Raw genomic sequence first — 144,179 nt, 5'->3', positions numbered from 1 at the left:
GAGTTGCGGAGTCAACTGGCCGATTGGACAATAGGCCGCAAGAGAGGATGATGCGCCAAAGAATCGGACGAAGCGTCGAGGGACCAATGACATGCCGGACAACCTGATTAATTGCTTAGGAGTAATTGTCTAGATCGAAGTTTTACTTTACTTGTGTAGGATTAACTACAATAGCTTGAAGACATAAAGCAAGTTTACCGGAGTCAAGTTCGAAGGGTGTTCAAGAGTCCGCCGAGAGTCCGAATATTCGTCGGAAGTACTACCGGAACCAACCGAGAAGAAATCGGGGACTTGCCGAAGTTTTCGAAAGTTCGCCGAAGAGATCATCGGAGGTTCGCGGAGATCACCGAGAAGGTTCGGCTACTTGCCAAAGACTCGCAGAACTCACCACAAGACTGGGAGCCTGCTGGGAGTCCGCTGGAAGAAATCTAAGGGTGTATCGGAAGTCCGCCGGAAGTTCGTCGAAAAGCTCATCGGAAGGAAACTCGACGTTGTCGGTTAAAAACTTGCTTAAGACTATGTCTTAATTTCATAATTTTTATGTAATTAGGGTTACGATTAAGAGTTAATCCTATAACCTGGTTATGGGCCAATTGAGCCCAAGTTCAGACTAGTTTGGGTCAAGTTTGGAGTCTAACCAATGAGCTGAAATATTCTAGGTGGTGGCACCGCCCAAAACCCGAGAGTTCCGGCGGTAGCACTGCCAACAAACTACTGGACTGGGCGGTGGCATCGCCCAGAACCCGAGAGGTCTGGCGGTGGCATCGCCCAGAACCTGAGAGGTATGGCGGTGGCACCGCCAGTACACTGTCAGTGTTAGACACTAACAGGCGGTGGCACCGCCAGCACTGGGAACCCAAAAGTAATTCAAATTTAGAGCCCAAATTTGAATCCTCTTAGGGTCTATAAATACCCCTCAATTCTCAATAGAGAATATAACCTTTGAGAAGTTAGAGATTGAGATAAAGCCTTAGCAAAGTCTTTAGCAAATCTTGTTTTCAATAGCTTAAGCATTCACCTCCCTCTTTCTCTTTAAAAATCTGTAAGAGTGTGAACCACTTGTAAAAGGTTATAAGAGGGGTATTTGTCCTTCCCCTTTAAAGTGATTTGCTAGTGGAAGTTGGGAGCCTCATTGAAGAAGGCTTCGCAAGTGGATGTAGGTCATTTGACCGAACCACTTTAAATTGGTGTGTTCCTTGAATGTGTGAGTGTTTACCTTTCTGAAACCGTTATTTACATAGCAACAAACTTTTGGTTTTCATCTCCTTACTTTACTCGAGCTACTTTTACCAAGTCATTCTTTGTCGAATCGAAATCTCTACTCATTTACAAAATCATTTTCAAACTTACAAGTTTTAATCTGCTGCACTAATTCACCCTCCCCCCCTCTTAGTGTCGCTCCGATCCTAACAATTGGTATTAGAGCCTCGTTATTTCTCAGTTGGTTTAACACCTAAGAGAAATGACTCTTTACGGCCTTCAAGAGGGGCACTCTCTCATTCGTCCTCCCTTTTTCAATGGGACGGACTACACTTATTGGAAAATACGAATGATAGTTTTTTTATTTTCTTTGGATTTGAATTTATAGGATATAGTCGAAAATGGATTTAAAATGTCTTCTCTTCCAATGAACCATTGGAATGATTTGGAGAAGAAGATGTTTTCTCTAAATGCAAAGGCTATGAATGCCTTATATTGTGCACTTGACAAAAATAAATTTAATCACGTTTCGATTTGTGATTCAGCTTTTGATATTTGGATAACTCTTGAGGTCACTCATGAAGGCACTAGCTGAGTGAAAGAGTCCAAAATCAACATTCTTGTGTATTCTTATGAACTTTTCCGGATGAAACCAAGTGAATCCATCGGAGACTTGTACACCCGTTTCATGGATGTCATCAATGGACTTGAAGCTCTTGGTAAAGATTTTTCTAACTTTGAACTAGTAACTAAAATTTTAAGATCCCTTCCAAAGAGTTGGGATCCAAAAGTTACGGTCATTCAAGAGGTCAAGAATCTTAAAACATTTCCACTCGAAGAATTAATTGGGTCTTTAATGACCTACGAAATGAACAATGTGACCAAAAGGGAACTCGAGAATAACCTTCCAAAGGACAGGAAGGATTTGGGACATAGAACACATGAAGACCACTCGAGTATAAGCTCAAGTGATAGTGAACTTAAACTACAGATGAAACAAAAATTAAAAAGCAAAAAGAATAGAACTACTTACTTTGAACGCAAGAAGAAAAACAAAATTTGGGATGAATTGAGCTCCTCCAAAGATAAGGGAATGTGGCAAACTACGTCTTAACCGCTTTCAATGATAAGGTAATCGAAATCCCCCTAATTTACTTCAAAATTACATAATGCTTTTCATAATGCATTTTTTTTTATAATTTAGTTTTGAATCAATTTTCTTGAAAAGTAAATGTTTAAAAATGAAAATACAAAAATATGATCATGCTTGTAATTTTAAAAATGATAATAAAAATTAAATGTTTTATGTTAATGCAATAAAATATTAGATATAAATCTAATGCTTGTACACCTAGTCAGATTAATCTTATGCATGTGCTTGAGAAGCAAGAATATGTATTTTGATGATTTCCATATTGATTTTCACTGACGATGCATGGGTTTTGTATAGAAGGCTTGATGATTTTTTTATGAACCTTGTCTTTAGTTTTCAAACATAATGCATGGTTTTGACATAAGAATAAAATTTTAGCATGCTAATATAAAGTCAATCACATAAATTAAAACTAAAGAAGTTTTAGTTATCTATAAGAATCATTCAAAATTATATTCAATGAAACCAATGCATAATGATGTAATAAAAATATTAAATGTTTTGATACCATGATTGATGATTTTATACATGAGATTTTAAAAGTTATGTTGAATCTCGTATTTTGATGATGAAACCAATTGATAATTGTGTTTATATTTTAATCTACGATTTGAGTGACGTAGGATGCTTCGATCAGGACGAGACAATTAAAACAGGAAAAATCATGTTGGGCTGGAGGAACATGTCAAAAGATTAGACGTCGAACTGGTGGATCAGTCAACGTATCAACAAAAGGCTTCAGGCCGTAGATTCGGGCATCAGGCCAAGAAGAGCGGAGATTGTGCCACGGATATCGGAGTTGCAGAGTCAACTGGCCGATTAGGCAATAGGCCGTAAGAAAGGACGATGCGCCGAAGAATCGGATGAAGCGTCGAGGGACCAATGACATGTCGGACAACTTGATTAAATGCTTAGTATTAATTGTCTAGATCGAAGTTTGTTTTACATGTGCAAGATTAACTACAATGGAAGTAAGACATGCAACAGGAGTTGCGTTGGAGTCAAGACCATGATCATGTTGGGGGTTCGAGAGTTCGACGGAAGTCTGGATGGTCGTCGGAGGTTCTGCGGGAACAAATCCAAGAAGTCCATAAGCTTGCCAAAGAAGCTCGTCGGAACTCACCAAGTGGATCGTTGCAAGTCTAGGAGTTTGTCGGAAGTCTGCAGGAGCATCACCGAAGGTTTGTCGGATGTTCGTCGGAAGTTTACCGGAAGCTCGCTGGAAGAAGTGATTGACACACCAGAGCAAGTTGTAGTAAATGTCTTAAGAAATATCAGAGTTAGCATGTAGATTAAGTTAGAAATGGGAGGTGATCCTATTAACTTAATCTAGGGGCAATTGGGCCCTTGACAGACCCAAGAGCCGAATGGATCAGCCCATTCAGACCTAGATTTCCTGGCCGGCGGTGGCACCGCCTGGGTCGGTGATGGCACCACCCAGGAGCTCAGTCTCCTAGGAAAGCTATGTTAAAATTTTCTAATGTTTCTTGTAGTAAGATATTTTCTTTCTTAAGTGAATCTATCTCATCACACTTAGTGTAAGAAGCTAACATACTATCATCATGCTCATTTTTTAATTTAGCAAATTCACTAACAAGAGAAGCATGCTCCCTTTTTTAACAACTTGTATTTTTTACCAACTAGCTTACATTCATCATATAGATCATTGAATGCTAAGTAAATCATCATAAGCTAAATGAGATTCGATTTAGTCACTTATCTCGTCGTTGAGCATCATTAGAGCATAATTTGCAACTTCATCTTTGTTGATAGGCTCCTCATCTTCGGATGTACTCGGATCGTCCCAAGTTGCTTTGAGCTCCTTCTTTTTCTTTGGTAGCTTCTTTTTCACTTGGGAACATTCATTTTTGAAGTGCCCTGGCTTCTTGCATTTATAGAAACTATTTGATCATTTTTTAGTTCAATTTTGTTCTTAGTGTCCTATTTTGTTTTATTCCTTTTTAAGAATTTTTTAAACATTCTTATAAGAAGTGCCAAGTTATTATCATCATCATTGTCCTTTAGTTTTCACCCAAGTGTTCTTCTTTAGTTCTAAGAGTCATGTTCTTCTTATTCTTTGGAAGGTTATTTTCAAGTTCATCATGTGCTATGCATGTCATTTCATAGGTCATCAAAGATCCGATAAATTCTTCAAGAGGAAAGTTAGTGAGGTTTTTTACTTCTTGTATTGCTATTACTTTAAGATCCCAACTTTTTGGAATGGATCTTAATATCTTGTTAATAAGTTTAAAATCAGAAAAACTTTTACCAAGTGCTTTTAGACCATTGACGATATCCGTAAAATGGGTGTATATGTCTCTAATAGTTTTGCTTGGTTTCATATGAAACAACCCATAGCTATGAACCAAAAAATTAATTTTTGACTCTTTAACCCTACTTGTACCTTTATGTGTGACTTTGAGTATGTGCCAAATATCATGTGTTGTTTCGCATATAGACGCCCGATTAAATTTATTTTTATTTAGAGCATAAAATAAAATATTCATCACTTTAGCATTCAAAGAGAAAGTCTTTTTTTCCAAATCATTCTATTCATTCATTGGTTTAGAAGACTTCTGAAAACCATTTTCAACAATGTTCCACAATTCGAAATCCATCAAAAGCAAGAAAATTCTCATTCTAGTTTTCCAATACCAATACGTGTAGTCTATCCCATTAAATATAGCAGGACGAGTGATAGAAAGACCCTCTTGATTGTTAGCAAAAGCCATCTCTCTTAGGTTTTAAATCAAATAGAGAGTAACCTTGCTCTGATACTAATTGTTAGGATCATGAATGACACTAAGAGGGGGGGTGAATTAGTGCTATCGTAAAAATTAAGTCGATTCAAAATTTTTGACTAAATAAAAATATATCGGAAAAGATATTGAAAATGTGCTTAACTTAGAATAAGAGTGATAAGCAATTAAGGCAAAAAAACAATAATAATGAAGAGCAACAAGAAAGTGCACACTAATTTTATAGTGGTTTAGTTGTCGTGACCTACGTCCACTCTTGATTCCTCCTCCGTTGAGGCTACTAGTGTCTACTATTAGTCTTTCTCCAATGAGCGAAGACCAACTACCCTCTTACAGCTCTTTCTCCTTTTCACAGGTTTAGGAGACAATCTTTTATAAGCCTTATACTTCTCTTAGATTGATCACAAGCTAAAGAAGGAGGAGGACACTTAGCACTTTTTCAACACTTTTACAACTAAAATCTCAATACTTTTGTTCATGCTTTTCATAATGTTTCATGCAGGAAAGAGTGGGATATTTATAGGCCATAATGGCTTCAAAAATAGAGCTAAAAAATGTTTCATCTTGGGTTTCCGGGGTATTAACACTACCACCGCCGGTATTGGGTGGTACCACCGTCTGCAGACTAACATTGGGTGATACCACCGCCTGATAGAGCCTTAGAGACTGGGCTCTAGTAGTACCATCGCCTGGCAGTATTAACTGCCGACGGTATCACCTCCTGGTAGCATTAACTGTTGGGCGGTACCACCACCCAGACCACCTAGGAGGCTGAGCCTCAAGCGGTTCCACCTCCCCCTTTGGGCAATGCCACCGCTTGACGTGGCTCTAAGTGGCTAAATGGGCCATCGAACCAGCCTAATTCAGCTCTGTTTATGGCCCAATTAGCCGATAATTGAGTTAGTAGGATTTTTCCCAAAACTAACTCAAATTAAATTCCTAACTATGATAGTTAAGGCTAAAATAATTTATAATACAAGGAATCTAAGTTGTCTGATAAGTCAATTGTTCAACCGAACTCTCAGTGAACTTTCGACGAACTCCCGGCGAACTTCTTGCGAGCTTTCGGTGAAATCCCGATGAACTTCTGGTGAGTTTTCATTAAATCGTCCGATCCTTAGGTGTATCATCGGATTCATCTGGCCCGATACCCGATCATTGACTTTGGCCCAACATTGGATTCTTCTTTAATCGTTTTGCCTATTTCACGATTGTAGTTAATCCTGCATCACTTATCTCAACACATGGATTAGATCATTAATTCATCAATTAATTTTATCATCAAAATCCGAGATTCAATAAAGTTGACAGTGTCACGGACAAACTTCTAAATAGGATGTTTGATGTAATGCTTATTATGTATGTCTGTTTCTTTTGGTATGTTCATGCTTTACACAGCATATAGAGGGACGACCAAAGGCTTAATAGTCCTATTTTAGTTGGGTTTGGTAGCCACTTTAGGCTTGTAAATAAAGGTTGTGTCATGTGGACACTTGTGAGAGATTTTCGGTCTATAGTGGACCATTTTGACCCTTTGTTGTACAACTGTTCAGAGCTTGTAAAGTATATTTGTAATTTGCATTATCTGTGAAGTGTTTCCTAGAATGTTTGCTTGTGGATCCCAAGTGAGATGCTTTCTCTAACTTATTTTCTCTTTTGTAAGTCCTAAGGGACCATGGGAGGCTTCGAGGAGGCTGATCTTTGTGGACGGACACGCAAGGGTATCACACGACTTAGGCAAAACCAGCTAAGTCCATGACAGATGGTATCAGAGTGGGACAAGCACTCATAGAAACACTTGGCATATAAATGTGGGGGACCTAGCGGGGCTGTGTTAAGGGCAGTCAACACATGCGTGACCGTTTGGGGGAAAACAGGCATGAAGATATAGAGAAAAAGAGTCGCTCAGAGGAACATGCATCTGAGATTGGCATTCAGAGAAATGGCCAACCCTTCGCGCAAAAGGCACCACGAGAACAAGCAAGCTTGGAAGAATGCGGAGCACACAAAGGTTGGGATGGCTGAGTTTGAGCTACGGCTCAACGTTGACAATTATACTTGATGGTGCTCAAGGCAAGCGAGGCGCTTGGTAAAGGATGAGACCATGCAAGGTGGAATGAGTTGCTTATCGGCCAAAAGAGTTGTGCAAAGCTCATAGAGGTGAGGGGAATTGCTAACTCGAAGAATTTGGTACTCATGCGTAGGCTTGTATACGGACGATGGAATGTTCGCGGCCATCCCAAGGTGATCGAAACTCGATGCCATGGAGCATTGAAACTTTCTCTTGGACATATGAAGGATACATCCGTAGAAGACTGAAGTGTGCAGCGAGTTCAGTAGGTTGCTAGGCGTTGGGTGGTGTAGTGGGGGCTATATTGATGTAGAGTCACAATCTAGCAAGTGTGTTTGCAGGAGGTAGAATAATGCGTAATTTGTTCAGCAAATCAGAGTAGTCCAAGATGGTGGTCTCTGAAACGAAGAGAGATATTGCTCCAACAGGATAGATATCCAGGGGGGATAAGTCTCAGCTCTCCAAAGGGAGAATCATGTGTAACAGACCGCACATGTTGAGTAGGAGTAGCTCAACAAACAACAAATCCATGAAGCTCAACGGACCAACGCAAGCGGTGAGGAGTCATTTTGCATGATCTCACTTTAGAGAATGCATTGGTGGATGCATTATGAGATCAAGTAGGGGAGCAACCTAAAGCAACACAAATAAAGGCACACTTGGAGTCGATATGGAGATTGGACTCAAGGGAGGGCTGACCCATGGAATGGTGGGCACGAGGGACACCATCAACTTAATGCAAAAATGAGAAGCGGAGCAAATTGGGTGTAATTTGGTGAAGTACCCAAGCCGCATGAAGAGAGCCAGCATAGAAGATGGAACATGGAACGAAGGCATAGTGCTTTCCTTGGATAGAGGTCAAGGACATGAACTCTTGCAGAGGCAAGAGTATGATCATGTTGTTCCATGGGTCCTTCATTCTGACGGAGCGGACTCATCTTGCATGGTGCCAAAGGCAACGGGAGCTTCAAGGCACATGTACCTTATTTCGAAGAAGTATTTGATGGAGGAACTAAGGCAACTCAACTTGCAGAGGTGAAATTGGGTTCAGAAGGCCTTGGCATAGGGCAAGAGGACACGGAGGCAGATACTCTTGAAGAATATGTCATAGTGTTGCCAGTCAAGTTGTCAAGCAGGAAGCAGTGCACTTGGGAGATTATGCTGGTAGGGGCAGAGGCCCAAGATCCAGACAATGGTGCACTAATTGTAGCAAAGTCAGTGGACTTCGGGAGCTACTAGGCAATGGACTGTCCTGGAGCGGTGCTTCATCTAGGTATGACCTAAGAGTGGGTGGATGAAGGTCGATTTCCAATGAAGCAAACAAAATCAAGGAAGAGACTCTGCGATGTATTGGCAAAGGCCACACTGTTGAATCTCGTATTTTGATGATGAAACTACTTGATATATGTTTATGATTTAATCTGCGTTTTGAGTGACGTAGGATGCTTCGATCAGGATGAGACAATTAAAGCAGGATAATCATGTTGTGCCGAAGGAACATGTCAGAAGATTGGACGTCGGGCCGGTGGATCGGTCGACGTATCGACAGAAGGCTTCGGGCCGTGAACTCGGGCATCGGGCCAAGAAGAGCGGGTATTGTGCCAAGGATATCGGAGTTGCGGAGTCAACTGGCCGATTGGGCAATAGGCTGCACGAGAGGACGATGCGCCGAAGAATCGGACGAAGCGTCGAGGGACCAATGACATGTCGGACAACTTGGTTAATTGCTTAGGATTAATTGTCTCGATCGAAGTTTTGATTTGTTGTGCAGGATTAACTACGATGAGAGTAAGACAAGCAGCAGGTGTTGCGCCAGAGTCAAGATCATGATCACGTTGGGAGTTCGAGAGTTCGACGGAAGTTCGGACGGTCGTCGGAGGTTCAGCGAGAACAGATCCGAGAAGTCCAGAAGCTTGCCAAGCGAAGCTCGTCGGAACTCGCCAAGTGGATCGTCGCAAAGTCCAGGAGTATGCCGGATGTCCGCAGAAGGATCACCGAGGGTTTATCGGATGATCGACGGAAGTTCGCCGGAAACTCGCCGGAAGAAGCGATTGACGCAACGGAGCATAGCTGCAGAAGTTGTCTTAGAGTTAATCGTAGTTAGCACGATGATTAAGCTTGAAAATGGGAGGTGATCCCATTAGCTTAATCTTGGGGCAATTGGGCCCCTGAAAAGATTCAAATTGGGCCGAATGGAGCGAACCATTCGGACCCTGATTGCACCAGGCGGTGCAACCGCCTAGGACAGGAGGTGCAACCGCCTGGGCTGCGGGACTGGGCGGTGCAACCGCCCCAGCCAGGCGGTGCAACCGCCCAGGCCATATCTTCCAGCGGGACTGGGCGGTGCAACCGCCCCAGCCAAGAGGTGCAACCGCCCAGGGCTCAGTCTCCAGGCGAGACTGGGCGGTGCAACCTCCTCTGTCAAGAGGTAGCACCGCCAGAGCTCAAGTTTCGAGCTCTGCCAAGAGGTGCAACCACCGAGCTCGGTCTTCGAGCTCTAGGCAGAGAGGTGCAACCTCTTTGGACAGGTGATGCATCGCCTGAGCTCGGTCTTCGAGCTCTGGCAGAGAGGTGCAACCACCTCTGGCAGAGAGGTGCATCAGCCTGAGCTCAGTTTCGAGCTCTGCCAGGTGATGCAACCACCGAGCTCAGACTTCGAGCTCTGCCAGGCGATGCAACCACTGAGCTCAGTCTTCGAGCTCTGGCAGAGAGGTGCAATCGCCTGAGCTCAGTCTTCGAGCTTTGCCAGGCGGTGCCACCTCTCCAGTCAGGCGGTGCAACCGCCTGATCCCGGAATTCCGGGATTTGATCGTTTTGAGCTCCAAATTTGAATTGGGTTGGGGCCTATAAATACCCCACCCATTCAACACTGAATTGACAATAGATTCACACCGAATTCTTGATCTTTTCAGTGATTCTAAGAGCTCAAATTTGTGTAAAGTCCTAAAGTTCTCCTCCTTCTGTTCTTCAAGTCTTGAGTTGTAAAGAGAGGAGAGATAGGATCTGTAAAGGTTGTCTCCTGAGCCTGTCAAAAGGAGAGAAACTGTAAAAGGGCAGTTAGCCTTCGCCCATTGAAGGAAGGCAGCTAGTTGACGTCGGTGACCTCGTCGAAGGAGGAAGCCAAAAGTGGAGTAGGTCAAGACTGACCGAACCACTCTAAATCTCTGGTTTACTTTTACCTTGAGCACTTTATCATTACTGCAAACCTCCTACATTGCTACTGCCCTCTGCGCCTTTACGAACGAGTTTCTAAGCTCTGATCTTTCAGAATTTGCATTCAAACGTAAATCGTGTTTTCGTACGATCTTCACACTGCAGTTTACGCTTACATTCGGATTCCATTTATAACTGCAAACTGCTTTCTACGTAAAACGCTTTTCAAGGTTCAAAACTGCTTTTAGACGCAAAACTACATTTAGACGTAAAATTACGTTTAGACGTAAAACTGCGTTTAGACGTAAAACTGCGTTTAGACGTAAAACTGCGTTTGGACGTAAAACTGAGTTTGGACGCAAACTGCGCTTAGACGCAAACTGTGCTTAGACGCAAACTGTGTTTAGACGCAAACTGCGCTTAGACGCAAACTGCACAGTGATTCTGCTTTTATATCGAAATAGTTTTTTATCGGACGAACGCAGCTTTCGTTTTTAAATTGCTGTAAGATTACCGCTGCACTAATTCACCCCCCCCCCTCTTAGTGCTCTCGATCCTAACAATTGGTATCAGAGCGGGGTATTTCTCATTTCGGATTTACACCCGAGAGAAATGACTTTTCAAGAGGGCTGTTCGGTCTTTCGTCCACCGTTCTTTAACGGATTGGACTACACTTATTGGAAAACTCGAATGAGAGTTTTCTTAATTTCTATAAATCTGGATTTATGGAATATCATTGAAAACGGTTTTCAACTTCCCTCCAAACCGATGAACGAATGGTCGGATTTGGAGAAGAAGAATTTTTCTTTAAACGCAAAGGCTATGAATGCCTTATTTTGCGCATTGGACAAAAATGAGTTCAATCGGATTTCTACGTGTGAAACGGCTTTCGATATTTGGCGCACTCTTGAAATCACGCACGAGGGAACTAGTAGAGTCAAAGACTCGAAAGTTAATATTTTACTGCTTGATTTCGAGCTTTTTCATATGAAACCAAGCGAAACCGTTGTTGACGTGTACACCCGTTTTACGGATGTCGTCAATGGTTTAAAATCACTTGGTAAAAGCTTTTCGGATTTTGAACTCGTTAACAAAGTTTTGCGCTCACTTTCTAAAACTTGGGATTCAAAAGTAACTGCTATTCAAGAATCGAAAAACTTGAACCATTTTCCACTTGAAGAACTAATTGGTTCATTGATCACATATGAAATGACGTGCAATGCACGTGAAGAACTTGAGAACCACCTTCCAAAGAACAGGAAGGATTTGGAACTCTGGACAAATGAATGCCACTTGAGCGATGACTCAAGTGATGAGGACAATGATGAACAAACCAACCTTCCAAAGAACAGGAAGGATTTGGGACATAGAACATTTCAAGACCACTCGAGCATAAGCTCAAGTGATGGTGAACTTAAACTACAAATGAAACGAAAATTAAAAAGCAAAAAGAATGGAACTACTTGCTTTAAACGCAAGAAGAAGAACAAAAATTGGGATGAATCGAGCTCATCTGAAGACGAGAAAGTCAACAAAAGCGAGGCGGCAAACTACGCCTTACTAGCTTACGACATTGAGGTAATTAAAATGCCTTTAGTTTATTTTGAAATTACTTGATGCTTTCATGATATATTTTCTTTTAGAATTAATTTTCTTGAAAATTACATGTTTAAAAATAAAAATACAAAAATTATGATCATGCTGATAATTTCGAAAATAATTGCATATTTTATGATAAACAAACAAAATGATTTTGATCATGGTTAAGAAGTAATAATGTGTATCATGTTTAATTAACATTGTTGAATGAAATCACGTTTGATTTAAAGTAATGCATAAAGATGTAATATGAAATGGTTATTAACAATTTTATGCATGTGATTTTAAGTTATCCATGATCATGAGCTTGTTTGATCTTCTTGATTTAATTTCAAGATCTATAGCAAAAATCATGTCTAAATATATGAAAATGTTAATTTCATTTTCGGATTCACTTAACAATTTATATCCTAACAATCAGATTTTCTCATACACTTATGAAAAATATTTTTCTAAAATGGATTTGATGAAATGATTCATGCTTATAAACTCCATCTTGAAATATGAATGATAGTGTTTTTGCTTGCAAAGATTTGTTTCACATTCATATCTCCTATGATTCATGTGCAGAAAAAGAATTTATAAATCATAATACAATGAGATTTCTTATGCAAAAATAAAGTGCTTTTGTGATTCTTTGCTAAAGAGAATAATCATAATCATGATCTTGATAATTATAACATGAAGTTCTTTATAAATCAAGATCGTTCATTATGCTCCCTACATTTATCAAAAAGGAGTTTTTCAAATGAAATGCAATTCAATGAAGTGTCATTTTGATATCTTGAAACTTGGAATATTTTAAAATGTGATCTTTGATAAGAATGTTTCAAGTTGCTCCTTGTACTATATCTTCTCAAATAAATCATAAGCCTTGATATCATATATTTCATAATACAAGATTTCTTTGCCTTATGTCTTGAACTTTCATGCTTATCTTAATTTGGCATATAAACACTAAGGCATACTTAGATGAAAAAGAATCTCTTAAAAAATGCTTTTCCCATTTGATCGAGATTAATGATTTCATGATATTTTATGAATCTCGAAATTAATTTTAATGACTTGATTATGAACTTCAAGTTAATGATTTAATTTGAATAAGTTTTATCTAAATCATAATCTTGATCTTGCAAAATTGAAGTCACAAATAATATCTTGTGGTAGTCATGAATTGATACTCACAATATGAAAACATTGATATTCATGACTTAAATTGGATTGAAACATTGTATGCTTAAATTAATCATTCTCCTATGTTTCAAAAATTCCTTGAATGCCTTATGTGATGATTGAAAACTAACTTGCTTTACGATGAATCACGAATCATGACTTGATCTATGATGTAAATGCCTTGAAATGATTGAAATATTTAACACTTTCCCCTACTTTCTTCTTGTTTTCAATGATAAAATGGGGAGAAGTTTTGATCATGCATGGTAGGATATAATTTGACAAAATTGATACCATCATGATATGAAACATTTATGATGTGCAATTATGCATGCAATACTTGTGCTTTCTAATTATGATGTGATGTATTACATATGATGTAAATCATGATTTAAAATGCTATGAGTGCAAAGTTACACATTTTGAGAAGAAATTGTTATATTGAAATATTAATGTAATTATGAATGGTGATATGATATCATACATGTAATACTTCAATTTATGATAATAATGCATGCAATGATAAAATATTCATGATGAAAAACTATCTTGACATCCATAACTTGATTATTCATCATTTGTCATGATTTTGAAATCGTTAGGAAAAGAGAACTACAAAACTGTATTCTCTCTTTCTTTTTTTTTACAATGACAAAGGGGGAGATAGCTAGCTTGTACAAGTCAAGAAGATGCAAAAACTTGATTGCTAGCTTGCCTATCTTAAGTAGCAAAGATTGCTAACTTGCTTATTTCAAAAAGAAAAATTGTCTTCTTGAACATCACTATCTTGAATATCTCAAGAAGCAAAACTTGCAATTTGCACATTGCAATAGGAAGCAAGAATCATGAGCTTACACAAGAAAGCTATCTTGCATTTGCTTTCGAAATTTTTTGCTAGCTTATATATTGTGAAACTTGTATATCGTAAAAATCGCTAGCTTGTTGGTCTAAAGAGAAGCAAAAAGTTGCTATCTCAAAAGAAGCAAATGTGCTATCTTGCCTATCTCAAGAGGCAAAAATGCTAACTTACGCATCTAGCAAAGTGAGCAAAATTTTCAAGAAGCAAGAGTTGCCTTCTTGAACATCTCTAATTTGCTAGCTTGCATGATGTAGAACTTGCTATCTTGAACATTACCAAAAGTGCTATGCTATAAAACTTGCATATCTAAAACTTGATAGCATGAATGTTCTAAGCATAATGTAATACTTGCTAAATCTTCTAACTCCAAGATTGCATGATGATAAAACTTGATACTATCTTTTTCATGCAATGAGTTGAATCTATATCACAAACACTTGATTGTGATACTTCTCCTTTTTGTTGATGACAAAGGGGGAGAAGTATGTTGATGACATGACATGTGATGCATAAGTTTATGCATATGTTCATGTTGACATATTGCAAGTATTCATGATGAATATTGCAATGACTTGAATTCAGTTTGAATTCAAGGTTCTATCAATATGGCATATTGATAGGGGGAGTTTGTTTAAACTCCGGGAGTTAAGTTTAACTCCGTCATCAAGTGGTTGTCATCATCAAAAAGGGGGAGATTGTTGAATCTCGTATTTTGATGATGAAACTACTTGATATATGTTTATGATTTAATCTGCGTTTTGAGTGACGCAGGATGCTTCGATCAGGATGAGACAATTAAAGCAGGATAATCATGTTGTGCCGAAGGAACATGTCAGAAGATTGGACGTCGGGCCGGTGGATCGGTCGACGTATCGACAGAAGGCTTCGGGCCGTGAACTCGGGCATCGGGCCAAGAAGAGCGGGTATTGTGCCAAGGATATCGGAGTTGCGGAGTCAACTGGCCGATTGGGCAATAGGCTGCACGAGAGGACGATGCGCCGAAGAATCGGACGAAGCGTCGAGGGACCAATGACATGTCGGACAACTTGGTTAATTGCTTAGGATTAATTGTCTCGATCGAAGTTTTGATTTGTTGTGCAGGATTAACTACGATGAGAGTAAGACAAGCAGCAGGTGTTGCGCCAGAGTCAAGATCATGATCACGTTGGGAGTTCGAGAGTTCGACGGAAGTTCGGACGGTCGTCGGAGGTTCAGCGAGAACAGATCCGAGAAGTCCAGAAGCTTGCCAAGCGAAGCTCGTCGGAACTCGCCAAGTGGATCGTCGCAAAGTCCAGGAGTATGCCGGATGTCCGCAGAAGGATCACCGAGGGTTTATCGGATGATCGACGGAAGTTCGCCGGAAACTCGCCGGAAGAAGCGATTGACGCAACGGAGCATAGCTGCAGAAGTTGTCTTAGAGTTAATCGTAGTTAGCACGATGATTAAGCTTGAAAATGGGAGGTGATCCCATTAGCTTAATCTTGGGGCAATTGGGCCCCTGAAAAGATTCAAATTGGGCCGAATGGAGCGAACCATTCGGACCCTGATTGCACCAGGCGGTGCAACCGCCTAGGACAGGAGGTGCAACCGCCTGGGCTGCGGGACTGGGCGGTGCAACCGCCCAGGCCATATCTTCCAGCGGGACTGGGCGGTGCAACCGCCCCAGCCAAGAGGTGCAACCGCCCAGGGCTCAGTCTCCAGGCGAGACTGGGCGGTGCAACCTCCTCTGTCAAGAGGTAGCACCGCCAGAGCTCAAGTTTCGAGCTCTGCCAAGAGGTGCAACCACCGAGCTCGGTCTTCGAGCTCTAGGCAGAGAGGTGCAACCTCTTTGGACAGGTGATGCATCGCCTGAGCTCGGTCTTCGAGCTCTGGCAGAGAGGTGCAACCACCTCTGGCAGAGAGGTGCATCAGCCTGAGCTCAGTTTCGAGCTCTGCCAGGTGATGCAACCACCGAGCTCAGACTTCGAGCTCTGCCAGGCGATGCAACCACTGAGCTCAGTCTTCGAGCTCTGGCAGAGAGGTGCAATCGCCTGAGCTCAGTCTTCGAGCTTTGCCAGGTAGTGCCACCTCTCCAGTCAGGCGGTGCAACCGCCTGATCCCGGAATTCCGGGATTTGATCGTTTTGAGCTCCAAATTTGAATTGGGTTGGGGCCTATAAATACCCCACCCATTCAACACTGAATTGACAATAGATTCACACCGAATTCTTGATCTTTTCAGTGATTCTAAGAGCTCAAATTTGTGTAAAGTCCTAAAGTTCTCCTCCTTCTGTTCTTCAAGTCTTGAGTTGTAAAGAGAGGAGAGATAGGATCTGTAAAGGTTGTCTCCTGAGCCTGTCAAAAGGAGAGAAACTGTAAAAGGGCAGTTAGCCTTCGCCCATTGAAGGAAGGTAGCTAGTTGACGTCGGTGACCTCGTCGAAGGAGGAAGCCAAAAGTGGAGTAGGTCAAGACTGACCGAACCACTCTAAATCTCTGGTTTGCTTTTACCTTGAGCACTTTATCATTACTGCAAACCTCCTACATTGCTACTGCCCTCTGCGCCTTTACGAACGAGTTTCTAAGCTCTGATCTTTCAGAATCTGCATTCAAACGTAAATCGTGTTTTCGTACGATCTTCACACTGCAGTTTACGCTTACATTCGGATTCCATTTATAACTGCAAACTGCTTTCTACGTAAAACGCTTTTCAAGGTTCAAAACTGCTTTTAGACGCAAAACTACATTTAGACGTAAAATTACGTTTAGACGTAAAACTGCGTTTAGACGTAAAACTGCGTTTAGACGTAAAACTGCGTTTGGACGTAAAACTGAGTTTGGACGCAAACTGCGCTTAGACGCAAACTGTGCTTAGACGCAAACTGTGTTTAGACGCAAACTGCGCTTAGACGCAAACTGCACAGTGATTCTGCTTTTATATCGAAATAGTTTTTTATCGGACGAACGCAGCTTTCGTTTTTAAATTGCTGTAAGATTACCGCTGCACTAATTCACCCCCCCCTCTTAGTGCTCTCGATCCTAACACACACATGGTGAGATCACAATTTGAGTTCATCCCACAAGGATCAGAATGCAATAGAGATGTCATCAGGAGGTGACATGGTGTAGCGGATTGTGGTGGAATAGTTCGTGGCAATGCGATACACACAACATAGTCCCGTGAGGGACTAGATCATACGGAGGTATGATCGAGAGCTTCTGGAAGCTCCACTTCGGTGAACAACATGACGGCAAGAAAGGTTATGGATTCAAGGAGTGAAGGCCATGGTACCACAAAGGCGGGTCTTCTGTGCGTGCATCAAATTTTGCATCGAATGAAAGCTTTGGTCATCAGCTTATGGGGGCTGTGTTCCACTAAGGGAAAAGTTTGAATGCAAGTACCAATGAGTCACATGGGAGGGACTTGATCATGCAAAGGTATGATTAGACTGCTCCAAAGCCCATATTCGCTTAAGGGAGCCCGGCAAATTAGAGGACAAGGTCGAGTAAGCGAACGTTGCTACCAAGGAAGCTAAGGAGAATAGAATCGGTGCAAACCCTACAACTTTATGGCAGAGGCCATGCATGGGAGTTACAATCTGTCTTTCCTTCGACCAAAGGGAGTTGCTTGGAGAACACAGAGGTGTTGAAGCAGGGGGTTGAAAGGGGCGAGGAAGCGACGATGAGTCCAGAGGAACTTAGCTACCCAAAAGCAAGCATTAGATAGAATGGAGGTAGACTTAGAGGAGTGCCACAAAGACAAATCTACTGATCGTGAAGAAAAGGGTGCAGATGCTGTTGAATCTCGTATTTTGATGTTGAAACTACTTGATATATGTTTATGATTTAATTTGTGTTTTGAGTGACGCAGGATGCTTCGATTAGGATGAGACAATTAAAGCAGGAAAATCATGTTGTACCGGAGGAACATGTTAGAAGATTGGACGCCGGGCCATTGGATCGGTCGACGTATCGATAGAAGGCTTCGGGCCGTGAACTCGGGCATCAGGCCAAGAAGAGCAGGTATTGTGCCAAGGATATCGGAGTTGCAGAGTCAACTAGCCAATTGGGCAATAGGCTGCAGGAGAGGACGATGCGTCGAAGAATCGGACAAAGCGTTGAGGGACCAATGACATGACGGACAACTTGGTTAATTTCTTAGGATTAATTGTCTCGATTGAAGTTTTGTTTTAAGTGTGCAGGATTAACTAAGATGGAAAATAAGATATGCAGCAAGAGTTGTGCCGGAGTCAAGACAATGATCACGTTGGGAGTTCGAGAGTTCGACGGAAGTTCGGACAATCGTCGGAGGTTCTGTGGGAACAAATCCGAGAAGTCCATGAGCTTACCAAAGAAGCTCGTCAGAACTCGCCAAGTGGATCGTCGCAAGTCCAGGAGTTTGCCGGAAGTCCGCAAGAGCATCACCGAGGGTTCATCGGATAATCGACGGAAGTTCGCCGGAAGAAGCGATTGACGCACCGGAGCAAGTTGCAGTAAATGTCTTAGGAAATATCATAGTTAGCACAATGATTAAGTTGGAAATGGGAGGTGATCCCATTAACTTAATCTTGGGGCAATTGGGCCCCTGAAAAACCCAAATTGGGCCGAATGGATCAACCCATTCGGACCCTGATTTCTGCCAGGCGGTTGAACCGCCCAAGCTAGGCGGTGGCACCGCTTGGGCTCAGTCTTCGAGCGAGACTGGGCGGTGCAACCACCCCAGCCAAGAGGTGGCACCACCTGGGCTCGATCTCCGAACTCTGGCTGAGCGGTGCAACCGCCTTAGTCAGGCGGTGGCACCGCCTGAGCTCGATCTTCGAGATCTGGCAGGAGGTGCAACCGCCCCAGACAGAGGTGGCATCGCCCAGAGGCTCAGTCTTCGAGCTCTACCAAGCGGTGCAACAGCCTCAGTCAAGCGGTGCAACAACCTCAGTCAGGCGGTGCAACAACCTCAGTCAGGCGGTGCAACCGCCAAATCCCGGAATTCGGGAATTGATAGTTTTGAGCTCCAAATTCAAACTGGGTTGGGGCCTATAAATACCCCACCCATTCAGCACTGAAAGGGCACTAAAAACACACCGAAATCCTGATCTTATTCTATGATTTTTAGAGCTCAAAATTGTTGTAAAGGCCAAAAGTTCTTCTCCCTCTTTTCTTCCAAGTTCTGATCTTTAAAGAGAGGAGAAAAAATTCTGTAAGGGTTATCTCCTAAGCCCGTCAAAAGGAGTGAAACTATAAAAGGGTGGTTGGCCTTCGCCTATTGAAGGAAGGCCTCTAGTTGACGTCGGTGACCTCGTCGGTGGAGGAAGTCAAAAGTGGAGTAGGTCAAGATTGATCGAACCACTCTAAATCTCAGTTTGCATTTACTTTGAGGATATTAACTTTACTGCAAACCTCCTCAAAAGCTTACTGCTTTCTGCACATATACGATTGGGTTTCAAGCTTTACACTTTCCGAATCGGCGTTTAGACGTAAATCAGTTTTATCGTACAATCATTATATTTCAGTTTGCGCTTACGTTTTGATTTCTATCATAATTACAAATTGCCTTTATATCCTTGCTTTAGCTACATCTCGCTTAATCAAGTGATTTACGAATCAACATTTAGACGTAAATCAGTTTTTTCGTACGAATATCATATTTTTGTTTGCGCCTACTATCTGATTTGAACCATAACTGCAAACTGCATTTATATCTTTGCTGCATCTCGCTTAATCAAAAGTTAAAGTGATTTACGAATCGGCTTTCTTACTGAAATCACTTTTATCGTACGAACACTTTTTTAATCGTCGAAAGTTTTCCGCTGCACTAATTCACCACCCCCCCTCTTAGTGCTCTTGATCCTAACAATTGGTATCAAAGCGGGATTAACTCTCAAATGGATTAAAACCCAAGAGAGATGGCATACGCCGGAAACCAAGAGGGTCATTCTATTACACGTCCACCCATGTTCAATGGGACGGACTACACTTATTGGAAAACTCGAATGAGAGTTTTCTTGATTTCTATGAATTTGGATTTATGGAATATCATTGAAAACGGTTTTCAACTTCCCTCTAAACTGATGAACGAATGGTCAGATTTGGAAAAGAAGTATTTTTCTTTAAACGCAAAGGCTATGAATGCCTTATTTTGCGCTTTGGACAAAAATGAGTTCAATCAGATTTCTACGTGCGAAACGACTTTTGACATTTGGTGAACACTTGAAATCACGCACGAAGGAACTAGTAGAGTCAAAAAATCGAAAGTTAACATTTTATTGCATAATTTTGAGTTTTTTCGAATGCAACCAAGCGAGACTATAAGCGACATGTATACCCGTTTCACGGATGTCGTCAATAGTTTAAGAGCTCTTGGAAAATGTTTTTCGGATTTTGAACTTGTAAACAAGAAGTGGGATTCAAAAGTAACTGCAATACAAGAAGCTAAAAACCTAAACAACTTACCACTTGAAGAACTAATTGGTTCTTTGATGACATATGAAATGGTGCACAATGCACATGATGAACATGATGAACAAAATCACCTTCCAAAGAACAGGAAGGATTTGGAACTCCTGACAAATGAATACCACTTTAGCGATGACTCAAGTGATGAGGACAATGATGAACTTGAACTTCGAACACTAAATCTTAATAAGTTTATTAAACAAAAATCTAAAATAAATAGTAAACTTAAACAAAGTAAGAGGCCAAAGAAGAAGAACACAAAGTAGGATGAATCGAGCTCCTCCGAAGACGAGGAGAAAATCAAGAAAGGCGAGGTGGCAAACTACGCCTTAATCGCTTTCAATGATGAGGTAATCGAAATCCCCCTAATTTATTTTGAAATTACTTGATGCTTTCATGATGTATTTTCTTTTTTAGTTTAGAATTAATTTTCTTAAAAATTACATGTTTTAAAAAATTATGATCATGCTAAGTAATTTCGAAAATGATAATATTGCATATTTTATGATAAACAAATAAAATGATCTTGATTGAAAATATGAAATCATGGTTAATAAGTAATAATGTGTATTACGTTGATTTCCATTGTTATTTCTTGATTTTGATTTAAAAAAATCATGTTTGATTTGAAGAAATACATAATGATATTTTGATTAACAATTTTATGCATGAGATTTTAAGCTATACATGATGATAAGCATGTGTTATTTTCATGAGTGTATTTGAAAAAACTATGGCAAAAATGTGCTCGAATACATGAACTTGTTAAGATTATTTTTCGGACTTTCTTTTTTCAATGTTCAAATCACTTAATTGTCATGATGATTTCACACTATTACATGCCTTAATAATATGTTAGAAATTATGTGTTTTGGATACAAAATTTTTATGATCATGAGCATGTTTTATCTTCATGATTGAACTTGAAAATCTAAAGCAAAATCTTGTCCGAATGCATAAAAGTGTTAATTTCATTTTCAGATTCGCTTAACAATCGGTATCCTAACAATCGGATTTTCTCATACACTTATTATATGAAAAATATTTTTCTGAAATGGATTTGATGAAATGATTCCTGCTTATAAATTCCATCTTGAAATATGAATGATAGTGTCTTTACTTGCAAATATTTGTTTCACATACATATCTCCTATGATTCATGTGTATAGAAAGAATTTATAAATCATAATACAATAAGATTTCTTATGCAAAAATAAAGTGCTTTTGTGATTCTTTGCTGAAGAAAATAATTATTAAAATCATGATCTTGATAATTATAACATGAAGTTCTTTATAAATCAAGATCGTTCATTATGCTCCCTACATTTATCAAAAAAGAATTCTTCAAATGAAGTGTAACTTGTCTTTTGATTTCTCAGAATCCAATGAAGTGTCATATTGATATCTTGATACTTGGAATATTTTAAAATGTGATCTTGATAAGAATGTTTCAAGTTGCTCTTTGTGCTATATCTTTTCAAATGAATCATTAGCCTTGATATCATATATTTCATAATATAGAAATAACAAGATTTCTTTGCCTTGTATGTCTTGTGTGATGATTGTACATCAATTTGCTTTATTATGAATTATATGAATCTTGATCGTGAACTTGTTAAGAAGAATTTTAATGAACCATGAATCATATCATTGGTATTCACGAATTGATCCTAACAATTGATCCTCATTGATATCGTTCATTGATATGATAAATTATCATCTCATGATATATCGCATAATTATATCATACTTTGCGATTGTATCATGTGATCTTTGCTGAATTTTCACATTGATATTCTTCATGACATGATTTATTTGCATTGTTGTCTTGTATGCTTCATGTGATAATATGAATACATGAAACACTTATGATATGATTTTTATGTAATTCCTTGTATTCATGAAATGTTTATCTCATCACCTAATAATTCTTCTTGATATTCCTTATGTGATGATAAGAATACATGAAATATTCATTAATTTGTTTTGATGTATACAAATAAGAAGTTTCGATCATGTATGGTAGGATGTAATTTGACAAATTTGGTACCATCATGTTGCAAAATAAATGATGATTAAGAATCATGCATTAATGATGATTGTATATTTTATGATTTGGCATGATGCATGCAATGATGAAATATTCATGAATTTGAAATGATGCATGCAATACTTATGACAATGATGTACATGATGTATTGCATATGATATGTAACATGAATGCTTTAAATGATGAATGTTTGGTATCATGATTAACATGTTGATAAATGCTTAAAAATTTTAATGTTTGAGTATCATGTATGATATACCCATTAATGATTATTGATTTATTTTTCGGTATCGTGCATGAAAAATAAGGTTTTTGAAATTGTGTATGTTTTAATTTGAATATATAATGATGCACAAATAAAATTGATACTTACCTTTTTCATAATCTGAAAATTGAAAAAAAAAAGATATAATAATAATAATAAGGGAGTCTTCCCTTCTTTTTGACAATGACAAAGGGGGACCAAGAATTTCTAGCGTGGACATCATGAAAAGAAGCAAACTAGCTAGCTTACACAATTCAAGATGAAAGCAAAAATTACACTCCTCTAAAAAGAAGATGCAAATGTAACACTTGCCAAATTGTTTGCTTGCTCATGTAAAACATTATCTCTTGCTAGTTTGCCATTTTGCTAGCTTGCACTTTGCAAAGAAAGCAAAAATGACACTTCTCAAAAGAGAAGAAAGAGCTTGTTATCTTGAACATCACAAGCTTGCCAAACAAAAATTACAAAAGTGCTATCTTGCCTATCTCAAGAAGCAAAACATGCTAAACTTACACCTTGCAATGGAAGCAAAATTGCGAGCTCAAACATTGCAAAGTTAGCAAAAATTTGCTAGCTTGCAACTTGCATATTTCAAGAAGCAAGAGTTGCCTTCTTGCACATCTCTAAATTGCTAGCTTGCAAGTTCTAAAATGTTGTAACATTGCTAGCTTGCATGTTCTAAAAGTGCTATCTTGTATGCTGTAAAACTTGCATATCTAAAACTTGATAGCTTCAATGTTCTAAGCATGATGTAACATTTGCTAAATTTTCTGGCTTTAAAACTACATGATGATAAAACTTGATATTATGTTTTTCATGCAATAAGTTAAACTAAAATTCCAAACACAAGAATAGTTGGACTTCTCCTTTTTGTTGATGACAAAAGGGGAGAAGTATGATGTTATGCATAAGTTTATGCATAAGTTCATGATGACGTGTTGCAAGTATTCATGATGAATATTACAATGACTTGAATTCAGTTTGAATTCAAGGTTCTATCAATATGGCATATTGATAGGGGGAGTTTGTTTAAACTTCGGGAGTTAAGTTTAACTCCGTCATCAATTGGTTGTCATCATAAAAAATTATGCATAAGTTTATGTATAAGTTCATGATGACGTGTTGCAAGTATTCATGATGAATATTGTAATGACTTGAATTCAGTTTGAATTCAAGGTTCTATCAATATGGCATATTGATAGAGGGAGTTTGTTTAAACTCCGGGAGTTAAGTTTAACTCCGTCATCAAGTGGTTGTCATCATCAAAAAGGGGGAGATTGTTGAATTTTGTATTTTGATGATGAAACTACTTGATATATGTTTATGATTTCATCTACGTTTTGAGTGACGCAGGATACTTCGATCAGGATGAGACAATTAAAGCAGGAAAAGCATGTTGTGCCGGAGGAACATGTCAGAAGATTGGACGTCGGGCCAGTGGATCGGTCGACGTATCGACAGAAGGCTGATTCAGGCCGTGAACTCGGGCATCAGGCCAAGAAGAGCGGGTATTCTGCTAAGGATATCGGAGTTGCAGAGTAAATTGGCCGATTGGGCAATAGGCTGCATGAGAGGATGAAGCGCCGAAGAATCGGACGAAGCGTCGAGGGACCAATGACATGCCGGACAACTTGGTTAATTGCTTAGGATTAATTGTCTCGATCAAAGTTTTGTTTTAAGTGTGCAGGATTAACTACGACGGAAAATAAGATATGCAGCAGGAGTTTCACCGGAGTCAAGACAATGATCACGTTGGGAGTTCGAGAGTTCGACGAAAGTTCGGACAGTCATTGGAGGTTCTACGGGAACAAATCTGAGAAGTCCATGAGCTTGCCAAAGAAGCTCGTCAGAACTCGCCAAGTGGATCGTCGCAAGTCCAGGAGTTTGCCGGAAGTCCGTAGGAGCATCACCGAGGGTTCATTGGATGATCGAAGGAAGTTCGCCGAAAGCTCGCCGGAAGAAGCGATTGACGCACCGGAGCAAGTTGCAGTAAATGTCTTAGGAAATATCGTAGTTAGCACAATGATTAAGTTGGAAATGGGAGGTGATCCCATTAACTTAATCTTGGGGCAATTGGGCCCCTGAAAAACCCAAATTGGGCCGAATGGATCAACCCATTCGAACCCTGATTTCTGCCAAGCGGTTGAACTGCCCAAGCCAGGCGGTGGCACCGCCTGGGCAGGCGGTGGCACCGCTTGATCTCTGTCTTCGAGCTTTGGCAGGAGGTGCAACCGCCCATGACAGAGGTGGCATCGCCAAGAGGCTTAGTCTTCGAGCTCTACCAGGCGGTGCAACCGCCTCAGTCAGACGGTGCAACCGCCAAATCCCGGAATTCCGGGAATTGACAATTTTGAGCTCCAAATTCAAACTGGGTTGGGGCCTATAAATACCCCACCCATTCAGCACTGAAAGGGCACTAAAAACACACCGAAATCCTGATCTTATTTTGTGATTCTTAGAGCTCAAAATTGTTGTAAAGGCCAAAAGTCCTTCTCCCTCTTTTCTTCCAAGTTCTGATCTTTAAAGAGAGGAGAGAAAATTATGTAAGGGTTGTCTCATAAGCCCGTCAAAAGGAGTGAAACTGTAAAAGGGTGGTTGGCCTTCGCCTATTGAAGGAAGGCCTCTAGTTGACGTCGGTGACCTCGTCGGTGGAGGAAGCCAAAAGTGGAGTAGGTCAAGATTGACCGAACCACTCTAAATCTCGGTTTGCATTTACTTTGAGCATATTATCTTTACTGCAAACCTCCTCAAAAGCTTACTGCTTTCTGTGTATATACGATTGGGTTTCAAGCTTTGCACTTTCCGAATCGGCGTTTAGACGTATATCAGTTTTATCGTACGATCATCATATTTCAGTTTGCGCTTACATTTTGATTTCTTTCATGATTGCAAACTGCCTTTATATCCTTGCTTTAACTACATCTCGCTTAATCAAGTGATTTACGAATTAGCATTTAGACGTAAATCAATTTTTTCGTACGAATATCATATTTCAGTTTGCGCCTACTATCTGATTTGAACCATAACTGCAAACTGCATTTATATCTTTGCTACATCTCGCTTAATCAAAAGTTAAAGTGATTTACGAATCGGCTTTCTTACTGAAGTCACTTTTATCGTACGAACACTTTTTTAATCATCGAAAGTTTTCCGCTGCACTAATTCACACCCCCCCCCCTCTTAGTGCTCTTGATCCTAACAGATGCGAGGCGACAGATAGTAGGGCCATGGGCATGGCAGCGCCATCATACCATAGAGGCGGGACTTCTGTGAAAGTAATTGATCCCTTGCTCTCATGGAGGGAGAGCGCTTGGTCGTGAAAGGGGGCTGAGGAGGTGGAGCATGCATAGGCAAACTCCAAGTACTGAGACAAGGCTAAAGGGTAGAGGCCAAGGAATTTCGTAAGACCGGTGTCAACGAGCTTCTCATCAAGATAGCCAAAAGTGAAGGACTTCGGGTCATGCAAGAGTGCACGACCAAGGAATGAAGTAGGCAGTATACGGTGTTGTACCTTTGCTACTCAATAGAGTAGACAACCGGGTTGATGGAGAAGACGGTATAATCCCAGAGGTGACCAAAACTATTAGAGACTTACTCCAAGTTGGGGTGAAAACTTCTTGTATTCCAAAAGTTCGATGGCATTGAGAAGGTGAGTCACAATAGCTAACTCAACGCAAGGAGTGTAAACACTTCAAGTGCATTAGAATTGTGAGCAAAGAGCAGGCGAAGGCTAATAACCAGCTCAATGCATGGAGTACAACCCTTCAGGAAGCAGGCGAAGTCAAGTAACCATTGCCTTCTCAACCCTTAAGAGAATGGGCGAAACCGAGTACCCAAATTCTCTTATCTATCCAATAGAGGAGCTCTGCACAGGTTCAAAGACCCTTCGAAGATATTATAAGATAATAGTTGTCAAATCCTCATCAATGATGATCAGTGCTACTGAGAGTAGATTATCCACTTCATTTCCCAACAGAATGTCAATCGAAAGCGGAAGTGATGCGAATCTACTTGGAAGTGACAACTAAATGAAAGAAGAGTCGATGGACATTTTGTGGAGGAAGGACCCAAAACTTCGAAAGTTTACGAGGCGATGTTCGTTAAAGATCCAACAAGTATCCACCTAGTTCAAGTAGTATGTGGTATTTGAGAGACTAATGCATAGTAAGGATAGTCTTTTCCTTCATCTAGAGGATCCACAGGAATCAACAAGGATCAACACAACTCAGTCAACCCCACACTAGAGTCAAAGTCATTGGCGAGTTGAAACTGCATAGCAGATCAAAAGTTCGACTACTCAACAACAGCAGTGGAGAGCAACTGGGAGCCAAGAGGTGCATTACAACTGGAGCAAAAGATTGAAGACTCAGCAAAGGCGAAGAGTTGCAGTGTCGGCAAAAGGCTTCGACGAGGATGTCGAAGGAATAAGTGGGGATGAATGTCACAGATAAACTTCTAAATAGGATGTTTGATATAATACTTATGTATGTCCGTGTCTTTTGGTATGTTCATGCTTTGCACAACATGTAGAGGGACGGCCGAAGACTTAATGTTGAATCTCGTATTTTGATGATGAAATTACTTGATATATGTTTATGATTTAATCTGCATTTTGAGTGACGCAGGATGCTTTGATCAGGATGAGACAATTAAAGCAAGAAAATCATGTTGTGCCGGAGGAACATGTCAGAAGATTGGACGTCGGGCCGGTGGATCGGTCGATGTATCGACAGAAGGCTTCGGGTCGTGGACTCGGGCATTAGGCCAAGAAGAGCGGGTATTGTGCCAAGGATATCGGAGTTGCAAAGTCAATTAGTCGATTAGGTAATAGGCTGCAGGAGAGGACGATGCGTCGAAGAATCGGATGAAGCGTCAAGGGACCAATGACATGCCAGACAACTTGGTTAATTGCTTAGGATTAATTGTCTCGATCGAAGTTTTGTTTTAAGTGTGCAGGATTAACTACGATGGAAGAAAGACATGCAGCAGGAGTTACGCCGGAGTCAAGACAATGATCACGTTGGGAGTTCGAGAGTTCAACGGAAGTTCTGACAGTCGTCGAAGGTTCTGCAGGAACAAATCCGAGAAGTCCATGAGCTTGCCAAAGAAGCTCGTCGGAACTCGTCAAGTAGATCGTCGCAAGTCCAGGAGTTTGCCGGAAGTCCGCAGGAGCATCACCGAGGGTTCATCGGATGATCGACGGAAGTTCGTCGGAAGCTCGCCGGAAGAAGCGATTGACGCACCGGAGCAAGTTACAGTAAATGTCTTAGGGAATATCGTAGTTAGCACAATGATTAAATTGGAAATGGGAGGTGATCTCATTAACTTAATATTGGGGCAATTGGGCCCCTGAAAAACCCAAATTGAGCCGAATGGATCAACCCATTCGGACCCTAATTTCTGCTAGGCGGTTGAACCACCCAAGCCAGGAGGTGGCACCGCCTGGGCTCAGTCTCCGAGCGAGACTGGGCAGTGCAACCTCCCCTAATAGGAGGTGGCACCACCTGAGCTCGGTCTTCGAGCTCTGGCAGGAGGTGCAACCGCCCCTGATAGGAGGTGGCACCGCCTAGAGGCTCAGTCTTCGAGCTCTGCCAGGCGGTGCAACCACTCCAGTCAGGAGGTGCAACCGCCTAATCCCGAAATTCTGGGAATTGATAGTTTTGAGCTCCAAATTTTAACTGGGTTGGGGCCTATAAATACCTCACCCATTCAGCACTGAAAGGGCAATGAACATACACCGAAATCTTGATCTTGTTCTGTGATTTTTAGAGCTTAAAATTGTTGTAAAGGCCAAAAGTTCTTCTCCCTCTTTTCTTCCAAGTTCTTAGCTTTAAAGAGAGGAGAGAAAATTCTGTAAGGGTTATCTCCTAAGCCCGTCAAAAGGAGTGAAATTGTAAAAGGGTGGTTGGCGTTCGCCTATTGAAGGAAGGCCTCTAGTTGACGTCGATGACCTCATCGGTGGAGGAAGCCAAAAGTGGAGTAGGTCAAGATTGACGGAACCACTCTAAATCTCGGTTTGCATTAACTTTGAGCATCTTATCTTTACTGCAAACCTCCTCTAAAGCTTACTGCTTTCTGCGCACATACGATCGGGTTTCAAGCTTTGCACTTTCCGAATCAGCGTTTAGACGTAAATCTGTTTTTTCGTACGATCATCATATTTCAGTTTGTGTTTACGTTTTGATTTCTATCATAACTGTAAACTGCCTTTATATCCTTGCTTAAATTGTATCTCGCCTAATCAAGTGATTTACGAATTAGCATTTAGACGTAAATCAGTTTCTTCGTGCGAATATCATATTTCAGTTTGCGCCAACTATCGGATTTGAATCATAACTGCAAACTGCATTTATATCTTTGCTGTATCTCGCTTAAACAAAAGTTAAAGTGATTTACGAATCGGCTTTCTTACCGAAATCATTTTTAACAAACGAATGCAGTTTTTATCGTAGAAGGTTTTCCGCTGCACTAATTCACCCCCCCGCCCCCCCCCCCTCCTCCTCTTAGTGCTCTTGATCCTAACAATTGGAATCAGAGCGGGGTTAACTCTCAAACGGATTAAAACCCAAGAGAGATGGTATACGCCGGAAACCAAGAGGGCCATTCTATTACACGTCCACCCATGTTCAATGGGACGGACTACACTTATTGGAAAACTCGAATGAGAGTTTTCTTGATTTCTATGAATTTGGATTTATGGAATATCATTGAAAACGGTTTTCAACTTCCCTCTAAACCGATGAACGAATGGACGGATTTGGAGAAGAAGTATTTTTCTTTAAACGCAAAGGCTATGAATGTCTTATTTTGCGCTTTGGACAAAAATGAGTTCAATCGGATTTCTACGTGCGAAACGGCTTTTGACATTTGGCGAACACTTGAAATCACGCACGAGGGAACTAGTAGAGTCAAAGACTCGAAAGTTAACATTTTATTGCATGATTTTGAGCTTTTTCGAATGCAACCAAGCGAGACTATAGGCGACATGTACACCCGTTTCACGGATGTCGTCAATAGTTTAAGAGCTCTTGGAAAATGTTTTTCGGATTTTGAACTCGTAAACAAGATTTTGCGTTCTCTTTCTACGAAGTGGGATTCAAAAGTAACTGCAATACAAGAAGCTAAAAACCTAAACAACTTACCACTTGAAGAACTAATTGGTTCGTTGATGACATATGAAATGGTGCATAATGCACATGATGAACATGATGAATAAAATCACCTTCCAAAGAACAGGAAGGATTTGGAACTCCGGACAAATGAATACCACTTGAGCGATGACTCAAGTGATGAGGACAATGATGAACTTGAACTTTGAACACTAAATCTTAATAAGTTTATTAAACAAAAATCTAAAATAAACAATAAACTTGAATGAAGGAAGAGGCCAAAGAAGAATAACACAAAGTGGGATGAATCGAGCTCCTCCGAAAACGAGGAGAAAATCAAGAAAGGCGAGGTGGCTAACTACGCCTTAATCGCTTTCAATGATGAGGTAATTGAAATCCCCCTAATTTATTTCGAAATTACTTGATGCTTTCATAATGTATTTTCTCTTTTAGTTTAGAATTAATTTTCTTAAAAATTACATGTTTTAAAAAAAAAATTATGATCATCCTAAGTAATTTCGAAAATGATAATATTGCATATTTTATGATAAACAAATAAAATGATCTTGATTGAAAATATGAAATCATGGTTAAGAAGTAATAATGTGTATTACATTGATTTCCATTGTTATTTCTCAATTTTGATTAAAAAAAAATCATGTTTGATTTGAAGAAATGCATAATGATGAAATTAAATATTTTGATTAACAATTTTATGTATGAGATTTTAAGTTGATGATAAGCATGTGTCATTTTCATGAGTGTGTTTGAAAAACTATGGCAAAAATGTGCTCGAATGCATGAACTTATTAAGATTATTTTTCGGACTTTCTTGATTCAATGTTCAAATCACTTAATTGCCATGATGATTTTATACTATTACATGCCTTAATAACATGTTGGAAATTATGTGTTTTGGATACATAAAATTTTATGATCATAAGCATGTTTTATCTTCATGATTGAACTTGAAAATTTATAGCAAAATCTTGTCCGAATGCATGAAAGTGTTAATTTCATTTTCAAATTCGCTTAACAATTGGTATCCTAACAATCGGATTTTCTCATACACTTATTATATGAAAAATATTTTTCTGAAATGGATTTGATGAAATGATTCCTGCTTATAAATTCCATCTTGAAATATGAATGATAGTGTCTTTACTTGCAAAGATTTGTTTCACATACATATCTCCTATGATTCATGTGTAGAGAAAGAATTTATAAATCATAATACAATAAGATTTCTTATACAAAAATAAAGTGCTTTTGTGATTCTTTGCTGAAGAAAATAATTATTAAAATCATGATCTTGATAATTATAACATGAAGGTCTTTATAAATCAAGATCGTTCATTATGCTCCCTACATTTATCAAAAAGGAATTCTTCAAATGAAGTGTAACTTGTCTTTTGATTTCTCATAATTCAATGAAGTGTCATATTGATATCTTGATACTTGGAATATTTTAAAATGTGATCTTGATAAGAATGTTTCAAGTTGTTCTTTGTGCTATATCTCTTCAAATGAATCATGATCCTTGATATCATATATTTCATAATATAGAAATAACAAGATTTCTTTACCTTGTATGCCTTATGTGATGATTGTACATCAATTTGCTTTATGATGAATTATATGAATCTTGATCGTGAACTTGTTAAGAAGAATTTTAATGAACCATGAATCATATCTTTGGTATTCACAAATTGATCCTCATTGATATCTTTCATTGATATGATAAATTATATCGCATAATTATATCATGCTTTGCGATTGTATCATGTGATCTTTACTGAATTTTCACATTGATATTCTTCATGACATGATTTCTTTGCATTGTTGTCTTGTATGCTTCATGTGATAATATGAATACATGAAACACTTATAATATGATTTTTATGCAATTCCTTGTATTCATGAAATGTTTATCTCATCACCTAATAATTCTTCTTGATATTCCTTATGTCATGATAAGAATACATGAAATATTCATTAATTTGTTTTGATGTATACAAATTAGAAGTTTCGATCATGCATGGTAGGATGTAATTTGACAAATTTGGTACCATCATGTTACAAAATAAATGATGATTAGGAATCATGCATTAATGATGATTGTATATTTTATGATTTGGCATGATGCATGCAATGATGAAATATTCATGAATTTGAAATGATGCATGCAATACTTATGACAATGATGTACATGATGTATTACAATATGTATCATGAATGCTTTAAATGATGAATGTTTGGTATCATGATCAACATATTGATAAATGCTTAAAAATTTTAATGTTTGAGTATCATGTATGATATACCCATTAATGATTATTGATTTATTTTTCGGTATCGTGCATGAAAAATAAGGTTTTTGAAATTGTGTATGTTTTAATTTGAATATATAATGATGCACAAATAAAATTGATACTTACCTTTGTCATAATCTGAAAATTAAAAAAAAAAAGGTCTTCCCTTCTTTTTGACAATGACAAAGGGGGAGCAAGAATTTCTAGCGTGGGCATCATGAAAAGAGGCAAACTAGCTAGCTTACACAATTCAAGATGAAAGCAAAAATTACACAAGAAAGCTATCTTACATTTGCTTTCGAAATTTTTGCTAGCTTGTATGTAGTAAAACTTGCATATCGTAAAAATTGTTAGCTTGTAGTATAAAGAGAAGCAAATAGTTGCTATCTCAAGAAAATTAAACATGCTAAACTTACACCTTGCAATGGAAGCAAAATTGCGAGCTTAAACATTGCAAAGGAAGCAAAAATTTGCTAACTTGCAACTTGCATATTTCAAGAAGCAAGAGTTGCCTTCTTGAACATCTCTAAATTGCTAGCTTGCAAGTTCTAAAATGTTGTAACATTGCTAGCTTGCATGTTCTAAAAGTACTATCTTGTATGCTGTAAAACTTGCATATCTAAAACTTGATAGCTTGAATGTTCTAAGCATGATGTAACATTTGCTGAATTTTCTGGCTTCAAAACTGTATGATGATAAAACTTGATATTATGTTTTTCATGCAATAAGTTAAACTAATATTCCAAACACAAGAATAGTTGGACTTCTCCTTTTTGTGATGACAAAGGGGGAGAAGTATGATGTTATGCATAAGTTCATGATGACGTGTTGCAAGTATTCATGATGAATATTGCAATGACTTGAATTCAGTTTGAATTCAAGGTTCTATCAATATGGCATATTGATAGGGGGAGTTTGTTTAAACACCGGGAGTTAAGTTTAACTCCGTCATCAAGTGGTTGTCATCATCAAAAAGGGGGAGATTGTTGAATCTCGTATTTTGATGATGAAACTACTTGATATATGTTTATGATTTAATCTGCGTTTTGAGTGACGCAGGATGCTTTGATCAGGATGAGACAATTAAAGCAGGAAAATCATGTTGTGCCAGAGGAACATGTTAGAAGATTGGACATCGGGCCGGTGGATCGGTCGACGTATCGACAGAAGGCTTTGGGTTGTGGACTCGGGCATCGGGCTAAGAAGAGCGGGTATTGTGCCAAGGATATCGGAGTTGCAGAGTCAATTGGCCGATTGGGCAATAGGCTGCAGGAGAGGATGATGCGCCGAAGAATCGGACGAAACGTCGAGGGACCAATGACATGTCGGACAACTTGGTTAATTGCTTAGGATTAATTGTCGCAATCGAAGTTTTGTTTTAAGTGTGCAGGATTAACTACGATGGAAGAAAGACATGCAACAGGAGTTGCACCGGAGTCAAGACAATGATCACGTTGGGAGTTCGAGAGTTCGATGGAAGTTCGGACAATCGTCGATGGTTCTGTGGGAACAAATCCGAGAAGTCCATGAGCTTGTCAAAGAAGCTCGTCGGAACTCGCCAAGTAGATCGTCACAAGTCCAGGAGTTTGCTGGAAGTCCGCAGGAGCATCACCGAGGGTTCATCGGATGATCGACGGAAGTTCGTCGGAAGCTCGCCGGAAGAAGCGATTGACGCACTGGAGCAAGTTGCAGTAAATGTCTTAGGGAATATCGTAGTTAGCACAATGATTAAGTTGGAAATGGGAGGTGATCCCATTAACTTAATATTGGGGCAATTGGGCCCCTGAAAAACCCAAATTGGGCCGAATGGATCAACCCATTCGGACCCTGATTTCTGCCAGGCGGTTGAACTGCCCAAGCCAGGAGGTGGCACCGCCTGGGCTCAGTCTCCGAGTGAGACTGGGTGGTGCAACCTTCCCTGACAGGAGGTGGCACCGCCTGAGCTTGGTCTTCGAGCTCTGCCAGGAGGTGCAACCGCCTCGGTCAGGCGGTGGCACCGCCTGAGCTCAGTCTTCGAGCTCTGGTAGGAGGTGCAACCGCCCCTGACAAGAGGTGGCACTGCCCAGAGGCTTAGTCTTCGAGCTCTTCCAAGCGGTGCAACCGCTCCAGTCAGGAGGTGCAACTGCCTGATCCCGGAATTCCGGGAATTGACAGTTTTGAGCTCCAAATTTGAACTGGGTTGGGGCCTATAAATACCCCACCCATTCAGCACTGAAAGGGCAATGAACATACACCAAAATCTTGATCTTGTTCTGTGATTTTTAGAGCTCAAAATTGTTGTAAAGGCCAAAAGTTCTTCTCCCTCTTTTCTTCCAAGTTCTTAGCTTTAAAGAGAGGAGAGAAAATTCTGTAAGGGTTGTCTCCTAAGCCCGTCAAAAGGAGTGAAACTGTAAAAGGGTGGTTGGCCTTCGCCTATTGAAGGAAGGCCTCTAGTTGACGTCGGTGACCTCATCGGTGGAGGAAGCCAAAAGTGGAGTAGGTCAAGATTGACTGAACCACTCTAAATCTCAGTTTGCATTTACTTTGAGCATCTTATCTTTACTGCAAACCTTCTCTAAAGCTTACTGCTTTCTGCGCACATACGATCGGGTTTCAAGCTTTGCACTTTCCGAATCAGCGTTTAGACGTAAATCTGTTTTTTCGTACGATCATCATATTTCAGTTTACGTTTACGTTTTGATTTCTATCATAACTGCAAACTACCTTTATATCCTTGCTTAAGCTGCATCTCGCCTAATCAAGTGATTTACGAATCAGCATTTAGACGTAAATCAGTTTCTTCGTGCGAATATCATATTTCAGTTTACGCCTACTATCGGATTTGAATCATAACTGCAAACTACATTTATATCTTTGCTGCATCTCGCTTAAACAAAAGTTAAAGTGATTTATGAATCAGCTTTCTTACCGAAATCACTTTTAACGAATGAACGTAGTTTTTATCGTAGAAGGTTTTCCGCTGCACTAATTCACCCCCCCCCCCCCCACCCCTCTTAGTGCTCTTGATCCTAACACTTAATAGTCCAATTTTAGTTGGGTTTGGTGGTCACTTTAGGCTTGTAAATAAAGGTTATATCATATGGACACTTGTGAGAGATTTTTGATCTGTAGTGGACCATTTTGACCCTTTGTTGTGCAACTGTTTAGAGCTTGTAAAGTCTGTTTGTAATTTACATTGTTTGTGAAGTGTTTCTTGGAATGTTTGCTTGTGGATCCCGAGTGAGTGACTTTCTCTAACCCATTTTCTCTTTTGTAGGTCCTAAGGGACCATGGGAGGCTTCGAGGAGGCTAACATTTACGAATGGAGACGCAAGGATGCTGCACAACTTAGGCAAAACCAACTAAGTTCATGACAAGTGGGCCTCTATAAATAGGAGGGAACCAAAGACCCATAAACTAGAGGCTTCTTGGTTGCCACCTTCTATTCTCTACTCCCCTTCTCCTTCTCATGTAGCAGGTATGGAGATTTAGGTAGTGATTTGATTAGCATCGTCATAGCCTTGTTGTGTGGATCACCGCTAGAGAGGATGGTGCTTGACCTCCTTCATCATCTCCTATAGATCTATAGGGATTCAGGGATATATGATCTCCCTATGTAACATAACTATCTCACATGTAGATTTAAGTTTCACGGGTTTTTTGCACACCAATATTCGCATGACGACGAACTCAATTTGGGAAAATTTAGGGTTTTTATTTTTTGTTCTTTTGTGCATGTGATGTCGCCCCTAGATTTCCCTACAATTATATCAAAGCCAAGTTGTTTGTGTGAAAGATTAGTTTTGAATTGCGTATGTTGTGTTTTAGAAAGACTTTTGACATCAAAATTATTGACACTAAAGGTGAGAGAGGGCAGCAACTGTTGTTACCCTCGTAGGTTGGCCAATGGTTGCTTGCAGCCTTAGCCGAGGCCTGGCCACCTGCATGTAGGTGGCCAACGGGCAACAATCAGTTGCTTATGACCAACAGCATGCAGGTCACAAGCAAGCAATTGCAGGGGAGGCGACGCCCATGGGCAAAGGCGCCTACGGGGGCAATAGTGCATGTGGGCGCTGCGCCCGCCCGTAGGGGGTCGCCGCTAACAGGGTGGCAACGGCCGCAACATAGCAGGAACGAGGGGATTAGGATTTTCATGAAAATGATAGATTTGCCCCTCGAAATTTTAGAAATTTTAACTTTTGTCCTTTCTATTCAAATTACCAAAATACCCATCATAATTCAAAAAATTCCCTATATATCCCTAATTTCATAATATTATTAATTAATTAAAAAGTTTAATTAATTATTATTATTTATCTAGTACTATATTATGATATGTACATGTGATATATGATGTGGATGGATGATCATGGTTTGTGTGATGTATGTACATATGATGTAATTATTATTATTAGGGCCTACGAGCCTCCAATTTTATTCTCATTTATTGTTAGGCCTGCGAGCCTCCAATTTTATTTTCATTTATTGTTGGGCCTGCGTGCCTAAGATTAAGTCGTAATCATACAAGGAGGCAAAGTGGGAGCGTGGAAGCGATAGCGAGACCTATGAGGCCAAGACGGATGATCGTGACGTATGGAGATGCGAGATACCAACGGAATCGACAAGGATGAGATGGATGATCATAGGGCATGGAGATACACCGCTGCACTCATAGATCTTGATGTGAGTAATTATGCTCATTGGCTTGGGCCTAATCACATTAGGCTGTGGTCCATAGTCATTTGGTGTGATTGCTCATGTGATGTGTAATTGTTTGTACACCTACTAGATATGTATATATATATATATATATATATATATCATGTGGCCTTCTATCGTTATAGGTAGGGACCGATTCCTAATGTAGGTTGAGTTGGTCGAGTCCCTCGAGGCTTACCTATATCATGATTCGTTATTTTGTCTATGATATAAAGATGTCACTAGTGATATGAGGATATGGTATGCGTGGTCGAGTTCCTCGAGGGTATAATATCGAATTAGACTCATCTTATAATAATGGTATTGACTTAATCGAACATCATGATTGGTTAAATCCTTCGAGACCATGGTGGTTCGGAGGCCGAATAGAACTGGAGTCATAAGGATTTGTGATTGGCAAGAGTTTCCTACCTTTATGGGCTTAGCATGATTGGTCGAGTCCCTCGATGTTACGTTAAGACGTCAATTAGATCCCGATCACTACTAGAAGTCTGCCGGAGACTTTCGTTTCACATGCTGAGGGTGTCGAGTGACTCGCTAGAAAAATAATGAAAGTAGAATAAGATAGAAGTTCATATCTTGATTGTTTATTTTTCTACAATATATGCATGTTATTTATTTCTACTACATCTTTATTTTCAGAAAATATCGCTTTCAAATCCATTATGTGACATACTTGATGTCAACTGCCTCGCTAGTCCAAATTATATGGATTGACTCTGCAACCTAAGAATTATTCTCGTAATAGAGAAAATCATATATGTCCTTGATACAGTAATGCCTACGCCCGAGGAGGGGGCAAGCGAGGATGAGATCGCTCACTACGTGAAGTATATAGATGACTCCACTCTTGCTTAGTGTTTCATGTTGGGCTCCATGACTCCTAAGTTACAGAGATAGCATGAACAGATGGATGCTATATCCATTATCCTATATATCCGTAAACTATTTGAGGAACAAAGAATGACTTAGTGATATGAGATATCTAAGAGCCTCCTTCGTGCTAGGATGACTAAGGGGACACCGGTTCAGAACCATGTCCTAAAGATGATTGAGTGGATAGAGAAACTCACAGGTTTAGGAATGATCCTAGAGGATAACCTATGTGTGGATCTTATGCTTTAGTCTCTACCAGATTCATTTTCACGATTCATAATGAATTTTAATATGAACAAGTTTGAGGTGACTCTCCTTGAGCTCCTCAATATGTTAAGAGAGGTAGAGAGCATTATCAAGAAAGAGAAGTCAGTTCTCTATATTAATGAAACCAGAAATAAAAGGAAGGGAGAAAAGTCCCCTGAGAAGTGCAAGGGCAAGGGCAAGGGCAAACAGGGTAAAATAAAGGTTGCTAAGAAAGACCTAGCAAAGGACAAAGGCCAATGCTTCCATTATGGCAAAGATGGGTATTGGAAGAGGAACTACAAAAAGTACATTTCAGAGAGGGCAAAACAAAAGCTTGGAGAAGCTTAAGGTACATTCATGATTAGTCTCCAATTGTTAGACTCTATGATAACACATGGGTATTGGATACTAGTAGTGCTTATCACATTTGTAATTCGTTGCAAGTTCTGGCAAGATCTAGGAGATTGGCGAGAGGTGAGATGGACCTCAAGATGGGCAACGGAGCAAAAGTTGTTGTAGTAGCTATTGGCAAGGTCACCCTACATCTGCCTGGTGGAGAGATTATTGAATGGATGCATGCTATTTTGTTCATTCTATTATCAAAAATATTATTTTCATTTCATGTTTGATAGTTAGTGGATATAAATTAGTTTTTAAGAACAATAATTGTTTAATATTATTAGATGATGAGATTATCACAAGAGAAATATTGCATAATGGTATGTTTATACTAGACATTGCTTCATATATTATGAATGTAAGTGTGTCCAAGAGAAAACAAGATAAAGTGAACATTACATACTTATGGTATTATAGGCTAGGTCACATTCATGAGGGAATGATTCAAAAGTTACTAAAAGATAGATATCTAGATCCATTCGACTATGAGACATATACAACTTGCGAGCCTTGTCTTTGTGAAAAACTGACCAACTCTCCATTTAGTGGAACTGGAGAGAGAGCCATTGAGCTGTTGGAACTTATACATAGTGATGTATACAGACCCATATTAACTCATGTCATAGGTGGTTACTCCTACTTTATAACCTTTACTGATGATTTCTCAATGTATGGACGTGTGTATGTGATGAAGTACAAGTTCGAGGCCTTTAAAAAATTCAAAGAGTATAAGAAGGAAGTGAAGAACTAGACTATAAAGAGTATCAAAACATTGTGATCAAATCGACTAGGTGAGTACTTGAGTACAGAGTTCAACTAGTTCCTCAAGGACCATGAGATTCTATCCCAATAGACACCTCCTTATACACATCAGCCCAATAGTGTATATGAAAGGAGGAATCATATACTGTTAGATATGGTGTGGTCCATGACGAGCTTCATCGATCTACCCGTCTCATTCTGGGGATATACCTTAGAGACTGTAACTTACCTTCTGAAAAAAGTTTCAACTAAGTCGGTAGTATCTACACTATATAAGATATAGAAAGGAAAGAAGCCCGATCTTAAGGTATTAAGATTTGGGAATGCCCTACCCATGTTAAAAGATACAACCTCGATAAGTTAGAATCCATGACGAAATGGTGCAAGTTCGTGGGATACCTCAAGGAAACTTATAGGTATTATTTCTATCACCCCGAGGACCAAAAGGTTTTTGTAACCAAAAGAGCAATGTTTCTTAAGAAACATATTCATGACGGAGATAATAGGAGCGTGATAAAGCTGAGCGAGGTTAGAGAACCTAGCTCAAGCATCACTCTATAGCTCGAGTCATTCAGGTACCTAGTGCACAAGTTTCAATTTTACATAGGTTTGACAGAGTATCTCATCCTCTTAAGAGATTTGTAAGACATCTTAGAGGAGATGATGTTGAAGATATTGATCCTCAGACTTACGAAGAGGCTATTATGAGTATAAACTCTAGGAAGTGGCAAGAAGTTATGAATTCTGAGATAGATTCCATGTATTCCAAAGCTATTATATTCTCTGAGTGTCATGGGCAGGTATAAAGTAGATCCAGGCTTGGAGCACTAGAAAGCAATAAAGTGATCCTTAAGTACTTGAAAAGGACTAAGAATCTTTTACTAGTATATGGAGGTAGTAGACTCAAGGTTAAAGGCTATGCAGACTCGAGTTTTTAGTCCGATGTCGATAATAACAAGTCTAATTCTGGGTATGTATTTACCCTGAATGGAGGAGCAGTATGTTGAAAGAGTTCCAAGCAAGATACTACTACTGTCTCCATCGCAGAAACAGAGTACATTACTGCAATAGAGGTAGTAAAGGAAAGAGTCTGGATGAAGATGTTCATCATAGATCCGGGAGTCGTGCTAGGTAGCGAGGAGTCGGTTCCCTTATATTGTGACAACAATGAGGTGATTGCTCAAGCAAAGGAACCCAAGTCTTATCAGAAGTCTAAGCACGTTCTGAGGAAGCTCCACCTGATCAGAGAGATCATGACTTAAAGAGATGTTGTAGTGGAAAGAGTTCCATCCGAATATAACATCATAGATCCATTGACAAAGTCATTGTCTCATATTGTTTTTTAGCGTCACAGGGGTCTGATGGGGATCATACATATAGGTGATTGGCTTTAGGTCAAGTAAGAGATTACTAATCATAGGTGCCCTTCAAGCTAATCATGTGAGTGATGATATGCGTGACATGATATGCTGGTGTGACATGTATATATATATATATATACATATATATATATATTGTATATATGTATATATATATATATATGTATATATATATGTATATATATATATATATACATATATATATATATATATGTATATATATATATATACATATATATATGTATATATATATATGTATATATATATATATATATATATATGTATATTATATATATACATATATATATGTATATATATATATATACATATATATATGTATATATACATATGTATATATATATATACATATATATATATACATATATATATGTATATGTATATATATATGTATATGTATATATATATATGTATATATGTATGTGTATATATATGTATATATATATATATATATATATATATATGTATATATATATATATAACAATAGTCTCATTTAATATTTTAATAAAAATATTAAATGACATGCATTATTATTGTGTAGAGACGGAATTGTATGGTGCCTTTATAATAGATAGTTATGATGATAAGAATATTAAGTGCAATAAAAGTAGGATAAATATAAAAATATATACGTAATCGAAAATATTTCGTTTTAGACGAATAGATGATTAAGAATAAACACAAAAGCAGCCCCATTGAATTTTCGTCAGCACGACGACTTGTTCGATGGGAATCGTGTCAATTCTTGAGCCACTGTTCCGATGAATTGGCCGATGGGATATAACGGTCAGGTAAATTGCAGGATGCTGTCCGTTACATCTGTTATATTACGGGACCACAAACTGCCGCATCCGGTCGTATCGCCGGCGGATCGCTTCCTTCTCCGCGAAGTAATTTCTGCGGTTCCAGAAAATATCTGCCCTCCTCGGTCAGAAAAAGTGGGTCCCACACAGTCACCGGGTGTCGTGTCGATTGGCGATTGGTTGTAATTACGTGCCGTGAACCTAGTGGTCCATACGATGGCTGCACCAGGGGCATAACTATATATCTATATGTAGAGGAAGGGGTAGTAAGGATGCAAGCGAATCCCGCTCACCGCCATTTGCTCCTCGCCTCGCTCGATGACCTTTCTCCGTTCTCCACTGATGGATTTCGGGGGCCGCTCCGCTTCCAACCCCTCCCAATCCCCGCGATTGCGGCCGAAGATGGAACCACCAGGTGAACCTTCGCGCCTCTCGCCGCCATCCCCTTCGGTTTCCCCCTTGCCCGACTCCGCCGCCGCAGCTCCTTCCGCCTTGCAGCCAGATGGCGGAGGTGGCGGCGGGGAGGGAGTCCCCAGGCCGCTCGAAGCGCTTCAGTCTGCCCCCATCCCGCCCTTCCTCTCCAAGACCTACGAGCTCGTTGATGACCCCGCCCTCGACGCGGTCCTCTCGTGGGGCCCCGCCGGCCGGAGCTTCGTGGTGTGGGATCCCGTGGAGTTCGCCCGTGTGGTCCTCCCCCGGCACTTCAAGCATAACAACTTCTCGAGCTTCGTCCGCCAACTCAATACTTATGTGGGTACCATTTTGTTGTTCGTTAATCTCTTTTCCCGTCTTTATATGCTTCCCCTTTCTAATTCTGTTCCCCCAAAGGTGTATTCTTTACTTGTTTTTCCATGTTAATTGGTGCTGAGTTTTGAATGGTGTTAATTCCTATGTAGATTGCTGCTGAGGGCTCCTAAAATCACGTTGTATCCTTCATTCGCATAAACTCGTTATGTAGATCCATTCTTCTTTACTGTTGTACATACTCTTGAATTTGCACATGAAAACTAGTCCTTTTAGTGCCTAGCCCGTGTGTTTTCTGGTGGAAGTATTGTATTTGCTTATGTAAATTGTACAAAGATTTGGTGTTATGTAACAATTATATGAAAATGGAGACTTGACAAGAATAGTTAACAACCGGGATCTACAACTGCCACAAAGCCATCAAGACTGCCCTGTTGATGAGACGTGCCACAATGGGGATGAATTTTTGAAGTATGGCTTATCTTCTCAAAAGGTGAGCTTCAAACTTACAATAGAAGTCATATTAAGTTGGATGAACTGTTTGCTTGTAGATGGCACTGTCATCAAACATGTTTGTGTTCCATACTTGTGCTTCTGTTAGATTAGAAGTTGTACTTCTGTAAACTTCCGTTCGCCTATTTCCTATCTTTGATGTGGCCTTTTTCACATCAAGAGTCGTGATCCTATACTTTTTCTATTACCTGCAAGGTCCACTGGATTATGGCACGTATAGGTTCCTTGCATCTTAAGTGGGGTAAGCTCTTGATGCATGCAAGAGCCGGAGTGGTCTTTCTGAGAAAAGCGTCTAGAATTTGGAAGCCAATTACTTGTTGGCTTAGATGTATTGGGAGTACTTTTAGGTGCATGTTTAGTGTGGAGGGACTAATTATATGATTGATAGAGTTCATGTTTGTATCACTTGACATTGTCTTGTGAGAGTATATAAGTTGATTGCTAGATCTAAGCTAGTGGCTGATTTGACCATAGAAGTGGTATGTAAATTCAATGTCCTTCACCAAAATGTTGAGAATAAACCATGATATCTGAAATCGAGGTAAGGACATGAGGCATCAGAATAATTGTAGGAGATGCTCTATATTTGTTCTTCTTAGAAACTTCAGTGTAAAATCATTCTGCTGACTAAAATCATTGAAAGGAAAGCTCTCATTTATTTGAAGACGATCATATTTCTGATATAAACTTGAATCTTTAGCAATTTGATTGAAGGAATAGGATGCAATGCACTCTACGGAGCAATTAGAAATTAGCAAACTAGATGCTTAGATAGACTATTGGAATAGTTCTTAACAATTGCATGTCCAAAAGCTTTGGCAACTAATGTTTCGTGAAAACTTGCTTACTAGGATCTTTAGGCCTTTAAGTTGTTCAGATATCCTGCTGGAAAATAATGTTAGAGCTTGCCATTTTTGAGACAAACATAATAATAATAATAATAATAATAATAATAATAATAATAATAATAATAATAATAATAACAATAAAAGATAATGGGAATCTGATGACCTTTACCCTGAAATAATTCTGTGGATAATTCTTCAATGAAAGAAATGGAAACATCATCCTCACAGGGCATCATCATGTCATTGTTGAAACTTCTGTAAAATAGATCTTTGGCAGAATAGAGAACTGGTCGAGAGTGTATAATCATAATAAGCAGCCTAATCAAGTTGGCATGAAAAACAAATAACAAGTGAGGAAAAAATGTGGAGTTTATTTTAATATTACAGCAGTGTGACAACTATTGAGGAACCAAATTGAATTGGGACCAAAGTGGAGGAATCTTATTGATGTTTAACATGTTGAGACAGAAATATTCGATAGACAGAGGCTACCATTAGCTAGAAGTTGCAGTATTGGCGAGAACCTTAAGACTGAGTGAATGTTATTGAGGGCTTCTATTTGTTTCATCCCAAGTGGAACTAGGTCTCTGGAAAGTTGCCTTCAGGTATTTTCTTCCTTCATTGTCATCAATAAACCTTTGCTGTAGTTGTTATGGAGTTTTCAAAATTCAGGAAAACTGATGGTAGATATGAATAGTGAAGAAAAAAAATGGGAATTCCAGTTTTGACATTTGAAGTTTTGGAAGGTGAAGTAGATTTATTGATCAGCACATTTTAACAAAGGTAGCTGTAGTGTGAAGCACTATATCTTTAAGAAGTAGCTAGAGGCAAATGTCAAACATTGAATAGGAAAAGATAAGGGCATTTTGAAGCATGGACTTTTGTAGAAAACTATAATATGCTCCTGACATCTCAATTTTTCTCTTAATCTGCAAGCTCCTCCTCTCCAGCCTTGAATACGGCAGCCATCTTCTCACCCTTCTCTCCTCTCCTTTCTTCCCTTCCCATTCCTCATTTCCTTCTCCATCTCTCTTCCTCTTCCTGTCTATTTCTTCTTTTCCTTCCTTATCCTTATCAAGGTTTGATAAATTAAACCTGGATGAAGCATACAAGCTCCATGCCCTTGATCTTTCTCCACCTCAATGCTTAAGTGATGGGCAAACACTAAATATAGAGAACTAGACTAATTCCCTGTAAGTTATAGGGTTGGCAAGGTCCTTTCTTTTGATTGGGTTATGCTGGTCAATATCTTAATGTGCCAGTGACAAAATCTACAATATGTAGCCCAATACAGGGCCCATGATTGTGTTTGAGACCTTCATTTATGAGACATGATGTCCAGGTGAAAATCAGCATTTTATCTGAATAATCCTTGGGCATGACAATGTACTGTGCCATGCCAGTAGCATGTACCATGCCAACCATAGAATTAAACAGGTGGTGTTAGAAGCATTTATAACATAACATGAGTATCTCTTTAAGATCTTGAGACGAGAAAATTCTCTTCCCTATTTCATTTATCAATATGCCCACTCTTGATCTGTTTCTTCTGTTATGAGCAACCAATGTCATGCTGAGAACAAAGAGCCAGGATATGTCTGTTTAAGGAGGCTCGATAGAAAAATTAAAAGGTCCAAGATGCTTATGTATTTGGCTGTGCTTGAAAGGATAGACAAGGATACATAAATTGTAACTATCCATTGATCTTTGCTTGAGCACAGTATGGATAACTATTCAGAATGTAGAGGAAGTAAGAGGTGGCAAAATGGGTTGAATAAGTTGAATACCTGAATTTAAAAAGATAAATATCCTAATTATCTGGATCAAGTTACATAATATTGTTAAAAATTCGGTAACAGCTCGAGGGCAAACAAGTAGAACTAAAGAGAAGACAACTAGGTATATTAAATAGAGCAGTCCTAAAAGACCAAAATGTTTGAAGAGATGAATAATTGTCAAATTTAAAAGCAAACTTGTACCTTTGGATGATTGAGATTTTAATCTACATGAGGTTGGTAATTTTTTATTTTGCAAGTACTTTAGGTGTGTGATATTCATTTGAATAGTCAGTTTTCTTATGTGGGAGGACAGTGATGTTCTGTGTTCATCTTCAAATAAGCAAGTTCTGCAGATTGTGGACACTTCTTCCCTGTGTCATCTTTTTGGATGGTATCCATTGACTAAAAGGCAGCTCATGTCATGGGTCTTCTATCAATACAGGGTCTAGGGATGGTAAATGTATATGGCCTTAACCTTACAAGTAGAGGGGTGGTATTTATCAAGTCCCAAAAGTTCCATGATATTGTTTCACCTGATGAAGTATGAAGGAGAATAGTAAATTATGGGCTTTTTTATTCAGCTTATTAGAAGATGGCTATCAGCTCTATTTCCAGATAACACTTGCAATAAGTGTTACTTGTTAGATTAAGGAGATTGTATGTCAGGCTATATGCTCTTCTTCCAGATAACACTTGCAATATTTGTTGATTGTTATAATTAGGGATTTTTATGTTTCTGAGGTCAATCACTTAGCGTGGCATACTTCTCATGAACTTCCACAGTTCCTAATACAAAAACTTACATAAACAATGTGCATTAGCTGGGTTTATATTCATCTTTGAGGCTGCTAGGCTTTCTTGTGTTATTCTCATAAATATTACTTTACATATTTTTAATAGTCTGATACATGCAGGAAATCTTTGATGTCTAAAACAAATTTTCATTGATTGAAAGGTGAAAACCAGATTCTGTTTTGTACTTCTTTTGGTCAGTACTCTTGAGAAATGTTATGCATTCAACACTCTTCAAATGATTTTTGAATTACTTGGAATGAGAATTTAGTACTTTATGCTTGTAATTTGATGCCTATAACGTGGAGTTCTTCCCGGGACTAGGTCCGTTCAAGCAAGTTTGTTCTTCAGCATGTTTATTATCCATATAAAAGTGAATTGTCATCCCTCAGTTAATAAACTCTATGCAATGATGATACAAAATATTTGTGTCCTTGTATTTACAATATATTTTTGTTAAGTTATAATACCTTGACTGGAAGCAGGTTAATTGAAGCTGATTCACAAAGTATTTCTCCCAACAATGTAATATATGTATGTATATATATATAAATAAATATATATATGTATACATATATATATATGTATACATATACATATACATATCTATATTTATATATGTATGTATATATACATATACATATCTATATGTGTGTGTGTGTGTGTGTGTGTGTGTATATAACTGATTTTTTAGTGATTCTCTTCAGGGTTTTCACAAGATTGATGCTGATAGATGGGAATTTGCGAATGAAGATTTTTTACAAGGAAATAGAGTTTTGTTGAAAAACATTAACAGGCGCAGGTCATCTCAGGTCCACCAAATTGCCATGCAAGTAAGCTTGTCAGCCGAACCGGAGAACTCTGAATTGGAAGGTGAAATCCACATGCTTAAAAGTGATAGGAGTGCTCTGATGCAGGAGATCATGAGATTGCAGCAGGAACACCTCATAACAGTCCAACAGATGGATATGCTCAAACTGCAGATGCAATCAGCAGAACAGAGGCAGAAGCAAATGGTTTCTTTCTTGGCAAAGGTAATTCGAAACCCAGTCTTCTTGGTTCATCTTAGACAGCAGCAGGAGCAGAGTGGCATTGCTTCTCCGAGAGTGATAAGAAAGTTTCTTAAACAAAAACCATCGAGCAACACTGATGCAATCGGATGCATCGACCAAGGTGCGAAGAATATGCTTGGTTTTGAAGTTGTTGCTGCTTCTACATTGCAAGACCCTGAACATGTTGTGAACAAAGAAATTCCAGATATTTTGCCAGATTTTGTTGAGAAACTCGGACTTCATGCAAGTGGAGAAGAACTTATTGAAGGCTTAGATGAAGCTGAAGTTGATGCATTGGCCCCACTGTTTCTGGATGCTACCACTGTTTCATCAATGGCCAAGAATCCTGAGAGCCATCAGAGTCAGATTCAACTTAGCATCACTCCTGCTGAATGTTTTTCATCTCTCTCTCAGGGTGTTGAAACAGAGAGAACTTCTTTCAGTGCTACTGTCCCTCCAAGCGAGAGTATGGCGCAAGATCTGGTTAGTCTTGTCTTAAGGGGAAAGAACACCGTTAGTTACACTTTGGATGCCACCTACGGTGCATCCGAGGATCTCATATCATTCCCTGAAGATGCTTCCGAGGAGAAAATGAGGGACAAAGGACCAGCGAGGGATATTACCATCGACCAGGAAGAAGTATGGGAAGCAGTCACTGAGGCTGGACAACAATCTTTCGGTTGCGAAGGAAATGTCTGGGAGGACTTTGTTCATGATCCCAGTGTGCTGGGTTTTGCTGCTGGACTTGATGTGCCATGGGATCCTGTTTTGCATGTTTTGGATGGAAACTTGGAGTTTGATAAGTGGGACAATTCTGGCTTGTGTTTGCAGGAGTCTGGAGATCAATCTGCATCCTTGAAGAATGATAATCCTGAAAACATGCAACAATAGGATTTCCTGCCCTTTGGGACCCTTGGAAGTCCCATACTACATATACTTATCTTAGGACTCTATTAACTCGAAGATTGTAACGACTAATTTCAACTGTCATTGTTGATGTTATAGCAGCAATCCTTGATTCATTCATTTATGTAAATGATTATTTTGTGTTAGTATTCGTTTTGTATCAAAATGTGTGGCATCCTTATACTTGGAATATACAATTTACCATTTCTTTTGCTGATAGAACCAACAATAGCTATTCTATGGCCTTCATTGGAATGAGGGTGGAAGGCTGGGTAGTAATTAGTCCCTAGTAGGGTTTTCATAAGGAATATGCGAAATGTGTCCTGTGAACTCGAGTTTCTGGAATCTATTTCCTACATCCCAGCCTTGAGTTTGCACCCCTTAATTATGCATTTCAATCTAATAATTCTGGAAGAGGAAAAAGAAAAGCTGTGTTGATGTTCCAATTGCTACCTCATTCAATGGCCTAATTTATGTTGTGTTTAGTTATTTCTTTTCTTTCTTTGGCTTTGTAGTTAATTTTGAGTCTCGACAACAACTTGATTAAACTATTGTTGTTATGCGTTAACTCGATCTCAGCATTTGGTGTGGGCAATTAATGATCTTAGGATAAATGATGAAGGGGATTGATTGACTCTTAGAATCTTGCAATTTAACTGTCAAAAATGTTCATCAATTAGATTAGCTGAGATCCGTTACTTTCTTTCTTTTCAAAATCATCATTTTATTTGACCCACTTAAGCTAAGTTATAGGATTCGTTAATCAAGTTTGAGATGAAGTAGCAAGTAGAAAAATAAATCCGAGTTGGATCAGGAAGAATGAACTCGAATATCTAAACAATTAATCGAGTTAAGATTTAAGTTAAAAACCAAATGGTAGTCTCTTTTCTTAATCCGAGTTGGAGATAGAAAGAGAGAGGATGGAAATAATAGAAAATTTAGGATTTTATTGTAGTTACTACGCCCAAGTTGGATCTGAACTCATAACATGTAAATCTATATTGTATAAAAAAAATCAAATCAAATCGAATCAAATAGAAATTCATCAAAATTTAAATTTCGTTTATCTGAATTAAATACAAACATAAGTTACTTAGTTTGATTTGATTTTTATTTTTATTTTTTTGCTTTAAGAATATATTATATTTTAAGGTGTTACGTTTTCATGTTCGGTAAAATTTGCCGTGAAAATTTTCACGTTCGCAGGGATAAAATTCATTAGGAGTATTATTCTTATCTTATGTTTTCATTGTCTTATTTTGTATTTTGGGGAATCGAACCGGACATGATTTCAGGAGCGAACCGAACCGACCCGACCCGACCCGACCCGACCCGATCGATTCCTGAATCGACGGGTTCGTTGCCACCACACTCACCAACCCACCGGGACTGGTGAGGAAAGTACGTGTCGAGTGGGTAGACATGATATGCTTCGATTAACAGGACACAGCTGTTCGATAACTATTCTCATCGCATGCGTCCTACTCGGGTGATTCCACCGCTCACGGAGATGGCAGCTTCTCTCACCGAAGCCGGCGCCAAGTTCGTCGCCCCCGCCTCCCGCTCCTCCGCCGTCGTCCGCCTCCGCCCCTTCGTCGCCATCCGCGTGCCCCGCATCCTCCCCCATGCCACTTCCACCCTCCGGCTCCGGCCCGCCGCCTTCCCTCGGTGCTTCGCTTCGGCACCCGCCGCCGTTGCCTCCTCGACCACCATCTCCGTCGGCGACAAGCTCCCCGACGCCACCCTCTCCTACTTCGGCCCCGACGAGGAGATCAAGACCGTCACCGTCTCGGAGCTCACCAAGGGCAAGAGAGCCGTGCTCGTCGCCGTCCCGGGGGCCTTCACCCCGACGTGCACCCAGAAGCACCTCCCCGGCTTCGTGGAGAAGGCCGGGGAGCTGCGCGCCAGGGGCGTGGACACCATCGCTTGCGTCTCCGTCAACGACGTCTTCGTGATGCGGGCGTGGAAGGAGGACCTCAAGATCGGGGACGAGGTGCTGCTGCTCTCCGACGGCAACGGGGACTTCACCAGGGCCCTCGGCGTTGAGCTCGACCTGCGGGACAAACCCGCGGGCCTGGGCGTCCGGTCCCGGCGCTACGCGATGCTGGTGGAGGACGGCGTCGTCAAAGTCCTCAACTTGGAAGAGGGCGGCGCCTTTACCTTCAGCGGCGCGGACGACATGCTGAAAGCCCTCTAATCCCAATCCTTCCTTCTCTCTTCTCCTCCTCTTTCGTCTTCAGGTTGGTGGTCTACTGTTCGTTTCTTCCATAATGTTGGATTCGGAGAAATCGCATCTTGCTACGGTTGCAGTTTATTATGGTTTCAGATCATGAAATAATGGGAACCTTATGATCATTAACGCCTTCTTTATTATATTGTTTTAGCTCCTGGCTTTTTGGAGATCACGTGATGGTTGTGTTTTGGTATCATAATTGTGGGTGGAAGACGTGTTTGTTGAAATGCCAGAGTAAAGAAACTGAGAGATCAACATGGAAGTTGTTGGGTAACATAAGCAGAGTATTACAAAAAACTTGAGAAATAGGTCAATTTTTAAGAGGCATATTCTCGTGGAAATGTTTGGGACATTTTCTAACAAAGCATGTGCACGCTACCTTATTTATTGGACCTCATTCATTCCAAGAACTAGCAATTGCGCTTGTGTAGCGAATACATTTTATTTTCTTTTGTATATTTTTCCTGTTTGTCATTGTTCTAATTCTTCTGGTTGTGCGGTATGTTGATTTCTGTGCAATATTGATGCAGTTAAAGCCTCAAGGGTGTTAGGAGTTTGAGATTTGAAGTTTGTCTGAGACAATTGTATGGTAAGTTTAACATGAAAAGAATTAGGAGCCTATATATTAAAATTAGTTTACCTTATAAATCCTGGATGGATATAGAGTGCCTTAAGATTGGGCTTTCGATGGAGACAAAACAAAGAAATATCATGGCTGTCTGCTTTTTCGTTACCTCAATCTGCCTATTTAAGAATGATAAGAAGAAAGAGTATAGTTGTTTTTTGTTTTTGGAATAGTTGGAAAAACTAGGTTGGAATAGATTGTTTTTAATATGGATCTTGAAGAAACTAGTATTGTACACCAATTTCCAAGAGAAAGGGGGAAAAAGAAAAAAAGGAAGAAAAGGAAGGCTTAGGTTCATGTTCTCTCTGGAACTTCAGTTTCCTTATTGGCCATTCATTTCATTCCTCATTTCTCTTATAAATTATTTGTCGCATATACGAATGATTAATAGCAGAATTTTATTTTCTTTTCCTTCTCGATGAGTATCTGTTTATTTATGAACTTATCTAAAGTTCGAAACCAATGCCTATAGATTCCATCCTGCATCTGTTTTGTTATTAGGGATCGGGTGACGAGTCTTCCTCTCTATTCTGATGTGCTTCGCCTGTAAGTTCTACAATTTAACTGAAAACTGTCTTGTAAATTATTTTTGGCTGATCGACACTGTTAAGTCACTCCTTATCTTTTCACCTCTTTCTGCCTATTTGTTTCATCTCTTTCTGCTACATCTGTTGCTTGGTATTTGCTAGCAAAATCTTCAGTTAATTGAATCTCAGTTGATATTCTTGTTTGCTTTTCCTTCTTGATGACCAGCTGTTTGCTTTGAAACATATCTAAACCAATGCCGATAGCTTCTACCCTATATCTGCATTCTTTGGTGGATGCATCAAAGTTTTCAGAATCTTCCTTTCTATTTTGTTCCGTAATGTTATACAATTGAAGAACTGTCTCCTAATCATATGAAGAAGTCACTATATAACTAGGTTGATGAGTTATGAGTCTGCTAGCAGTTTTGTGGTGAGTTGTTATATTAGGAGCACAGTTATAATCATAATAGCTAATAGGGCTGCAACTTATTGTACCTTTGAGATCTAAGCACAATGTGATATCATACTTTGAGCCCCTATTGCAACAATCACCAGATTGCTGCAAACTATTAGAGAGTTACAAGAAGGGGTCCCTTGGTATGTTCCCAGGTTTTCACCTAAATCATCATTTTGTGCAGTAACCATCTTAGACTCGTATGATGGGTTCTAAAGGAAAGGATAACATATAACAATTTTATTGATGCGTCTTAAAATGATGGGTAATAAAATTATTACTTGTGTCATTCCTCATGACACACCTCTGTGTTGTAGGTTATATGTGAAAGGTATAGTCATCTTAATGTCTTGTATTACTCTATAGTGGATACTGATGCTGTCCAAATGTCTCATTCTTCACTTGTTTCAGATTAGGCCTCAAGTAGTAGTAGTAGCAGTAGTAGCAGTAGCAGTAGCAGTAGCAGTAGCAGTAGCAGTAGCAGTAGTAGTAGTAGTAGTAGTAGTAGTAGTAGTAGTAGTAGCTGCAGCTGCTGCTCAGCAGCAGCAGCAGCAGTAGTAGTAGTAGTACATAACAAAACTAACTCATGTAAACTAAGAAGATAACAAAACTAGGCACATAACAAGGCTAAGAAGATAACAAAACTAGGAAGATAACAAAACTAGGCACATAACAAAACTAAGAAGATAACAAAACTAGGCACAATCTCATAGTAGTAATAGACTAATAGTAGTAGTAGTAGTAGTAAACAGACTCATGTAAACTAAGAAGATAACAAAACTAGACAAAATCTCATACTATACCCTTAATTTGTGCCATCTAATGTGACTTCTTTGCCCAGTTTAGGCACATTACTATGTTTGATTGACTGCCATCGAATGTGACTTCTTTCCCCAATTTAGGCACATTACTATGTTTGATTGACTGCATGTAAACTAAGAAGATAACAAAACTCGACAAAATCTCATACCATACCCTTAATTTGTGCCATCTAATGTGACTTCTTTCCCCAATTTGGGCACATGGATCGTTGACTCAGGTAAGACTGGTCTGATCCTTAGAACGGCTTACCGTGAAAGATGGATGCAAATGCATGAAAAAGTCAACCATTCCTATTAGTCACCTGTCTTGAAATTTTTTTCCTAAGTGACAAATGACCTAAGAGGATAAAGTGTCACAATTAATAATATATGATTTCTACTATAGTATAAATATTTATTTATTTCTTCTGAAATGGCTTGGGATGATAGGTCAATGAGAGAGACATAATACCGTCTAGTTTGGGTATCAGAGGCAATATTAGTGGTTGATGAGTCCATGATTTGTGTGTGACATCGTGAAATCATTGGGAAAACAAAATATGTGAACACCTAATTAATTGCTCCACTTGATTGGGTTACTGCTCTCCTATCACAATTCTCAACGTCCAAATGGATACTTGGACCCCACTCATATGACACATACAAAATAGCAACATGAACTCATTTTGGATGTTCTATAAACTATTCTGAAAATTTTAGGAATAAACAATTCAAGTTGATGGCTTGAGTGTCTCCTTTACCACTTGTCGATAAGACAATATCGACAGAACCACCTCTCCATGCTAAAAAAATGTGTATAGGGCAAATGGTGAAGAAATTTCTTTGACCGATTCATGCAGACCATAAAAAAGGTTGAAAGCCACAGACATCTCCAATCCACTGATGTAGACAAAAGACTGGACTCTTCTTTCTACCATGAGAGACGATGCATGTAGTGAAGCTTCTACTTTGTGATGCTATTCCTATTCCCTCGAGGAATGGATGGCATACCAACTAAATTGACATCACAACCAAAGCAAGACTGGGGAGGGAGGTTGGCCTCTTTTGTTATGTGCTGGGAACAGTGGACTTGCAGACAACTCGGTTCTTTACAGCTGCCATTTGAAAGCTTATTGTTTGATGCTTGTTTTTCTCTAACATGTCAAATGGCCATGGTGTTAGAAGGAATATGTTATCCTACTAACAACAATTTGGTGGGTTGAAGATATAGCAAGTTGTTGAATTAAGAAGCTTGCTCTGATGCCTTGCTGCTTTTTTTTTTTATTGTTCATTGATGAGGTTGTTAGTGATGCACCTGATTAAATGAGATCAGCAAGCAGTTCTCTTGCATCAAATATTATATGTAGCAGGCTTATACAACTCTGATATACAAGTGACAGCAAATCTGCAGGATATATTCCTTCCTACCATACTTATTTGGTTTTTTGGGCCAATGATTGATTGGTTTGTGCTGATTTGTCTGCAAGGACGAACTGATTTGGTAGGGGATTCATCTCTTGACAAAACCACAAAGCTGTAGCTGTGGCAGCAGCATTTGTTTTGTTCTCCATCCATGATCTATCATTCTACAGGAGGACTGCTGTGATGAGAAAGGGCAAGGCAGCACGGGCATCTGACTTGCTGCTCGGCAAGAATAAAGGACAATTACCAATGCCTTCGACTTGGTTTTAGATCTGAGGAAAGGTGTTAGGAGATTCATTGTATCAAAGGCACGCTGATTCTTCATGGTTGGGAGTAGACTATGGCAACACATTGTCAAAGTGATGTTACTGGCAGTACAGGCAAACATCATAGCCATGTTAGCGGCAGTACATGAATGATTGTTGATGTGTCTCCTCTTACCTTCATAATCTAAGCTGGCTCAGGTGCCTGCAGGTAAGTGAAGGGACCGTAGAGAAATGCCATGTTTCCTTGGACGAAAAACAAGTGTGTCTTGTTCTTCGTGGAGATGCAAACAGTTGTGGGTAATCACAAGATTGCTTTGGGTTCTCTAGTCATAGAGAACTAAGTGAGTTATTCTGCTGCTTTGAAGCAAAGCGATCGACGAAGGTGGGTGGATCTCGTTGAGTCCTGCGTGCGCAACAGGAAGCCAAAGAAATCTGATGTGACGCCATGAACGTGGATGCTAATTGTCTGTAACAGCTTCTCCTACCTACCACTGCGCACTGTCGGCAACTCCTGGGATGTGCTGCTCGGGCTGTTCGTTCAACCATGCACGGCATTCGGAGCAAGTCTTCTTCCTGACTGCGGAAGAAGAAGAAGAACAGCATACGATTGCGAGAACAGCATAGAAAAGTGTAATGGTAGATGATGAGGAAGGATGAATGAAGAATAGAATTCTGAGAAAGGGATCCAAATACACACTATCAGACTAAGTGACGGGATAAACACAAAGACATCTATCGTCGTTTCATGATCCCATTCTTCTTCTCTTTTGCTCTCTTCCTCTCTTTTTTTTATGGCACCACCTATATGAAGAATATTTTCATTTTACCGAACATACATAGGGAGATTCATCAACATAATTCTGTCTCTCATTTGCTCTGCTGACCTTGTCTCCATCAAGATCCAATGACAAGGTAGCAGGATGTCATGTCATCACTCAGCAGCAGCAACTTACTTTCTGCTTGTGATGAATTAGCAGAGGATGTCACGTTAGCAGTCAGCAAGCAGTGGCTGAAAATTCTCATTGGCATGCAACGAAAGCCATCATCCTTTGCGTTGCTAACCTTGAGTGATAAGAGTTGAGATAGCAGGACGCCATATTAGCACTCAGCAGCAGCTTGAGATCCCTTCCGCATCTGTTGAGGTAGGTGGCCGGATGTCATATTAGCACACAGCAGTAGCTGCAGATTCTAATTGTGATGGCGCAAAAAGGATGTCACAGTAGCGACTCAGCTGCAGTTGCCGAGGAGCAAACAGGGGAAGCGGTAACAAGCAAGCCGAACCCCGTGCTTCTAGGACTGGGAGGCGTCAGGTAACCGGAAAGCAACCCTGGTGGCGGCGCCGCCCCATGATTTGTGCCGGCAAGTACTAGTTCTTGATGGTAAACGGTGGTGGCGCTGTCGCTGCCGCCGCCTCGGCACTGCCACGTTTCGATTGGGCTTTGTCGGTGGTCTTCATTTCTGCTCCCTTGCTTAGACCCGACTGGCTTATACATATTAAACTACAACAAATAATATTATTATTATTATCGATTATTAATATGCCTAGAATATGAATATCTGAGAAATCCAATATTTTTAATCTATTATATCTACAAAACAATTAATGTGAAAATAATATTATTCCACACATTGTGGCTATTGAGTGGCTTAAATCAAGACTTGCAAACCAAATCAGTAGAAATGAGGGGTAAATTTTAAATTTTGATGTAGAAAATGATGCTAAGGCTAAATTACTAAAAAACAGAAAAAAAAAAAAAACAAAAAATCTTTTTTTCTTTTTCGTTTTAGCTGATGGGCTATTGTTTATTTAAAGGGTGTGCGCACACAATCGTGTCCCGGCCGGGTTTTCTCTCCCTCCTTCCCTCTACGTTAGTGTCTTCCTCTCGCTCCCCTCCCTCTCGCCTTGGGGGAGAAGAGACAGGACCAAGGTTGAGAGTTCTGTGGAGGAAGCACAATTCAAAGACGATCACGGCGTTCTACCTTTCGCTTGCTACCCTCTTGTTTCCTTCCTATCATCCTCTGCGCACATGCTGGTTTAGGTGAATCTTGTCAGAGAAAGGGCTCTTCTCTTCGTCGTTCTCTTTCTCTCTTATTGCTAGATCCGTAGGTGAAGAGGAAGGCAGTCCTGCGCCACCCGGGTAGCTTTTGCAATTTGAGCTTTGTGCATTCCGCTAGTTGCTTTGCTCCGGAGATCAAGCGAGGAAGCAGAGAAGAGAAGATGGACAGGCTATCTTCGACGGCCATTCTTCCGGAGGCGTTCCAGGGGGCGAGGGACGACATCACGGAGCAGCTGGGGGTCGTATGGCAGCAGATCAAGGCGCCGGTGATCGTCCCCCCGCTGCGGCTCTCCGTTCTCCTCTGCCTGGCCATGTCCGTCATGCTCTTCGTCGAGAAAGTGTACATGGCCGTCGTCATCGTCCTCGTCAAGCTTTTCCGCCGCCGGCCCGAGACGCGCTACAAGTGGGAGCCGATGGGGGACGACGCCGAGCTTGGCAATGCCGCCTACCCCATGGTCCTCGTTCAAATCCCCATGTACAACGAAAAGGAGGTCTCACCTCACTCCTCCCACCTGCCCGGAATTTCCTTGAACCGTAACCTCATGTTACGCCTGCATCCCTACAGGTGTACCAGCTCTCCATTGGAGCTGCGTGCGGGCTCTCATGGCCATCAGACCGTATCATAATCCAAGTGCTCGACGATTCCACAGATCCCGCGATCAAGGTAAAAGACTTCCAATGCATCAAATCAATGCTCGAAACTTTTGTTCTCTCTCTAACTTTTGCGAGGGAAGAATAAAGCATCCGTACTCACCGATTAGAATGCTCAGAGTGCTCATTGATTGCATCATTCATTGCCTGCATTAATCACCAAAAGACTCTCTCTCTCTCTCTCTCTCCAGCAGGTACTCTACATTCTATACTCTGCTTCAAACACTCACAGCTAACTGCATCCTGTGGCAGGAGCTGGTGCAGATAGAGTGCCGCAGGTGGGCGAGCAAAGGGGTGAACATCAAGTACGAGATCAGGGACAACAGGAACGGCTACAAGGCCGGAGCGCTCAAGGAGGGGATGAAGCACAACTACGTCAAGCAGTGCGACTACGTTGCCGTCTTCGACGCCGACTTCCAGCCGGAACCCGACTTCCTGTGGCGCACCATCCCCTTCCTCGTCCACAACCCCCAGATTGGCCTCGTCCAGGGCCGCTGGAAGTTCGGTAACGCACTCCTCCCCCTTGCCGACACTCCAAACTCATCCTCACCATCCTCCCTCTGCTTCGTGCTTGTTTTACCTGCGCATCTACCCTGCTTCACACCGAGACTTGGGAGCTCGGAAATGGTCCCTCTGCATCAATCGCCATGTTTGGTGCGACTATGACAGTTTCTCCCTACTGACCTCGATTCAGTCACGGGGAGCAAATTGGAACGAGGAAGAGTGTCGGTCATTTTTCTATACGTATAGGTTATGCCATCCGTACGATATAGGAGTTTGGGTTTACCTTAGACCAGGAGAGCCGCGAATGATTGCGGTTGGATCGGAGCCGCAGTCCATTCGGCTCCTGTTGGTGATGGGGTCATTTTCAGGTCAAAAGTCAAACACAGTTGCTTATGATTAACATCGACGTAATAGAAACAATATTGACAGTGCAGCTGGTCCTACATTCTTTAACAACATTAGCTTTTGGACCGAGAACATTATTAACTTTGATTGGACTTATTATGGTGATATGGGTGAAACGCCTAGCTGAGCTTATATGCTCTCAATATTTTTAAGCCATATTTTCATATGTGTTTTAACAGCACCATTTCCTATAAGGAAAATGCTGACCGGCATTACCTGGTGAGCTCTATTATGTTTACCAATTTCATTATTGCTATTTCTATTGCTCCTCGGTGATCATTCAGGCATGTCTTGGTCGTGTGCCAAGTATCCTTACACGCTTCTGGAAGCACAGATGCGGATGCATATCCTTTCAGATTTCAGTGGCCAGCGGGGATCTTTACGAATCCAATAGCCCACTTGTGTATATATATATATATATATTTTATTTTTTTTTCAATCGAAAATAAATATATTATTTGTCTATTCCAAGAAGTTATTTTCCTACAGTTCCGACCTATCTTAAATATCGGGTGGGGTCCGTCTACAGCGTTGACGAGTCAAAATCTACATTATGATTACACACCATAACAAATGACCTTGTAACTGAGCCACGTAGCCGTACCTCTGGAACCCACCGAATCCAGCCAATTGTTAATCGTGTGTATCGCCTTTTCCTCGGTGATTCGTTCGCGGAGGGTAGGTTTGCCGAGCACCGTAACATTATAGAAGCAAAAACAGCAACGTCCATCCTGTTGCCGCCACCCACGCGCCTTGCCTACCTAGCGACGCGTGGCTTGGTGGGACCTGCTCGCGGGGGTCGTCACCTCTTCGTCTTTGTTCATCCCTGTCTTTTGGAGTCGACCGTCTCGAGTGTCGGATACTGGCTTTCCTTACCAGCCTTTGCTATGCATGCATTGCAGTGAATTCGAATGAATGTTTGATGACAAGGATGCAGGAGATGTCCTTGGATTACCATTTCACTGTGGAGCAACAAGTGGGATCCTCCACCTATGCCTTCTTCGGGTTCAATGGTGAGTTCCTGATGCACCTCAGAACCAGGAGATAGGGAAGGGCTTCATTCTGTTCTCGTTAGTGACTGGATTCTGTTCACAGGGACTGCTGGGGTTTGGAGGATCGCAGCTCTCAATGAAGCTGGAGGCTGGAAGGACAGGACCACAGTCGAGGACATGGATTTGGCTGTTCGAGCAAGCCTCAAGGGATGGAAATTCATATTCCTTGGAGACCTCAAGGTATTCGGAGAATTGCCTCATCATCATCCTTCCTTGTAGCTCACGCATTATCTACCGCAACTCCAAGTGTGCGTTTACTGGCTCTGACTTCATGGATGTTGAAGCAATTCAAAAAGGGAAATCTAGTTGAATCGAGTTCTTCCATGACTTGTTAATCCAGTTCATGATTTCAATGGAATCTCTGTTTTCAGGTTAAAAGTGAACTACCAAGTACTCTCAAGGCCTACCGCTATCAGCAACATCGATGGTCCTGCGGTCCAGCGAACTTGTTCAGGAAAATGGCCATGGATATCGCTAGGAACAAGGTAAAAGTTAGCTTGCAACATCAAAAGATGGAACACAAATCCAATTAACATTCTACATTATCTGATCAAGTTGTTTCTGTCTCTCTGTAAAATACAGAATGTAACTCTCTGGACGAAAGTTCATGTGATCTACAGCTTCTTCTTCGTTCGTAAGATTGTAGCTCACATCGTGACCTTCGTATTCTACTGCGTGGTGATCCCTGCGACTGTCTTGGTCCCTGAGGTGGAAGTGCCCAACTGGGGTTTAGTCTATATTCCTTCCACCATCACACTTCTGAATGCTGTCGGAACACCGAGGTCCCTAACCGACTTCATCTCTTTTGATCAAAACTTTAAGATAGCTTACTCGATTCATCTTCGCAGGTCTCTTCACTTGCTGGTGTTCTGGATCCTTTTCGAGAACGTCATGTCCTTGCACAGAACAAAAGCAACCTTGATTGGCCTCTTGGAAGCAGGGAGAGTGAATGAATGGGTGGTCACCGAGAAGCTAGGGGATGTCATGAAGACAAAAGTGGCTGCCAAGGCAGCGAGGAAGCCAAGAATTAGAATTGGCGATAGGTAAGCCATCCCATATGCGCGCATCTTTTCCATGTCAAGTTCCATCTTTATTCAACAACCTGCATAGTAAGGTGCTCTTTGTGTTGTTTTGGAGATCAGGCTGCATCTACTGGAGCTCTTCACAGGAGCCTATCTCTTCTTCTGTGGCTGCTACGACCTGTCTTTCGGAAAGAACCATTACTACCTCTACCTCTTCCTCCAAGCAATCACCTTCTTCGTCGTCGGCTTTGGTTATGTTGGCACCTTTGTTCCACAAACTTAGTAGCAGTTTTTTGCTTGGATACATTGTGGCGGTGCTGAATCTTTTGGCTGGATCGCGTGCATAAAGAGCTTAAGCAGGGCAGTGAGGGAAAGAAGCATTTCATTGTTGATCGACTAGGGAGACAGAAAGATGCGTGATAGGATCCTTGTGTGAATACCCAAGTTGAGTGTTATGGTTTACAGAAACCTAATAGATAGTAGGGCAGGTTGAGTCTCCTCCCCACCCCACCCCACCAGCTGTTACTGTAGGAGGGGGTGGATTTAGCTTGAAGATGAGAATGTGTGGAAGCAAACACCTTTAGATGAATTATGGTCATTGAATTTGCCCAACACTCTCTTTGCAATGTTTTATTCAAGAAAAAAGAAAGGAAAAATGTGATAAAAAGGACCAAGTAATCGGATTGTGTTCCGAGCAATTAACAGTATTGTATTAGTATTACTGTTCCGAGCAATCAAATGCATGTGCTTCTCATTCGTATTCCTTTTCCGAAAAATTTTCTAATGTGTTGCTCAATTTTATGTGAAACACTAATTAGAGTGTAAACAAAAGTGTAACGAAGGACCGAGTTTATAAGGGCCAAATGAGCTGCCTAACGTAAGAGAGAGCCTTGCAATTGTTGTCATGGGTAAAAAGGAAGGGGTTTTTCCAAGCGTCCATATGGTTCCAAGGTATATTTCTACTCTGTTAAAAGAAATCTTCTATTCTTTTATCAATACATAGATGAAAATTTTTCTTTTTTTCTATATCGAAAAAGGAACAAATATATCTTTTAGTTTATGTACAGGTAAGTGGGTTAGGGAAGAAAATTTTAAATTAGAGAAATTATTTTTTTATTATTAATTTATTTAGTAATTAATACATTCAAAATTGATTAAATACACTAATCATATTTCTCTTTCAAATTAATTCTTAAACTAGAATGTCATTAACATACTCTTAGCATTTTAAGGGAGTGATAAGACTAATATTATTACCTTCATCTCTCGTGGTGGAGAGACATTGGACTACTAAAATGTAGTTATAAAATCAATGGAGAATCGTTAATCAAGTACTAATACAAACCTAAGCATGTATTAATCAATAGAGAATCATTGATCAACTCATGACTTAAGGTTAAGAAAATTATATAGGGGAAGGACCTTTGGAATAACTTCTCAAGAGTAATAATCATTCTAAATATTGTAAATATTGTGAGTATGTATGTATGTCCTTCTAGATATTAAATCCTAAGCATTAATAATCATGATCCACTAGTATAATATGTAAATAAGAAATGATAAATATTTTTAATATTATTATCATGAGAGATTTTGTTAAAAAAATATTGTGTATATAATATCCATAAAATGATTTGGGCTCAAATATTTATGTCCCATCATGCTGATAAGTCGATTTCTTTAGACTATAAATCCTAAGCATTAATAATCATGGTCCATTGGTATTATAATATGTAAATAAGAAATGATAAATATTTTTAATATTATTATCATCACATGAGAGATTTTGTTAAAAAAATATTATGTATATAATATTCATAAAATGATTTGGGCTCAAATATTTATGTCCCATCATGCTGACGAGCAGATTTCTATATCCTAAGCATTAATAATCATTGTCCAAGGGTATAATATGTAAATAAGAAATGATATATATTTTTAATATTATTATTGAGAGATTTTGTTAAAAAATATTATGTATATAATATTCATAAAATGATTTGGGCTCAAATATTTATGTCTCATCATACTGACAAGTCGATTTCTTTAGACCGTAAATCCTAAGCATTAATAATCATGGTCCACTGGTATTATAATATGTAAATAAGAAATGATAAATATTTTTAATATTATTATAATCACATGAGTGATTTTGTTAAAAAATATTGTGTATATAATATCCATAAAATGATTTGGGCTCAAATATATATTTGGGCTCAGCCCATGGCGGCCACCGATTGCCGTGCCGAACACTTGGGTTTCCATTAAATCGGAACGGAGATCGGTCGCTCTCACCTCCTTTCGCCCAACACATTGGAGACTCGAACGTCCCCGGAAGCAAGCAGTCTTCTTCCTCTCCTCCTCCGATCCAAACAACAGCAGATGCGGCGTTAAGAGGGCAAACGAGGGACACAGGACCAGTAGCTAGCAGCAGCGGTGGCGGCGCTAAATCGTAGGTGCTCCTCTCCCTCTCGCTCCTTTTCCGTTCAACCCTTCTCGGTGTAGATCCCGGTTCTAAATCTTTTGATCCACAAAGCCGTTCCGCTGTAATCACAGCGTGTTTGATGCATAATATTCTTTAGATCTGCTTGGTGAAACCTGCCTTTGTTCACAGATCGGCCAACCAATTTTATTTCTTCTTCTTAGAAGATTTTGAAGGTCGACCATCGTGTGTACTTTTACCATCTGATTTCCCACTCTCTATTTATTCTTGTGCTTAATGTCCTTGGAGATGATTGTAGTCGACATTTTGTTTGTATTATGCGGCAGCGGGATCCGGGTATTGCTGCCGATTGGCTCCTCTAGGGTTGCTGTATTTATTGGATGTAGAAGCTATTAGTATTTAAATAAAGAACTATGTGGAAGAGGATGACGGTAATTCCCAATCAAGAATTCTCAGTTAAAGAAAAGCTGCCGAGGTTCGTGGAGCTTGTACCTGAAATCGTTGCTTTTCTGATATTTGTATCAAGTCACGTATCAGCTTGTATGTCGAGCATTTTAGATCAATCTATATCGATTAACTCAGGTTGGAGCATCAATGAGCATGTCTTTCAAGGTCTTGTTTATACGGGGGTTTCAGGTGGTTGGTTTTATGAGCTTTGAATATTTGAGACTATTTTGTGCCTATTATATCAAAATAAGATTAAAAAAAAAAACTTCATGGTGAAACCTATTTCAAGTCTGCTATAGATATATCACTTATCATTAAGATCACTTTCTCATGCTAATCGAGTAATATAAAGAAATATTAGTCCATGATATTGCAGAGAAGACAAAGTCATTCTGTGCTTTAAGGAAAGCAAGAAAGTAACAACATCCAAAAGTCATTTCGTATTCTACTTGTGTCTAGGTCCATTGAAGCTATGATGATCTAAATAATTATGCCATGTTGGCTTCTTACAGAGGGTAAAACATTTAGCCGGAGTTGAGTTTTTTACATGAGCTCTGAGAAGGAAGTAAAGGAGAATGAAGAGAAAGAAGAAAATCATGTGGCATGCTGATGTTCCACAATATTAAAACATGTGATTGATGCTGGAAATACTTATTTTTTTTCAACTTCATAAACACTGATGCTTTCTTATTTTTTCAACTTCATAAATTGTTGTATAATTGTCATTTCATGTGGATATCTGTTTGTATAACTCTGATCAATCATTGATTTATCTGAATCTTGTAAATCACTAATTATCTGTCTTTGTTTGCTTAAAGATAACTTTTTGTTTATTTTCCTTTAGAAGAAGCACCTCATGGCTAAAATCAAACCACAGGCATTGCTACTTCAAAGTAAGAAGAAGAAAGGACCAACTCGAATCAGTCTTAGTACTATCGTCTCTTGCAATGTCATCGTTATTCTGATTGTGTTGTCCCTGTATGCTACTTTCAGACATTGGTATCACAGGTTAGATTCTCTAGCTGTTTTTTTTTTGCTCATGCATATATTCTATTGCTACAGTCATTAATTTATTTGTTTTATCATCATGATGTAGTTTGACAAAGAGTTGTCTATTGTTTAGTTAGTCTGCAGTGTAATATGTTGTTTAGTGATTGTTTTTGAAGCTGAACATTGTTCAAATTCATTGAAGGTCAAACGACCAACTGGGCACTGGCTTGGAAACGTTTGAGGTAAATTTAATGAGATCTGATGTTTGTTTAACTTGTCCATGATGATGTTATCTTTCTTTAACTGCTCCTTGAACTCTCTTAACTTGCTGCAAGTTAGTTAACACTAACATGATTTTGTTAAAACCTTGCTAATGATATCCAGGTTATTTTGTTCAAATATGCAAGTAGATCCATATTTGTATAGCTCACAGGGTGGCTAATTTTTGTTAACTATGTAAATCATTTTTTGGATTTTAGAACCAGTGAACCTTTGTCCAACCACTTAGTAAATGATTATCAGTAATTCAACGATGTGTTGTATTTCGGTAACAAACACAAATTTTATGAAATCTTTTCTAATAGAAAATTAAGGAATCATGAGAACATCACAAGGATTTGAGAAAAACTAGAGAAAATAAAAAACAGCATTTGTTTAAAGTGGTGTGGCATGGATGTGATGAATCTACACTAGTATTGAAAACTTAAAATAAGTTTATGATAAAGCAACATTCATTGCATTTAGTTGTACTCTTGCCTGTCCTTTTGTTGGCTTTAGTTTATTATTAGTTTATATTCGTTTATGAATTTTGACATTTTGTTCTGAAATTTGTGTTGATTGTTGAAGCATTCAGAAATATTTGGAGAATCAACAAGATCTGATCTTCCTAGTTATGCTGTAAGTTTCTCCATTAGTGCCATGTCTTTATCAAGTGTGTTCTTAAATTTGTAGAATTTAATTATTTGTTTTTTGTGTTTGTGTCTTGCATTGTGCTGCCATTTTAGGCACATGCATTACCTGTATTTTTTAATCATTGACAACTATTAGAAAACTGTAGAACAGTACAATTTTAGCCACTAGAGCATTTTGTAACAACTACCTGCACATTTTATTTAACCCTATAAATTGACTGAAATTTTAGTGCATGTTAAGCCTTAAAGAATGAGTATTAGCCTTAAAGATTGAGTATTAGATTTTAGATCCTTTTTTTCTTAGCAAGTTATTTATTTAAACTTTAGAATTTAGATGTCAAAGGTTTTTTTAACATTATGTCATGCCTTATAGGTTACAACAAGCACGCATCCCTGCTTTATGATTAACAAACCTATGACTGAATCTTCGTTTCAGTTTTCCTTTTCTTTTTTTTTTTGCAAATTTTCCTTTTCTTTTTTTCTTTGACACCAATTGGATTTGATTCAGGAATTAAGAAGCAGTCACTGAAACAAACATGCCTTTCATTCTTTTAAAGTTACTTGTGGTTTAAAACCCACAATGTTCTGAACAAAGTTTTGGAAATTGCATAAGTATCTAAGTAGAATTCTTGGGGTGTTCAATTTTTTCACACAACGATTGAAATAGATTTGCATTTGAATAAGTTGAATCTAGCAGGAGTTTACTTTTACAAGGGTATATCTGCAAAATTTATCTCCTGGATTCTTGCTTATATAACCATAAATAGGACTAGTGCATGAATCTTAGTTATTTCTGAATATTCTTATTATGTCAAATTTTGCAGGAGTAATTACGTCATTTAAAACTTTGTAGATCTGTCATTTTTGAAAATCACAAAATATATTCATCCACTCATGTCCGATCATATGACCATTTCAGATATTGAACTGCCAAGAGAAACAAAGTGAGAGTAGGAAAATAAAAGAAACAATCAGTAGTGATGAGTTTGCATCGGATGAAATAAAAATGTTGATGTAATATCGAATTAGAACATGCCAATGAAGAAACCTGGTCTACTAAATCATGAAAAAATATTAGTCAGACTGTTAAAGTTGTTATGCTTTTGGAGACTGTAGATAGCAAGTGGAGATCTTAGTTGGATTTCATTTAGCTAAGAAGAGCCAAGTTTCAGCAAATTGACTGATGAGCTTAAAGAACAGGCCATCCAAGATTTTTACACCTAAAAACTATTGTATCTTTAACAAAGAGAGTAACACTGAAACACTTTTGGTTGAAATGGTTATGCTTTTTGCCAATTTGTGAATGTATATTCTTCTTCTACCAATCATTAATTGGAGTCAGTGGTACTATGTTGCTGTCATTTGTACTTATCATCTTTGATTATTTTGTTATGGAAAAAAAATGCATAATGCAAAGCAGATAACTTGAAACAAGACCTCTTTACATTATTTTGTAAAATAATTGACAGAATGTTAAGCCTTTTCATTTGGTAATTTGTTGGTAGGATAATTGAACATGGGTATTTTCGTAAAAGTTAGTCTTCTATGCTTACCTCCTACTTGCAAGCTAGAATTTCATCAACTAGTTGATGTTTTGATTTTTTATTAGCTGCAAGGTAGATCTGTAGGGAGCCTTCTTAGAATCGATTGGTGGTGTCAATGTTTGTGTACCATGAAATCTTAGACATATATGATCTTTGATTTCTGTGCAAATTGGAGCTCAGTATGGCCACCCTGACTTTAGTAGCCTGTTGGTCTCTTGAGAATTCATGAATTTACACAAATAAGTTCTTTTCTTTGTGAATATAGACCTGCTAGAGTTAACTTATTCTTGTTTTTGTTTTCAATAGATCTTTAGTACTGCAAAGGGTCTGATAACTATTGAACTCAATAAGGATTCTTCTCGTGATGTGGTGGATAAGTTTGTTGATTTATGGTAAGTGTTTTTTCATATTTCTGCAACTCTTTTTTTTAGTCCATGGAACTTCTGGATGCGTGAAGGACAAAAACACCATATAACTAGGGAGAAAAAAGCATTGGTCTATAGGAAAAAAAGTGATATTATAATAAAAGAAAATGTAGTAAAAAACAATAATTATATCTTGAAGTTAAAATAATTCACTTTTTCAAAATTAATTAATGCAACTTTGAGCATTTAAAATGACAGTTTATTTTTTAAAATTGAATTAGTAACTAAGATTTATGAACCTTCTGTATGATAAAACCCAGACATGCCATGTTTGTTTGTGTTGGAGTTCTTTCCTTTATTTAAGAATTGTGGGAATTATTGAATTTTATGCACAAGCATATGAGCGAAAATGATCTAAAGCAACCTCTACAAGTCATCTTCTTCTGTTGCATTTTGAAGTGGCCAAGAACCATGATTTTTTGGCTTTAAAATTAATTAAGCATTAGTTAATTCAAAGTTGGTAAAATATTTTCATTAAAGCCACTAAAGTTGAATTTATATAAGTATGTTATAGTCTTATAGATATTAATCTTTTTTCAGTATTGCATTGTACAACATTCTAAGGTAGGAAAGCCATATCAATGCAAATAATGTGGAACTGAGATATTGAAAATGACCAAAATGATGCTTTAGATGTAAAGGAAAAAAAATTTCACATGGAAAAAATGTATAAAATATTTTTTTTGTTTTTTCTTGCTTCTACGATTATGACCTTCCTACTGTTGGTATGTGAAGCAAGAAAAATTTTCACTAGACTCATGTAATGGTTATTTATTTCTTTGTTAATTATACTTGGAAGCACGATGATGTAGGACTACTAATAGTGGGTTTCTTTTTTGTGAATACAGGAATTGAAAGAGTGAAAATAAAGTTATTAACTGAAAAATAATAAAAAATAAAGATAACTATCAAACTCGCATTGGATTAAGGAGTGAACTCCTAGGATAAAGGTCTCGCACTTTCACACATCTCGTACTTGGACAATTGCACTATATCATGAAAAACATAATGGTGGACTTGTGTCACACACACACACAATGTGGGAAGAAAAGAACTTAATATATTGATCCATTTCTAATGATTTTTATTAGAATGTTCTAGTCCTTTTTATAAACTCAAGTAAAAGAAAAAAAGGAAAAATATCATTAAGAACATCCTGGCTAAATCGAAAACTTTGATACTAAATCTAATGTATGATGAGTAATATTTTTTGTGAATAGAGGAATCTAAGAGTGAAAATAAAGATAATAACTGAATAATAATATAAAAGAAAATCTTGGATGATTACCAAACTCGTTTTGGCTAAGAAGCTATCTCATGGGATGAAAGTATCGCAACTCCACACTTATCGCCCGTGGACAATGGAATCATACGATTGAAAGCATAACTGTGGCCTTACACCGCTAGCACACAATGTGAGAAAAGAACTGAATTCGTTCATCCTTTCTAGTGATTATCATTACAATGTTCTAGCCCTTTTTATAGACTCCAGGTAGTCAGGTACAAAAAAGAGAAATAAAGAAAATTATAATTATATCAAATTAAAAATTTCCTTTGGATATAATATTGTTATCTTGATTTAAAAAAATAATATTTTTTATGATATTCTTAATTAATAGACTTTCATTTTTATAGAGATAAATACTTAAGATCTTTGGTCAAAGATTTGTAATCTTCAATCAATATTCCTTTCTTTTTTCTCTGCATTTGTTTCCTTTTTCTTCACCTAGATGTTGTCATTTGACAAGTCATGACACATGCAAGATACTCCTAAATTAATCAAATTTATTTAAATAATAAACAAACTAAATTACTTTTGCATCAAATGCATTTGTTGCATGGGAACTCATCTTGAGTTCATATATTTAAGATTTAGATCAGCTTTGATCATAGAAAATTTTGCTAAACCAAAGACTTTGATACCTAGGACAAGTAACAAAGGATTTTTATCTTGTGAATAGAGGAATTGAAAGAGTAGAAATAAATATAATAACTGAAAAAATAATAGAAAATAAAAATGTGGATAACTACAAGACTCTCTCTAGCTTATGGAGCAACCTCCCAGGATGAAAATCTCACCCCTCTACATGCTTTACACGTGGATAGTGGAATTATACAATCAAAAACATAATTATAGTCTTGCACCACTCACAATGTGAGAAAAGAACTCAATTCATTGATCCATTTTTTATGATCTTTGTTATAATATTCTAGCCTGTTTTATAGGCTCAAGTACAAGAAAGAAAAGGAAAATATAGAATTAAGAAAAATTACAATTGTATCAAATTAAAACTTTCCTCTGACGAACATAGTATTCTTAACTTGATTTGAAAAATAATGTTTTTGGTGATATTCTTGATTGATAGACTTTCGTCTTTGTAGAGATGAATACTTAAAATCTTTGGTCAAGATTTGTGATTTTCAATCGATATTTCTTGCTTTTTCTCTACATTTGTTTTTTTTTCTTCGGCTTAAGTAGATGTTATCATGTGATAACTTATGATGTATGCAAAATACTCCTAAATTAATCAAATTTATTCAAATAATAAACGAATTAAATTGCTCCTGTATTAAATGCTTTTACTGCATAGAAACTCACCCCGAGTTCATATATTTGAGATTTAGATTGGCCTTGATAACAGAACATCTTGGCTAAAACAAAAGCTCTAATATTAAACATGAGGATGATTAGCAGAGGATTTTTATTTTCTGAATAGAAGAATTGAAAGAATGAAAATAAAAATAATAAATGAAAAATAATAGAAAATAAAAACTTGGATAACTATGATGTATGCAAAAATACTCCTAAATTAATCAAATTTATTCAAATAATAAATAAATTAAATGACTCCTGTATTTAATGCTTTTGTTCCATAGAAACTCACCCCGAGTTCATATATTTTAGATTTAGATAGGCCTTGATAATAGAACATCTTGGCTAAAACAAAAGCTCTAATATTAAACATGTGGATGAGGAGCAGAGGATTCTTATTTTCTGAATAGTGGAATTAAAAGAGTGAAAATAAAGATAATAACTGAAAAAAATAGAAAATAAAAACTTGGATAACTATTGGACTCGTTTTGGCTCAAGAAGCGACCTTGTAGGCATAAAGTCTTGTACCTCCATACGTCTCACACGTGGACCATAGGATTCTTTTCAGAAGGTTCAATCTTTTCTTTCTCTATGGGGGGTTCAAACTTTTCCCCTTAAGCAGCTAACCATTCTTAGGAACTCTTTATGACTAAGAATCAATAACTTGTCAAAGAGCAGAGATTTAGATTGAATACAAAGAATCATCCCCAATCGAGCCATTGTCCTATTACATAGCATATATTCTTTCTTATCGAGTGCAGTAGCATATTTCGTCCTGGACAACGATCCTAACTTACTATTCTATCCTAAAGAACTTGCGTGCCCAATGAAACTATTGGTTGGAAAAGTCCATAATTAACCTACAATATAGGTTCCTATTACCCATGGAGCAATAAGTCAAGAATATCGTAGATAACGGTCCCTGTTTCTATTAGTATTAGATCTGTTTTTAGCTTTCACCCCGATCCATCTCTTTCAACTGGGTCAAGGAGTGGTTGGCATCTCTACTTTCTTGAGGGAAATCTTGTTTTGGTTTCAATATGATCGAGCTTCTTTTTCTTTATTGAAAGAAGGTGCCTTATGCAATTCATAAAATTGAAATCCTTGAAAGCATCGTTTCTTTGCCTTGATGAACGAGACCCTTTCTACTCCTATGTGCCGAGCTGGGAGTTTCAAATCTAATGTTTTAGAATGAGATATTCCTATTTACTAATCTTATACTATATGTGTACTTCTATTCAATTCAATTCAATTATTTTCTTTCGCCAAATTTTGTGCGTTAGGAGTTAGCTTACTTTCCTCCGCGCACTAATGCTTATTCGAGTTTCAGGGGTGCCCCCATTCTCCTCTTTAGAGTTAGCAGACTCATATATTCCTTTGCCCTTGTCTGTTAGTAGTAAATTTCCATGAGGTTACTCCCCTCTATCATATGTGCATGAAATTCTATTCAATTCTGACTTATATGATTTGATTACTTTACCTCAATTCTCTTTTGAAGCTGTTAACTGTTTGCTAGTTGGGTATGCTCCTGCTGTAAGAGAAGGTTCTCTCTCCCGAGACAACCAAGCAAGACATATCATATCATCGGAAACATAATTGTGGTTTCGTACTACTGACACAGTTTGAGGAAAGAACTCAATTCATTTATCCATTTCTGACGATCTTCAGTTCTTCACTACAATATTTTAGTCCTTTTTTATAGACTAGTAAAATAATAAAAGAAAGATATAAAAATAAGGAAAATTATAATTGTATTGAATTAAAATTTTCCTTTAAAGATTATAATATTTTTTATTTGACTTGAAGAATAATATTTTTGTTAATATTCTTGATTGATAGATTTCAATCTTTGTAGAGATGAATCACTAAGATTCAGTCAAATTTATAAATCTTCAACCATATTTCTTCATTTTCCTCAGCATTTGTTTCTTTTTCCTTTGCCTTGAGTAGTTGTCAAGTGACAACTTATGAGATGAAAAGTATCCCTGAATTAATCAAATTTATTAAAATAATAAACAAACTAAATTTCTCCTGCATCACACAATGTGTGATGCATTATTCATTAAATAAAAAAGAAAAAGAAATGGCACACACACAAAAAAAAGGAAAAATTGTTGCTTGGTCAATACTTTGAATCATAGAGTTTACGTATGGGCTTGTTATGTTGTCTTCACGTACATACACATGATAGCATAAGTTGCATATTGCTGAAGTGGAGTTAAGAGTTGGAATGATAATTTTCCAGAAGTTGTCAAATATGGATATGTTTAAGCACATCTGAATCCACATCTCTTTGAAAAGAGATTTTAAAGCCAAAAGAAAATACAGGGTATGATTAAGGGCATCACTACTGAAGATCTAGATTAATCACTATACTTTCATGGCTAGGGTAAGCACTCGATATATTTTGAATTTATCAAAGTTTGGTAGTTGCATATTACTGATTTTTTCATCCTTTATGTCCTTGTCTCTTGTTTACTATAGCAGTCTGATGGAGGTCTAATTTTCATGCAGTCGGAAAGGATACTTCAAAGGAATGCTTTTCGATCATGTTATTAAAAATTTTGTAATTCAAGGGGCACATTCACAAAGATCTGGAGTTGCAGAAGATTGGATACCAAAGGGAAAAGCCCATAGTCGGCTTGGCATAAGGTTATTCAGCTTTCATTTCTAGTAATAAAAGTTTTTTTTTCTTATCTACACCTTTTCTATGTTATGCTGCTTTTGGTTTCCAATTATAGTAATCCATTTATAATTGGGTATGTGCAGTCCAAAGCATGAGGCTTTTGTGCTTGGAACAAGAAAGCCTAATAAGGACAGTAAAGAATTTGAGCTCTTCATAACGACGGCACCAATCCCTGATTTAAATGAAAAGCTTATGGTCTTTGGACGAGTCATCAAGGGGGAGGATGTTGTTCAGGTAGGAAATCAGCCTCTGTATTTTTGTCACCATATATATTTGTTATTTGTCTAGTCTTGCTAGTTTGACCACATTTTACTGTAGTCATATCATTTTTAGTTACTTTGTTCTCATAATTTAAAGAAATCTGGAAATTGGCTTGATGCAAAGTAATAGAGGACTAGTGGTTTACAAATTAACACAAACTCAGTGGAAATCATCAAATGGTCTAGGTTTTTTAAGTGATTAGTTCAATTCAGTTCAAAAGTGGGAAATCATATCTGTCAATTTGGTTTAAGTTGAAATCAATAAAACAACCAAATCTTCTAGTCATGTACAATGCGTGAAGAACATGTACATACAAAACATATAACTTCATAACTGACACGGTAAATTTATTGCACGAGTCTCCCATCAGTATGAGTTGTAGGGAGACTTCTTTCTTCTATAAACAGAGATGTTAGTTATATATCTTTCTCACTAATGTAAAATTTAATGTTCCACAAGGATCTATTATATACATCAAAATTATAATGTATCTTCCTTAGGAGTTCAACGAATGATCCAATGTTTTTAAAAGCGTTAGGTGCTAAAAGACGCCAAAGTCCCAAACGCTTGAGGCTCACCTAAGTGCCCACTTGAGCGAAATGAGATGCTCTATAATATTAAAATATAAAAAATATATATTACGATTAATAAATATGATTATAAAATAAAATCTCATCCAATATTTCTTATAAAAGCTAATTTAAATTCTATCATATATTAAAGGGGCCTATTGGTGCAAGGTCAACTAATTTAAATCAAATTGGTACATTGCTGATATTGTTTGAACTAGTGAAATTATAAAATTCATAATATAAGATAAAAGCAACTTGCTCGTCGGGGACAAGTTTGCAGCTTCCTGCAGACGACGGTGTCGAGGGTGGAGGAAACTTCGAACTTGTCCCTTGGCGACGAAGGGAGCTGCGGATGAAGGTAGCGGTGACGAAGGAAGCTTTGGACGGCGGTGGCGATGGAAGAAGCTGAAGTTTGAGGGCGAAGGAAGCTTCGGACTTGTCCCTCGGTGATGAAGGGAGCTGCACAGGAAAGCAGCGGTGGTAGAGGAAGCTTCGGACCTGTACATTAATGGCAGAGGAAGCTTTGGACTAGTCCGTCAATGGCGGACCAGAGGTGGGTTGCACGGTGACGTAGTGACACGGACTTAGCTGGTTTTGCCTAAGTCGTGCGGCACCCTTGCGCGTCCGTCCGCAAAGGTCAGCCTCCCCAAAGCCTCCCATTGTCCCTTAGGACCAACAAAAGAGAGAACGGGTTAAAGAGAACGCCTCAAACGGGATCCACAAGCAAACATGTCCGAAAAACACTTCATAGACAAAGCAAATTACAAACAGACTTTACAAGCTTTGAACAGTGGCACAACAAAGGGTAAAATGGTCCATTACAGACCGAAAAGCTCTCGCACGTGTCCACATGACACAACCTTTATTTACAAGCCTAAAGAGGCCACCAACCCAACTAAAATGGGACTATTAAGCCTTCGGCCGCCCCTTTACATGCTATACAAGGCATGAACATGCCAACAGACACGGACAGATATAAGCATTACATCAAACACCCTGTTTAGAAGTTTGTCCGTGACAGTAGGGTCTATGGTTTCACTAGATTTAGTCGAACCAAAGCTCACATTCACTCAACCACTCGCCCAAGGCGCCCATGCAGCACTTCAGTGAAGCGCAGCGCGCGGACATTGTGCGAGGCACTTAGGCCTTGCCTCGCCTCGCCTGAGCGCCTAGGTGAGTGCTGGGTGCCTATTAAAGATAGTGGTATGATCAATGAGCAAAAGAAAACCTTCAAGTTTGCATGGTGGAGATGTGGAGATGTCACCTTTATGTCCACAAGAAAGACGATGTAAGAACTGTGCACTAGGAAAAACTACATAGAAAAATCTTGATAAACTAATGAAATGATTAGTATCAATGGATTTGACATTATGCTAAAAGATGACTAGAAAAACAAGGCTGACAAAAAGGAAGGTTGAAAATTGACTTGGTTCCATGGTTTGTGAATTCCCTTAAAGACAAATAGACAAAGAAAAGATCTGTGCAGGTAACTCCAAATAGCAAGTCATTGTTTGTTGTGCCAACATGCGCATTGCTCTGGGGAGTTGGAAAGGCATTTACAGCCCTTCTTGCTTTTCCTAAATTGCTACTAATATTATCCTTTTGTATTACCTATTATATCAGAGTAAATATCATGTTCAGCATGAAGCTTACAAACTCTTTCTTGCGCTTAAGTCGAAGAAATGGTTTGCAAGAAAAATTATCGAAACAAATGCTTTGTAACACTGTTATGCCTGCTCAGGAAGTAGAAGAGGGTGGATGATTCATTGAAAAGCTAAAACTTGTTTTTTGTTTCCAATGTTCATCCTCAGGAAATTGAAGAAGTTGACACTGATGAACATTATCGACCTAAATCGCCAGTTGGAATAATCGACATTGCATTGAAGCAGGAAGCTTGAGTTAAAATTGGACATTCAGTTTGGAGGCTTCGACAATTCCCCATTTTTAGTGCCACGCCTTACAAGTTTTTGCATCGACTGTTGTTCAGGCTTGTGTTGTAGTGATCTTCTGAGTTGGTGCATTCATATACTCTTTATGTTGTTAATACACCAGGAATTTGCTGCAGCGAAAACCTGCGTCGAAGATACAGGAAGCTCCGGCCTTGGATTTGCATATTAAAATCTTGACATTTGTGCTTCGAAGACATGGGATGTTGAATCGAATGCTTCAAATATCTTGGTTTTTTCATTTGCACATTCATTGAACTGTCACGTACACGGAGTTGGTTTGGATGAACTAATTGTTGTGCCAGTCGTGTCTGCTGCTTGGTGTTTTGCAGTGCCGAAACATGCATACGAGATAGCCGCCCTCTTACCCTCGAGGCATTAAATGGTGAGGAGGCTCCACGGTGGTGACCCTCTCTTTGTTACTCCTCATCTACGGTGGTGATAACGATCAAAGCAGGTTGGTTAGTTTTTCTGCCTGATCAATGCATGGAAAGGAACCTTAAAAATTGAAACTAGAGAAGCAAACCGGCAACTGTCGCCCATAGTTTGTATAATTTACCCAAAACGCTACGTTGTATATCAGAGTTGAGATCTGGATGTAGTGGGGCTCTCCATATATCGAACTGGGTAAGAAGTATCATAGGTTGAGACACATCATCTAAATTGGACCCTATCAGTAAATTTACACAAACGTCTGTTGCTTATTGTTGTGAGTATCATAAAATTTTATCCGGCATTATATTTAATATGCCAACTAAGGGTATGGAGTGAGGGTCTAACACAAATCCCACCTCCTCACCTACATTGGTAAAAAAAGAAGAAAAAAAAAATCTTATTTTTATTTACATGTTATTAGATTTCTGATCGAGAAAAATAAAGACGCTCCCTTTTTCTTTCATAGTTTACCATTTTCTTTAAACTAGTTCTGATATCACCCCCTTGGCTTGTCGTTGGGATGTTACGGTGCATGCCATGTCCTCTGTCTGAAAAGAATAAGCCGTTTTAAGACAAGCTTACCGATCAGCAAATGCTATGGGCAAAGATGCTGCAGCTTTATATAACCTTTGTGGTTAAACAAATTTGATGCAAGCTTGGAACAGCCGAACAGACATGTCTTGCAACAGCGAGGTGAATATAATACGCTTTCACTGTGGCTGCAGTCTTAGCATCAAGCCACAACCAACAACAGTTCATGCTCGTCCGATGGAAGCAAAGAGTCACGAGAAACGAGAAAAGGAATAGAAGAATATTACACACTGATATCATAGCACATACTAACACTACCAAAATTTACTGATAAGGTCATGAAAGCTCAACCTCAACTGCTGATCGAAAAGAGAATAAAATGCTGATCGAAAAGAGAATAAAATGCTGCTCACTAAGATAAAGGTGTAGTACTCTTTTTTTTTTTTTTTTTGTGGAGACCGACCTAGATCTGATGAAATCTAATCATCTAGCTGGATGCAACCGGTTTTGCCATTGCTCTCCTAATGGCTTCTGCATATGTCCTGAGCTGATACGTTAGCGTCGAATCCAGCAAGTCCCACAGAGACATCTTTGGGTTCCAACCTGCATTTAAAGTCATCATTAGCTACACCCTCTCCTGACTTCCGATCTAGGAAATGAACAAACCGGTTAATGTAACAGGGTCACGTACCAAGTCGCTTATTGATTATGGCCATGTCAGGAATCCGTTTATCACTGTCATCATATCCTTCACCGTAGAATTCCTTCGAACTCACATCAATCGTAGGTGCCTCTAATGGAGGCTCCCCTGATTGAGTACACCTGCACAGAAGGTGATAGTAACATAAGAAAGATTAGCAGACATCTGCATTTAGACCACAGCAAAAGTGCACCAACCTTCCTGTGTCATGGTCTCAGCAAGTTGCTCTACAGTGGCTTCATTGCTGGGATTTCCCACGTTGAAAATCTGGCCATTAGCTTGAGCTGGATTTTCCCGATAGATGAGAACATTTTTGTTTGTTTATTCCATCGCAAAGACACGAGAGATATATATATATATATATATATATATATATATATATATATATATATATATATATATATATATATATATATATATATATATATATATATATAACACAGAAAAATAATACACACGATCATCAGCAGGACAGCTTCAATGGCATCCTTGATGTAGACAAATGTTCTTTGGGACTGACCACCATCAACAAGTTTCAGAGGTTCATGGCGCAGGAGATTCTGTATCATGTGGTATATGGTATTAATAAAAAAGGCATAAAGGCAAGTATAATTATTTTCTTCTTCAACATTTGTGATACATACATTTACTGAAGCATGCCAAAACCCTAGGAACACCCTCGCTGGGTCCATCAATTCCAGGAATGAAGTCCATCCTTGGTCCAATCCAATCGAAAGGTCTCACAATGGTGAACTCAAGGCCATTTTCCGCTCCCTCAGCTTTAGATGGTTCAAATAAAATATAAGAATAAGGAACAAGGATAGTCTTATTGCATTTACACCCAAAAAATTTAAAAAAAAGAAGTAAGCGCAAACACACCATAAATCAGCCTCTCTATAAGTTGCTTTGCACATGCATATGACCACCTCTGCTTCTCGATAGGTCCAAATATGCATGGGGATGCATCTTCCTTAAGAACATAGAATTCTGGTTCCTATTTGATAACATAGGTACGTTCTTATCAATGGAATGGGAAACCAGCGATTTAAAAAGGCGCTCGGGCGAGGCGAGGCGAGGCCCAAGCGCCTCGCTAATCTTCCAAGCGGTGCGCTTCAAACAGGCGCCGCTTGGGCGCTCGCCTGAGCCCAGGCGCTGGGCGCTTCGAGCGAGCGCCTGGGTTAACCAAGGCGACCGAATCAGGATTTTAGGTCTGGTTCGGTCCCGGTTCGGTCTCCGATGGTTAGTTGGTTCAATCGAACCAACTAAAACTGCTATAAGTGACAACCGAACCCTAACTCTCGCCGTTGCCGCTCCCGATCCCGATCCCGCTGCTCGCCGCTGTCGCTGCTCACAAATGCTGCCGCTGTTGCTGCTCGCAAACGCTGTCGCTGTCACCGCTCCCGCTCCTGCTCCTAGTGCCGCTGCTCGTCGCTGTCGCCGCTGCCTCCTTACACTCCGTTGCCGCTTCCTCTTTTCTCAGCCAGTAGGCTCAACACCCCCTTACACTTCCTTCTTCTCCTTTTGTTAACAGTATACTGTATACTGTTAATATTGTTAGGTTTATTTGAAATTATTAATTTTCAATACTGTTAATAGATTTTCTTAATTTAATAGCATATTTTAATTTAAAATTTTAAATAATTATATTATTAATTATATTATTAATTTTTATATTTTAGCGCCTCGCTTCGCTCGGGCGAGCGTCTAGCACCTCGGGCGTTTTTAGACCTTGACGTCTTTTGACGCCTAGCGCTTTTTAGAAACATATAAATGAATAAAAAAAGGTAACAAAAAAGAGACCAAAACACTATGGCTATTACAAAATAGACATAAATTACTGCATACAAGGGAAACAAAAGTGTGTGAGAATTAAGTCGTAGGATGTGTATGTCCGTCCCCATAACAGATCATTTATTTCCTTAAGCGGGTAGCCTCACCGTAAAAACAATTAGACCATATAAAGATATCAAAAAAGTCTTCAAACGAAGTTAACTTCGTGCTAAAGAAAGGCTTTGTGCCTTTAAGCTGTATCATATAAACTTGCTGACCAATTCATCATTTTTTACCTAGAAAATATATCTTCCAATTTAATACAAGCAATAATGGTTAGTGCCCATATTCATAATTGAAAAAGGATTTTAGTACATCTAGTAGGAAAATACATTATAAGGTTAGTGCCAATTACTAAAGGGGATAGACACACATACACAAGAATAGGTGTAAAATTCAAAGTTACCACTTTCATCATGAATATCAAATCAAGATAGATCTCTCAACCACAAGTTTTATTTTATTTGTTAGGATCGAATCAGTACTGAGAGAGAGAGGGGGGGGGAGGGGGGGGGTGTGAATAAGTGCTTACGATAAAAACATCGGTTTAAAAAACTTTCGTTTTGATAAAAACTCGAAAAGATGAGTTTAATTTGAAAGCTCGTTCGTAAGCATAGTGAAAGCAGTAAGCAAGTAAGGTAGTTTGCAATAAAGGTAAATAGCAAGAATAGAAATGCAAACCAAGTTTTATAGTGGTTCGGTCGTAGTGACCTACATCTACTCCCGATTCCTCTTCACTCAAGGCCACCGGCTTCCACTACTGATCTTCTTTCAATAGGCGAAGATCAATTACCCTTACAACTCGATTCTCCTTTTGACAAGTTCAAGGGAGAACCTTTACACCTCCACTATCTCCTCTCTTAAACTTCACTAACACTTAGAGCTTGAAAGGAGTTCTCACAAGATTACGACAACGTTTTTCTTTCTTTTTGCTCACAATTCTTGTACAATCTGAGCAGGGATGATAGGAGTATTTATAGGCCCCAAATGGATTCAAATTTGGAGTCTAAAAGTGTCTTATCCCCGATTTTCGGGATACTGGCGGTACCACCGCCTGACACAATCCAGGAGACTGTGTTTGGGCGGTACAACCGCCCAGACTGACGATACTACCACCTGACACAATCTTGAAGACTGTGTCTCGGATATTGAGCTACTAATTGTCACGACCTTAGCTGGAATTGCTTAAGGCATGAGGCACCCTTGCGGCCAAGACGCGAACTTAGCTTTCGTTGCCTAAGTCGCGCTTCGCCCTTGCGATATTGCTCCGCAAAGATCAGCCCACTTGTAACCTCTCGCAGGTCCCGAAGGATCTGTAAAAGAGAAAGTTGATTAGTTCGAAAGAACGAGCGACGGACAAGTCCCGATGTCTTACGAAAAGAGGGGAAGCTTTACAAGCAATTCAGCGAGCACCTTGCGTGCACAAGAGAAAAGAGGGAGAGGGGGAAAACAAGGGCTTTAGAAGGTTGAACGAATAGTTGCAAGCCCACAAACAGCTGCTCATCGAGTCCCGGGCGCAACAACAAGTCCCCATCAAGGCAACGTGCGAACTTGCGAATGAGTGTTCAACGTCCGGTACTATACCGAAGCCCCATCCAGCCCTGTGCCACCTGGGGGGTTTACAGGGGCTGAGATGGCTAACGTTTTGGTGAGCGGAGGCAGATTCCAGAAATCAGCTCGCGGCACACGAAAACGGAGCTGTTTTGGGATGTTTTGGGGCTGTTTTGCTCGGTTCGGTGAGCGGTCGCTTTGTAACGCTGCAGCTTGTTCGAACTTACATTTTTACAAGCAAAATGACTCAAACCCAAGGCAAAATAGATTGCCAAGTAACTGTACATGTAGATGAGAGCGATGAACGATTCATTGAACGAAGTTGTTGTGGGTGCGCGACGACCGTTCGTGACATTCTCCCCCACTTAAACTGTCGACGCCCTCGTCGACGCTTATTGTAGTTGTTGATGATCTCTTCTTCATGTCGCAGGGCGTCTTCAGGCTCCCAACTGGCTTCAGTTCGGGGAAGCTTTCGCCACTTCACCAAGTACTCTGTCTGCTCAGCTCCGTTGGGTAGCTTTATCTTGCGGTCCGCCAGAATGGTTTCAACTCGCTTCTCGTTGGAGGCTGTGATGGGAGGTAGCCGAGTTGGAACACTTCGGGAAGCATCTTGCGGATCCAAGTGATAGGCTTTTAGGTTGCTGGCGTGAAGAACGTTGTGAATTTTGAACCACGCCGACAGCTGCAACTTGTAAGAGACGTTGCCTACCCTGCTGATAATTGGGAAGGGCCCTTCATACTTGCGCACCAATCCTTTGTGGACTTTGTTCCTAAAGAATTGGAGTGATGCTGGTTGGAGCTTTACCAACACCAAATCGCCAACTTTGAACTCTTGCGGTCGCTTTCCCAAGTCTGCCCACTTCTTCATCCTTTTTGCCGCCTTCTCCAAGTAAGCCCGCGCAATATCTGCATTTCGATGCCACTCCTTTGCGAAATGGTAGGCTGACGGACTACTCCCAGTATACCCAATGGCCATGGTGTGCGAAGTCGACGGTTGTTGTCCGATAATGATCTCGAAGGGGCTTTTGTTGGATGTAGAGCTCCGCTGCAAGTTGTAGGAGAATTGGACAATGTCCAACAGCTTTAGCCAATCTCGTTGGTTGGCACTCACGTAGTACCGAAGATACTGCTCCAGGAGCGAGTTTATCCTTTCAGTCTGGCCATCCGTCTAGGGGTGGAGGCTTGTAGAGGAGTATAACTTTGACCCCAACAATTTGAATAGCTCGGTCCAGAATCGTGCCAGGAACCGAGCGTCTCGATCACTAATGATATTGTGCGGGACTCTCCAATACTTCACCACATCCTTCATCATCAGCTTGGCCGCCTCCTTTGCTGAACAGTGTAGGGGAGCAGCAATGAAAGTTGCATACTTTGAAAACCGATCGACCACCACGAGTATCGATCCGAGTCTCCTTACAAGTGGCAAGCTTGATATGAAGTCCAAGGAAATGCTCTCCCACGGCCTTTCTGGTACGGGCAACCAGCGATTTAAAAAGGCGCTCGGGCGCTCGTCTAGGCACTAAGGCGAGGCGAGGCGAGGCCCGAGCGTCTCGCTAAACTTCCAGGCGACATGCTTCAAAGAGGCGCCGCCTGGGCGCTTGCCCGAGCCCAAGCGCTGGGCGCTTCGGGCGAGCGCCTGGGTTAAACCAGGTGACCGAACTAGGATTTTAGGTCTGGTTCGGTCTCCGGTGGTTAGTTGGTTCAATCGAACCAACTAAAACCGATATCAGTGACAACCCAATCCTAACCCTCATTGTCGCTGCCGCTCCCGATCCCGATCCCGCTGCTCGCCACTGTCGCTGCTTGCAACCGCTGCTGCTGTCGCCGCTTGCGCCTTCCGTTGCTCGCCGCTATCGCTGTCGCTGCTCGCCACTCCCGCTGCCGCTGCCGCCCGCTACCTCCTTACACTCCCGCTGCCGTTGCCTCCTTACACTCCCGCTCCCGCTGCCTCCTTATACTCCCGCTGCCGCTGCCTCCTTACACTCCCACTATCGCTGTCTCCTTACATTCCCGCTACCGCTGCCGCTGCCGTTGTCTCGTTACACTCCCGCTGCCGTTGTCGTTTCCTCTTTTCTCAATCAGCACCCCCTTACACTCTTCCTTCTTCTCCTTCTGTATACTGTTAACAGTATACAATAGTATATATTTAATATATTGTATCTTAGATTTTTTTTAATTTAATAACATATTTTTTATTTAAAATGTTAAATAATTATATTTATTAATTATATTATATATTTTTATATTTTAGCGCATCGCTTCGCTCGGACGAGCGCTTGGGCGAGCGCCTAGCGCCTCGGGCCTTTTTGGACCTTAGCGCCTTTTGACGCCTAGCACTTTTTAAATCACTACGGGCAACGGCTCCAAAAGTCCCACCGGCTTCCGCTGCTCCACCTTGTCTTGTTGGCAAGTAATGCATGTTCGAACATATTCCTCCACATCAGTCCCCATCTTCGGCCAGTAGAAGGCCCTCTCCACGAGAGCCAACGTTCTGTGAATGCCTGGGTGTCCAGCCCAAAGAGAATCGTGACACTCTTTTAAGAGTTCACGTCTCAAATTGTCTACTCGGGAAACATAAGCCCTATTCCCTTTTGTGTAAACGAGTCCCTCTTGGACCCAAAATCGTCGTGCCTTGTCTTCTTGGATGAGCTGCATTAGGATAACTGCCTGGGGGTCACTATACAGTCCATCTCTGATCCTGGAAAGGAAGTTGGAGTGTAACTGACTTGCTTGGCCTCCGCCCTCCACTTGTGCGACATTCACACGCTCCACTTTCCGACTCAATACATCGGCCACAACATTTGCCTTCCCAGGCTTATACTCCATTGCCATATCAAATTCAGCCAGGAAGTCCTGCCAACGGCCTGCTTTGGGGAGAGCTTCTTCTGAGTTTGGAAATAGCTCAGAGCGATGTTGTCCGTCCTCAGCACAAATCACGAACCAAGGAGATAGTGTCGCCAAACTCGTAGATAGTGGATCACCGCTGTCATCTCCTTCTCATGCACTAGATACTGCCGCTCGGTCTCGTTGAGTTTGCGGCTCTCGTAGGCCACCGGATGACCCTCCTGCATGAGTACTCCCCCAATAGCGAAGTCCGAAGCATCCGTATGGACTTCAAAAGGCTTCCCATAGTCTGGCAATTTGAGCACTGGTTCTTCCATAACAGCAGCCTTCAGATCTTGGAATGCTATTTCACATTTGTCAGACCACTTCCAAGGCTGCTCCTTTTTCAGCAACTCCGTCAGTGGGGTTGCACACTTCGAATACCCCGCTATGAAGCGTCAATAATAGTTGACGAAACCAAGGAAGGATCTCAACTCTGGCACCTTCTTTGGAGTTCGTCATTCCGCAACCGCTTGCACCTTCGACTTATCCATCCGAATGGAGCCATCACCGATTCGATGTCCCAAGAATAAGATCTCAGTTTGAGCAAAGTAGCATTTCTCCCTTTTCACGAACAAAGTGTTCTCCCTGAGAACCTTAAAAATTGTCCGAAGGTGTTTGACGTGCTCCTCGAGCGTTTGACTGTAGACGACAATATCGTCCAAGTAGACGACCACGAACTTATCCAAACACTCCTTGAATAGCTGGTTCATGAGAGTACAGAACGTGGCCGGAGTGTTGGTTAAGCCGAAAGGCATCACCAAGAACTCAAACGCTCCATACCTGGTCACACAGGTAGTCTTCGCTTCGTCGCCTTCAGCAATGCGCACCTGCCAATACCCCGACCGAAGGTCGAGTTTTGAGAAATATTTAGCTTTGCCTAATTGGTCGAACAAGTCCGCAATGAGCGGGATGGGATACTTGTTCTTCACTGTCACTTTGTTGAGGGCTCGGTAGTCGACGCATAATCGGAGGCTCCCATCTTGTTTCTTCTGGAAGAGAATTGGAGCTCCGAAAGGTGCTTTAGAGCTGCGGATGAGACCATCGTTTAGCAGTTCACCTAACTGCTTCCTGAGTTCTGCCAACTCTGGCGGGGGCATGCGGTAGGGTGGTCTCGTTGGAGGTTTCACTCCTGGCTCCAGCTCGATGTTGTGATCCACGCCCCTACGTGGTGGAAGAGTCTTCGGCAACTCGGGTGGCATAACGTCATTGAACTCTTTCAGGACGTTCGCCATTATAGTAGGTTCTTGAATGGCCTTCTCATCAAATGGCTCTAGCTTCATCACAGCCACGAAGGTTAATTCACCTTTTCGCACCCCTTTCTTTAGTTGCAACGCCGATATATGTTGCGGTTCCTTGGTTCCTCTCCGAGAGACAGGAACAACGCAAGGATCGTCGCCTCCCATCATACATAGGGAGTTCAAGAACAGCATTGGCACCAACTTCGCCGCGTGCATAAACTCCATTCCAAGAATCACTTGGAAGTCATCCAATGGCACTGCCATCATGTTGGTGTTCCCGCTCCATGTCCCGATTTTGATGGGGACTCCCTTCGCCAACCCGGAGATTCGTCTGGCCTCTGAGTTCACCGCCTTCATTCCACTTGGGCTCTTCTCCAAGATCAACCCAAGTCGCTTTGCTTCTTGATCGACTATAAAGTTGTGGGTAGCACCCGTGTCCACCATTACACGAGTTGTTTGGCCATTGAGCTTGATGTCAACATACATTAGCTCGCCACTTCCTGCTTTTTGTTGCCTTGTCTTCGGGTTCTCCCCCACTTGACCCCGCATGGCATTCAACAAACGCATGGCTCCCATCCGGGGTCCTTGCGACTCCTCATCATCGTTGCTGGCTTCAGAACTACTCGAACTAAGGGCGACAGCCTTGCCCTTGTCCGATTTGGGAGGGTGGATGGAAGTTGTTAGCGCATTGAGTGCCTGTTTTTGTGGGCACTCCCTCACCATGTGTGGCCCTCCACACAAGAAGCATCCGCCAGGTTTCGGGGCCTTGCCTTTCGGGCTTGGCCCTTTGTGGGAACTCTTCTTCTTTTGTTCGCCCCCGAGCTCCTTCCCTCGAGAATGTTTTGGAGGGAGATTGCCTGAAGATTGTTTCCTTCTCCCTGGGTTTTCGGAGGAAACAAAGTCGGTGAGCCTTTCTGCAGCAGTAATTGCCCCGACCACATCGGTGACATTCCTTCGATTTAGTTCCTGTTGAGCCCATGGCTTCAAACCATCGAGGAAGCTGAACAACTTGTCCTTCTCGGACACGTCCTGTATGTCCAGCATTAGTACAAAAAATTGTTTCACATAGTCTCGAATGGTGGAACTCTGACGGAGTTGTCTCAACTTCCTTCTTGCGACGAACTTTGTATTCTCAGGTAAGAACTGAGTTCTCAACTCCCACTTCAAGTCTTCCCATGTGTCAACTCGACACCGACCTTGTTGGATCTCCTCCCAACGGGTTCGCCACCAAAGTTTCGCATCTCCGTTCAGATACATTGTTGCTATAGAAACTTTGGTATCTTCAGAATCGGGACTCGTAGCTCGAAAGTATTGTTTCATGTCGAACAGAAAATTCTCGAGCTCTTTGGCATCTCTAGCCCCTCCATTACCATGAGGCTCGGGTGCCCTCAAGTTTTGTGGTGGTGCAACACGAGTGTTGCTTCCTCCCGCATTTAGTGCTCTTGTGAGCATGACCACCTTTGAAGTGAGTTCCGCCACAACATCCTGTAAGTGTTGCACGGAGTCTTTGGTGTCATCAGACAGTCGGTCGACTAGGGCCTCGACCTTGTTGATCCTGGACTCCGCTTCCTCTTGCGAGCTCTCTACCCCAACAAGCCTTTGTTGGCCATGGTAGAGTTCCTCCATGCTCGCTTCAAGAACATCCAGGCGGGTTTCCACCGTTGTGAGTCTCTCCTTGTGACTCTTTTTCCCAGTTGGCGCTCCAGATTACGCCTCCTCCGCTCGCGGAGAGTAGCCAACTTCTCGCTCATCATGTTCGCTGCCACGCTCCTCTTGAGCGGCTCCAACAACATGAGAGCGAGTGTGCACATGCAGCCCACCTGCGGCTGCTTGGGGCAAGGGTCAGGGTTGTTGCTGGATTCGCCACGATGCTTTGCCATGGCGAAGTTGCGAAGTTCCTTCACTGCTCGCTCGAAGTGCTTGCCTGCTCTGATACCACAATGTCACGGCCTTAGCTGGAATTGCCTAAGGCGTGAGGCACCCTTGCGGCCAAGACGCGAACTTAGCTTGCGTTGCCTAAGTCGCAACGTACCCTTGCACCAACTTCTCGGACTTAGCTGGGATTGCCTAAGTCTTGAAGCATCCTTGCGACATATGCGTTCGCAAAGGTCCAGCCTAGTTGCAACCTCGTACAAGTCCCGAAGGACCTGTAAAACAGAAAGTTAATTAGATTGAAAACGAGCGACGAACAAGTCCCGACGTCTCGCAAAGAGGGAAGCTTTACAAGCAATTCAGCAAGCACCTTGTGTACACAAGAGAAAAGAGAGAAAGGAGGAAAACAAGGACTTTAGAAGGTAAAACGAATAGTTGTAAGTCCATAAACAACTGCTCACCGGGTGCCGAGTGCGAAGACAAGTTCCAGTCAAGTCAATGTGCAAACTTATGAAGATTTTTCAATGCCCGACAATATGCCGAAGCCCCATCCAACTTGTGCCACCCGAGGGGTTCTAGAGTGCTGAGATAGCTGACATTTCGCGTGCTGCAGTGGGCTACAGAAAACAGTCCGCGGCACGCGAAAACAGACCCATTTTGGGGCTTTTTGGCCCGGCGCGATGAGCGATCGTACTGTGCACTGCAACCTGTTCGAACATGTATTTTTACAAGCAAAAACACACAAAACCAAGGTAAAACAAGCTGCCATGTCTCTGTTCAAGCATGCAAAAGCGACGAACGGTTCGTTGAACTAAGTTGTTGCGAGTGCGCGACGACCGTTCATGACACGGCGGTGCTACTACTTGATCCAACTTTTGGGTCACTGAATGAGCCTTTCTCTTGGCCCAAAATAGCTCTACTTTGGCCCCAGTTGGCGCCTAATTGAGTTGGCCTAATTACATTCTAAACCAACCCAATTATAACTAAAACTACTTCGATCTAAACAAATTACTACAAGCAAGAATACTAAGTTGTCCGACATGTGATTAGTTTATCCGGCGCTTCGTCCGACCCTTCTGTCACGGACAAACTTCGAAACAGGGTGTTTGATGTAATGCTTATGTATGTCCGTGTCTTTTGGCATGTTCATGCCTTGTACAACATATAGAGGGGCGGCCGAAGGCAGAATAGTTCCATTTTAGTTGGGTTGGTGGCCTCTTTAGGCTTGTAAATAAAGGTTGTGTCATGTGGACATGTTCGAGAGCTTTTCGGTCTGTAATGGACCATTTTACCCTTTGTTGTGCCACTGTTCAGAGCTTGTAAAGTCTGTTTGTAATTTGCATTGTCTATGAAGTGTTTTTTTGGACATGTTTGCTTGTGGATCCCGATTGAGGCGTTCTCTCTAGCCCGTTCTCTCTTTTGTTGGTCCTAAGGGACAATGGGAGTCTGCGGGGAGGCTGACCTTTGCGGACGGACACGCAAGGGTGCCGCACGACTTAGGCAAAACCAGCTAAGTCCGTGTCATATGGTATCAGAGCGGGACAAGCACTCATAGAAACACTTGACATGCAAACGTGGGGGACCTAGCGGGGCTGCGTTGAGGGCAGTCAGCACACGCGCGACCGTTTGAGGGAAAACGGGCATGGAGATGTAGGGAAAAGAGTCGCTCAGAGGAGCGGGCATCTGACATTGACATTCAGAGGAATGGCCAACCCTTCGCGCAAGAGGCACCACGGGAATAGGCAAGCTTGGAAGAATGTGGAGCGCACAAAGGTTGGGATGGCTGAGTTTGAGCTACGGCTCAACGTTGACAACTATACTTGATGGTGCTCAAGGCAAGCGAGGCGCTTGGCAAAGGAAGAGACCAGGCAAGGTGGAATGAGTTGCTCAGCGACCGAAAGAGTTTTGCAAAGCTCACAGAGGTGAGGGGAATTGCTAACTCGAAGAATTCGGTACTCATGCATGGGCTTGTATGCGGACGATGGATTGTTCGTAGCCATCCCAAGGCGGTCGAGACTCGGCGCCATGGAGCATTGAAACTTTCTCTTCGGCATGCGAAGAATACGTCCGGAGGAGGCTGAAGTGTGCAACGAGTTCAGCATGTTGCTAGGCCTTGAGGGGTGCAACGGTGGCTGTATTGACGTGGAGGCGCAATCTAACAAGTGCGTTTGCAAGAGGCAGAACAATGCACAGTTTGTTCAGCAGATCGGAGTAGTCCAAGGGGATGGTGATCTCCGAAACGAAGAGAGATGTTGCTCCAACGGGACAGTTATCCAGGAGGGATAAGTCTCGGCTCTCCAGAGGGAGAATCATGTGAGACGGACTTCACATGTTGAGGAGGAGTACCTCACAAACAACAACTCCACGAAGCTCAATGGACCGAGCAAGCAGCGAGGAGTTGTCGCATGGTCTCGCTCGAGAGAATGCATTGGTGGATGCATTGCGAGATCAAGTGGGGGAGCGACCTGAAGCAACTTAAATGAAGGCACACTTAGAGTCGATATGGAGATCGGACTCAAGGGAGGGCTGACCCGTGGAATGGTGGGCACGAGGGCCACCATCGACTCAATGCAAAAACGAGGAGCGGAGCAACTTGGGTGTAACTTGGTGAAGTACCCAAGCCGCATGAAGGGAGCCAGCAGAGAAGTCGGAACATGGAGCAGAAGCACAGTGCTTTCCTTAGACAGAGGTCAAAGACATGAACTCTTGCAGAGGCAAGGGTAGGATCATGTTGTTCCATGGGTCCTTCATTCTGACGGAGCAGACTCATCTTGCATGGTGCCAAAGACGAAGGGAGCTTCTGAGCACATACACCTTATCTTGGAGGAGCATTTGATGGAGGAACTAAGGCGACTCAATTTGCGGAGGCGAAGTTGGGTTCAGAAGGCCTTAGCACGGGGCAAGAGGACGCAGAGGCGGGTACTCTTGAAGAATATGCCACAGTGTTGCCATTCGAGTTGCTATGAAGGAAGCAGTGTGCAGCGGAGATTGTGCTGGTAGGGGCAGAGGCCCAGGATCCAGGCAATGGTGCACAATTTACAGCGAAGTCGGTGGACTTCGGGAGCTACTAGGCGACGGACTGTCCTAGAGCGGTGCTTCATCTAGGTGTGACCCAAGAGTGGGTGGATGAAGGTCGATTGCCAAAGGAGCGAACAAATTCGAAGGTGGAAGAGACCCTGCGATGTATTGGCAGAGGCCACACATGGAGGGTTCACAATTCGAGTTTATTCCACAAGGATCAGAATGCAATGGAGATGTCACCAGGAGGCGACATGGTGCAGCGGATCGTGGTGGAATAGTTCGTGGCAATGTGATACACACGACAGTCCCGGGAGGGACTAGATCATATGGAGGTATGATCGGGAGCTACTGGGAGCTCCACTTCGGTGAACAACACGACGGCAAGAAGGGCTATGGATTCAAGGAGTGAAGGCCATGGTACCGCAGAGGCGGGTCTTCCGGGCGTGCATCGAATTTTGCATCGGATGAAAACCTTGGTCATCAGCATATGGGGGTTGTGTTCCACTAAGGGAAAAGTTCGAATGTAAGTACCAGTGAGTTCCATGGGAGGGACTTGATTATGCAGAGGTATGATCGAAGTAGCTGGAGAGTTGGACTGCTCCAGAGCTCATATTCGCTTAAGGAAGCCCGGCAAGTCAGAGGACAAGGCCGAGTAAGCGAACATTGCTACCAAGAAAGCTAAGGAGAACAGAATCGATGCAAACCCTACAACGTGATGGCAGAAGCCATGCATGGGAGTTGCAGTCTGTCTCTCCATCGATCAAACAGACTGCTTAGAGAACACAGAGGTGTTGAAGCAGGGGGTCGAAAGGGGCGAGGAAGCGACGACGAGTCCAGAGGGACTTAGCTACCCAAAATCAAGCAATCAGTTAGAATGGAGGTGGACTCGGAGGAGTGTCACGGAGGCATATCTACTGATTGTGAAGAAAATGGATGGAGATGCGAGGCGACGGATAGTAGTGCCATGGGCATGGCAGCGCTATGGTACCGCAGAGGCGGGACTTCCGTGAAGGTCATTGATCCCTTACTCTCATGGAGGGAGAGTGTTTGGTCGTGAAAGGGGCCGAGGAGGTGGAGCATGCAGAGGCAATCTCCAAGTACCGAGACAAGGCTGAAGGGCAGAGGCCAAGAAACTTCGTAAGACCGGTGTCAACAAGTTTCTCATCAAGATAGCCATAAGTGAAGGACTTCGGGTCATGCAAGAGTGCACGACCAAGGAACGAAGCAAGCAGTACGCGGTGCTGTACCTTTGCTACTCAGTGGAGTAGGCGGCAGGGTTGATGGAGAAGACGGTACAATCCCAGAGGCGACCTCATCTATCAGAGAATTACTCCAAGTTGGGGTGAAAACTTCCTGCATTCCAGAAGTTCAATGGCATTGAGAAGGTGAATCACAGTAACTAACTCAACGCAAGGAGTGCAAACACTTCAAGTGCTTCAGAAGTGTGAGCAAAGAGCAGGCGAAGGCCAGTAACCAGCTCGATGCATGAAGTACAACCTCGAGGAGGCGGGCGAAGTCAAGTAACCTTTGCCTTCTCAACTCTTAAGAGAATGGGCGAAACCGAGTACCCCAATTCTCTTATCTATCCAGCAGAGGAGCTCTGCACAAGTTCAAAGACCCTTCGAAGATAACGGAAGACAATAGTTGTCAAATCCTCACCAACGGTGATCAGTGCTACTGAGAGTAGATTGTCCGCTTCATTTCCCAACGAAATGCCAATCGAAAGCGGAAGTGATGCGAACCTACTTGGATGTGACAACTAACTGAAAGAAGAGTCAATGAGCAGATTTTGTGGAGGAAGAACCCAAAACTTCAGAAGTTTGCGAGACGATGCTCGTTAAAGCTCCAACAAGCATCCACCCAGTTCGAGCAACATGTGGAATTTATGAGAGACTAGCGCAGTAAGGATGGTCTTTTCCTTCATCTGGGAGATCCGCAGGAATCAATGAGGATCAACACAACTCAGCTAACCCCACACTAGAGTCAGAGTCATTGGCGAGTTGAAGCAGCATGGCGGATCAAAGGTTTGACTACTCAAAAACAGCAGCGGAGAGCAATTGGGAGCCAGGAGGCGCATTGCAGCTGGAGCAGATGATTGAAGACTCAGCAAAGGCGAAGAGTTGCAGTGTTCACAAAGGCTTCGACGAGGACGTCGAAGGGATAAGTGGGGGAGAATGTCACGGACAAACTTCAAAACAGGGTGTTTGATGTAATGCTTATGTATGTCCGTGTCTTTTGGCATGTTCATGCCTTGTACAACATGTAGAGGGGCGGCCGAAGGCAGAATAGTTCCATTTTAGTTGGGTTAGTGGCCTCTTTAGGCTTGTAAATAAAGATTGTGTCATGTGGACACGTTCGAGAGCTTTTCGGTCTGTAATGGACCATTTTACCCTTTGTTGTGCCACTGTTCAGAGCTTGTAAAGTCTGTTTGTAATTTGCATTGTCTATGAAGTGTTTTTTTGGACATGTTTGCTTGTGGATCCCGATTGAAGCATTCTCTCTAGCCCGTTCTCTCTTTTGTTGGTCCTAAGGGACAATGGGAGTCTGCGGGGAGGCTGACCTTTGCGGACGGACACGCAAGGGTGCCGCACGACTTAGGCAAAACCAGCTAAGTCCGTGTCACTTCGGCGCATCGTCCTCTCCTTCAGCGTATTGCCCAATCGGCATGTTGCCTTCTCGCAACAACCGATCTCCTTGGCGCAATGTCTGATCATCTTAGCCCGATGCCCGAACTCATGGCACGAAGCCTTCTGCCAATACACCAACCATTCCTCCGGTCTGACGTCCAATCTTCTGACATGTTCAATTCCGCCCCAACTTTTTATTCTTCCTGCTTTAATCAATTTGCCTCACCTGATCGAAGCTAGTCCTGCATCACTTAAACACACATTAGATCATAACATTATCAATTGGTTTCATCGTCAAAATCCGAGATTCAACATTATTGTATTTACATATTATACAAAAAAAGACATCGTTATAGGGACAAAAGGACTTATGATGGATTTGCACTAAATAATGCATTTAAGGTGGAAAATATGATTGACCACAGAATATGGCATAGTAGCTAGTACCATTGTTTCAGATCTCTTGCAATGTGTCCTTTTCCCACTAGCCATTGCCATTAAAGTAGTAAGTCACAATCATATATGTCTTGCTCAGTATAAAATTTTCTCATCATTTTGTGTTTTTTGACATTCCAACAGCTGCATAAATTGTGAACCAAAACAAGAAACATTTTTTCTTATTAATCCATCGTGCAGTCTGAACCACTTCATCATACCGAAATTTAACTTTTATGACCAAATGAGGAACAATTGTTGAAGCAGAAATGAAAAGTTTTTGTTTAGAAGTTTCTGAGAATCAACTTAAAATATTTCACACTCAAGAAAGAAATATCCTAAATCTGCTAAAGACATATCTCTCACATATAACCTATTATCATATTATTGTAATTGTCATATTTAATAGCAGGATTTTCTTCCAGATTTAATTTCTTGTCCATGTATGTGCAACAGTTCTAAGAGTTTGTCAAATCATATAGTGCAAATGTCAACCATCAAATCATATAGTGCAAATGTCAACCATCAAATCATATGTGCAACCCATCCTGAATTTATAAAGTATGACATAATTTTATTAGAGAAAGCATATCGACAACAATAAAAAGTTACATATCCTTGTAATTTTTTCCCGATTGGAAAACATACAAAAGTGTATCAAGAAAAGACAAACATACTATCACAAAATGACACAGTTACTTTGTCAGAAAAGAAGTTTCATTGTAAGTCATTTATAAGCAACAAGTCATATCTTGGTGACCAATTTTAATAGTGATAAAAAAGCAGATACCAATAACTTGCAAATGAAATTATTAACCACATGAAGAATATAGCATTATCAGTTGGTGAACACTAGTTGACCTTAATCTACCATGACAACAAAAACTTAGTCCTCTTTCCATCCAGAACTAGCCCATCAGATGTGGCGTATGCTTACATGAAAAGTCATGCATATTGATATAGCAAAATAGCCTTTTCTCTTACGATCCCGAGCAATTAAATCCATTAATCACTACATGTGACTCAAATAATATTGAAACGCAAGCAAGATTTGATTAGTCACTATTGCGTACAAATTGCAATTTCTACATTCTCTAAATTACTATGTTTCAGGTCGAGTAGAAAGTTAAGCATCAGAAAAGGAAACATTACCAAGCATGGGCAGACTCAAAATATTTGCCATGCACGGCATAATCTCTCAAATCTAGTTAGACTAATCCGTATGTGTTTTCACATATATCTTCAGTCACAAGAGGTTACTCAAAGGGATGTAGTGTGCACAGTTCTTAGAGGGTGATCCTTGGGCAGGAAGCTTCCAATTGTTTTCCCATACACTTCACAAGTGGAGAAGTGAATAAGGCGCTTGTTGTTCTCTGAACAATACCTCACCTACATAAACACCAAACCTCAAGATATCACAAACAATTAAAGCTCACCAAAGCCTAATATAAGAGAAGAGGCCAAAAGAAACCCACAACTTACAACGGGGAGAGCGTCGATGAAATTGCCGTAGATGGTGTCTAGCAGGCGGGTGTTGTAATCCGCTGGCGTGCATATTGCCGCCAGGTTGATCGTCTGCAGAGCAAATACAGTTGTGAACGAGAACTACATCAGGATTCATTGTGAAACAAGTATAAAACAGTGACAGAAACGCAGATCCACTGGAACAATTAGACGGCAGGTCAACCAAGAGAAGAGTTTAGTAAAGGAGAAAGCAGATCGGCAGAGATCACAAGGTAAGGCGGGAGAAAGACTCAATGCAAGGGGATCTGAAACAGAATCTGCTGCGAAAGGGGGGAGACTAACCAGATTGGACATCTTGATGAGGCCCTCAAGCCTGGAGTCGTGCTTGATGTTGAGGCGGTGGAACTGGATCCTGCCGCGCCAGGGGTGGCGGCGGGCGTCCTGCCCAGCCTCCGTCTCCGGCGCCGGCAGGTCGAGGAGGTGCTTTATCTTGTCGTTGTAGACGTCCACCGCCAGCACCGTGTGGGGCGTTTCCGCCATCAGCTTCTAGCAGAGGTGTGATCCGATGAACCCCCCGGCCCCGATCATGCAGATTGTCATCGGCCTGATCGGGTTCCCGTCGAGATCCAGCCTCGCTGCTACCGCCGCCATCTCCCAATCCCTCTCTCGCTCAATCTGCGGCAAAAGATGGAAGAAGAACAAGAAAGAAGACTGAGCCAGAGGGAGGACTCCAGCAAAGAAAAGGAAAGCAGAGGGGGTCGGGTGGCGAACCTCTTTGTCGTTCGGTTTCAGCGGCCGATGCGACCGAGATCAGGAGGACGAGAGAAGAGCGGAGGACAGAGAGGAAGAAATCGCGAGGGAGCAGTGCGGAGAGGCGGGACGTTTCGGTGAGGTGATGAAGAGGACAGAGGAAGGAAGAGAGAGAGAGAGAGAGAGAGAGAGAGAGTGAGAGAGAGAGCGGGAGAGAGCGAGCGAGAGAGGAGGGCATTTTGTAACTCGCCATTCAAAGTTCGATGAATGGCGAGTTAGCGGTTGTAGGATTTTGTAAGTAAATAAAATAAGTAAAAAGAGGGTGATTGTCCGACAAAATAATCCTTTTTTTTTGGGATGACATCTCATTTCATAATTTTCACAATCACTCTTTATTTTAAAATCTAAAAAATATCCCAAAAAGCTCTTATGCACTATTTTACCTAAATCCAAAATAAAATTTGTCAATTGTTCACAGTATTTTATTTTAAAAATACTATTAATATTCTTATTTTAAAAATATTATATAATATTTTTATTTCAAAAACATTGACATCAATATTTAGTTCAAAAACACTATAACTTTATAATCTTATAAAAGTATAATAAGACTAGTTAAAAAATAGTATATAATATTTTTAAATATTATATAATATTTTATGGATAAAAATTAATCCACAAAACATTATAAACAGTTGTCGAAATTTTTTTTTGATTTGGACGAAAAAAATGATAACTTTTTGAAGAACTATTATTGAAAATTTTAAAGTAGGAGATGACTGTTTAGAAATTATAAAAAGGGATACCATTCAAAAAAAAAAAAACCAAATCTAAGTTATTTTCTCAAGCAATTACCCCAATAGAAAATTATACTCGTCTAATGATTATTTTATATTTTTAAAAAAATATATTTTTTTAATTTAAATATTTATTTTTAAAAAAAAATATTATATCAAATAATTTGCATGACAATCACTGGTGCAACAATATGCTAACCAACTTGGATGTCTCACTCAATTCAAGTATTACTCAAAATATATATACTAAATTGTTAGTGAGACAAGAGTGTAATTTGGATGTAGACCTAATATCACAAGGAATTCGAAATGAAACCACACAGTTTCATTAAAAAAAACATCTTTATCAAGTGGTAGTTGAAAAAATATATATTTTGTTGATCAAATAGGATGCAGACGTGCCCAAATGCATGGGACTGTTTCCATTATTCAACATTACACATCATGACAAATAATGGCCAACTCAAAAACAAAAACAAAAAAGAAGTCCCAGTTTGCCTAGAAAATGGATCCTCCTTCGCTACAGTTCTTGCTGACTACCGGATGAAATTAGAACGTCCACATGCAAGTTGAGACTGAGGCATAGACAGCCAAGTTACTACATATGCAGTAAAAGGCCTAAATTTCATACATAGAAGCAGACGATGCATCATCAGAGGGAGCAACATTGGCTCTTATAGATTAGGAAAACATATAACAGAACTCGCTGCTGCTGTCGATCCCCACACAGCCCCGCTGCAAGATTCAACTGCAAAAGCATGGATCAAATGTGTCGACTGTCGACTCCCTGATGAGCTTGTTGCCATGTCTGCTGAAGCCTCGGAAAGAGAAGATCATGGAGCTGTCTTTCCGCGCCAAACTCTGATGTGGCCTAAGAATATAGAGTGAAATGATGAGTTGCCATTCTGTAGTAAACTCTGATGTGGGCAACATATATATAGTTGACATAAATCCTGAACAATCTATCACAAATAGATGATCAAGCACAGTGAAGAAGATAATTCGAATGCAAACATACAGATAGTTATAATTTTGATTACACTAAACATTGGTTTCTGATAAACCTCAAAAAGCTGAACTTACCCAAAAGTTTTCTCAATGTGAATATTTAGGTAGTATGTCAACCATGACATTGATGTTTGGAGAAAAGTACTGCAATTCCAAAACATTATCTAAAAAGGAATTTTTACATTTCCTTACTTGTATTTACTTTACCTAAAATTAATACATCTGTGATGATCAAATGCATCGGACTCACAATGGAATATATCACCATCTTCAAATTACAAGTGTAAATTTTTTAAATCTGTTATAAGATACAATAGTAATTATTTATTGCATTAATATTTTTGTTGTGTATGACTAATATTTATTTTTTAACAAATATGAACATTTTTTTATGATTTATTATTTAAATTATTTTTATTGTTATATCTTATATATTTTTAATTTTACATTTTGATTTCATATAGATTTTTACATAGTTGGATAGATATGAAATAAAAAAGTAGACTTATATTTTAACATATAATAGACTTCTATTTTTTTTCTAAATGTATGTATGTATGTATGTATGTATGTATGTATGTATAATTTTTCAATGAATACCAATTTCATTTTGACTATCCTACCAATCCAATCGCGTCATTCCTAATAAAGTACCAGTAGCCATCTTACAAACTATACAGTATACATCATATCACAAACCACAATTCCAATGTTTGCAGACACATGAACTGCTCTCATTCTTTAAGTATGGGCTATGGCCAACTGTCCTAAGAAAAATCAGACAAATTACTATAATTGATCTTGCTCCTATGTTCATCATCAGACAAAAGCTCTAATAACATTGAGTTTGGACTTGCAAAATCATATCAACAATTTGAGCAAAGACTTACTTGTGTGCCAAATGCAAATCTTAGAGTTTGGACTTGCCTTCCTGAGCAAATTCTCAAGTCAAAACCAAGACTGTCCACCCCAATTACAACAGCCTCCTGATAAAGAACATGTGAGATATCTCCTAGTGGTTGAATCAAGATGCTTCAGAAGTAGCTTAAATGCCATGCAATGGGTATTGATTGGAGCTCATGCATGTTTAGGTTTCCAAACAGAGGAAAATTTGACTATAATAAATCTACATAGACATATAAATTCAACTGTGAAAACCAAATCCAGCATAAGGTATGGAGTTTTGATACTACTTATTGCTGAAATAAATAATGTTAAGTTACATGAATCTTATTAAACTAGATTTGTTGAATGCATCAAGAGCTGATGCAACTCAATAGCTAACAACCACTGCTCATTTATCCTAAAACAAGCAGTCCTAGCTTATGCACTTAATTTCTTACAAGGTTGATCAGGTTGCTCCTTGGAATTCAGTGGCACAGACCTAAAATTTTGCTTTATGCAGGCACAGGACTGTACCAAATTGAATTTAGTGTAATCAGTTAGCAATTGCACAAGAGAGCATCAAAACCAATATAGTATAGAATTTAAAGCGACTTTTATATTCTTCAGTAATCATAAATTACTCCTTTCAAGGATACAACAGTTCGACCCAAATGAGTATACTAAAATTCTATCAAGATTTTAGAGTTCCCAGATGACTCTAATTATTCTGTGTTGCTAATTAAACTTCATTATTTGGTTCTTGAAAATAGTAAAAAATTAATCATTCATGCTTGAAAGGTTGTCCTAATCCTACCAATATATATATCACATCTTGTAAGCCTTAGAAGCATAAAGTGATCTAAAATCAAGTATTATTTATTGACAACTCTTGTCCTTCTCAGACAACTTCTCTTCGGTAGATTTCCTAGAGTGGTGAGTTCTTAAGCCTTTTATCTCTAGTTAAACCTTTGAGTAGTGATATATATATCCCATGAGTATTTTAGTGGGTGGTGAGTTTATTTACCTTTCACTCAATCCATTCCACTCCTCCAATTGCATCATCAATTACCATATAAACTTTTGCTCTAGCTCCCCAATTTCAAATCCCCTTAGTTGCTGCTTGACAGAATGAATCTTGATGTCATGACAAAATTGCTGATTTTCGATCTAGGTGATAAGGGTTCCAATCTAACATGAAATATCTTTGCTTGCAGGAGTAAGATTGCTTATGTTGATATTCCCTAGACCATGCACTAGTAGGAACCTTCTGCACTTGGTCACCTTTGGCAGGACTATGCAATAAGGACTACTTCAGCAGAATCAATTACTTTCCCATAATTCTTCAACATAATTTATTTATCATCATCTAATAATTAAAACATAAATTTGTGTTTTTCTTGGTCAGCTTCAAAAGTATGCACTTTACACACGTTTTTCCCTACTTTCTAATTTTTCTTCTTAAAAATAACTTAACAACTCTATATCTCTTGTAATTAAATGGAAGAATATAGCACTGGAGAAACAAATTAAGATCTATTGTTTTATAGATACAACCAAGTTCCACTTAGAACGAATTTAATAACATATCCAGCTATAGGAGTCATAAGGAAAAAGTCAGAAACTGACATGTAACTGCTCTATCAAATGTTTATTCCAACAAATTTCTCTCAGTTCTTTAACTCTGGTACAGGATATAACAGAGTTCCAATATGTTCAGTCAACAGTCTGGGGGAGTAGTAGTAAGGTTGGGTGTATTCATGTTTCCTAGACTGTGGGAGCCACCCGTGCCAATGCTGAGCAATAAGGATTACTTTACCAGAATTAGTTAGTTCCCCATCATTCGTCTTTAACAATGTAGTTCATTTAGCAAATCTTTTGAGAATTTAATTATACTTGCTTTGTCAGCTTAATTATTATGCATTATTAACAGTATTTAAACTTCATTTTCTACAGTGTTTAAAAATAAGAATATAACACTGGAGTACACCGCACTATCCTCATGGAGAAGGACGAAGAACGAAGAAGAGAAGAATTGTACACCGACTTGTTGGTCAAATATGAGATATAGAGCAGTCCACCTCCAACAACCCTAATCATACCTCCCTATGATCTTGGTATTTGCACTCGAAAGATTCATCTTTGTGGTTCGGCCATTATCTACCTGTGTCCAAGGCTTTCATCCAATACAAATTCGGTACACGCACGAAAGATCATATGCAAATTCAATGCATGTAAATTCGATACTATGAAATTCATTCCCTGAATCCATAGTCCTTCTTGTTGTCATGTTATTCATCAAAGTGAAGCTCCCAGTAGCTCTCATCATCCCTCCGAATGATTGTCTCTCACAGGACTTTCTCGTGTATGTTGCATTGCCTTGAACTGTTCCACCACAATCCATTGCACCGTATTGCCTCTTGGTGATGTCTACATTGCACTCTGATCTTGGTATAGTCAATAGTGAACTCTGACTGTGATCTCTCCTTGTATGGCCTCTGTCGACACATTATAGGGCCTCTATCACCTTCAATTGTATTCGTTCTTTTGGAAATCACTATTCGTCCACTTGCACTTAGCTCACTCACGGACGAAGCACAGCTCTGGGTCAGTTTGTCGTCCAACAACTCTTTAACTCCCCCAAAATTGCCGAAAATTGGTGTGTCATTGTTTGGATCCTAGACCTCTACCCTAGCATAATCTCGCGCTTGCTTCTCCTATGACAACTCAAATAGCAGCACTTTGGCATATTCCTCCAAAGCATTCGTCGCCTTGTACCCTATGCCAAGGCCTTCAACTCCAACTCCAACTCCAACTCCAACACTACAAGTTGAGACAACCTTCTGCTTTAGTCTGTCTATTAATCGTCTCGCTAAAATAAGGTGCATGTGTCTTAAAGCCCCCCTTTGACTTTAGCACCATGCAAGATGAGTTTGCTACATTATAAAAAAAAATTGAGGAACAATATGATTTCACTCCTACCTCCACAAGAGTTAATGTCCTTGACCTCTATCCAAGAAAAGCTCCATGAAGTTGGTGCGTTTGTTTCATGTTCTAACTTCTAAGCCAACTCCGCTCATATAGCTTGGGTATTTCACTAAGTCCCACCCAAGTTGCTCTGCTACTCAGTTTGCATTGAGATATGTGTTGGGTTAGGTCACTCCAATGTGGAGAAAGCTCAACAATAAATGTTTTGGCCCATGTACTTAAACCCATTAAGGTTACATTTTGAGACACTCATGATACACAACTCAATTTCGCAGCAGACAACATAGAGAGAAATTTTTTTGGGTTTTCCTAAAATTCGTCCAGCCATCTTTCTCCGGAGATCGGACAGTGAATTTTTTGTCGGATTGTGCTGATTTGGTGGAGATATTCTAGGCTCAGTGATCTTCATTCTGAACGGTGGAGATCTGGTTTGGAGGTCTCCTTCATAGGGTGTTGGCTTCTTGAATAGTAGCTGTACACTGATTGTTCTGTCACTGATTAGTTTACTTCGACTCCTTGCTGGGCAGCATTCAACCGATGGATTTGGCTGAAATTTTGTCAGCAGGTATAAGGCTTCTGGTTATGCATTCTGAATGGTGAAGATCAGGTTTGGAGGTTTTCTTAAGTATCTCTTTTTGCTGCTTCAACGAAGACTATGCTGCTGGTTTTCTACTTCGAATAGTTTCATCTCATTCAGCATTTGAACTGTCATTTGTGGTGTGATTTGGCTGATTTTTTGTGAGCATGTTCTAGACTAGTGTTTCTTAAAATCTGAATGGTGGAGATTGTGTTTGGATGTGGTAAACACTTTCTGATACTTAACAATAGCTACCCTATGTGATTTCTATCTCTTTTTAATGAGTATTTGAGTTGTGGGTTTTGAATTTGTTGTGAAACAAATTTGTTTGTGGATCTTTGCTGTTGTGAACAATATTTTCATAGTGGAGATTTTGATTTAGACTAGGAGAGGCCCCGTGGTTTTTATCCTTCACATTAAAGGCGTTTTTCACGTAAAAAATTATCGGTATTCTTGTGTGCTTGATTGTGATTTAATTGTTCATTGCTCATGTACTCAAGATACTGCTCCTAATATATTCATACAAGTGGGGAGGAAAGATTTTGATAATTAATTGTTTATATCCGCATATATTTTTTATCCATTTTTCCCAACAAAGTGGTATCAGAACTTGGTTATTGTTGTTTTTTACTAGTTTGAATTATGAAGGCTAATTTAGGTAGAATGGTCTGTTTGGATGGCACAAACTATCACAAATGGAAAGAAAAGATAAGAGATCTTCTCTTTGTGAAAAAGCTGCATTTACCTATGTTCTTATCTCAAAAACCCGAGTCTAAAAATGATGAAGAGTGGGATTTTGAGCATCAACAAGTTTATGGCTTTATTCGGCGATGAGTAGAAGATAATGTCTTGAATCACATTGTTAATGAGACAAAAGCAAATGTGTTGTGGCATAAACTTGAGACTTTGTATGCTTCAAGAATTGGCAATCATAAACTATTTTTACTTAAACAAGATATGCGCTTACAGTTTAAAGAAGGTAGCTCCATTTCTGATCACTTGAATGAATTTCAAGTTTGTTTTGATCAGTTGTCTGGCATGTGTATAAAGTTTGAAGAAGAGGTACTTGGACTTTGGTTGCTTAATACTCTACCTGATAATTGGTATCAGAGCTTGGTTATTGTTGTTTTTTACTTGTTTGAATTATGGAGGCTAATTTGGGTAGAATGGTCTGTTTGGTTAGCACAAACTATCACAAATAGAAAGGAAAGATGAGAGATCTTCTCTTTGTAAAAAAGTTGCATTTACTTGTGTTCTTATCTCAAAAACCCAAGTCTAAAAATGATGAAGAGTGGGATTTTGAGCATCAACAAGTTTGTGGCTTTATTCGGCAATGGGTAGAAGATAATGTCTTGAATCACATTGTTAATGAGACAAAAGCAAATGTGTTGTGACATAAACTTCAGACTTTGTATGCTTCAAGAACCGGCAATAATAAACTATTTTTGCTTAAACAAGCTATACACTTGCAGTTTAAAGAAGGTAACTCCATTTCTGATCACTTGAATGAATTTCAAGGTTGTTTTGATCAGTTGTCTAGCATGGGTATAAAGTTTGAAGAAGAGGTACTTGGACTTTGGTTGCTTAATATTCTACTTGATGATTGGGAGAGTTTTCGGGTATCTTTGATAAACTCTGCTCCCGGTGGTACTTTGACTATGGAGTACGTGAAAAGTGGTGTTTTGAATGAAGAAATGAGAAGAACTCTGGATACATCTAAATCACACTAAGAGGTTTTGGTTATTAAGAATAGGGGGAGAAGCAAGAACAAGGGTCGAGATCAGAACAGAAAAGACAGTAGTAAAAGCAGGAGCAAATCAAAGTCAAAGTACAAGATTCTTGAATGTCATTACTGTGGTAAGACAGGGCACATCAAGAAATATTGTTTCAGGTAGAAAAAGGAGAATAAAGATAAGGGCAGCAACAACAAGCAAGATAAAAAGGCTAATGAAAGTGACAATGATCGTGTTTCCACTACTTCTGATGATCTTACTACTGTTTATTGTGCAGAGGACATCAACTTTACTAAGAATGAAACCAGTTGGGTCTTTGACAGTGGTGCTGCCTACCATGTTACATCAAGGAAGGACTTCTTTACTTCTTATACTCTAGGTGATTTTGGAGTTATGAAAATGGGCAATGATGGAGTATCAAAGGTTATAAGCACTGGAACTGTTTGTTTAGAGACTGACATTGGGACAAAGCTTGTTCTCAAGAATGTCAGACATGCACCAGATGTTCGACTGCACTTGATCTCTACAGGGAGGCTTGATGATGATGGTTATTGTGGCTCTTTTGGTGATAATCAGTGGAAAATCACTAAAGGCTCTATAATTGTAACTCTACCAAAGAAGTCTTGTGGCTTGTATTGGTTGGAGGCTTCAGTTAATACTGATCATGTTAATGCAGTTGAGAGTGTTGACTCTTCAGATTTATGACACAGAAGGTTGAGTCACATCAGTGTGAAGAGACTTGACTGTCTAGCTAAGAAGAATATTCTTTCAGGGTTAAAAGGTGCAAATCTAGACAGGTGTGTTCATTGTTTGGCTGGGAAACAGAAAAGAGTTTCTTTTAAGCATTATCTTCCTTCCAGGAAAATTGAGCTACTTAGAATTGGTACACTCAGATGTTTGTGGTCCTTTGAAGGTAAGATCATTTGGTGGTGTACTTTACTTTGTGACATTTATTGATGATCATTCCAGGAAACTTTGGGTCCATGTTTTGAAGTCAAAGGATCAAGTCCTTGATGCATTCAAGGAATATCAAGCTTCTGTTAAGAGAGAAACAAGGAAGAAATTAAAATGCATCTGCACTAATAATGGCGGAGAATATTGTGGGCCCTTTGATGCATATTGTAGGAAGCAAGGTATCATGCATCAGAAGACACCTCTTAAGACTCCTCAATTGAATGGCCTTGCAGAAAAGATTAACAGAACATTGATGAAGAGAATCAGATGTGTGCTTACAGAAGCAAAATTGCCTAATTCTTTTTGGGGTGAGGCCTTGTACACTGTTGCTCATGTTATTAATCTAACCTCTATTGTTGCTTTGCAGAATGATGTTCTTGACAGGGTGTGATATGGTAGAGATGTTTCCTACGACCACCTGCATGTATTTGGTTGTAAATGTTTTGTACATGTTCCTAAAGATGAGAGATCCAAGTTAGATTCCAAGACGAGGTAGTGTATCTTCATTGGGTATGGCTGAGATGAGTTTGGCTACAGATGTTATGACCCAGTTGTAAAGAAGCTTGTCAGAAGCTGTGATGTGGTTTTTGCAGAGGATTAGACTCTTGAAGATATTGGCAATACAAAAAAGATAGAGCCTCAAAGGAATGATGGTTTGATTGATTTGGATCCTACTCCTATAGTTAATTGGGGTGATGTACAAAATCATGATTGGCATGATCAAGATGAACATAAAGTTAGATCAGGTGGATACTCTTGCTGATGAAATGGTTGAAAATGAACTGCCTGAAGCTGATCTTAGAAGGTCTACTAGAGACCGAATGCCTTCCACTCGGTACTCACCTAATGATTATGTTCTCTTGACAGATGGTGAGGTGCCAGAATGCTATGAAGAGGATACTGAGAGCGAGTAAAAGGACAAATGGGCTGCTGCAATGAAAGAAGAAATGCAGTCTTTGTATGACAACCACACCTTTGAATTGGTCAAACTTTCTAAAGACAGAAAAGCCTTGAAGAACTGATGGATTTACAGGGTGAAGCATGAAGAGAATTCTTCTGGTCCACGATACAAAGCTACATCGGTGGTTAAAGGCTACAGTCAGAAGAAAGGCATTGATTTTGGAGAGATTTTCTCACCTATGATGAAAATATCCTCAATTCGAGTTACTGCAAGTCTTGATTTGGAAGTTGAGCAAATGGATGTAAAAACGGCTTTTTCTCCATGGTGACTTAGAGGAGAAAATTTACATGGAGCAGCCTAAAGGTTTTATAGTGAAAGGAAAAAAGAATTATGTCTGCAAATTGAGAAAAAACTTGTATGGTTTGAAACAAGCACCTAGGCAGTGGTATAAGAAGTTTGAATATGTTATGGTTCAACAGGGCTAAAAGAAGACTACTTCTGACAATTGTGTTTTTGTGCAGAAATTCTCTGATAATGACTTTGTTATATTCTTGTTGTATGTTGATGGCATGCTTATTATAGGTCCTAACTCCTCCAAGATTGACAGTTTGAAGAAAGAGTTGAGTAAATCTTTTGCTATGAAAGACTTAGGGCCAGCCAAGCTTATTCTTGGGATTAAAGTTATCCGTGACAGAAAATGCAAGAAGTTGTGGCTATCTCAAGAAAAATACATTGAAAAGGTGCTACAATGATTCAACATGGATAAAGCTAAAACTGTTAGTACACCTCTTTCTCCATCCTTTAGAATGAGTGTCAAACAGTCTCCTTCAAATGAGAAAGAGACGAAATACATACAAAAAGTTCCATGTGCATCTGCAGTTGGCAATTTGATGTATGCAATGGTTTGCATTAGACCAGACATAACTCATACAGTTGGTGTGGTGAGTAGATTTTTATCTAATCGAGCCAAAAAGCATTGGAATGCAGTGAAATGGATTTTGAGATATCTCCGGGGTACTTCTAGTTTGAAGCTTTGCTTTGGGTCTAATAAACCTATTCTTATGGGCTATACAGATTTTGATTTTGCAAGATATATTGATTCTCGAAAGTCTACTTCTGGTTATATGATTACCTTTGTAGGGGGAGCTATGGCATGACAATCCAGGTTGTAAAAATGCATTGCATCATCCACTATGGAGGCTGAGTTTATTGCAGCTACAAAGGCTTGCAAGGAGTTGCTTTGGATGAAAAAATTTATGAATGAGCTTGGATTCACAATTTCACACAAAGGAGGTATGTCTTATACTATGATAGTCAGAGTGCAATTCATTTTAGTAAGAATCCCACTTTTCGTAGTAAATCAAAACATATTGATGTGAGGTATCATTGGATACGAGATGTTTTGGATTAAGCTGCTTGAACTTAAGAAAACACATACTGATGATAATAGCTCTGATATGTTCACTAAAGTTTTACCAAAACCAATGTTTGAGACTTGTCGGTTGGTTACCGGTTTGGCAAATTTCTCCACATAGTCATGAGGGGGAGAATTGTTGAGTTAGGTCACTCCAATGTGGAGAAAGCCCAACAATAAATGTTTTGGCCCATGTACTTAAACCCATTAAGGTTACATTTTGAGACACTCATGATACACAACTCAATTTCACAGCAACCACTATAGAGAGAGAAAATTTTCTGGGTTTTTCTTAACTTCGTCCAGCCATCTTTCTTCAACGATCGGACGGTGAGATTTTTGTCGGATCGTGCTGATTTTTGGTGTGATATTCTAGGCTCAGTGATCTTCATTCTAAATGGTGGAGATCTAGTTTGGAGGTCTTCTTCATAGGATTTTGGCTTCTTGAATAGCAGCTGTTCACTAATTGTTCTATCACTAATCAGGTTACTTCAACTCCTTGCAATGCAGTATTCAACCGTTGGATTTGGCTGAAATTTTGTCGGCAGGTATAAGGCTTCTGGTTGTGCATTCTGAACGGTGAAGATCATGTTTGGAGGTTTTTTTAAATATCTCTTTTTGCTGCTTCAACGAAGACTATGCTGTTGGTTTTCTGCTTCGAACAGTTTCATCTCATTCAGCATTTGGACTGTCATTTGTGGTTCGATTTGGCTGATTTTGGTGAGCATGTTCTACACTAGTGTTTCTTTAATCTGAATGGCGAAGATTGCGGTTGGATGTGGTAAGCACTTTCTCATACTTAACAATAACTACCCTTTGTGATTTCTATCTCTGTTTAACGAGTATTTGAGTTGTGGGTTTTGAATTTGTTGTAGAACACATTCGTTTGTGGATCTTTGCTACTGTGAACAATATTTTCATAGTGGAGATTTTGATTTGGACTAGGAGAGGTCCCATGGTTTTTATTCTTCACGTTGAAGGAGTTTTCCACAAAAAAAATTGTCGGTATTCTTGTGTGCTTGATTGTGATTTAATTGTTTATTGCTCATATACTCAAGATAGTACTCCTAACATATTCATACAAGGGAGGAAAATTTTGGATAATTAATTGTCTGTATCCGCATATATTTTTTATCCATTTTTCCCAACAATATGGTGGTTTGTGTCCACCATTCCATGAGTCAACCCTTTGTTGAGCCTAATATTCTCCTCATGAGCTCCAAGTGTGCCTTCGGTTGGTCCTCTACTTGATCTTGTAATGTGTCCACCAACCCATTACCTCTAGTGATATCATATAATAACTCCTTGCCACTTGCTCGATTCTTGTGCCCTTTAAGCATTACGAAGCTTCCATCCTGAAGTACCTCCCTCAGCATGTGTGGTTCACTACACATGAATCCTCTGCTAGAAAAATAGGACTTTCCCCTAGATACCTATCCCATTAAAGCAACTTCCTCTTTGTAGGCTTCCGTCTTGAAGGTTCAAAGACTATCATCTCCTTGGACTACTCTGTCTGCCAAGACACAACACTGCATTGTTTCGTCACCACAAACACACTTGTTAGACTGCAACTCTTTGCCAATGTAGCTCTCAAGGGCTATCAACATGCTAAACCTACTGCATAGTTTACTGTCTCACGGACATATCCTTTTCCCTCGAGCCGAAGAAAAGGTTCTTAAGCTCCATAGCATTGAATTTCAATAGCCTTGGGATGACCACAAACACCCTTAGTTTCATTGCATAAGTACCGAATTCTTGGAGTCGACAATTTCCCTCGCCTTCGCGAGCCTTGTACAAACTCTTTCAGTCGTCGAGCAACCCCTACTTGCAAGGTCTCATCCTTTGCCAAGCACCCCTGCTTGCATTGAGTACCATCAAATTAGGTTGATAAGGTCGAGTTGTGGCTTGAACTCGGCCATCCTAACCTTTGTGTACTACAAGTTCTTCCAACTCACTTGTCCTCGTAGTGTCTCTCGTGTGAAAGGTTAGTCATTCCTTTGAATGTCAATTTCAAATGCTCACTCCTTTAAGTGACTCATTTCCCTGCATCCCAAACCGATCGTGCATGCTAGCTGCCCTCCATGCAATTATGCTAGGTCCTTCAAATTAATAATGTCAAGTGTTTCTTAGTGTGTTTGTCCCGCTTTGATACCATTTATCATGGACTTAACTGATTTGCCTAAGTCGTACGGCACCCTACGTACTCGTCGATAAAGGATCAGTGTCCCTTTAATCTCATAGGGTTCCATAAGGATCTGCAAAAGAGAAAATGGGTTGGTGGAAGCATTAACTCAAGATCCCACGAGCGTCAACTCAGGATTTCAACAAACATTTGATAGGAGAATTCAACGCAGTCCGTACGACAACCACACACAAGCTACATTTATAAGCCATAAAAAACCACAAAACCCAACCAAAATTGGACTATCAAGCCTATTGCAAGCCCCTTGGATGTTTTTGTTAGGACCCTTTTTCTGAGCTTTTGAATAATGTTTATTAAGTCTGTTTAGTCCAGTTGTTTATTGAGTCGGTTTGGTTCAGTTAGAGTCAAGTAGAGGTTTATTTAATATTTATTTATTATTAGAGTTCAAGTCCTGATGGACTCTGGGTAGAACTCTATAAATAGGGATGTAACTGCTTCTTTTCAGTTATCTATGAAAAATATTATTCTTTCTTTTGACAAACCCTAGGAGGTCGATCCCCTCAAAGCGATCAAGGAGGGTCGATCCCCTTGAAGCGATCAAGGAGGCCGATCCCCTCGAAGAGATCAAGGAGGCCGATCCCCTCGAAGTGATCATCCCCTTTCTCTTCTTATTTTTTACAATAAGACTTTAGGTTCTTATCATTTGGTATCAGAGCGACGATAAGACTTTAGGGTCTTATCATTTGGTATCAGAGCCTACGATAAGACTTTAGGGTCTTATCATTTGGTATTAGAGTCTACGATAAGATTTTAGGGTCTTATCAGTTTTCTAAAGTATGAACAAACTAAAAAGCATGGACATTACATCAAACACGTTCCCTACAAACTGTGTCACCCTTGATGACATCGAACAGCAGCGATAGCGGGATCGACGTCAAGAGAAGAGGGCTCACATTTGTGAAACCTAATTGTTGTTTTAGGTTTTTTTTCATACTGAGTTGAATCGGACCACTCGAAACATGGGCTATTTATGTATCATTCAACATTCTGGCCTATACATACTGCTCGTTTTGTATAGTTTCGAGCAAGGTATGCAGTTTCTAATAATACCGTCCGTACCGGGCGATAGATACCGGTCCATCAGCTGATCGGTACACGGACCGCCCATTACCGGACGGGATAGTGTATATATATATATATAAACGAGGCGATGCGACGACATCACCCCGCGTGGGAGAAGGAAAAGGCGATATCGCCGAGGCGATGCGACGTCACCTTATATATATATATATATATATATATATATATATATATATATATATATATATATATATATAATCTTTTATATATAAATATATATTTATTAATTTATATATATATATATATATATATATATATAAACAAGGCGACGTCATCGAATTATATATATATATACCAAGCGGTATACCGAACGGTATACCACTCGGTATACAGTATCGTACTGTACCGAGCGAATGTCAAAACTCCGGTACGGTACGATATTTCAATCCTTGGTTTCGAGTGATATAGTAGTCCTTGCTTTAAAGGATGAATCTAATACCATGTCCAACTGCCACGGTCATAAGGAAAAAGTCACAAACTTTAACATGCAATGGCATGTTGCACTACTGCTTATTCTAACAAATTTCTCTTGGTTCCTTAATTCTTATGTATATATACAAAGTTCCAATACACTCACTCCATCTACCCTCATATTATTAAGTTCAAACTAACACAGAATGAATCATGTCAGAAAATCTTCTCTAGATTTGACAAACTTGCTATATGAACACTAAGCGATGAAAACACCACTAAAATTTATGCTAAATGATCATGTTACAAGCCACAGAGAAACAAAAGATAAATTAAAAAGCAAATAAGAAAACTAGAACAGTCATCAAGAACCTGATTTGGAATGAAATGCAGGCAGCAATAAGAAAAGGCAAATGGATTACCACAATACCTCCACATGAATACTCTTTTGCCTAATACATAGCAATTTAAGAGCTTGAGATATCTTTTCCCCACCAGCTTTTAAGCGAGATATGATGTTCACAGCAGAATGTGCAAGAACATCTGGTCGGGCTTCCCGAAAATTATGGATTTTTACTGTTGACTGTGAAGTAACATGATGAGAATAAATTCAATGAACATTAACCAAAGGAAGATAAATTGCAGATCTATCCCTCAAGTCATAAGCCCCAAAATGGTGACAAGAGAAGTGGAATAAAGTCTATGCCGACAGTGAGATTGAAAAACTACCAATACCATCTAGCAATAGGTCAAGGTTCGAATAAACAAGGCACAGGTTTGATAATATGTTTGAAACAATTAAAATGGTATTAATCAAGCACTCACAAAATCAGTGACAGTGATAATCCACAGTCATTTCAACATAATAGAGGCAGCTTAATAAAGTAAACTCCACAGTTGATGCATTCTAGCAACAAAGATTTAACTCTTGGTCCTATACTAGTTTTTGTAATCTATCAGACTGGTACGGTACCAGGATACCAGGTGATATACCAGCACATACTGTTCAGCATCGCTGAATAAGATAAAAAATATAGTATTGTACTAGTGTCAAGCTATTTGTTTCAGTACCGATACATAATTGTATCAGTAAATATATATGATCAAGATTTGAAACCTTGCAAACATGTCATCATGAAGTTGCATGTTCTACAGTTAGGACAAACAGATAAACTGTAATTATCACAAGCCGATCAGTCTATTAAAAAAATATTTTCAAATCATTTAGAGAAAACATGCTAAGGCATGCCTGATTTCCGTATGCAGAGACTATCTGAATATTAAGCATCTCCAGTTTGTAAAATGTAGCTCCACTCTGCAGACTTTGATCCATATCAAATTCTCCTACATAAGAAAATACTGCTGAAAATTTGGAAAACAAAAGTACATAAAATAAAGATAAAGAATGTTTATGCTCATATATCATGCTTTAAATCAATTCTCAAAAGGTGGAAGTTGCATATATATTTTGTACCAGCATAAGGAAGCTTTTTGATATTTATGCTCTCTTCAGCAAAGGCAGGTCTCAAATGACCTTGGATGACAATGCTAGCAGGAGGCTGATCCATCCAGTCCAAATTAACATTTGATATAGACTAAGCAAGAAAAACCACCAAGAGTATTACACAGCCGAAGACAATGTTGCACATGCAAATAAAATAGGACTTTAGGTGAAGTGGTATGACCTTCACGGTGCAAAGTTTTCACATTAATTACTGAACAAGCATTAGAGATAACTGCATACCTCCTCCATTTTCTTAGCAAAATATATTGGATGACAAGACTGCATTGTTTCCAAATTTGTCCAATCACTTATATTCTCAGACGAGAGAAGTTGATCTACTTCGTCAAGAATAGCCATCACATCCTGCTAAGAAATGTCACATCTACATTAATTTGATATCAAAAAAGTAAAATAATTTAATAAATGTTGTCTTGTCTCCTCACCTCTTCGGATTCATCATCAATGTCATCTTCACTGCTTGAGATTTCTTCTACTTCAAATTCAAGATCAGATGGCCCTAACACTTCCATCTCAGCTAGCATTTCTATATTGTCCAAGCCAATTATAACTTTCTGCACTGAAGATTAATATTAGTTGAAGCATTGCAAGCCTCAAATCTGAAGAAAAAGAATAAAAGGGAAGACAGAAAGGACCAATGAAGGAATTCAAGTACCACTAACTTATCATCTGTAACCAAACTTTGAAGAACTTCTTTCTCCTTATTCACCTCAAAATATATATCTGTTCAAAGTGCTACAGAAATTTCAAGAGTGTGGGGAAGAAGAAAAGGATACAAAAATAATTGGCTCTAAGAACAGTTATCAAGACAAACAAAAAAATAAAAGAAAATATTAACAGTGTACCTCCTTGTTCATCAGTTAGATAGGGAAATTCAGGCCAGATAATATTCTCATGGACTTGATCATCGATAAATCCTGAAAACATGACGGCTGCTTTGCTATTGACCTACACATAGCATGGTAATACACCATCAAAGGACAAAGTAAATTCTAAATTACCATTGTAGAAGCATATAACACCATATCATAGACGACCAAGTTCATTGTAGATGTCCAAGTGTTTGGGATATAACACTAAGTCCCAGCTTTAGGATGTGAATGTGTTTCCAGTTCAAAAGTAAGTTTTTCTGGTTCTTATAGAATTAGATAGATTTAGAAAAATTAGAAATATGAAGGAATTAAAGTATCCCTCGTTATTGTATAATTACTCTTCATAACTCAAAGTTTTGTACAAAACAGTAAAAACTAGGGAATACCATAGTGCAAGAAAGAGAAAATACAACTCTTTTTTATGCTATTTACCTTCACAACAATAGTATTAATATCAGTTGTTTGTCGTAGTTGGAAATGGTATACATAACTATCCTAAGTTTGCTAAATTATTAATTTGTTCATGACAAATTATGTTTGCCAAATGACTTATCCTTACGTGTTTTGTGGGACTACTTACTACATATTAATATCAAATATTTACCGAAGCTTGCAGTATATGCACTGTCTTGTTTCCCAACTGTGATTTCTGAGTTAGCAATTTTTCTTTTCCAAAGCAAGTCTGAAATGCATATTATGTTTTTTTTCTAGTTGAGTATGGCAATATTTCTAGTACTAATGCTGATCCAACAGGAGTGTTGATTTAGAACCTCACAGTGTCAGTGTTTGCCTAGTGAAGAAAAGAAATATTTTAGCCTCAAACTCGGTCCTTATGTTTCTTACGTCCCTTTACAATTATCATAACAAGCATCTGGTACAATGTACGAGTTCGTAGGTTGTTTTTGTGCACATAGGCCTACAGGTCATGTAGAGTAGTCAAATTAAACTCCAAACTATATTTAAGAACCCTTTATAAGATAATATGGATGAAGTCAAATATAGAAACTATAAGCAGCACTTGAGATATTTTACGGATCCAACGAGTCCTTGGCATTCATCAGTGGCAGAGCAAAATTAGCATGAATTTTGAGCTACTAATACAGGCCAATAAGCTGAGTTCAGGAAGAAAAGAAGAGATAAAGCCAGTTAGATATAGTTTGCAAGCAATTTTCTTCTAAAACCAGGATTCATTATCTATAAATAAGCAAACATTCTGGTGAGCTCACCCTCTCAATAGCTTAATTGTTACCTCAATTATGGTTCTTGCGGTCTCGGCATCAGTGAGGCGCCTCTCCTCATCGTCACTGGAAGCAACTAGCTCTTCGATTTCCTCGAAAGGGTGGTATAGTGGCTTCGAGTTTCTTCTCAGCGAATCCGCATCCTCTAGCCCAGAACGGACTCTCGATTTCGTCCTGGCGAGGAGAATGGGCTCATGTAGGTGCTTCTATAGAGAAAGAAGGGGGCGAACAAGTACCTCGCGTGCTGAAGATCCCAAATTCCTCGTCCAAAGAACCTCTGGTTGCCACCGCCGACGCCACGGCTATAGCACTTGCGGCCGGCGCCCACGAGAAGCGACAGAGGTGACCGCAACGGCGAAGGCAGCAGACCATTTGCGAGGGCGAAGTCCATCATCGTCAACATCTGCCTCTTCTTCTTCTGTCTTCGGATTGGCCTCCGCCGGAGGCTATCCGCAACGATTTGGGAACGGACGGCCGAGCTGCGGCTGGCGATGAATCGGTGGTTGGACTTTGGGTGCGGAGTCGCGGAGCCCAAACGGATCCGTTAGAAGAAATGAGATCCGATTCCAGGACAGATCACGACCAAGCCAAAATACAAGTCCAGAATTAAAAAGGACATGATAAGCTGCCGCGTTTGACTTTATTGGGCGAATTCTTATAAAAAGCGTTTTTTAGTCTCCACCATTTCTAAAATTATCTGTCATTTTTTTAACTTAATAATAGAAATATTCTTGATTTGGCAGTCAGCTTATAAAAAGCTTTTCTAATATTGTTCTACGCAATAATAGAAAAAATTACAACATAGGTGCCAGCAAGCCAATCACGTGAGTGATAACACGTATAACTTGATACAGAATCATTTTGCTTATTATATTTTGGTATATATTACTTTATAACAATTATATATATATATATATATATATATATATATATATATATATATATATATATTGTGATGTCATTGGATTTGTGCAATAGGAATCAGATCGTGATGAGATCACGAAAATGAGATCGATTCACCTTTAAATACATATCCTAAATAATCCCGGTCATAGGTTATTCGAGAGGGACATCGTGATAACCGGATAGACTGGTGTGCTATATACTCATCCATATGATGGATGCAGCTGGTCTTATAGCTGCTCGTGTAGGGACACTAGGGATACAGTACAGGTGCTCATTGGAGAATGAGTTCACTGATTGATCCGCTTACGGAATGCTGGATGGTTGATGATGCCTTATTGTCAGACAATGATTCTATAGTCCTAGTGGTATATCTTGTTCTTAGACTTGAGACACCAAGGATGTCCTGTATAAGTGCTCCACTCTTTGATACTAGACTTATAGGTTTGGTTGTCCCAGATCTAATACAGCTGGTCATTGAGAGTGCTAGTCGACCTTACGAGGGTTATTGAGTGTCAACATAGGATCATCCACTCTCAGCGTCATGAGAGGAATATCCCATGTGTTCTTGCTCAGACAAATCCCTGGCCAGGGTCATTCAGGTTGAGAGAAAAAGAGTTCTCCGGGAGAATCCGATTAGAGTGAGACTCGAGTAGAAACCGTATGGGTCTGATAGCTCCATGCTCGATATACGGTCTCTGGAATATTAGATGGATGAGGGACTATAGATACATGGTAATTGAGGATAAACAGGTCCAATGGATTGGATTCCCCTGTATCGTCTAGGGACTATGGCGTAGTGGCCTAGTACGTCCGTAGTCGATGAGTCAAGTGAATTATTACAGAGATAATAATTCACTGAGTTAGAATGAGTTCTGACAGGTATGACTCATTGCCAGCTTGATATTTGGCCTAGAGGGTCACATATATATAGTAGGCATTGCGATGAGTAGAGGTTCGGATATAAGATATCCGACGGAGCCCTTGTCTTATTGGATATCCAATAAGCCCCTGAATGATTGGATCACATGGACGAGATCAAATAAGAGCCCATGAGAGATTATTGGATAGAGATCCACTAATCTAAAAGGCTTGAGTTATTGGATGCAGATCCAATACCTACTAGGCGAGGATCCATTAGGGTTTGATAGGGGACCTCTATAAATAAGAGATATTTAGAGCCTCATAGGCTAGAGTCTTTGCTTGGCTCTCCTATTCTCCTTCCCCTCTCCACCTCATAGCAAGCCTGGAGTCTTGAGGAGCGTCGTCGCAGCCCTACTGTGTGGATCGCCGCTAGAGAGGATGACGCTTAACCTCCTTCACTCTCTCCTAAGGATCTGCAAGGAAACAGGGATATACGATCTCCCTAGGTAACACAATCTATTCTATACGCAGTTTTTCAATTTCGCGGATTTTGTGCACAAATCTTTGCACGACGACGAATATCTCTTTGGGAATCGGGAATTTTGTTTTCTTGTTCTTCCGCTGCGCATGTGATGTCACCCCCAAAGATTTTCCCAACACTCTCCACCTTAGAGCAGGCCTAGAGTTTTGAGGAGTATCGTCGCAACCCTGCTGTGTCGATCATCGCTAGAGAGGAGGGCGCTTAGCCTCTTTCACCCTCTCCTAGAGATCTATAGGGATTCATGGATATACGATCTCTCTAGGTAACACAATCTATTCTATATGCAATTTTAAGTTTTGCGGATTTTTACGCACCAATCTTCACATGACAATGAACATATCTTTGAGAATTGGGGATTTTATTTTATGTTCTTTCGTTGCGCATGTGATGTCGCCCCCAAGATTTTCCAATAGGTGATATCGCCCAGTGTCAGTGCTGTAGGCGGTGGTACCACCAGTGCCCTAAAAATTGAGGATGAGATATTTTTAGGATCCAAGTTTGAATCCACTTGAGGCCTATAAATACCCCTTTCATCCCTGGTTGAAAAATAAAAGCACATAGAATTTAAATGTGAGAAAATGCTATAGTAATCACTCGAGAGATCTCCTCCTCTAATTCTAAGTTTAGAATTCTGTATAGAGAGGAGTGAGTGCTTATAAAAGGTTGTCTCCTAAACTTGTGAAAATGAGAAGGGGGTATAAGAAGGTGATTGGTCTTCGCCTATCGAAGAAAGACCGTTAGTGGATATCGTTGGCCTCAATAGAAGAGGAATCCGGAGTGGATGTAGATCACGATGACCGAACCATTATAGAATTGGTTTGCTGCTTTTTACTTTACTATTTACCTTTGCTGCAAATCATTTTACTTGCTCAGTGCTCTACTTCCTCATTACATGCTTATGAAAGTGTTTCTTAAGTTAACATCTTTTCGATCGGTTTTCAACGAACGAATATTTTTCGAAATCGACGTTTTTATCGATGCACTAATTCACCCCTCCCCCCTCTTAGTGTCGACTCGTTTCTAACAAAAGAAAAAAAAATGCTATTGTAATCTCATGAGAACTCCTCTTAAAAATCTTAGTGTTGATGAAGTTTAAGAGAGGAGATAGTGGAAAGCGAGGAAGGAACACATCTCTGAGAGGTGTGTAGCCACTTCATCCGGGACCATTGCTAGAGAAGAGAACACAAGATTTCCTTCATCTACGGATTAGGATACGTAAATCAGGGAGAGATATACGAGTTCCCCGTTCTGAGATAGAAAAGTGCTATCTATGTCTATCTAAGTGCAATTCAAAGGTTTCTTGAAAACTTCACCCTTTTTTTCACCGGCATTTGACTTAATTATATTATTTTTGGGTTCAACCAAAAATAATATAATTGGGTCAAGGCCTTGGTTATTTGAACCAAATTTTCAGAATAGGTTTATTATCTATTTATAAGCTCAAATGTTAAACAATATTATATGGAAGTTTCATATTTTTATTAAATTTATAAGAAATTTAAAAATAAAAAAATTATTGTGTTCAAATACTGAAAAATAAAAATTTTGAAAAAAAATCCTAAAATAGAAAAATGATTTATGCCCATTTGAGTCAATTCAAAGGTTTCCTAAAATCCTCACCTTGTTTTGACCAAGATTTGCCCTATTATAAACCAAATTTTTACAATAAATTTTTTTACCTATTTATAAGCTCAAATGTGAAACAATATTTCATGGAAGCATTATATTTTTATCAAAATTATAAGAGATTGAAGAAATTTATTAAAATTCTAGTCTGTTCAAATGCTAAAAAAATTAAAAATATATAAAAAAAATTTAAAAATAGAAAAGGTGATATTTATGTCCATCTGAGTGCAATTCGATCCCTCCTTGTTTTGACTAGGATTTAACCTCTTTACACTATTTTGGAGTTGGTCCACAAAAACATCTAAGTGTGTCAAGGCCTTTGTTTTTTTTTTACTGAACTTTTTAAATAAGTTTCTTGCATATTTATAAGCTCAAATACTAAACAACATTCCATGGAAGTATCATATTTTGTCAAAATTATAAGAAATTTTAAAAAATAAAAAAAATTAGTGTGCTTAGACACTAAAAAATAGAAAACTATTAAATACATGGGATCTATATCTATATAGGTGCAATTCAAAAGTCTTTTGAAAATGTCATCTTGTTTTGACCAGGACTTAACCTAATTACACTGTTTTTGTGTTTGCACCAAAATAATGTAAGCGGGTCAAGGCCTTGGTATTTTTGACCAAAATTTTAGAATATTTATCAAACCGATTTACAAGCTCACATGTTAAAAAACATTTAAAGGAAGTATTATATTTTGTCAAAATTAAAAGAAAATATAAAATTTATATAATATTTAGTGTTTAGATACTGGAAAAATAAAAAAATGAAATAAAATTCCTAAAATAGAAAAGTTGGATTTATGTCCAGCTGACTATAATTCAAAAGTTTCAATAAGGTTCCAACATATTTTTGATTAGGATTTGATCCAATTATATTATTGTTAGATTACCTAAAAAAATAGTGTGATTGGGTCAACATCTTGGTATTTCTAGACCAAATATTTAGAATAGGTATCGAGCCTATTTTGAAGCTCTTAAAAAATATTTCATGGAAGCATCATACTGTGTCAATTTTTTTTTCATATTTTCTAGATAAATTTATTTAAATTTTAAGGGTCAAAATTAGTTAAAAACTATTTTAAAAGACTAAAATAAAAAATAATGGTCGTATAAACCTCTCAAATTTAATTTTTTGCTATCTAAAATTTATATATTTTATTATTATTTCAAATATATATATATAAATACTATTGTTATATATTTTTTAATTTATAGGTATTTTTTAAATTTATTATTTATATTTTAGTATGTTTAAATATTTATAATTTTAAAAATTTATAATGTTATTATTTTTATTAATATAAATTGATATATTAATAAATTATTTAATATGATTTATTTTAAATCGATTCAAGTTTTGAGTTACTTCAATTGAGTGATTTGATTCAATATGAAAAAGGGAAGGAAGAAGATTATAATTTTTAAGACGAAGAGATAAAAAGTGGTTGGGGTTATTTTTATCATTTTAAAATATCAGGGCTTTTCTGGGGAACTTACTAATAAATTATTATTTATTTTAAATCGATTCATTTAACTGGTTTAATTAAATGATTTGATTTAATTAGAAAGAGAGAGAGAGAGAGAGAGACAGCTTTTCAAAGAAAAAAATAAAAAATGATTGAGGGTCACTTTTGTAATTTTAAAAAATTGAAACACTGTAGGAGAATTTTTGGAAAAGGAAGTACTAATTAAGAATTTCGTAAAAATGATTGATGGTCGCATTTTTCAGATAATTTACTATTCTCATAATATATATATATTTTTTAATATTGATTGCACACATCATTATTGAATATTTGTATTGACACAAAAGGACTAAAGCTGACGCAAGCGATGGCGTTAATGACGGCCGTAGCTTTCGGCGAGCCGCTCCCATTGAATTATCGGTGGTGGAATCGCGATGACCAGTAAAACCCCAAGTTGCTCTTTCCACAGTATAAGGGAGCAGAGTTGGATGTGGTGGAAGGGGTAGTAGAGGGAGAGAGAGAGACCGGAGAGGTGGAAGATGGCCAGAGAGGCGGGAAGCGGCAACGACGGAGGCGTGATAGTGGGGCCGATGAAGCTGGGCTCACAGGGCCTGGAGGTCTCCAGGCAGGGCCTCGGCTGCATGGGCATGTCGGCCTTCTACGGGCCGCCCAAGCCGGACACCGACATGATCGCCCTCATCCACTACGCTATCCGCTCCGGTGTCACCTTCTTCGACACCTCCGACATCTACGGTCCCTGCACTAACGAGATCCTCCTCGGCAAAGTACTCCTCCTCATCGTTAATAATTGTGCGTTGACCGATGGATCGAGCATTGATTTCTGGTGTAGGCACTGCAAGGTGGGGTGAGGGAGAAGGTGGAGCTGGCCACAAAGTTCGGGATCAGCTTCCAGGACGGGAAGAGGGAGATTCGTGGAGATCCGGCATACGTCAGGGCCGCCTGCGAGAGCAGCTTGCAGAGGCTCGGCATCGACTGCATCGATCTCTATTATCAGCACCGCGTCGACACCCGGGTTCCCATCGAGGTCACGGTGAGTTAATCTATCCCATCGAACACCTTCTTAGATTGGTGGCTTGTTGAGGTTGAATTCATTGGAAGCGATACATTGTTCAGAATTGAAATTCCTTGTCATTTGAAGTAGTTGATGCTCGATGCCATGGTAGAATTGTTCCTTTACAACCACTCTCCTTTGGGGACAAGATTTCGCACATTAATCCTTGTCAGATCCTCAATCAACGAGAATCTCATTAGGTCAACAAATAGGTGGAAGACCATATTGTGGTAGAAGAAAGATGCAACAATGTTTATGATAGGTTGAGGTCTCGACCCTGTGCTTTAATGGAGACTTTTGATGACTCGGTAGCTTTGAGAACGGTAAGGAGAAAATGGAAGGCATAAGAGGAGGAATTTAGGAGAAAGTTATGCACTTAGACTCGATATAGGAAATCATATGCAGAGGAGATTTCTTCACTGATTCACTTTACTGATCAATATCCAAACTTCGTCCACTTAGAAGTAAAACAAAAAAAGAAAACATAACAAAGAAAATAGAAAATAGCAAAAGAGAAACCAAAGGATCCTCCTCCTTTCTTTTACAATAAAATATTACTGATTATACTAAATCTTCTGCATCCTATGAAACTATTCATTTCAGCTCAGACCTTGGTTTGAGATGGTTTTGTACATCTGATAAGAGCCACTTATATCCAATGTACCAAAGAATCCTCCACCGGCCATCATCTGCTATATTCACTGTTGCTATCATCATAGATCACCTCCTATAGCAGCCCAAGTTGTTTATTTTGGATGAATGACCCTATCTTGTTGTGCATAATATCTCCACTATCTTCTTTTCCCCTTGTATATTTGGTTGTTGCCATGTGAAAACTATTTGTCTTGCAACAGTTCCTTGTCAAGAATCCATACATCCCTTATCTGTGTATGGATAGCTATCTCTCGAGCACAGGTTTAGGTTCGGCCTCAGTGGGAAGTACAAATAGACAAAAACAAAAAACTTGAAAGCATTAAGCTAACCACATTAGTAACTAAAGCTAAAGCGATTATCAGTTAATGATGATTGGAATTGAACCATCTTCTGTAGACCCCTAGTATACACATTGATGGCACTTGGGTATTTCTATATAGACAATTACTAAATGACATTAATTTCATGCTACTGCTATCAAAAGTGACATTCTGCAGCTGGTGTGTCACCGAAGAATTTAGCATGCAGTAAGATTCTTATGGAAGTGAATGGCTAAAGGAAGTATTTGTTTTGTGCCTATTGTAATTCTCTTTTGGATGTGATGGTCCACTATGCTAAAGACGGTCGGCCACTATTTTTCAGCCTTGAGAATAGCAAGTCATAGATAAATCACAATCATTCATCCTACTTTATATTCCAAAATCTTTAAATTGTTTCTCTTCCAATTAAACATTATAATCATGTTATGGATTAAATCAGACCACCCGATCTTATTTTGTTGCAACCAGTGATGTGAGTCATGGAACAACCTCTCTGCTCGTTGGAGGTTCATCTTGTACATTGCTTGTAGGAATTTTTTTTAATTGTTGAATGTTACCCAGCATCATGCTCTTGCTGAAAATTGACCAAAATATGGAATTAGTAAGAGTATGAAACCTTGATTTTTCAGATTTTGCAATTATGCTTATAAGTATTCATCTATGACATTCTTTGCCATAGATGCCATGTCTCTATGGGCTCTTAAGTTCATATTTGGAAATGTTCTTAGTTTTACTTATAAGGTCAGTTTCCTGTTTTCTAAGTATATTGAAGCAAAGTTCCCCTTTGAACTTTTATTTTCTTTAGATGGGAGAACTTAAGAAATTGGTGGAAGAAGGAAAAATAAAGTACATTGGATTGTCTGAGGCCTCTGCATCGACAATCAGGAGGGCACATGCAGTTCACCCAATAACTGCTGTGCAACTGGAATGGTCTTTGTGGACAAGAGATGTCGAAGAAGATATAATTCCTACTTGCAGGTAGAACTGGCTGATTGGCTTTATCTTTTATATAGACCACTATTTTAATATTCTATTGTGATATTGATTTTTAACTTTTTTTTCTTTTCAGAGAACTTGGTATAGGCATTGTTGCATACAGTCCACTGGGAAGGGGCTTCTTTTCTTCTGGACCAAAGATGGTTGAAACTCTGTCTGAACATGATTTCCGTAAGGTGATCATATACAATGGTTAGGAAAAGATATAAAAATCCTTTTATGCTCTTTTAAATTGAAAATTTTTTTAATGCAAGAATAGAAGTGATGAACAACTATTTAGACCGCAAATCATCTCGACCACTGACCATTGTTACCAGCTGATAAATACATTATTTTATTATGTGCAAAAGTTGAAGTTTATGCTTTAATGATAATTCAATCAACAGGATGTCATTGGAGTGTGATGCTTGCTTATTGGTTAGATTAATGATGCGTAAAGTAAAAGAAACACAGTAGTTTATGTGAAAGCCTCCTATTGAAAATTATCATATTTGTGTTTAATGCTCAAGTTGTTGATGATTTTGACAGAGTTGGGCATATCATATTCAGGCTCTAGATGTTTGATATATCAAACCAGACAAGGGATTATAATCACATTAGTGAATGCCTACTAAACATCCATGACTACAATCACCTTGAATGGAGCATTTATTTCATGTTAATTAACTCTGTGTTCCGTAGTGTCAATAGGATTGTATATTCCCCTCCATTCTTTTATTTCCTTTTGAATTCGTTATGTTTATCTTAAAGTAAACTTCTCTTTTTTTTCGGTCTAATGATATTCTGAATGATGAATTATGTGTGCAGCTCATGCCTAGGTTTCAGCCTGAGAATCTCGCTCAAAATGCACTTATCTTTGAACGTGTAAACGAAATGGCCAAGAGGAAGGGATGCACCCCTTCACAACTTGCTTTGGCCTGGGTTCACCATCAAGGAAGTGATGTGTGCCCTATACCTGGCACTACCAAGATCGAAAACTTTAACCAGAATATCGGAGCACTATCAGTAAAACTCACACCTGAGGAGATGGCTGAACTTGAATCATATGCTTTGGCAGATGCAGTCAAGGGTGATAGGTATGGTGCTGCAATGAATACGTGGAGAATGTCCGATACTCCTCCCTTATCCTCATGGAAAGGTGAATGAACGTCTTCCATCTTTTGTAGAACGGTTGTTGTGTGACTGGAATAAAGATGAACTCCCTAGGAGGCTTTCATTCGATACTTTACTGTCTACAGTGACCAATATTAGAGAACGAAACCTACTGGTTGAGTTGTTTCAGCTCCTGCTTGTTCGATCAAATAAAATGCTTTGTTTGCAATCTAAATAATTACTGGGTTTTCCTCAAGTTGTTTGGTAGAAATAGCAGATGGTGATGTTGTTTGTCTGTACCAAGTATACAGTTTCGAATGATACCGTCCGGTACGAGCGATATGTATCTGTCCAACAGTATACCGGTATGCGGATCGATCGTTACCGGGCGGAACATTTAAAGGCGTCTCGTATCGAACGATACGGGATAATATCGGGCGGTTATGATCAAAATTTCAATCATTACCGCTTGACACAACTTAGTAACGATCAATTTTGATCGTTACTGTTCGGTAACAGTGCTACAGTGCTCTAATGATCAAATTGACCGTTGAAGTCATTTCTCATAGTATTTAAACCCTTCTCTCCTATTTCACTTCATTTTATTCTCGTACTCTCTTAATGAATTGAATTGAGGTTAATTTGGGAAGATTAAGAGGAATAACTTTTTAATCAAGAGGTATGTATTTTCTTTCTTTAATTAGAGAGTAATTAAGATATTTAATATTATGATTAGTATGTTTAATATTGATTAATTCGAAATTAGATACTTAATAGGTCAAATATTTATATTTCATGCATATTAAATATTAAAAAATATTTACGATAGTAAAATAAGTTTAATTAGGTTTTATTAAAGTTATCGAATGCTACCATTAGTAATTTTAATAATAATTTAATCAAAATTTATTCGATTTTATGTCAATTCAATGTGTTTAATACTTATTAGGGTGTTTGTAATATTTATAATGTTGAAAAAAAAATAATTAGTGAGAAATTAACTATGTTAATCATGTAATTAGTGTATCTAATGATAATTTCATCGTAATTTGAACTATATTGGATCAAAATTATGTATTTAATATTTTTTTTATGTATTTGACATATATATGATGATAAAATAGATTTAATTAGATTTTTTAAAGTTATTTAATATTGTGATTAGTCATCTTATTGATGATTTAATCAAAATTTGATCAATTTTATATCAATTTAATATTTTTAATACTTATTAGGGTGTTTGACATGTTTATAGTGTTGAAAGAAAAGTAATTAATGGATAATTAACTATGTTAATTAGGTGATTAGTTTATCTAGTGATGATTTTATCATAATTTAAACCATATTTGATCAAAATTATGTATTTAATATTTCTTTTATGTATGTAACATATTTATGATGATAAAATATGATTAGTTATGTTTTAATAAAATTATTTAATGCTACGATTAGTGATATTTGATCGATATTTGGTAAATTCAATATGTTTATACTTTATAACTTATTTGATTTAAATTTGGTAAAATCATGGCACCAAAAGAACAACTACATGATGATGCATGGGTTCATGCCCGAAAGATAGATGAGAATCGTCATAATTGACAATGTATTTATTGTGACTATATTGGCAAGGGTGGAGGAATAACTCAAGTGATAATGCATTTGGTTGGCGAGTATCTTGATGTTGCAAAATGCAAGAAGGTTCCGACGAAGATTCGTATATTATTTCAAAGTAAGCTACAACAATCAAAGGTATTAAAAAAGAAAGCAAGAGTTGAGGAAGAATATTATAAGGCTACATAGGAACCAGTTTATTATCAGTATGAGGGTTGCGACGATTAAGTTGACCCGGATCTCACAGCTGGGATTCATGTATCATTGGAGCATCAGTATACGGTCGATGAAGCAATGAGGCAATGACGGCCTGACTCACAACTGGAGCATGGTAGTGGTAGTGGAATACAGTGGTCGGCCAACATGAGGCAACCAACTGCTCATTCTCAATTATGTTGAACTAATAGCATAAGGTATGGTAGACTCTATAGTTTTATGAGAGGTCTTAACAAGAGGTTTGCACCAGATATTATTGATATTGATTCGTAAGCCTATCCCCCACAAATAGCGAAACAAACATGGATTGACGATGTATACACAAAAGAAAAAAAGTGGGATATTAGGAAGACAATCTCAAAATAGTTTAACTTCCATAGGATTCCAACTAACACAACCCAAGGTCTATATTATTAGAGCATGATCTCTTTTATTCAAAAGTCTGGCATGAGGATCCAACCTCCAACACCGAAATAGATTTACGGTGTATACTTAGATAAGGAGGTGGCAGAACTGAAGGATTGGATCGAATCATTCAAAAGGTAATGGGACGAATATGGGGTGACATTAATGTGTGATAGTTGGACAAGACCAATAAGAATGAGTATCATCAACTTTTTTGTTTATTACAATAGAAAAGTGGTGTTTTATAAGTCCATTAATGCTTCTGAAAAGATCTAAGATGTAAACTACATTGAGAGCTTAATGGACACTATAGTAGAGGAGATTGGACCATAGTATGTTGTCCAAATAATAACTGATAATTGAGCGAATTTCAAGAAGGCCAGTTTGTAATTGATGGAAAAAAGAAAAACTTTGTTTTGGACTCCATGTGCATCTCATTGCATAGATCTAATGCTGAAGGATATTGATGAGTTGGATGCGGTCACGAAATGTGTAGCTCGAGCACAATCAATTATAAAGTTTATATATAATCATCATTAGGTCGATGCTTTAATGCAAAAGTATGTAAATGGTGAGATATTCTGACTTGGAATTACTCGATTTGCTACCAATTTTATTGCATTAAAGTCATTACAGCAAAAAATGCATGGCTTGAAGGCATTCTATATATTCGAGATTGAGCGATGGAAAGAAGATAGAAAAGTCCATTCTTTCCTCTAGATTTTAGAAGACTACGGTAGAATCATAAACGGTGTGGAATCACTTTATATTATCCTCTGTAAGGTCGATATGGACAAGTGTCCATAGATATCGTATCTAAAGATATGCTGATTTCAGTAAGAGAGGAGCTCAGGAAAGTATTCAAAGATGATTTTAAGGTCGACCAATACGTACGGATCATTGATCGTCGGACTGAAGTTCATATGGATCAAGATATCTATAATGCAAGTAAATTCATATTCAGAATAATTTAATTTATTATTTTTAGATAATAAAAAATCATACTAATAAAATTATGTCTTGTAGCGTATTATCTAAACCCGACAATTCAATATCGATGTGCTCTCAAAATGCAAAATAATTTACTAATGACACTACGAAATGTTATATATCGACTCTTGCTAAACACTACTAATGTAGTTGATGCTCTTATAGAGGGTTGATTATTTCGAGGAACAGTTGGTTCATTCTTCAATATTATAGCTATATCGTGTCATTACAGTATAGATCCCGGTGAGAAAAAGTTACATATATTGCTTTCAATTATATTTAATATTAATTATTTATTATGCTAATAAAATCTTATTTATATCTTTTTACAATCGAGTGGTGGCTATAATTTGGAGGGGATGCACCATATTTAAGGAAGGTTGTCATTCGTGTACTTTCACAAACGACAACATCTAGTGGTTGCGAACGTAATTGGTCAACATTTGCATTGATTCACATGAAGGTCTGTAACAAACTCTCCTATAGACGGTTAGAGAAACTAGTATATGTCCATTATAACATGCGGCTAAGATTGCAATGTGCTGAGCTGGATAAGAAGCCAAAAGAACCAGATATTGATCCTATCGACCTCCAATTCTACAACGAAGATTCAGAGCCAATGTTAGATTGGGTTGAAACAGTAGAGAACCAAGATGATCCTCTACTTGATGAGATAGGAGATCATCAACGTCCTTCACGTTTTATCACTGAGGCAATAAAAGAAGAAGAAGCACAACCCCAATAGGTGGAAAATCCCCTTCGATCACAATGTGACAAGAGTCAAACAACATCAAGTCAAACTGCTTGAGGAACTATAAACACCCAACGGTCACAATCGTCTGTGCAGCATGCAAAGGCAAAGGGAAAGGCAGTAGCATCAGTTGCATCATTGGAAAGAATCGAGTCGGGCGACAAGACACCTTCACAATCACATTCAGCAACTCGCTCGGTCTAGAGACATGACAGCAACACAGACAATAGTGCCTCATCCACACAACTTGAGGGTGGTGCATAGACTGAGGAGCAATATTTTATACATGCCACCTAAGATTCAGATCATGGAACTCGACAAGGTACTGGTCAAATTTATGCGCGGAAGGGGAAGGGGAAGGTAGTGGATGAATTTGAGTAGATACAATAGAGCTTACATGATGTAGACACAGAAAGAAGCTCATCGTATTCACAGCCATTATATTATGGAGAATCATACGAGCAACAATAGTACGGTGATAGTTGGTAATCCTTCTCTGAGCAATAGTATGATACAATGTAGCAGATCAGTAGCGAAAGTAGAAGCTCTGACATTCACCAATATATACCTCAAGAGTTGTCTCGAACAAATGTGATTAATGACAATCAACCTACGATCAGTACTACATTGATGCATCAATGGCATATGGTGTATCAATACACTATGTCATGGGATTAATTTCATAATTGAGTCAAACAAACATATCATATTGATATGCAGATGTATAGGATTGAGGACCCCGATCCACCACTCATGAAGGCCCGTCGTTCATTTTGGTGGTAGAATCAGTAATCAGGTATATCTACATATGTGATTATTTAATTTATTTAAATTTTAGAGTTTATATTATAACAAAATAGTCTAACAATTCAAATGATTTTTTTTATAGATATATCAATATTTATATAAGGACAATCTGTAATGGACTGAAATAAAAACCTTGCACAAGATATTCTTCAAAGCCCAAAAAAAAATGTGATACTATTTTTACTTAATTTATATTGATTTTGCTAAACTTATACTATTACTATATTTGTTTCTAATTTAAAAATCCTATTATTTTTTTTATTTTTAGATATTTTCAAATGGTTTTATACCTAAATTAGGTGTATCTTCGGTACACCCTAACATACCGCTCGGTACATGGTACTATATCATACCGAGCCAACCTCAAAACACTAGTATGATATGATATTTCGATCTTTAGTCTGTACGATATGATGTAGGTGATGAGTTTTGGATCGAATTTTAGCCATTCTCCCAAGCTACAAATGCAGGGTCATTTAATAATTCTAAGCTGGATTACAAAAGATCAAAACATTGGTTTAGGAGGGCTTTGGAAGTTCTTAGTTAAAGGTCTTGGTTAGCATTGTCCCATTGAATTGATTGTTAGATTCAAAGAAAAAGGTCGTGTCAATAGTTTAGTAATATGAAAGCAAAGGTTCAAAGGGTTGGATGACCCATTCACTTTTCACCCCTTCTTCCGCTCAACACCTTTCCAATTCAATCAACCTGTATTCTTATATCTATATATACGCTTAGTATGTCACTAAGCGTCATTTTCATTATCTTGACCTCATTATCCTACGGTAACCGTCCAACATTTCTGGGGTTCGTTAGCTCTCGGGAAAGGAATGCCTACAAATGTGTATTATGGAGGGAATCACATCTATTATTATAGAAAGCGATAACCTCAACGTTGTGAGAATGCTGGAAAGCGAACTAGTTCGACCCTCGTAGGAACTGAATGTATATATATAGAGATATTTTTTTTTTTATCAGTTCAAGGGTTTTTTAACGTCGTGAGAATTCAGTATAATTGGGTCGTAATTTATGTAGCTGATTTTGCAAAAGTGATTTCTATTCCCACCGGTCTTTTTGCTATTCAAAACCCTATTTTAAGAACCTTTAATATTCATAATATATTCCTCTATAAATAGATATAAATGTCCTTATAATTATTATTTTTTTTTTTCTTGTTTTCTCATAATCAAGAGCATCGATCTACTGCTGATGAATATAAAATAAATGTGTTCTTCTTTATCCTCTCTTCCTCTTCCTTTGTTGTTTCTTCTCTTCGAGTAACGAGCAACTTTGATGATTTCATGACATCGATGTCACTAAGGTTTCATCGGATGAAATAAGGGATTATAAAAATAAGGATATGTAATGATTAGCTTCTTAGAATGTGCATCTATATACTTTTATTTTTTTGGTATAAGTTCTTTAGTGGTAGATGCATCCAAGTTGCTCGAGATAGGATAATTTTCATTCAAATTTAATGTATCAAAATCAAATCATCATAAAAATTATTTTTTAAAAAATTCATTAAATACAATATGGAAGGATTCCTCAATAACTAAAGTTCTTTTATTGAAAACTCGATAAGCTTTAAAAATAGAGGAATATTCAAGTAAAATATCTTTATCGGATTTTGTATCAAATTTTTCTAAGGTATTATTTTTATTTAAAATAAAATATTTATAATCAAAAACTTAAAAATATGAAATGTTGAGTCTTCTATTATTCCATAATTGAGGGATTGTAAATAGTAAAATTATATTTTTAAATTTTTTAGAGGGTTAAGAATGGAAAGGGGATTGTCAATAGCAAACTTTTTTTCAAAAGCCGATGGTAACTTGTATTCGTTCTGCTGATTAATTAAAATTTTATTATTTCTGAGAAAACGAAAACTATATATCATATCACTGATCACAGCTCCAATGTTTGCGGACATGCGAACACCCGTGTATGACCAGACCATCTATCTCCAGGGAAATCAGACAACTTACTCTGATTTGTCTTGCTCCAAAGTCTCTCTTCGTACTAAAGCTCTAATAATATATAGTATCACTAACAATTAATAGTAGTCATTAAATAAGAAAAATCGTATGAGCAAATTCTAAAATGGAAACCAAAACTGTCCACCCCAATTACAACAGTCTCTTGAATACAACAAAACATGTAAGATGTGCCCATGGAATGGAAATAAGAGCACAAACTTAATGCTGCAACCACTGAAGAAATATCGATCTGACGAATATAACAAATCTACATAGGAATATAAAAATCAACTCCGAAAAACAAATGCCGCATAAGGTATTGAGTATTGTATCGATCCTATTCATTGCTGAGTGATAGGACAATACATAGCTTTCGAAGTGAGATGATTGATATTAAGTATGTTACGTAAGAAATTTAAAAATGACATATATTTTTGACAAATCTCTTATATGTGATCGTCCCTTTCTTTACAGTGGTTTTCACAACATAAGGAAAAATTAACTTATACAAATCTACTCCTGAAAACAAATACAGCATAAGTTATTGAGTATTGTATCAATCCTATTCATTGCTGACTTATAAGACAAAGTAGGCTACATCTGGAGGTAGCTTCCATGTTTTATGGCATCTTCCTAACCAAGTAAAGCTAGAAATTATTGCTTTATGGCTGGTCACTTTAGTTAAATTATTTAGTGATTTTTCTAGAACAATAAGAAAAATTCTAGAAAAATGAATTCTGATTTGCTGAGATACTATTTCTAAACCTAAAAATGAAACGGTCTGGATATTAGGGATTTGTTTAGTATTCGAATAACAAATAGTAAAGCCGGAAGGTGGTAATGTTCTCCCATCTCTTGTTTTGATTGCCCATATTCTATTTGGTCGCTCAGAAATTTCATATACATTTCAAATATCATGCATGATTCAATTTTGTTCAGTACTATTATTCTTTAACTGATATCATGATTCAATTTTTAGTTTTTGTAAAAGTTGTGGCCTTCCCACAATAAGTTAAAGAACAATTTTCTCGCTTGATTGTCAAATGGAGCTTTGGTACAAGTTCAATTCAGATGGTTTTGTTAACACTACTATTCTTGCATGCACAAGGGTTTAGCTTCATTCTTAGGGACAGCAATGGCTTATCCACGTTTGCTTGCTTGCTTGCTTGCTTGCTTATTACAGATTTCTGGATAATAGTTGCGATTCTATAAGGCTTAAGAGCTGCTGCTCCAAAGGAAGGAGTGTAGAAAATTCATACCGAGTGTGATGCTGAAGGTGAAGTTTTGGTCCATTTGTTCAGTAGGAAGATAACCCCTCATCTACAAAATATTGCATGTTTATAGAGAAACAAATTGTTCATACAAAATATACTAAGATTAATAGGGAGAATGTTTTTTTTTTTTTTTTTGGTGGGGGCCATTGGCTCCCATATCTATATTTTTTTGATCGACTCTGATGGTAGGAGAGATGATTTTTGTAATACATTCTTTCAAATGACAAAAAAAAAAGAAAAAAAAAAGTGAATGGGATGCAATATTCTGACAAATTTCTAAATTGGTTGAACCACAATGCATAGCTTATTATGATTGCCCTCTGCCTATCTTCTGTATTCTATTCTACCTAATATTTCCTCCTCCTTTGTTCCCTGGCTGTAAATGAAACCAAACCCCTAGCCCTATAATATATAGATTAATACTCAATAACCCATAAAGTCTTTAAATTACCTCTTGACATAAATTCTCTAGCCCTATAATATATAGATTAAGTAGCTTCAAAATTCAAATTTTAACAATTTTAACGAAATTCAAGTGTCAAATCTTTTTATGCTTTACAGCATTCAAGTTAAACAATTTTTTTGTTCTACTTGAATTCTCAAAACATTTAGCTTTTCCCATGCCTCTTTAAAATTAAAGGTTTATTGTCTATTCCCTCATTCGTCTGTAACAACATAATTCTTTATTAAATCTTTTGATAATTAAATTATACATGTGTTTTGCTCGATTAGCTTAATAACCATGCATTATTATTTACAACATGAATTGAAAGTAAGAATATAAAATTGGAGTGGGAAGTTTAAGAGGTGTTATTTTATAGATACAATCAAGTTATTTTTCTTTAGAGGATAAATTGAATGCCATGTTGTCTGTTTGCAATTGTCACAAACAAAAAGTAACAAACTTAGATAGCAACGATATTGCCTCTATTGCTTGTTCTAACAAATTTCTCTCAATTTTATAATTCTTATGCAGAATATGACAGAGTCTCTTAAATCACATATGAAAATGTTTTGTTTAAAGTAACACAGAATATATTATGTCTCTATTTATTTTTTGATATGACAAATTTATTATACGATCGTACCACCACCCGTTACGACAGAAAGACATGAAGAGCTTTAGATTATTACAGCAGAGCGGTATGGCCCAAACAGGTCATGGAAGATCATCTTATATGTATTTCTATTTTTTTAGTATATTATAGCAGAGTTTAAATATAACATACATTGTCTTAAACTTTAGATTTGAGCTTGTATAAGGATCATCAAAAAGGATCTCATGCATATATTTTGAAGTATATATGGTTGAGGATCTTAGAGTAGATACGTGTCTCCGTCATATCAATTATTATCCATTTCTCTTGTAAAAGGGGTATGTGTTATTCATCAAAGGATTGGATACATGTGTTGTGTTATTGAGTAGATTCTTTAAGGTAGTGAAGCTAGTGATCATGTAGGAGGAGATTAGTTGTAGATTCTTTAAGGTAGGTTGACCTCAATAAATAATTCAGCCAACAATGTTGCTATCTCCACTCAAGGCTGGTCTAACAACTATAACATCAACCTGTCACTTGATGGATTCTTATGGTTGAGATGTTGCCTCCCGAACTTGAGAAAGATATCAATCCAAATGACCTCTCGAGATGAGTTTCTTGTTTACTGTTTCAGCTCATAGTAATATTTTATGTCATGGCCATGGTTTCAATGGAACTTATAGTATTTCAGCTTATCTTTTCTCAATAGCGATGCCTTTAGTGGCCGAGGTGCTCATAGAAGTTTTTTTCTCTTTTATACGTAGAAATACTTCTACGTCCGAAGTATTTATTGAGGTGAATTCTTTCGAGGAGGGACACAGTCTCGGTGCAGACTTTCATTATGTGGCTGATAATTATGATTTGGCCAAGAAGGATACTTGTCATAGGTTTCTTCCCTTTAGCTTTTTTTTTTTTTTAACTATTTACATATTCTATCATAATATGCTGATTTGCCATTTGAAGGAGCTTTAGGTAAGTGGTTGGTAGTTTGTAATGATCAACCAAAATAAGCGAGATGGGTGAAGCCACTGATTAAGGGGTTGATGAGAATCCCAAAACATCCCTCATCTTAGAACCTTATGGTGTAATTGGCTACAGGTTTACTATCTTCTTATTGTACAGTTAGTAGAGACATTGTTGGCTTCCTTAGATGCTTGTAGCTGATAATACTTAGTTTGAACTTTTGAATCAATTGATTGAATAAAGTGATGGATTTGGAGATAGTCTTATGAACCACTCTCTAATTGCCCTGTTGAGTGTGAATGGGAAGGACCAACACATAGGGTATCGATTGTTTCGTAGAACATCATTTAGGCTATCAAAATCATGAAATGCTCTAATGGATCTGAATTTTATAGGGAGGTGGAATCATTGGGGAATAAGCTCCTCTTGGATGCTTTGGACAAAAGGTAGATAGGGTCAGTCCATCTCAAAAAGTTGATCTTCGACTTTACGTAGAAGTCCTAGCAAATAAATTTTAGATCTCCTCGGTAATTCTAGCTCTTGAACGGAGAGAAGATGAGGAGATTGCACTTCACGAAGAGCCTCTCGTGGCATTTGTTAGAGCTAGCCCTAGAAAATTTACCAAAAGATAATTTTGGCAACCCAACAAAGACAATAAATCGAAAAAGATAAAAGCGACAAGAACATCAGATTTACGTAGTTCGATCAATTAACTTTGACCTACATCCACGAACGAAAGAGGAGCAAATCACTACTATAAAAGGGACAATTACAGATGCCAGTGTGGATTTAAACCCAAAGCAAACACTTAGGTTTTTCTTGTGGTACTACTTGTGGTGCATCTGACTTCAAAGCCCAGGCCCTTATTTATAGTTCCAATAGGAGATAATAAGCTTGGTTTTCCCGATATGGGACTATGAGACTTGCCAAACTAACAGATCTCCACCTTGGCATGTCCCAACAAAACTTACTCCACCTTCTTCATAAAAGCCCTAATGGGCAATCACTAACAATGAACATCAACCAAGTCCAAGAACTGCTTGAACTTGTAAACCGGAAGAGGCTTCATAAGCATATCAATTGGATTGTCCTTCGTATGAATTTTCTTAACAAGGACCTTTCCCTTATCTCATTTGCATCCAACAATTTTCTTACCCGAAAGCGGCTTCACAAGATCCTAAGTTCTATTCCGATGGAGAGATTCAATTTCTTCATTCATCGCAATCAACCACTTAGCGAAATTATCACAAGAAACTGTATCTGAGTAGGAAGTAGGCTCACCAACTTCACTTGTTTCTTCTGCAATAGACAAAGCGTATGCAACCAAATTTACATATCTTTGTAGTGGTCGAATATCTCTCCGTGGTCTATCCTTGGCTATGGAATATTGCTCTTCCTCTAGATCATCTGCGTCAGTAGACTCGGGACCATCTACTAGCATTCTTTGAGTAGAAGAGTTCGATTGAAAAGAATCAGAACTACCAATCTCAAGCTCCACCTGCTTCTGCACACTGTCATTTGTACAACTAGTAGATTCTTTTTTAGAAGATAACATAGACAATTCATCAAAAGTAACATCTCTACTGATTATAAATTTTGGGGATTTGGGATCTGAACACCATAATCTGTATCCTTTCACCCCAAAAGCATACCCAAGGAAAATACACTTTTTCACTCGAGATTCTAATTTTCCTTCATTTACATGCATGTATGCTGGACACCAAAAAAATTTTAAATCAGAGTAATCAGCAGGAGTATCTGACCAAACTTCCTCTAGAGTTTTAAAGTTAAGTGCTACAGAAGGAGCGCAGTTGACAACATAACAGGCCATATTAATCGCCTCTGCCCAAAAGTCCTTTGTCAACCCTATATTTGAGATCATACACCTTGCTCTCTCTAAGTTTTATTCATATGTTCGGCTACACCATTTTGTTGAGGCATCATCCTAATAGTGCGATGCCGAATGATTCATTCATTTTTGCAGAATTCATTAAAGTTGCCTTCACAAAATTTCATGCCATTATTTGTTCGAAGCCGCTTAATCTGTTTACCTGTTTGCTTCTCAATCAAAGCTTTTCATTGTTTAAAGGTTAGAAAAACATCATTTTTATGCTTCAGAAAATAAACCCAAACTTTCCTAAAATAATCGTCAATGAAAGTCAACATATACATTGCACCACCCTTAAAATGAACATGAGTTGGACCCCAAAGGTCTGAATGAATATAGTCAAGAGTACCTTTCATTTTGTGAATTGCTGGAGAATTGAAGCTGACTCTTTTCTGCTATCCAAAAATGTAATATTTATAAAAATCCAGTGGCCCAATACTCTGTCCACAAAGTAGACCCATTTTGCTCAATATGCTCAAACCTTTTTCGCTCATATGACCTAAACGCATATGCCATAATTTGGTGATGTCAGAATCAGACAATGATGATGACGAGATTGCAACTGAGCTTGTGATAGTAGTTTCCTGCAAAATATATAAGCTACCAGATCTACAAGCTTTCATAACAATAAGAGCACTTCTAGAAACTTTGATAACTCCACCTTCAACTGTGTATTTACACCCAAGGGCCTCTAGGGTGCCTAAAGAGATGAGATTTTTTTTTTAAATCAGGAACATGTCTAACATTAGTGAGCGTCCTCACAATACCATAATGTATTTTAATTCAGATTATTCCTCTACCAACAACATCACATGCTGCATTATTGCCCATCAAAACAATTCCACCATTACAAGATTCATACGTGGAAAACAAATCTCTATTAGGACATATGTGATAAGAACAACCCGAATCTAAAATCTATTCATTTTTAAACCTCGTCTTGTCATCAGTAGCAGAGAAAATATTTCCAACATTCTCATTAGTTGCTACACTAGCTTAAGTAGATTCAGTAGTTTTCTCAATAATTTTTCCCTTTTTCTTTAATTTATTTTTCAATTTAAAGCAATCAGTCTTAATGTGCCCCATTTTATGACAATATCTGCATTCTAAATTTCTATGTCTGGATTTAGATCTAGATTTAGATCTACTACTGTCAAATTCCCTTTTATCTGTTCTCCCCCTAATAACCAGACCTTCAGCCTGATTCTCTATACTTTTCCCAGTGATATCCCTGTCTATCTGCTCTTTAGATTTTAGTGTAGATTTAATTTCCTGATATGAAATTGTTTCTTTTCCATAAATCATAGTATCACGAAAATGCTTAAAAGATTGGGGAAGAGAACACAAAAGTAATAGTGCCTTATCCTCATCATCAATTTTTGCATCTATATTCTCCAAATTCATAACCAAGAAATCAAATTTATCAAGATGTGAGAGTATAGATGTACCTTCAGTCATCCGAAGCATATACAAACTCTGCTTTAAGTAGAGACGATTCTCTACTGTCCTCTTCATATACAAAGCTTTAAGCTTGTCCCACATGCTCTTAGCCGTAGTATCCGTAGCTACCTCCCATAAAACATCATTAGAGAGATTTAGAATAATGTTGGATCAGGCCTTCTTATCTATACCCGTAAAATCTTCATTTGATGTACCATCTGGAATGTTCTCAGCTCCTTGTAGTTCCAAATCAACTCCGTCTTGAATCAGAATGGCCTCCATCTTGAGTTGCCATATGCCGAAGTTGACATTTCTGTCGAATTTCTCGATGACAATCTTTGTTATTGTCATTGTTGCCAAAAGATCCCGAAACCAGGCTCTAATACTAGTTTGTTAGAGCTAGCCCCAAGAAATTTACCAAAGGATAATTTTGGCAACCCAACAAAGACAATAAAGCAGAAAAGATAAAAGCGACAAGAACACCAGATTTACGTAGTTCGGTCAATTGACTTTGACCTACATCCACGGACGAAAGAGGAACAAATCACTACTATAAAAAAGACAATTACAAATGCCTTAGGAAATTACAAATGCCTTAGGAAGATGTTCATAAGCCATAAAATACCCTAAAATACTAAACAAGAAAAACTCAAACTATAAGCCCAAACTATTTAACTAAGTGTGGATTTATACCCAAAGCAAACACTTAGGTTTTTCTTGTGGTGCTACTTATGGTGCCTCTTGTGGTGCATCTGACTTCAAAGCCCAAGCCCTTATTTATAGTTCCAATAGGAGATAACAAGTCTGGTTTTCCCGATGTGGGACTATGGGACTTGCCAAACTAACTGCATTTGTCGAGACTCAACAATAGTGCTTAGAGCTAGAGCTAGAGGAGTTGGTAGTGGAACCAATCTCTATTGAACCAACTAGGTGAGCTGAGGTAAGAATGGAACAACAATTTCTATATGCTTGCTAATGCTTAGACTCTTGAAGTTAGGTTAGTGAAGGCTTTATCAAGGAGGGTGATAGTCGGTGGAAAGTGATTTGGTTATGGTGTGAATGGTGGATGATTCACAACTTGGTTGTTGAACAAATGTTGAAAAATGAAAGGTTCTTGATATTTCCAACAGGTTTCAAAGTTTGGTTTAGGAGATCTAGCTCTTATTGGTTTACTCGAGAGAATCCTATGGGCTCCTTTTTTTAGTGCTAATATATTAAGTTAAATTTTGATTGATCGAGGTTGATTCAAATCCAATTGATATCCTCTTCTAAATTTATCTCTCAATGGTTTAGTGTTGGGCAAGAGAAAACTTGGAGTCAAAATGATATAAAACTATATTAGTAGCAAACCCTTAAGCTCCTTCAATATTTAAGTTAATATTTTGGCTAGAGAATTTGATCAAGTGTCGAATCATGTGAGTGTATTGGAGTAGTTCAAGATATAAAAAGTGTATCTAAGATATCTTTTTATAGTATGGTATGAGACTGTTAGGAATGTTCAAATCGAACTAAAATACTAAATTTGTTCAGGTTTAAACTACCTTTAACCGATTCAAAAAAAAAAAAAAGTTCAATTCGATTTGACCCTTAACAGTTTAGTTCAAATTGGTTTTAACATCCTGAGATATAATAATTACGAACAATTGCACATCTTTTTCGCATAAATGTGGATAGCATCCGGGGATGAGTATATATATCACTTAATTCATATTAGGGTTGTTGGGCTGAAAGCTTATATTCAGTCCATATGGGCTTTATCAACCCACAGTCCACACCCCCTCTTAATCTAATCCTAGATCAACATTAGGGGAGTGTGGTGGCTGCGTTTTAGAGGCATAAAAAGACATAAATAGGACAGCAACGTGGGAGAAGGCAACAACCACGAGATTCCAAAGAAAAGGAGGAAAACAAGGCAAAAAAGGAAGAGATAAAAAGTAAAGAAGACAAGGACAACACAGAGTGGCTGTTCTCAATCATCTAGCAGTGTTTTATCTCAGGTTAGATCAAATCTACAGTAGACTCTTGCTGTGATTACTTGGGGAGGTTTTAGATATTGTAGGTAGTGACGTGATCCTTGTATCCTAGTTATTCTCTTGTGATTATTGCTAAGGTTTAGGGCAAGAGATTAAGATTTGTATATTCATTATTCTCATAGTGGATTATCTCTAGTTTGCCCCGTGATTTTTATCCTTCACATTGAAGGGGTTTTCCACATATATCTTGGTGTTCTATTTGATTGTGATTCCATTTAATTCCGCTGCATATCATGACCTACTAGTATTTGTTCATATACAAAGGTTATTCCGCTTTATATCCCCATCAACTAGTATCAGAGCAAGGGTTTTGGTGATTTAATTTTGTATTTGAACATGAAGGCTAGTAATGTTTCTCGCATGATTAGTTTAAATGAAAACAATTAGATGATATAGAAACCAAGAATGGAAGATCTCTTGTATTATAAAGATTTGTATGGACCTTTGTAGGGGGATAGTGCAAAACCCACAACTATGACAGATGATGAGTGGAAGAGGTTAGATAAAAAAACAATTGGATTTATTCGACGGTGGCTTGATGATAGTGCCTTTCACCATGTTTCTACTGAAATTTCTGCATATTCTCTTTGGAAAAAGTTAGAAAGTCTCTATGAAAGAAAAACAGCTAGCAACAAAGCTTTTTTGATCGGAAAACTTATGAACCTAAAATATAGAGAGGGTGCTTCTATTGCTGAACATTTGAATGAAATGCAAAGTATTACTAACCGGTTATCCTCTATAAAAATGTCTCTTGATGATGAGTTGCAGGCATTGTTACTTCTCAGTTCATTACCAAAAAGTTGGGAGACACTAGTGGTTTCCCTCAGTAATTCTACACCAGATGGTGTTGTCACTATGAGTCAAGTAACAAGCAGTTTGTTGAATGAGGAGTTAAGAAGAAAGAGTTTGGCAACATCTCAGAATGATTCACAGGCACTTATTTCAGAGAACAAAGGAAGGTCAAAGTCTAGAAGTAGTTCACACATGGGTAGAAGCAAGTCAAGATCAAGAAAAGATATTGTTTGCTATAATTATGGTGAGAAAGGACATTACAAGAACCAATGTAAGCAACTTAAGAAGAGCAAGAAAAAGGGAAAAGAAGTGGAGTCTATAGAGTGAAAAGATAATATCACAGCTACAATACAGGGTGGTGATTATTTGATTTTGTCTCCTTCTGATGATATTTTTTCTTATGTGTGTAAGGATCTTGAGTGGGTGATTAACACAGGTGCTTCTTATCATGCTACACCACAGAGGGAGTTTTTTTGCTACATACAAGTCTGGAAATTTTGGTATTGTCAAGATGGGCAACTATGGCACAACAGACATCATTGGCATGAGTGATATCCATTTAAAAACCAACCTTGACTACAAGTTGGTGCTTAAGGATGTGAGGTATGTGGTTGACTTAAGGCTGAATTTAATTTCAGTTGGAAGGCTAGATGATGAAGACTATGATAGTAGATTTCACAAAGGGCAATGGAAGCTCAGTAAGGGTTCTCTTGTTATAGCTAATGGAAAGAAATGTCATACTTTATATAGGTTGCAGGTTAAAGCTTATGGTGAGCAGTTAAATACTATAGAAAAAGACTTTAGCATGGAGTTGTGGCATAGGTGACTGGGACACATGAGTGAGAAGGGACTGCAAACTCTTTCCAAGAGAGGTATTACCAAACCTCAGAGGTATACATCTGAACCCTTATATTGATTGTTTGACAAGTAAACAACATAGAGTTTCATTTGCTAGTCCTACTTTATCTAAAAAATACATGCCTTAGACCGTGTTTATACAGATGTATGTAGTCTTTTGAGGACAAAAACTCATGGTGGATCTGTTGATGTTCTTGGTATAAGTGGCGCACTTTATTTTGTCACTTTTATAGATGATTTTTTCAAGAAAGTTTGGGTCTATGCTTTGAAGACTAAAGATAAGGTGATTAATGTTTTCAAAGAGTTTCATGTTAGGGTTGAAAGGGAGACAGAAAGAAAATTGAAATGCATAAGATCAGATAATGGTGGTGAGTATACATGATTGTTTAATGACTATTGCAGGTCACATGGGATCTACCATGAGATGACAGTTCCTGGTACACCTCAGCATAATGCAATTGCAGAGAAGATGAACCGCACCATCATGGAAAAGATCAGATGTATGCTTTCACAGGCCAAGCTACCCAAAAGGTTTTGAGATGAGGCTTTGAGGACTACAGTTGATGTGATCAACTTATCACCATGTACAGCCCTAGATGGTGATGTTGCAGAGCATGTATGATCAGGGAAAGATGTTTCCTACAAGCATTTGAGAGTGTTTGGTTGTCGTGCATTTGCACATGTTTCAGATAATGAGAGGTCCAAGTTGGATGGTTAGACTAAAGAATGTATTTTTCTTGGCTACTCACATGATCATTTTGGTTACAGACTTTGGGATCCAGAAAAGCAAAAGGTGTTTATAAGCAGAGATTGTTGAATCTCGGATTTTGATGATGAAGTCAATTGTCATTTGTTGTCTAATGTATATGTTGAGATAAGTGTGCAGGATTGACTACGATGAAAGTAAGACATGCAGCAGAAGTTGCGCCGAAGTCATGACAATGATCACGTTGGGAGTTCGAGAGCTCGACGGAAGTTCGGACAGTCGTCGGAGGTTCTGCGGGAACAAATCCGAGAAGTCCAGAAGCTTGCCAAAGGAGCTCGTCGGAACTTGCCATGTGGATCGTCGCAAGTCTAGGAGTTTGCCGGAAGTCCGCAGGAGCATCACCGAGGGTTCATCGGATGATCGACGGAAGTTCGCCAGAAACTCGTCGGAAGAAGCGATTGACGCACCGGAGCAAGCTGCAGAATATGTCTTAGGAAATAATCGTAGTTAGCACATTGATTAAGTTAGAAATGGGAGGTGATCCCAATAGCTTAATCTTGGGGCAATTGGGCCCCTGAAGAACTCAAATTGGGTCGAATGGTTCAACCCATTCGGACCTAGGTTACCGTGGGAGGTGTAACCGCCCAGGCAGGGAGGTAGCATCGCCCAGGCCATGTCTCCCAGCGAGACTGGGCGGTGCAACCGCCTAGGGCTCAGTCTCTGAGCAAGGCTGGGCGGTGCAACCTCCTCTGTTAAGAGGTAGCACCGCTAGAGCTCAAGTTTCGAGCTCTGCCAGGTGGTGCAACCTCTCCAGTCAAGCGGTGCAACCGCCTGAGCTTAGTCTTTGAGCTCTGGTAGAGAGGTACAACCGCCCCTGACAGAGGTAGCACCGCCCAGAGGCTCAGTCTTTGAGCTCTGCCAGGCGGTGCAACCGCCCCAATCAGGACGTGCAATCGCCTGATCCCGGAATTCCGGGAATTGATAGAATTGAGCTCCAAATTTGAACTGGGTTGAGGCCTATAAATGCCCCACCCATTCAGCACTGGATACAGAGAACACACACTCGAAATCTTGCTGTCTTTCTATGATTCTTAGAGCTCAAAACTGTTAGTTCTCCTCTTTTTGTTCTTCAAAGTTTGAGTTGTAAAGAGAAGAGAGAAAACTTCTGTAAGGGTTGTCTCCTAAGCCCACTAAAAGGAGTGAATCTGTAAGAGGGTGATTGGCCTTCGCCTATTGAAGGAAGGCCTCTAGTTGACGTCGGTGACCTCGTCGGTGGAGGAAGCCAAAAGTGGAGTAGGTCAAGATTGACCGAACCACTCTAAATCTCGGTTTGCATTTCCTTTGAGTATTTTACCTTCACTGCAAACTTCTCAATAGCTTACTGCCCTCTGCAATTTTGTGAACGAGTTTCAAGGTTTAGACGAAAATATGCATTTAGACGTAAAACTGCGTTTAGATGTAAATCGGCTTTCCTCGTACAATCATCGTATTTCAGTTTACGTTTACATTTTGATTTCAACTGCTTACTGCCTTATGTGATTTTACGAACGAGTTTCAAAGTTCAGACGTAAATCTGCGTTTAGACGTAAATCTGTTTTTTCGTATGATTATCTTATTGCAGATTACTTTTATATTTTGAGCTATACAATAGCAGCACACTATCTTTATACTTTTGCTTAAACTGCGTTTTATCTAATCAAGTGATTTACGAATCGATACTTAGACATAAATCTGTTTCTTCGTACGAACATCGAATTTCAGTTTGTGCCGATATTCTGGTTTTCTTCATAGTTGCAAACTGCCTGCATAGATTGACTGTAACTTTGCTTAGTATCAACTTTCATATAGAGTTGTCTTTATCGTTCAAACGCAACTTTCAGATTTAATCACAGAAAGTTAAACGCTACACTAATTCACCCCCCCTCTTAGTGCTCTCGATCCTAACAATTGGTATCAGAGTCCGGTTAACTCTCAAACGGATTAAAACTCAAGAGAGATGGCTTACGCCGGAAACCAAGAGGGCCATTCCATTACACGTCCACCCATGTTTAATGGGACGGACTACACCTAATGGAAGACCCGAATGAGGATCTTTCTTATTTCTATGGACGTTGAACTTTGGAATCTTGTCGAGAATGGTTTTTCAAAGTCTTATCTTCCAATGATCGATTGGAACGATTTGGAAAAGAAGGCTTTCACTCTTAATGCAAAGGCTATGAATGCCTTATTTTGCACACTTGATAAAAACGAGTTTAACCGTATTTCGATTTGTGAAACTGCATTTGATATTTGGCACACACTCGAAGTGACTCATGAAGGCACAAGTAGAGTGAAAGAGTCAAAAATCAATCTTTTGTTACACTCTTTCGAACTTTTTCGGATGAAACGGAGTGAGACTATTGATGACATGTTTACCCGTTTCACGGATGTTGTCAACGGTCTAAAAGGACTCAGAAAAAGTTTTTCGGATTTTGAACTCGTAAATAAGATTCTAAGATCCCTTCCTAAGAGTTGGGATCCTAAAGTCACTACTATTCAAGAGGCAAAAGATCTAAACAACTTCCCTCTTGAAGAACTAATTGGGTCATTAATGACCTACAAGATGACTTGCAAAGCTCATGAAGAGCAAGAAGACATCCTTCCAAAGAACAGGAAGGATATGACACTTAGAACTTTGGAAGACTACTTGAAAGAAAACTCAAGTGATGAGGACTGTGACGATGACTTAGCACTTCTAACAAGAAAATTTAAAAAATTCATTAAAAGAAACAAGTTTAAGAATGACATTAAAAGTAAACTTGAACCCAAGAAAGACCAAGTTATTTGCTATGAATGCAAAAAGCCAGGACACTACAAGAGTGATTGTCCCCAAGCCAAAAAGAGAACAACAAAGAAGAAGACGCTCAAAGCAACATGGGATGATTCGAGCGCGTCTGAAGAAGAGGAGTCCAACACCGAGCAAGTTGCTCATTACGCCTTAATGGCCACCAGAGAGGAGGTAACGAATTTATTAGATGCTGATTTATCTTTCGATGAATTATTAAATGCCTTCCATGACTTATTTGATGAATGCAAGATTATCAATAGAAAATACAAATTGTTGAAAAAGGAGCATGATAATCTTACTTGTGAGTTTGATAAGTTAAAAACTGAACATCATGATAGTTCAAATTCATGTATCAAATGCCATGATCTAGAAACTCTCCAAAAAGAAAACCTGCTACTTAAGGACACATTGAAGAAATTCGAGGTTGGTAGCAAGTCATTGAACATGATCCTTGCAAACAAGGGTCACGTTCCAAAAAGGAGTGGAATTGGATTTGTGAGAAGTCCTCACCTAAATCCAACCACCTTTATAAAAGGCCCCATCTTACATATTCAACACCAAGCCAAATGCAACTTTTGTTGCAAATTTGGACACAATACGCATTATTGTCCATTCAAGAAAATTAGTCCAAACAAATTGATTTGGGTTCCTAAAGGAACCATGATAAACTCTATGCAACATGATAAACAATGTAGATCTATCATTGAGGCACCCAAAAGCAAATGAGTACCTAAAAATCATCCTTTCTTATAGAAACTCACACCATCACAAGCTAGGAGCAAGAGATGGTACCTTGATAGTGGATGCTCAAGGCATATGACCGGAGATCCATCTCAATTCTCTAAGCTCTCTAGCATAGACAAAGACTATATCACCTTCGGAGACAATAACAAGGTTAAAATCATTGGCAAAGGAACCATAGGTAACAAATCCAACTTCTTTATTGAAGATGTTTTGTTAGTTGATGGTTTAAAACATAACCTCTTGAGCATTAGTCAATTATGTGATAAAGGATACACTGTCAAATTCGAATCTAATGCTTGCATCGTTGAAAAACCACATAAGAACATGTCTATGATTGCATTAAAACAAAATAACGTATACACTATTGACATCAATGATTTATGTGATGAAATGTGTTTTGCAGTTATGAATGAGGATGCTTGGCTATGGCATAGAAGATTAGGTCATGCTAGCATGAAACTAATCACTCAAATATCATCTAGAGAACTTGTAAGAGGAATTCCTCATATCAAGTTCATCAAAGATAATGTATGTGATGCTTGCCAATTAGGTAAACAAATTAAGGGTAGTTTTAAAGCTAAGAATCAAATAAGCACCTCTAGGCCCTTATAATTAA

General features: G+C 39.0%; 7 protein-coding genes and 1 long non-coding RNA gene across 13 annotated transcripts; 5 read left to right on the top strand and 3 right to left on the bottom strand.

Annotated features, from left to right (window-relative positions):
* Positions 1-41,587: 41,587 nt before the first annotated feature.
* LOC135637567 (heat stress transcription factor A-3-like) lies at positions 41,588-48,074 on the top strand. 2 transcript variants are annotated; one of them, XM_065150154.1, is made up of 3 exons: positions 41,588-42,061; positions 46,694-46,819; positions 46,904-48,074. In XM_065150154.1, the coding sequence occupies exons 1-3, from the start codon at positions 41,630-41,632 to the stop codon at positions 47,927-47,929; spliced, it is 1,584 nt and encodes a 527-aa protein (XP_065006226.1). In that variant the 5' UTR covers positions 41,588-41,629; the 3' UTR covers positions 47,930-48,074. The 2 variants fall into 2 exon arrangements, with proteins under 2 accessions (XP_065006226.1, XP_065006225.1); XM_065150153.1 differs by having other exon boundaries at positions 46,694-48,074.
* A 1,305-nt stretch (positions 48,075-49,379) lies between these two features.
* Positions 49,380-50,652, top strand: LOC135637954 (peroxiredoxin-2E-1, chloroplastic-like). Its single transcript, XM_065150854.1, has 2 exons — positions 49,380-50,184; positions 50,329-50,652. The coding sequence occupies exon 1, from the start codon at positions 49,419-49,421 to the stop codon at positions 50,139-50,141; it is 723 nt and encodes a 240-aa protein (XP_065006926.1). The 5' UTR covers positions 49,380-49,418; the 3' UTR covers positions 50,142-50,184; positions 50,329-50,652.
* A 5,497-nt stretch (positions 50,653-56,149) lies between these two features.
* LOC135637946 (glucomannan 4-beta-mannosyltransferase 9-like) lies at positions 56,150-60,574 on the top strand. Of its 2 annotated transcripts, XM_065150846.1 has the most exons (9): positions 56,150-56,819; positions 56,894-56,992; positions 57,232-57,484; positions 58,791-58,901; positions 58,984-59,120; positions 59,312-59,425; positions 59,523-59,722; positions 59,789-59,983; positions 60,083-60,574. In XM_065150846.1, the coding sequence occupies exons 1-9, from the start codon at positions 56,490-56,492 to the stop codon at positions 60,243-60,245; spliced, it is 1,602 nt and encodes a 533-aa protein (XP_065006918.1). In that variant the 5' UTR covers positions 56,150-56,489; the 3' UTR covers positions 60,246-60,574. The 2 variants fall into 2 exon arrangements, with proteins under 2 accessions (XP_065006918.1, XP_065006917.1); XM_065150845.1 differs by having other exon boundaries at positions 56,344-56,819; positions 59,523-59,983; positions 60,083-60,391.
* Positions 60,575-62,254: 1,680 nt separating this feature from the next.
* Positions 62,255-75,021, top strand: LOC135639046 (peptidyl-prolyl cis-trans isomerase CYP21-4-like). Of its 4 annotated transcripts, none has more exons than XM_065152762.1 (8): positions 62,255-62,414; positions 63,697-63,860; positions 64,045-64,084; positions 64,689-64,739; positions 66,604-66,689; positions 71,830-71,967; positions 72,085-72,235; positions 74,646-75,021. In XM_065152762.1, exons 2-8 carry the CDS (start codon positions 63,709-63,711, stop codon positions 74,730-74,732), a joined length of 705 nt encoding a protein of 234 aa, XP_065008834.1. In that variant the 5' UTR covers positions 62,255-62,414; positions 63,697-63,708; the 3' UTR covers positions 74,733-75,021. The 4 variants fall into 4 exon arrangements, with proteins under 4 accessions (XP_065008834.1, XP_065008836.1, XP_065008837.1 ...); XM_065152764.1 differs by having other exon boundaries at positions 62,256-62,414; positions 63,700-63,860; XM_065152765.1 differs by having other exon boundaries at positions 62,256-62,418; positions 63,700-63,860.
* Positions 75,022-75,933: 912 nt separating this feature from the next.
* LOC135638624 (uncharacterized) lies at positions 75,934-76,819 on the bottom strand. The gene is made up of 3 exons (XR_010496681.1): positions 76,644-76,819; positions 76,438-76,568; positions 75,934-76,349 (listed from the first exon to the last, which is right to left on the bottom strand). It is a non-coding gene; the product is annotated as an uncharacterized LOC135638624 (long non-coding RNA).
* Positions 76,820-76,871: 52 nt separating this feature from the next.
* On the bottom strand, positions 76,872-94,302 carry LOC135638623 (UDP-D-apiose/UDP-D-xylose synthase 2-like). Its single transcript, XM_065151825.1, has 6 exons — positions 94,142-94,302; positions 93,713-94,045; positions 93,389-93,481; positions 93,059-93,295; positions 77,091-77,225; positions 76,872-77,006 (listed from the first exon to the last, which is right to left on the bottom strand). Exons 2-4 carry the CDS (start codon positions 93,908-93,910, stop codon positions 93,167-93,169), a joined length of 420 nt encoding a protein of 139 aa, XP_065007897.1. The 5' UTR covers positions 93,911-94,045; positions 94,142-94,302; the 3' UTR covers positions 76,872-77,006; positions 77,091-77,225; positions 93,059-93,166.
* A 972-nt stretch (positions 94,303-95,274) lies between these two features.
* On the bottom strand, positions 95,275-113,276 carry LOC135638901 (uncharacterized protein At3g49140-like). The gene is made up of 11 exons (XM_065152461.1): positions 112,937-113,276; positions 112,712-112,874; positions 111,436-111,538; positions 111,246-111,313; positions 111,016-111,144; positions 110,813-110,935; positions 110,543-110,663; positions 110,318-110,412; positions 109,499-109,651; positions 96,816-96,911; positions 95,275-95,788 (listed from the first exon to the last, which is right to left on the bottom strand). Exons 1-11 carry the CDS (start codon positions 113,101-113,103, stop codon positions 95,681-95,683), a joined length of 1,326 nt encoding a protein of 441 aa, XP_065008533.1. The 5' UTR covers positions 113,104-113,276; the 3' UTR covers positions 95,275-95,680.
* A 5,277-nt stretch (positions 113,277-118,553) lies between these two features.
* LOC135638230 (probable aldo-keto reductase 2) lies at positions 118,554-122,498 on the top strand. Its single transcript, XM_065151257.1, has 5 exons — positions 118,554-118,893; positions 118,959-119,159; positions 120,960-121,132; positions 121,224-121,326; positions 121,958-122,498. Exons 1-5 carry the CDS (start codon positions 118,648-118,650, stop codon positions 122,294-122,296), a joined length of 1,062 nt encoding a protein of 353 aa, XP_065007329.1. The 5' UTR covers positions 118,554-118,647; the 3' UTR covers positions 122,297-122,498.
* Positions 122,499-144,179: the final 21,681 nt, after the last annotated feature.

Source organism: Musa acuminata, chromosome BXJ3-5 (assembly GCF_036884655.1).
Source record: "Musa acuminata AAA Group cultivar baxijiao chromosome BXJ3-5, Cavendish_Baxijiao_AAA, whole genome shotgun sequence".
NCBI lineage: Eukaryota > Viridiplantae > Streptophyta > Magnoliopsida > Zingiberales > Musaceae > Musa > Musa acuminata.
Note: the sequence above shows the minus strand (reverse complement) of the source record. Positions and strands in the feature narration are given on the sequence as shown.

Coding starts and splice junctions, on each gene's coding strand:
- LOC135638901 (XM_065152461.1), bottom strand. CDS start 113,103: ATGTTGACGATGATGGACTTCGCCCTCGCAAATGGTCTGCTGCCTTCG. Junction 111,314..111,435: donor TCTAACTGATGAACAAGGAG/GTACACTGTTAA, acceptor CACTTTGAACAG/ATATATATTTTGAGGTGAAT. Junction 95,789..96,815: donor GATTTGCATTTGGCACACAA/GTAAGTCTTTGC, acceptor CTATATTCTTAG/GCCACATCAGAGTTTGGCGC.
- LOC135638623 (XM_065151825.1), bottom strand. CDS start 93,910: ATGGCGGAAACGCCCCACACGGTGCTGGCGGTGGACGTCTACAACGAC. Junction 93,482..93,712: donor TCATCAAGATGTCCAATCTG/GTTAGTCTCCCC, acceptor TTTGCTCTGCAG/ACGATCAACCTGGCGGCAAT. Junction 93,296..93,388: donor TCATCGACGCTCTCCCCGTT/GTAAGTTGTGGG, acceptor GTGTTTATGTAG/GTGAGGTATTGTTCAGAGAA.
- LOC135638230 (XM_065151257.1), top strand. CDS start 118,648: ATGGCCAGAGAGGCGGGAAGCGGCAACGACGGAGGCGTGATAGTGGGG. Junction 119,160..120,959: donor GGGTTCCCATCGAGGTCACG/GTGAGTTAATCT, acceptor TATTTTCTTTAG/ATGGGAGAACTTAAGAAATT. Junction 121,327..121,957: donor CTGAACATGATTTCCGTAAG/GTGATCATATAC, acceptor TTATGTGTGCAG/CTCATGCCTAGGTTTCAGCC.
- LOC135637567 (XM_065150153.1), top strand. CDS start 41,630: ATGACCTTTCTCCGTTCTCCACTGATGGATTTCGGGGGCCGCTCCGCT. Junction 42,062..46,693: donor TCCGCCAACTCAATACTTAT/GTGGGTACCATT, acceptor GATTCTCTTCAG/GGTTTTCACAAGATTGATGC.
- LOC135639046 (XM_065152762.1), top strand. CDS start 63,709: ATGGCTAAAATCAAACCACAGGCATTGCTACTTCAAAGTAAGAAGAAG. Junction 66,690..71,829: donor GATAAGTTTGTTGATTTATG/GTAAGTGTTTTT, acceptor ATTTTCATGCAG/TCGGAAAGGATACTTCAAAG. Junction 71,968..72,084: donor CATAGTCGGCTTGGCATAAG/GTTATTCAGCTT, acceptor GGGTATGTGCAG/TCCAAAGCATGAGGCTTTTG.
- LOC135637954 (XM_065150854.1), top strand. CDS start 49,419: ATGCGTCCTACTCGGGTGATTCCACCGCTCACGGAGATGGCAGCTTCT.
- LOC135637946 (XM_065150845.1), top strand. CDS start 56,490: ATGGACAGGCTATCTTCGACGGCCATTCTTCCGGAGGCGTTCCAGGGG. Junction 56,820..56,893: donor CCATGTACAACGAAAAGGAG/GTCTCACCTCAC, acceptor GCATCCCTACAG/GTGTACCAGCTCTCCATTGG. Junction 58,902..58,983: donor TGCCTTCTTCGGGTTCAATG/GTGAGTTCCTGA, acceptor TTCTGTTCACAG/GGACTGCTGGGGTTTGGAGG.